The sequence below is a fragment of the Coenobita brevimanus genome, chromosome 18, assembly GCF_032717465.1.
Source record: "Coenobita brevimanus isolate Jiangsu-jjx chromosome 18, ASM3271746v2, whole genome shotgun sequence".
NCBI lineage: Eukaryota > Metazoa > Arthropoda > Malacostraca > Decapoda > Coenobitidae > Coenobita > Coenobita brevimanus.
In genome coordinates, this window is record NC_136971.1 from 36817092 (window position 1) to 36961270 (window position 144179).

At 40.4% G+C, this 144179-nt stretch overlaps 1 pseudogene; it reads left to right on the plus strand.

Moving 5' to 3' along the window:
* The first annotated feature begins 135092 nt into the window (after window positions 1-135092).
* Window positions 135093-135211, plus strand: LOC145391524 (5S ribosomal RNA; annotated as a pseudogene).
* Window positions 135212-144179: the final 8968 nt, after the last annotated feature.

Consider the following 144179-nt stretch of genomic DNA (forward strand, 5'->3'; position numbering starts at 1 on the left):
CTGACTGAAATGCTGAGAGACGAACTGGCTGAATTACTGACTGGTTGACTAACTCAAATGATGAGTGGATGGCTGAATGACTTGCTAACTGACAATAAGACTGACTGATTGACTAAGTACGTGAGTAACTGAAGAAACACTAATGAAATCTTACTTGAGCCTGGCGAACCTATCAACCGCTTTGAATCGATGATATCAATTTATCTGCGTCGCCAGTCTCGAGGTAAAGGAGAATAATGCGAGCCTATCTCCTTCTTGTTATTGTTGGAGAAAACTTTCAAATAAATCTTCTCCACCATCAAGCCATTATTCTTATAGCATTTGCGGTATTTTCACCTGGTATACTCTCTCTGCCCCTAGCTCCAAACCCATGCCACAGTCCTAGCATTCTTTGTCCCCTGTGCCCAGTTCTTTATCCCATTTCCTTACACTTTCAGTCTTACAGGATCTTATAAAATACACACTGATTCTCACCAATCCTACAGCACCCATTTCCAGAGGAAAATTTAATTTTCTGTTCCATCCCCACCACCTACCAAACTTTCATGTCATCGCGTCCATTTCTTTGCTCATCGTGCCCATTTCTTCTCCCCCCTTCCCCCAACTACCACATTTCGCACGATGCAGGTTATCCGGTTGACTAACGCACTTGATAATCTTATGCTGGCTACTTTCAAGGCGATTTTATACGGTTCTAGTGAGCCATGAAACACAAAACCGCCATTCATTAAGCCTGGGGTTGCACCGCCTCTTCATGTCTTGTACATGATCCTTGAAGGGGAGTCCGGTGTCATATGTCACTCCAAATATCTTAATGGATGGCGTATGACATTCATACACTGATAAGCGTGATGTGGAGGGAGTACATGAAAGCATATTCACTGCTGGTAATGAATGTGGTTATGAATTTCGCTGGGTAGTGGTCAACCTGTTATCTTTGACCCAAGTCGGCAGTATGTAGAGATTTTCTTGTTTGCAGTGTGCGTTGTGGTGTGTAGCTGCTATAGTGATGTCATCTGCATATGATAGAATGTTTTGGGGTGGCTGATGAGTAGGAATATCATGCTTGTATAGACTTAAGGAAGTGGATGAGTGAACGGCCCTTTGAAACTCTAAGTGTATTATGGAAATTTTGTGTTGCCAGTTACTTGCCCTGGAATGTAAGGTGCGCTTGTCTACTAGGCAAATAGTTGGCAAACCATCATTTGGTGTTGTTCTCCATGTTTGTGTCGACACTTGGTGGTTTAGTTTGCATCGGGCAATGAGACTGAAGGCATTACTAATATCTTTCGTTGGGAGAAGTGTGCATTGTTCGGGTGTCATACAGTTGATGTTGCACGATGCGTGTTGTGTGAGATTAATCAGAAAAGTGTTTGTAGAATGTATCTGAATAGATGCTGATGTTTTTGAGGACCTGAATGCCTTGTGGTCCTAAATGTTTTGGGTACAAGTTGCTGATATCATCCGGCCCTATTCATGTACAGTAGAGTGGTTAGTTTTCTTGATGATATTGCATTATTGTTCTGGAATGAAGGAGGCTGCATTGTGATAGAGTGGAAAGGACTGCTTATGTTGAGAGGGTTGTTTTTCAGTCTCAGTGTGTCTTCATGTTAAGTGACATGTTTGTGTAGAGGTTCACGCTTGTGTTTGCTTGTTCTTTGTAGGAAGGTATATGTTGGGTGTTGGAGGTGATGGCGACATGGGTCTTGGATGTGCATATTTGTGATTTCGTGATACTGTTATGAATTTTGTAGATCTGAGAGGAACTGGTGGAAATTAACTGCTGTTAAAAGCCCTTTCAGTTTTTTTTTTTTTTGTACTTATTTTGTTGCTGTTCTCACTCTTTAGTTTTTGGTGCCTTGTGATGGTGTCTTGTGTGAGGGAGAGTGGAGTTGTGCTTATGTTTGTCCCATTGTCTAATGAAGTGGGCAGTAGACAGTGTAATGTCTTCTGTTGCCTCGTGGAAAGTGATATCTGCACTGAATATTACTGTATGTTACTGAACTATGTACTGAACCTAGCAATGTTGATTATGGGTGTGTTGTTTAGTGTGCTGAAGTATTTTTGTTTCTTCATTGAATTTTGTCCAGTCTAGTTTCTTATAGTTTGTGTATGCGAGGCGTGATCACTTCATTTTGTGTGTGTTTCTGTGATGATAATGATGGGGAGATGATTTGTTGCAATTCTGAATTCTGTTCGCTAGGCAGAACTCACTGTAAATATTGGCGAACAGAATGTTGTGCCTTGGGAGGTTGGGGTGAGGTTTGTCTCCTATGGAATGATGGCGTATTGCGAGGTGTCACTGAGAATATACATTAGTTCCCGGCAATGATAATGTTAAGTGTTTGTGTTACAGGGAGTAACTGAGGGCTGTATTGCATTGGTACAACGTGGGAGGTTTTGCGGAGAGTAAATGTAAAAAACCTAAACTATTAGTTTGTGAACATATTTGACAGTGAATGACTGTATTTGTAATGTTGTGCATTTTAAAAACGAACTGTATTGTTTGTGGTGTGTTTCTGTAAAGTAATGATGAGTTAATGAATGGAATGAAGCCTCCTTCGTAGTCATCAGTTCTGTCTAAGCGGATACTTGAGTACTGTTTAACTTCGACGGTCTGTTGTGTGTGTGTGTGTGTGTGTGTGTGTGTGTGTGTGTGTGTGTGTGTGTGTGTGTGTGTGTGTGTGTGTGTGTGTGTGTGTGTGTGTTGCTGTCGATAAAGAATAGTACTATTTCTGAATTTTTTCCGTGGCCACCAACATTTAGCTGTAATATATTAATGTGTGTTCGAGGCGGTTTGCGTCTGGTGTGGACCTGTGCTTTAGGTGTGGTGATTGTGTGCCTGGGCTGAACTGTGATGTCTGCTGTTGTGTGAGTGGCGGGGTTGGAGGGGATGAGAGGAGCTCAGTTTGGTGCGATAGGAGGAGTATTTGTGGGTGTGTAGCACCTGTCACACTTCCGTGTGCTCTGGTACTGTCTGACATTTGTTAGTGTAGTGCATGTGATGTGGATCCATTTTCTCTACGAGGTGTATTGAACAGATCCGCGTGTTTGTCTTGTTCTTGTGATATGTTGGGAGCAAATACGGTATACATAACGTATTTGTGGCCAAGGATTGTTCTTAATGTCTCCAGCGAGTGTGAGAAGCATGGAAATGAACGACAGACAATCGTTTCTATCTGTTGCCAGACGCCTTAATCCCGTAAGGGGTGACCACAGACAAATCTCCTCCATATTGCCCTGTCCCCTGCCATTTCACTGCCCTCCCCCCAGCTTATACCCACCTCTCTCATATACCTTTCCTCTTCATCTCTCTATCTTATCCTCGGCCTTCCCCTCCCTCTTTCCCCATCCACCTCACTGATATACATTCTCTCCGGTAGTCTCTCTCCCTCCATCATTCAATTATTTCCCTTAGTGTAAAGCACGGCGTTGGGAGCAGTTGCCCCTATCCAGGAGACGCCGTTGCGTCAGGCTGGTCTGGGGTCCTCCTTGCAGGATGCAGGGCAGGATAAGGATGTTTTATTCCCAGACTGGAGACCCATCTGCTTCTCTCTATCCAGGGCAACAGCTGCACCATGGGAACGTTCTTCTCCACCACAGGACAGATATAAATTGCACAGATACGGACTAAGAAGGTAGATAGCCGAATAACAACGGAATAAATAGACAAATAAAATAAGCAAGTAAACAAGCACATGAGTAAAATGAATAGTCCACCAAATTATTTTAAAAACTGAGAAAAACGATAAATAACGAGTCGTGTAAGCAGATAAACTAGAGTCAAACAAGCACACAAATGGCATAGATATCTAATGACCCACCACGTCAATGATGCTGTGGAGGGCGAGGCCGAAGACGACAGAAAGCGCCTCGGAGGAGTTCCTGGCGGGGCGGACCGAGGCGTCATAGTTGGCCATGAGGTAGCGAGTGAGGCGGTACTCCTGCTCGTCGCTCACCACAACCACCACTGCAAGAAGGAGAAAAAGGGGTAATTCACTGGGCTTCAGGGATACTGGGAGAGGGGACATTTTAAGCTGAGTCAAACTTGGCCAAGAGGTTGTGGGTGAAAAGGTACTTCTGCTCATTTCTCACTACAACCACCACTGCAGGAAAAAGAAAAGTTTAGAAAACTTCTGAGAGGCCTCAGCCATCAAAGTACTTCAAGGGCCTTGACGTTAGGGGAAGTTTACGAGGTTTCAGACATTAAAGAGAGTTTAGGAGGGCTTCAGACATCTGGGGGAATTCAGTAGCGCTTCATACATTTAATAGGTTGTAGAGGACCTCGGAAATTAGGTGGAATTTAGGGATCTTTCGACATCAGAGGCAATGATCATTGCATATCGAATAGCACGGTAGTAAAGGGGACATCATGCTTAAGAGACTTTCCTACACATTGCTCTAAAGCTATCAAAGCCGGAGGATACAATGGAGACTTTAGTGAGACTTCAAACATTAGAAGGACGTGTTATGAGGTCAGATAACTGGGGCGCTTCAGAAAATCACCAGTACAGGGAGATACGAGTAATAAAAAGAGGGTGAGGGACATCTTTAGGAGAGAGAAATTAGATTTCAAGGACAATCCGAGGATATTGACATGAAACATCAGTAGACATCAGACATCAGTAAACATCAAGGGAATTTTAGATACCAGAGAACATCCAAAAATACATCTATGAAGGCGAAGATACAATAATTACCAGGAATAGTTCAGTTTCTCATGTACATTTATGGTAATTGAAAAATTTACTCTTGCCATTTCACAGAATGATAATACATCCTTTCCAATTTGCTAAAATATTACTGGTAAGGATAACAAAATCTGTTAAGGTTTTCAAACGGTTTCGATATACTGTAGGAGAACTACTGGGAGCAAGTGGAGAAAATTCTCTCATGCCCCCCCTCCACACAAATCAGTCCATTTTATGACAATGGAATATAGGCTCGGGGTGATTATGATAATGATGCTGATGATGAAAATAATAATGATGATGATGATGATGAGGAGGAGGAGGAGGAGGAAGAGGAGGTGGAGGAGAAGGAGAAGGAAGAAGAGGAAGACATCATGACTACTTTATAAACCGTCAGTTTCAGTCACCAAATTCCACTAAAGGTAGCCTACATACTAGATACGAGAAATCTTTCCCAGACAATTTACCAATCAACAAAAATGTAGATCGAGATTCAATTTCACGTATAATTTTAAGTGTCTCCCAGAACTTGTTTCTGCTCTGCCTAAATTATCCGGACTATGCGTACGTACTTTTCCAATCCATAATTCTTGAAAACAAACCAACATCTGCCCAGTTTCAAAGGAAGGAAGTTCCTCTGGATCCTCTAATTACAGACTGATACACTATCACATCTTCTCTTTGTAAAATATTTGATATTATCATTAACTGACACATGACTATCCATCGCGGATCAAACGACTTAATAGGAGCTTTCGCGCGCCTTGAGAAATGCCAGATTTCACCAATATTTTAATTTTTCAGATGGAAAAAAAAATCACATGTCGGGCAATAATTGAATGTCCTTTTTAATGCATCTTACTTGTTGTAAAAATACATAAATATTCTATTTCTTCTCTTTTAAACAGTATTGTGTCAATGCAGCATGAACAAAAGTAATTATAAAAAAAACATTCCACAGCGGTTGCGGCCTGGTTTATGCATGCCTAGATAACGGAAATTAGTTATAATTCATACTAACAAATTAAACTCCCTATAAGTAAGAATAAAACTCAAATCGCTTCAAAAAAACATGTCGATATTTAGATGCTGCCTCCGGTAGAACATGTTTTCCGAGGAAACCGAAACAGCCTTCTGTCTTCACTGGCTGATCTGCTCATCACCTGTGCCTACTTCGTACGTCAGGCAGCGCTAAGCTTCGGTACGCCTTAATATATTAGAGTCTAATAAATATTAAACTATAGGTAGACCATATGTGCCATTTTTTTTACAAGTAAGATTATATACAAGTGTCAATATTCATACGCCTTTTTTAATTCTTACAGTCCAAAAACTGTCTTCTTGGCAAATATTGTACTAATCTTCTTAGGGAAGAATATACAAATATATTATTCTATCGGCGATATTTTGGGTGAAATAGCATAAATAAGAGTGATTTACATTTTTTAAAAATCTATTTGCTAACCAATATCGTAATTATCGATCAGAAAAATAACACTGAAATTTAACTAATACCCCCTTAGCCCGCAGAGACGAAAACGAGACATAGTTTCTGGCGGTGTCTGGCAGATTCTCCTCTTTGCGCAAACACTCCTATTAATGACAGACAATGTTATTTTCGGCAAGAAAGATCGACTGTTGGTGTACTCACTCTCTTTACCCATATAATCCATCAGTTAAATGACCAGTGCAAAGAAGCCCATGCAGTGTTCCTTGATATTTCTGTGTTTTTCAAACTCCTTGCTGCCTATCATATTTTGTCACGCTGATCTTATATCTCAGCAACAGAAATATTGTAATGGTAGATGATGTATATTCCAATTTCCATTCAGTTAATGCACATGTGTCACGAAGATCAGTCCTGGCTTAAACTCTGTTCCACATGCACATTAAAAATCTTTTGTCTGCCACCCATAATCCCATTCACCTAACAGCTCCCTTTAGGCTATTTCGCTTAATTTTACCTAAAGCAGTGGTTCTTAACCTATGGGTCGCGACCCAATTTTGGGTCGCCAAGCCATTTGGAGTGGGTCGCCAAGAGACAAATATTACTGATATGATTAATGTTGTATACTATTACTTTTTAACATATTACCGTACTTGTCGATACTTCACACTTTACATTCTCTCTCTCTCTCTCTCTCTCTCTCTCTCTCTCTCTCTCTCTCTCTCCTCTACAGTAGGCGATTGCATTTGGCTTAAAAAAAGATTATTACCATGCACACAACTGGGAGTAGCGTACCGGTACTGTACATTTTATATTTTAAAACTTAACCGTTTTCATTTCGGAGTAATGATGCCCAGCTCATGGCTTACGTATGGTACCGAGGTCCAGAAGACATGGAAGAGGAATTTCTGTTCTGTCGGCCATTACACACAACCACAACCAGAGAAGATATTTTCAGTACTGTGGACTCATTCTTCAAGGAAGAAGGACTTCAGTGGAATCAGTGTTTTATGTCTGTTGTGACTGTGCACCAGCAATGCTGAGAGTACGTCATGGCTTCATTGCTAGAGTTAAAGAAAGAATCCATTCGTGCTGATTGTTCACTGTCTCCTTCACCGTGAGAATCTTGCTTCTCAGGGGTTGTCACCTGAGTTACAGAAAGTGATGCAGGAAGTCATCCAGGTAGTCAGTTTCATTAATCTAGGGCTGTGCCCTCCAGGATCATCAGTCGGATGTGTTTTGATTTTGGTTCAGAACATGTACACGTGTTGTACCACTCTGAGGTTAGGTGGCTGTCACGAGGAAGGGTGCTCCAACGGTTACCTGAAATGCGGAACGAAACTGAGATATTTCTAGCAAAATAGAATCATTCACTGGCCCCAAAGATTCTCTGATTCAAAGTAGGTGATGCAAATGGCTTATCTTGCAGATATCTTTGCTGAGATTAACGCCTTGAACATTTCAATGCAAGGTCACGATCAGACATTAGTTGGGCTGTCAGAGAAGGTAACTGCATTCAAGGGGAAACTGAAGCTGTGGAAGAGTAAAACTGAGACTGGGAAGACTGTGTCGTTCCATCTTTGAGTGAATTTCTGGAAGACGAAAAATTTTCTCTCACCCAGGTCCAAAGCATCATTGTGGAACATATCTCCAGACTAATCGAAGAGTTTTTTACTACATTCCTGAGAATGTGATGAAATACGCCTGGGTAAGAAATCCCTTCAGCATTGAAGCTGAAGACTTACCTGACGAGATTTCGAACATCAGCTACCTCCAGGAGCAGCTCATCGAGGTTCAGAATGATGAAACACTTCGTTATGATTTCAGGAAACAAAACGAATCACTGAGCTCATTCTGGATCAGAGTTTACAAATAAAAGAAAATTCTTGGAGGTGAAGCCCTGAAAGCACTCCTTCCTTTTGCTACAACTCATCTGTGTGAGACAGGATTTTCTGCACTCACACAGTACAGAAACCGACTACAACCAGAGCATGACCTAAGATGCAGTCAGTCATCTAAATCACCCGGTTTGAGAAGCTGACTGAAACTTTTCAGTGCCAGGGATCTCACTGATTATAGTACTTTATGTCTCAGACAACATCCAAAATAGTGACTCTCTCCGTAATGGTCAGAGTAAATAGGTGTATCATGAACATGAATGAATTATTTTGATTTTCTGATCTTCGATTTATTTTTTTCCTGCCAAAATGTGTTGATATTTTAGTTCTTAGAAGTACATATAATAAAAATGAAATATATTTATTATGACATCAATAAAATATTGAAATATTACTTTGGTTTTAGTCACATGATATGACACATATGTTTGTTTCAGTTCTGGTGCAGAGTAAGTTTACGAGGGTTTGGGTCGCCATATAGACCATCTTATGGATTTTGGGTCGCCAAGAAAAAAGGTTAAGAACCACTGACTTAAAGGATATTCTAAGTGTAGTAGTTCCACTGATAGCATGACTAGTTCATTTACCGTCACTTTTCCTGAAATTTATCGTAAACTTAAGCAATAAAACTTAACTTCATTCCCTATGATGACATCAATATTAAGGAAGCTCAAAGATGGTTTGTGTGCGTGTGTGTGTGTGTGTGTGTGCTTCTATGAGCTTGAAAGACACTACGGTCTAGTGGCAAGAACCCCTAGTTTTAGCCAGGGTGCACAATTTATGTACAGTGATATTCATACATAAACATCCTGTGTGCTCCTCTGTGTGACTTTTTTGTGTCTAGGGAAAGCTCAGTCAGTGTTATCAATGTCAGTCCTGCATCATTTATGCTGCTCTTGCTCCTGCCACATCCACGCTTGCCTTCCCAGCAACAAATGAATTACCATCATGTGAGTTTATGGTGGATCCCATTATACGTATTACCTTCTAAAATGTAGTGAAGGGGCTGAGAAAAATATAAACTCAGAAGTTTATCATTACCAATCTCTCTGATAAGTGACAAGATACTTCTAACTACCTGTACCTGACTGTGTAAAGGCTAACTATGTCAGTTAAATGTTTACATCAGCCAGGATCGCATAAAGCTGGCGTACGAATAGTGGTTGAGATGGGATTCCGTGAGTGTTTTTTTTTTTTTTTTTTTTAATGCAAGGAAGATGGATCCAAAGGCCTGAACCCCGTAAGATTGCTCACTCCGAGAAAAAGCAAAAACATGATAACATGGAGACAAATTTATGAACAATTCATTTCAAGATACCTTGACACACTAGGTATGAGAGACTGGAGGTCATGGTCAATAGCAAATAAAGACAGAGTGTCCAAAACTTACCAGCTGCATACGTAAAGGACTGGGAGCAAAGGTTAACTCTTGCAGTAGAGAGTTGGACAGAAAAGGGATAAAAGTTTGTTGCAAGACAGGCGCTAAGTTCCCGCCGTAGCTGCAGAGGGATGCAAACAGACATTTCAAAGGAACAGTGACCACTGAAGTAGAGACAGAAAAGAGATAAAGATGCAAGAATGTGGTGAAGAGACCGAGGTTGAAGGAGGCCAGTAAAACGTGGAGAGTTAATTAATTAAAAGCCTTTAACTCCACGTTGTTGAGAAGAGCTGTATGTGGGAAGCCTCCCAAAATATGAGAATTGTACTCCTCACAGGGGCGAATAAAACCCGAGTATAAAGTCAACAACTGTACAGGGGAAAAGAAGTCATGAAGTTGGCTTAGCACACTTATTATTTTGGAAGAAGATTTTACAAGAGATAATACGATCTTTCCAAGATAAATCCCGAGAGAATGAAACCCTAGGGGTGTTTAAATATGATGCAAAATTTAGTGGGATATTCTCACAAATTAAAGGTTACTCCTGCAAATGATTTTGACAGTGAAAGATGTAAGCATTGAGTATTTGATACAGATAAAAGTAGAAGTTTAGTTTAACCCCAGTTAGAGATATGACCAAGGTCAGACATTAGGTGTACCATAGCCTCATCCCTTGTTTGTTGAAGCAATTGCTGAGATGGACTTTGTGAAAAGGGAATGGAAAGGTGAATGGTGAAGTCATCATTGTATGAGTGGATAGGGTTAGATGTACAGCCGAGAAGGTCATTGATAAAAAAAAGAAAGAGAGCTGGTGATAGGACAGAGCCCTGAGGAACACCGCTATTGATATCTCATGGAAAGAATGGTGGCTGTCTTCAACAGAAGCTGTAGAAGGCGCTGGGTATCAACATGAAAGCATAAGTCCTGGAAGCAATTAAGGAAAAAAAGGATGAGGTCATTAGTTAATAAACTTTATAACACTGAAGTCAACAACAACAGAAATATCTGCACTGCACTTTGATATTGCTAGTACTTACAGCCGTGAAGCAAAAATAAAGTATTTCTGAAATAATGTAAATGAAGTAAATATTTTTAAAAATACGCAATAAGTAATATATGACATAAACGATGGATGAAATCAGCGATAAATAAATATATGATAAATTAGGGCAAAACGGTCTCACCGTTGATGCTGAGTGGCAACAGTAGTAAACAATGAAACCAGATAAAAAATGAGGTAAATGAAGTAATGAATTTATAAAGTTGAAAAGAAAAAGAAAACAAGCACTAAATGGTATGACGTGCGAAGTAAATGACTTACCGTTAATGAGAAAATTCAGTAATAATGTGATTAATAAATGAGGTAAATATTAAATGACGTGAGGTAAACGAAGCTACCATTGAATGAGGTAACAACGAACAGGACTTACTTTTGACAATGAACGTGATGACACACTGCAGGAAGCTGACCCACCGTAGTCTAGCCACACGGGCCATGGTCCTCCACTCACTGTCGTTCACTTTAACTCACTTTCCCACTTTTCTCTCTGGTTCGATGTGTCTCCCTTTTTTCTCCTTTTTCTCTGGCTCACCGTTATCTTATTTTCTATCATCTCTGTTTCATTTTATCTCTATTTCTCTTGTTCTTTCTCCTCTCTTGCTCACTTTAGTTTTTTCCCTTGTGCTACTTCTCTCTCTCTCTCTCTCTCTCTTTGTTTTTTTTTTTACTCACTTTGCTATTTTGTTAGCATTCTGTTTTTACGTTTATTTTTCTTTTCTTTTCTATTCTTCGATGGGTCTATTCTTACATGTCCCCTCCTTTTTTCTTGATTTTTTTCCTTTTCACAGTCTCATTTATTTCCCTGCATTGCACATAATTTTCTTTATTTTTTGTATGTCCTTTCCTTAGTCTATATATTTGTTTTTTTACTTCATTCCTTCCTTCTTTCTGTTCTGTTTTATTGTCTTCTTTCTTCACTCACTTCCCTCCTTCCATATATTCAGACTGTTCTTGTATTCGTCTTTCTTTGTTTCACGTCTGCTTTGATTCCCCCCTTCTTCATCTGCTTTTCTTGTTCCCACTTCGTGCGCAATATTTTCCTTACTCTTGTCCCAATTCGCCTGTGCATCACCTGCGTTTATTGTTTTTCTTACATCTTTTTTTTTCCTTCATCATAAGTTTTCCTTTGCTTTCTATACTTATCTTTCCCTTCCAGCTTTCTTTCTGCCAGCTACTTCTCTTGTTTTAGTTACCCCAACACTTCCCTCCGGCTATTTTTTTTTCCCCATACTAACTGTCTCTCTTTTACAATCCTGCTCTCTCGCTCTTCTCACTTTTTTCAGTATTTATTCTTTCCCTCTTTGTTTTCTTTACTCCTTTCTATCCCTTTCCAATGCCCCTAACTCACCCCCCTTAACACTCACTCCCAGAGGCTCATGTGGAGAAGGTCTTATCTGTTTATATAGAAATGGCTACATACTCGATGCATCACGTAGCACTCGCACAACAATTCACTGCACTAATATTGTTGACAGGAAACACTGTTTTTTCTTCATCAGTTCTTCCAAGACACTGTAGTTACTGGGTAAATGATATACTTGTTTATTTGTTTCAACCTGCGTTTCTGCCATCCATTTTTTCACTTATCCCACAGGCTTCCAGATCTGAAAATAAAACAAAATCTTAATGTGTATGTCAGTAATGGAAATACAACAGTACATCAAAAGGCTTGCAACAGTGTAGTTAGAATCTCTCTATCTGAAATGTTAACACTCGGGTTTTAATGAGTTATCTCAGCTGGGTAACATTGTCTAGATCTAGCTGGAATACAATACTAGATTTGTCCCAAGCGACATGGTTAATGGTAGCCATATACTAACATGACCTCCGATATTCACTTTCAGCGGCATAAAATTGTCTGACGTTAGGTGATGTGGAATACTAACGTTGTTTCAACCATGAGAATATTAATGTATAGCAACACAAACCACATCTGACCATGACAGCTGTTTTAGATACAGACTGAAAATCTGCTTGATCCTCATTGTAACATTCATTCAGCTGGCTAGGGAGAACTTCATGCGTTGAAATGAAATACCCGGGTGGCTCAACTACTAGGCTATACAAACATTCGACCATCTTCTCCGAAAGGGGGACAGTGGACTGCAGATGGACAATTAAGACCACAGCCCACGGGTTAATATTTCAGCTGAGACTGGGGTCACAGTAACATCAACAACAAGAACACGTGAAAATCAGTACTGGGATCCGTCAACACTGTCACCCCTCTGCACCACCTCCCTGTACCCTGTCAACTTCGACCTCTGACCTATGAACCAGTAACTAATACTGAAGCAAAAGTTTTTGACGTTATGTAGACTAGAACAAGATATCATGTTTATAATACTTTCACACACTCAACTAGTCATTTACTATGGCCTTACTCAGGTCTATCAGTATTATCGAGCATGTCACAATTACGGAACTTAAATTTGTAGTTATTGCCACATTTTTTTTTTTCTATCAGATCCCTCTAACCTACGATTTCTTCCGATGAATGCAGTGTATCTAGGCATCTCATCTCAATATTAATACATCTTGATTTTCACTTTGTCTATCTGCGTCCTTTGAACGAGACAGTTTATATTGGTTATATATATAGGCATGGGCACCTCTCTCACCCTTTTTATTTGCTCTTGCAAACGCATGCGCACGCTAGTCTGTGTGTGTGTGTGTGTGTGTGTGTGTGTGTGTGTGTGTGTGTGTGTGTGTGTGTGTGTGTGTGTGTAAAATACCGGCTTCCTACCAAAACTCTTACTAGAATTCCGTTGCCTCCATACACAATGGAAGGCCACCGTGTCCTGCCGTAGGATTATTCTGATATGCACTAAAGATATCCTGATGGCACTGCTGTTCATGTTGAGCAACCATGCCTGCAAGGGGTTGGGTGTACCTGTCTGTATTATATTCCAGTCACACTTGCCTTATCCAGGCTTTTGTCTCCTCCACACTCATTCTTCTCGTTGGCACTGCAGATGTTGTAATTCCTCTTCTTCAGCAATTTATTTTGTCCTTTTCACTAATAATCTCAGGTTCCTATGACTCACTCTCAGGTGAGCATAATCGTCTGGTGTTGACCAGCTTTAACGCCACGTGTACTCTTGAAAAACAAAAATGTGATTTTAACTCCCACAATGTAGAATACTAATCGCATTTTGCCAAGACTGACGATACTAGTCTAGCAAGCAAGCTGTTTGCAGAATCGTTTAACCTTACGGAACTTGTAAAACAACCAACCAGAATACCAGATAATCCTGACCGTAATGCCCATCTTTTGGACCTATTAGAGACATATAACCCAGATGAATGCAGGACAGAGGTACAAACACCACTTGGATCCTCCGACCACAATCTCATGAAACCCTCATTCGTCAGTTACCCTTAACCTTCCCGATCACAACCAGTTAGGGTGACCAGATGGCACTTTGGTAGGGCGGACTGGGATGGAAATAGAAGTTATCAAGCTGATAATCCATGGCAGTTTTCCTTCTCTGCTGATATCAGTTCCACCCAGTCCTACATTAATGGCAACACAAGTTGGTAGGGAAATATTCACAACCTGTCAACGATTAATTGGGAGATTGGACTCCTCAAAATGGTTCAACTGTAATTGTACCAGAACAATGACCCAAAAGTCTTTTAGCATGTAACGCTTACTTAAATTAAAAAACTCGATCAATTTAAATTTGCTAAAAAGCATGCAAACTCAGTACCGTAATAAATTTCACCAAATCTAACCTTCTTCGGAACCAAGAATCCAAACTGTTTAACAATCCTAAGTACAATTACAGTGAAGTAATCCTAATGACAGTTAATTATTCTTGACAATTATCAGTTGTTTCAATAATAACTTTATCAATTCATCACCCATTTCCACACTAAAATTATCAGAAGGAAACACTGTAATTGCCACTCGTTGAAAAGGTGGCATTCTTGCCAGTACGTGTACCAGAAATGCTACCTTAGAGGAAGTCTGTCAAACGTTCCTGTACTAGACCATGACGCAGCCGAAATTGCTCCACTAAAGAACAAATTTGATCAGTAAAATCTAGCTTACATAATTCATCATCCGACAAAGCTCCAAGTCCAGATGAAACTCTTCCCCATAACTTGCTATTTTTATAGTTAAATTATTCAGAATATGCATAGGCACTTTTTCATTCCCCAGTTCTTGGAAAGAAAGTAACATCCACTCAGTTCCTATGAGAGGGAATTCTTCTGATCCATCTGATTACAGCCCTATTGCTATGACGTCTTCTCTTGGTAATGTATTTGATTTTGTCATTAATAAGGACATTGTTAAACTTCTTGAACCAAACAACTTAATAAGTGACTGACAGTATGATTTCGTCACAAGAGATCCACAGTTGAAATAATCAGTCTCACATTCATACAGTCTTTCAAGGAACTGACCAAATTTGAGAAACCCATTCAGTAGCCCTTTATATTTCTAATTTTTTTGTCAGAGTGTGGCACCATTACCTGCTCCCCAAACTCCCTTGCTGCGGCCTATTATCTTTTAACCCACTCTTCTCCCTGTATCTCAGCAAAAGATAAAAGTGAAGGTAAATGATGTATATTCATACTTTCACTCATTTAATGCTGGTGTGCCACAAGGAACAGACTTGGCTTCAACCCAGTCCTTCATTCATGTTAATGATGTCTGGCATCCATAATCCCATTCATTCTTATACAGACGACTCAGTGCTCCATAGTTCGATTACACTTAACCACCCATTTAGAAACATGAACATTTCTAACTCCCAGCTCAGAACAATAATCTTCATAAATCAAGACTTATCAAAGTTTACTGAATGGGCATAGAAGCGCATTGACTTGTTCAATGTTAGGAAAACCAAATATATCCAATTTACTAATAAACAGGTATTGCTTGAATCGTATATTACCTTCAGTGAAACCAATATTCCAATCTCTATAAGTATTTAAATACTCGGTGTTTCTCATAACAATACCTTCAGTTGGGTCTCTCTCGTTAGACCACCTACTAAAACCGTCAGAAAAAATGAATAATTGTTCAGAATCAATAGCTTCATCACTGACGAGCAGTTAGCTATAATTTGTAAGAGTCATGTGCGCTCTCAGCTCTAATATTGCTCATCCTTGTGGAGTAGATGTGGAAAGGAAGTATTACAACAAGTGGTCAGTATTCAGAACAAAGCTATGACAATTAATAACCCTGCAGTCATAAATGAGCGACCTCCCTACAAGTAAGATGGAATGTTGCCTTCTATTGCATTATTATAGAGATTTTTTGATGGCGAATGTGAAGACGATTCATTATGCCACCTCCACGCCTTCCCCTTTTACACGGATATCTGATGGGGATAATGATTTGACTGTCACTCTGCCATATTGTAGAACTTCAGTTTATCAGAATTCCTTTATTCCCGGAACTACCTGTTTTTGTAATTCGCTCCCTCAAGTCAATTTCTCCCACAAACTTTAACCTACGGTACAGATTTTTTAATGAATGGAGGACACCTGTATGGAAGTTCTTTTTTTTTTTTTTTTACAATTTTTTTTTCCTCCTTCGCTTCATCTTGTTAAAAAAAAAAAAAAAAATGCGGTTGAAGCAAAACTAGGAGATCTGAGAAGACAGAAAAACAACCTAAAGTATAAGTTAAATTGTGGGATTGGTTGGTTGGAACAATGACAAATGGTATTCAATCTGGAAAAATGCAAGGTGATGCCACTGGTTATGTACATCGAAGAACCAAGTACTCTTTGTTAGAAAATGAAATCAACAATACTGACTTGGAAAAGGACTCGCTCTACTAATCAGCATTTACCTCAAATTCATCAAATACTGCATGAAGTAAGAAAGAAAACAGAGATGATTTTAAGTATGCAAAGACACAGTTCGGGTACGAAGATAAGGAAATGTTCCTCCCTCTGCACTCTTCTCTTATGCGGCCGCATCTGTACCACGCAATCCACTTTTATTTGCATGCCCTGAAGAAGAAGAATGGAAGGCTTGAGAGATTCTGGGTGCGGATTGCTAAACTGTTCCTATCCATCATTACAGATCAGGCATTTGTGTGGGCAGCTAACACCGGTTTTCACAATCCTTCGTAGATTTAAAAATAAGGACTACCAGCACATTGTTGAAATCCGACTAGGAATCAAGGATGGAAGCTTGACTTGAAGCTTTACCAACATAAATTAGGCAAGACTTGCAATACTGACTACTGGCTAACTGCACTAGTAGTTGACATTTCCTCAAGACTCCAGTTCAAAGCAACGTTAGATATCTTTAAGGCTTAACTTACTGGAAGAATTTTTCCTTTTTTTTTTTTTTTAATTTCCAAGCCCACCCTTGTTCCCCAGGGTTAGATATTCTTCCTTTTCCTTGTCCCTCTATGGATGGGAGAGGTGGGTAAGGACAACCTTCATCTTGATTAGGCCTATACTTTTCTCTCATCAGGAGAGTAGCAACGTGTACCCGTTGATTATTTTCATGGTATCTCTTCAGTATGGATCGAAAGACCTTTTGAGATACTACATGTCCTTGTAACTCTCTCTCTCTCTCTCTCTCTCTCTCTCTCTCTCTCTCTCTCTCTCTCTCTCTCTCTCTCTCTCTCTCTAATGCATCAGCCACAGACCTTGAAGTGGAAGGTAGAAGTCAGCATCTAATCCCAATATCTCTCGTTAACTTTGCACCGCTGCCTGATTGCACTAGCATGAAATTCATATCTGTCATCCCCTATTGTTTTTTCGCAGCATGAAAGGATAGATAGATGAATAAATGGATAGATATTTAGAGAGAGGGGGGGGTGAGAATCACAGGTTATTATTATCTTTGGAAATTATAGTGAAAATACGAAAGGAGGAAAAACAGTAACCCTAATATGAAAGTAAGAAAGATGATGCTCAAAGCCTGAGAAAAAAATTGACAGAAAGAAAACGAGGAGGAACATGATTACCAAAACTAACGAAGAAAACCTCTCTTTACTTAGAACATTACTACAATGAAAATTATTTACGGAATACTGTATGCGAGTCGGAAAAGTTATATCATTAATACAAGAGTTACAAAAAATACAGGATAAGATGAAAACGAGAGTGGAAGTATGAAATGAAAGACGACAAACAAAAAAGTAAGTGGAGGAAATATACGGTATTATTGAAAAAAAAAAAAAAAAAAACGAGGAAGAAAAGGATGAGTGAAATGTAAGAGATGGAAAAATGGCCATACATGAGCAGGAAAGTGATAGTCGAAGCATAAGAGCAAACTATAACAGTAAACATTAGACAGAAAATATGAAACCTAGAATACGAGAGAATATTTCTGGTGGCGAAAAATACTAGAGAGCGACAGGTGTGTGTATGTGTGTGTGTGTGTGTGATATGGTAGATATTATATACCATCTTGACAAACCAAAATTCACACACTAATTATATCGCTTCCAAAATCTTTCTAGGGTACATCCTCGGTAAAAAGTTCCTATAGCAAACACTCTCAAAGCTGTACCAGTGTTAATTAGATCATGCAAACTATAAAAAAAAAAAAAAAAGATCTTGCTTCATTAACCCCTTGAAATAGATTTTTTATTTTTCTGCTTATTGTTGCCACCAGACGATTATAAAAAGGTGACGAACGACCTTTCACTGTGAAGAGATTAGTGAGGCTGTATCTGCAGTAACTCATCTGTTTCAAAATATCTTTCCTAAACAAAATATACGCCTTTGAAAAAAAAATCAGGAATCTTATAATAAACACTAGATTAGCAAAGTAATTATTGATCAAGTATCCTTCCGCTTCCAGCTGTCGTCTCCTTCCGTTAATATGCATTTCTCTTTTTCCACAGTAAATTACTCCCAGTCCGCGAAAACCAGTTTCAGATAACTACATTTAAGGTCTCCGAGAAATATGTAGTTACCATAATTAAACTCAGCGATAACCAGTCGCCACGCTTTGTATCAAAACGTATCAACACCACATACATTCATCCACACTGGTTCTGTCGTTCCTGTGCAGTTACTTGTTTCCAAAACTGTTGCTCTCTCTCTCTCTCTCTCTCTCTCTCTCTCTCTCTCTCTCTCTCTCTCACACATACATCAGCGACAACCCATGAAGCGGAAGGAACAAGGTCAGCGAGTAATATCAATATCTCACATTAACGCTGCACCACCGCCTGAGTGCACTGCCACGAAATACACATTTTTGAAAGCCTGTTTCTTCCCAGAGTGAGATGTGTGTGTGTGTGTGTGTGTGTGTGTGTGTGTGTGTGGAGAGAGAGAGAGAGAGAGAGAGAGAGAGAGGAGGGGGTGATCCTATGCTCTTAATATCTTTGGAAATTATAACGAAGATACGAAAGGAGGAACAATTGTATCTGAAATATGAGAAGAACAAAGATTGTGCTCGAAGGCCGACAGGAAAATTTACGTAAAGAATTCGTAGTGGAAAATGATCATCAAAATTAGCAAAGGAAACTCTGCTGTAGCTATTGTACCACTGTAAGGAAAATTATGCTCAGAATACAGAACGAGAGCAGGAAAAAATTAATTCAGAAATACAAGAAGAGGAAGAGTGATCCTAGAAAAAGATTTTTAAAGTCGAGGCATAAGAAAAAAAATCACAATCGAAAACACAAGGGGAGGAAATACGCAACAGGAAAAACGAGGAGGAAAGATGATGACGGAAATGTTGTTGATCAACCCTTATGCCTGGCCGAGCAGACCCATCAACCGCAAGCAAACAACCGCCCCTGCAGGTCCCTCTAATGCCGTGACCTGATGTTCTCTAGCGGTCGACAGCTGGGGAAAAGTGTGGAGGTTTGTTTCATGGATGGACGCTGCATTTGCGTCACTCCACCCAGTTAACAGGGGTACCATAAAGGCTCTACTTCTCTCAGTTAATTGTTTATATGGTTTGCAATCACATTGTAAATGGTTTCCTGAGTTACAAGAATCCAGTAGCATTACCAATGTCACTCACTGTAGAACCATCTGAAGTGGAAAGAAGAGTAATAAAAAGTGGTAAAAAGTACAAAGAAAAGTAGGAAGAGAGGAGGGCAGACAGAAACGGAATGATGAGGGTGAAGGAAGAAGCACCACTATATCAGGTGAGTAAGAGGAGAAAAATATTTAGTGACCATGCAAATGAGGGAAAATGAAAGTCGAACTATAATATCTGAGAAAAAAAAATACAGTAAACGTAAGATATACAAGATCTCATTCCTAAACTATAATAGAATGTTTTTGTATCGAGAAGGTACATGAGAACAAAGAATGTGTGTGTGTGTGTGTGTGTGTGTGTGTGTGTGTGTGTACATTATACCTTTAGGATTACGCAGCAGTCAGAATCTATGCCCAGTGAAATGTAAGACAGGGGTACGGGAAACCGTTTTATGGAGGAGCTTGAAAACCCAAAATTCACGCTATAATTACGGAGCTTTATTTATTCACAGGATATCCCTAACGTGAAAAGTTACTCAATTAATCTCTCCCAAGGCTGTGGCAGAGTTAAAATTAGTCCATGCTAAACTTATATATAAAAGAATCTTGCTTCCTTAACTTCTTGAGTTGGATGACTTTTTTTTTTCTATTCTTTCTGTTAGACTACTTTATTCATGTTAGGAAAGACCTCTGCCTTGGAAAAGACTAATAGGGCTGTATCTAGCTTCCCTGTTTCAAAAATTGTCTCCTAAGCTGAGTATAAACCTTTAAGAATAGGAGCAATTTTATATTTAGGACCAGATTAGCAAAGTTATTCCTGACCGAGAATCCTTCAGCGCCCACCTGGCCTTCCCTCCAATAATGTGATTTATAACAAATTACATGTGGTAGGTGGTGGCGCTCACCATCCACTCACTCGATGTAGTGCTGCTCTCAGGTGTCTGCTCTTTCCTCTCCTCCATCCTTCTTTCCTTCCATCCTCTTCTGTCTTTCTTTCCTTCATTCTTTCTTTGTCCTGCCTACGGGTGACATTACACTCCCTCTCTGTCTTTCTTTCCTTCATTCTTTCCTCTTCCTTTTGTCTGTGGGTGACTCTACACTGAGTAACAAGCCAACTGGTTTCCTGTACACCAGGAAACCATTTACTACGCTGGATGGTAACCATATAACCAAATTTTGGCGCCTGGTGGTTTAATGGGTAATTACGGCGCTCCAATCGGATTGAACTGGTGAAGGTTTATATCCAAGGGATGGTTGGGGTTTATTGCTCACGCAATGCCACTCTGGGATGAGTGAGGCTGGTCATTCTCATCTTAAATGTCAAGACCAACTTGCCTAGCCCCGGGCTCCTACGCTTCTCATGGGGCAACGTAGGATTGGATGATGAATGAATGAATGAACAACAAATTACTCCCGTTCCTGCCTAATCCAGTCGTGAATGGCTGTATACAAGGTCTCCGAAAAATATGCAGTAACCACAGTTAAACTTAACGTTAACCAGTCACCACGTTTCATATCCAGACCACATGCATGTAGCTACAATGACTCTGGTGCTCCTGTGTTGTCATTCATATCTGTTTCCAAAACGACTGCTGCTGCACCTAAGCTACATCGTTTCCCCCAAGTCACTTAAGCATTCACCGCTGTTGCTGCTGACCGTTTGAAGATGCTATTAGCATTTTTTTCTTTTATTTTATGCTGATTTCTTCTGCATTAGTTATTATTAAGTCTTTCTATATCGCCATGAACACCATCATCAGAAGCCTGTGGACACCAGAGTCAAAGACTGTGTGCTTACATGGCTGGATCACGTGGAGAGAATGGGTGTGAATAAAGTGGTGAACATGGTACATCTGGGCGAGTTTGAAGGTGGGAGGAGGCAGGGCAGGCCTAAAAGAGGGTGGACAGACATGGTAAATGAATGTGTGAGAAAGAGAGATATAGGAGCTAATGAGACTAGGTCATTGATAAGAGATCAAGTTGGCTAGTTAATTTTTATCCGGAGGAGTGCATGACCAGGATCTGACCCGTTTTTAATTGACGGTTGATCGGCTATATCAGGTAGGTAAGTGTGAAGCTATATGCGTTTTTTTTTTTTTTTTTTTTAATACCCATCAAGTGGAGCCAGGATTCCCAGGGTTTGAATGATGAGTTAATGGTAGTGTAACTCATTCAGCTGGGCAAACTTGGTTTGTGTCTCATTCTGTCATGTTCTCCTTGGTTCTCTTTTTTAACACTATGAAGAATGAACCAGAGAACTGAAGTATGAAAAGCTGTTCTCTCAATTAAAAGAACAATGAAAAGAATGCCAAATTCAAGATCCGTTCTTTTCAAGATGTCTGGACACATTGCGCTTAAAAGACTGGAGGTAACATGCAGAGGGAAATACGAACTTGGGAAGATAGTTGCAAATTTGATCTGTTATAAATGACGGAGAGTATTGGCAAACTCTTGTATTAGAAAGCTGCCCAAAAGAGGGTGGCAGTGCACCGTCAGATGGGTGCTACGCGCCTGCAATTGTGATGAAAGAATGCAAACAGAGAGTTCTGAGGTGCAATGACCACTGAAGTAGCCTCGTCTCTTGGAAGCAGATTCTGCAAGAGAGGAAATGTGATCGGCAGATCCCGAAAAAATGAAACCCCAAGGATTTTAAGGGATGAGGAAGGATTGAGCTTTTTTTTTATTATTATTATTTATGGTAATATTAAAGGAAACTCCTGCAGAGGATCTTGTTGGGTCGATAGACGTAGCAGTTGAGTTTTTGGTGCACCAAAAACCACAAGGATTCTTTTACTTTAATCAGAAATATGAGCCAAGTCAGAAATTATGTGTGTTATAGCATCACCCCGCGACTGCTAAGATACCTGCTGTGATGGACGTTGTGTAAACCGAACGGGGTGGTGAAGGATAGAGACATCAGTGTATGAGTGGATAGGATTAGACGTGCAGCTTAGGTAACTGATGAAAACAAGGAATAGAGTTCGTGAGACAAGGGAATCCAGAGGAATGCCACTAATGACAACGGTGGCGATCTGCAACAAGAAGTTACCTGTGCCAGAGCTGAAGGCACAGGTACATGGATACAAACCGTACAAGAGCTGTTTGGAATTTGAATATTTCTTCCAGATTCTGTCGAAAGCATTAGAGGCGTCAAGTGCAATGAGGAAGCTTTTGTCAATAAAACTGAATCGGAGGATGGCCAGGAGTCAGAAAGAAAGGTGAGAGTGTCACAAGTGGAGCTTACGTGACATAGTCCATACTGGCAACTGGAAGCAAAGCCATGACAGGAAAGATATTCTAAAAATTTCTTTCAACAGGAGATTCAAAACTTCTGAAATTCAGGATATTAAGGCGATCTGGCTATAGATGACGGCTGGGAATAGTCACCCTTCATCCAGACAGGATGAATGAGACCATACTACTACCATGAGGGATAGTTTACGTCGACAGACGTAAACAAAACTGTTTACCTAAGCACGGTGTCGACACAGAAACAAAGTTCTTGACAATAAACGGAGTTCTTGACAATAAACGGAGGAACCCCATCAGGAACAAATGCCTCGTAAACACTGGATGCCTTGTTACTATTGGCGGGAAAAAGTACAATACTCGAAGAAATTTTAATGTCAGTCATGAAAAGGAGAGGGGAGGAGAAGGAGGAACAGTAGCCTACCAGTGTCGTCCAAGGAAGATGAAATCTGGGTGATTTCGGCCTTTTAAGTAAAAGAAACAGCTATCTACCCATCAGAGTGGAACAGGGGAGGTATGGAGGATGAAGTAACTTTATTATATGAGTTTTTGGCAAGATGCCAGAAGTCGGAAGAAAGAGTTCATAGTAATTAGTACAAATATTTATGCCTAGGAGAGTGAAGAACAGGTTTAATGAACATTCGGTAGAAATAAAAAACAAATGAGATTCAGGGGTAGATTGATGCTGCTACCTTTTGTGGGCCTAGTCTTTGTTTTAGACTGCACTAGAACAAGTGTGATAAAACCAGTGCATTTTTGCATTAATCTGAGGGTAAAAGAAAGGAATGTATAAATTTTTATGCCCGTAAAAATAACCTCCATTTTGTTTAAGATGCAACCGGATTGTTTTCGGTCATGTAAGCGGAAATCATTCCAGAGAAAGCAAAAAATACGGTACTGCTTGAATGCCAGTCAAGCAGCATCTCCAAGGTACCACAACTGCCGCTTCTTGTGAGAGTCCATAGTCCTTGCTGGAGTGATAAAACAGGTGAAGGTGATAAGGTTGTGATTGAAGGAGCCCAACGGAGAGAACAGTTTCAGAGACCATGCAGAAGGATTAGTTGTCAGGAAAAAGGTTAGGTATGATGGAACTGTTAGAGATGCTGGTAAGGTGCTATTGGTCAATAAGGAGAGAAAAGATCACAGATGAATCAGTGAATGAGGAGAGCACAGGTGGTGGTGAGCACTGTAATAACCTTGACTGGAGAATTCAGAGAAAAGAGAAATAGAAACAATGCTTTTTATCTTAGAAGTACAGTGAAATATTCAAAGAATTGTGTTGACTCGGTATTATTATGGGATTAGTATAAAGCAGGGACTTATTTAGCTGGGAAATGACAGGACAGACGAAGTCTGAGTGTAGAGAATTCAGAGGATTCAATTTCAAGAATAGAAGAACAGGGTATGTTGTTGGAATGAGTTTAGAGAAAGTAGGAGGATACAGAGGTGGGTTTGCTATCAGTCGCCTCAGACAGCTGAGTCTCAATAAAGAACCGAGGGTGAGGCTTGGAGGAAAACAGGTGGTGCTCAGAAGAAGAGGAATTAGAGGAGAGACCATGAATCTTGCAGAAATGAGTGAACAGACAATGGTTCCCTGCATCTCGCTTGGTTCCTAACTCACCCCACCTTGTGATGGGAAAGAATGATGATGCTAGTGATGATGATTCTGGCTTTCATGTGTAGTTATTTGTTTCCAAAAGTAGTTCTGATTGGTATTATAAGTTACCTAAGCTACATCATTTAAATATCCATCCCCATCACTTCTACATACACCACTGTTACCGCTAAATACTTGAAGATGCTGTTAGTTTTAGATTTTTTTCATTTATCTGATACTGATGTCGTCCGCATTAGTTATTGTTATTACTAAGCCTCCCTATTCCATCATCATCATCATCAGCAGCAGCAGTAGCAGCAGCAGCAGCAGCAGCAGCATCGTCATTTTTGTCGTCACTATCATCATAGACTCTAATTTCCTAGTATTTAATTTGGCATGACTAGACCCAGAATAATGGAAAGAGGAACAGAATGGGAGAGAAAACTATCATCGGATGATCCAATGAAATGGAAACTACATTCACTATTTCAGAACTCCCCCGTATTAAACATGCATCATATACTATAAAACATACAAGTAATAATAAATATATTTACTTCCTTCTCCATACATTTTTTTCCCACTTTTTCAGAATGAGGGTTCAGAGATTAATCTACAGTATATATATCAGCAACGTTATCTATGTCCGTCAAATAATAAATTATGCTACGCCATACAACGATGAACGACATAATACTCTATGCAATCCCTTCACCCCTTATATATATATATATATATATATATATATATATTATCCACCAAGTATACGAACTCAGTGCCACAATACAGCCAAGAAACGATTCCTTGAAGGGAAAACTAGGAAGCCAGGTCGCCAGAATATTCAAAGAACCCTTGTCCTCCCCTGCCATGAAAATTTTCTTGATGTTGTTCACATATTGAAGAAACTCAATGTACAAGTAGTATTCAAATATGAGGACATCATCAAAAAAAACAAAAAAAAACAAAAAAAAAACTCATCAAGAACAGCCTATTCAGTAATTCAGGCGTTGTTTACAAAATCCCGTATAAAACCTGTAACAAATTTTACATAGGACAATCTGGAAAAGATTTGGAAACTAGAATCTCACAACATAAATACAGTGTAAGGACAGCCCAGCAAAGTAGTGGTTTATTTCAGCACAAAGCATCCAGTGATCACCATATTGACTGGACAGGCTCCAAGATTCTAGCAAGATCAAAAAGCTTTGATGAAAGAAATGTAACTGAGTCTTCCCTAATTTCTGGCACATATGAAAAGAATGTAAACATGAGCTATGGTCATTTTAAGTGTGATAAATTGTTAGCTGAATTAATTCTAAAACAGTGTTCCCCAGACTAACAATTGATTGTTCTCTGTCATCTCCTGGTGGTGTAGTCGAACCTGTGTGGGACACACCAAGCATTAATCCTCTAGCTCTTAAGTTAAGCCGCAGTATTTATCCCCCTCCCCCCTTTTTTGTCAGGTGCATCCATAAAGAAGAAAAAAGAAAGGTACCTATTGTTATGTGCATCACCCATTTTTAGATTCATGTCATCATTCGTTGTGTGCCACTTCATGCTGCAGGTGTCCATAAGTTAAGCCACAGGTAAAAATTCAGGTCATCTTTTGTTCTGTGTGCCACTCCCTGCTGCGGGTGTGCATAAAAGACCTCTACCCTTTACGCTTGTCTCATTCTGTCTGAAGATGTAATATACGAAAGTACTCACTGTCGATCGTTTCATTTCTCCTGTAGTTATTTTGCACACACACACACACACACACACACACACACACACACACACACACACACACACACACACAAATATATATATATATATATATATATATATATATATATATATATATATACGTGAGGTATATACTCATTTCTATACATTTATTCATTTTATCTATCTGTCTCTGTCTATCTATCAATATATTTATCTAAATTTTGTTTACTGATTTTAGACTGAAATTAGTATCCCTAAGAATTCCTGCAATATTGTCACATATTATTTTCAGCATCAGTTGTTTAGTCAGCCACGATTTTTGTCATTAGATTGAATAAATTCATTGTGAAAGCTTAGCGATGCGAGTCTGTCAGGATGGAAAAATATACAGTAATTGTAATTGGCTGATCAATCAATTATATAATAAGCATTTTATATCTGAAATCTGGATTCTTCTTCGGTTGAGACCATTACAGGTATACACAACTCCCCTTTCTGGTACTGACTCGCTTCAGCCCTTCTCACCGACTGTACTGCAACACCTATATATCTATACCAGTGGTAGTTGTTCCTCTGAACTGTCTGCTTGCTTCCCTTCATTATGGCTCCCATCTGGCCTCAAGCTCACCACTTTTCTATCCACCTCTCTAAAACAAGAGTTAATTGATAATGGCAACAAGTCAGCTATTGAGCTGTCTTTCTTTGTGTATGTACCTCAGCTTATAACCTCCACTCTTTATAAACACGTGTCCAGGCATCTCTAAGTGAAAGGATCTTAAATCTCTCTCTCTCTCTCTCTGTCTCTCTCTTTCTTCTTGCAAGGAACGACTTTCTGAGGGTTATTAGCCTTTAGTTCTTTATTTTGGGGGCAAAAATGGCAGGGTGTGGATAGGTAACGTGAGATTATACAGGGTGAGTTTAGTCAGTGTGAGACTACTAGTCGTGAATTAATTAATGAAGACTGTTCCTGAACTCTCCAGTGCGAAAAGTCTCATATAAACTAAAACTTTGCGGAAGCGGAAAAAAATAGCAAAAAACGACATGTGACTGAAGAGTTTACTATCGATATACACGAAAGGTAGTTTGGGAAAATATTATTCAAAAATCTATTAAGCAGCAATATGCATATCAAAAGCAGTACGGAAGATGCACAAGGGAATCTCCTAAACTCATGAGGATACAGTCCCATGTCACTGGTGGGATGAGTTTTCTGTGGAGTAATACATGACAAGGGTTTGGCACTCCTTTTTAAACTTGACATTCGTCGGGCAGACTCTGACAGGCAATTATGAAGCTACGTGCGGAAAGGTGGACGCATGAGAGGGAGCCTGAATAGTGAATAAATGAGTGTGTGGCTCATTGGATTGGACATGCTATTGACTAGTTCTTCCATTATCATATTCTTTACTTTCCCTTCATTTCTGGGACCTTCCTCACCTCTACTGCAGGCGAGAAAAGAAGTGGAAGGATGATGAAGTGACTCGCATCGAAATTTTCCGATTATCCAAGGTTCGTCATGTAAATCGTATTCCTGAGGGAGTAGTTCATCAAAATAAACCGTATATTCTCGTTAACTTTGCAAACTTTTAGCACCTCACTCAAAGGAATATGTCTGTTTTATTACACAGGTTTTTTTCTTTATATTTTATTTAAATATGCTGCAGACCAACATAAATTGTATCTGTACCGGTATAATATAAAGGGGTAACAAATGTGCCGCAGGCAAATAAATAGGTGAAGAAGAGGTGTTTTGTAATCTCTTAAGCCATTAAGAACACGGCTCAATGTATAAACTTTACATGGTATCACAAGTATCTAGTTTCACAGTCCGTTGGTTACTCCATCACGTGAACCAGATTATATGCACAGTGTGAAAGTGAGTGTACCGCGAGGATCAAACAATTTCCTTTATACTCTTGATTTTCTTTACTGTGTTGAGATAACATTTCCACCGATATTAACCAATGCATAAACTGTTTAAACCCCCTGGCATCACTTTATCCTCTTTATTTCGAAGACTTTCTTCCTTTTCTTAGTATCTATCTGATGATTTATTCATATCACAAGAGACATCTTATGAAAAGAGGCAAGAGGGCATAATGTTCATCTTTTCAGCTACAGGCAAATAATAATACTCAGTTTTAGGGAAGTCTTGCAGTGAAGTAGTTAATTAGAGAGGCAAGGTAATAGGGAAGTCTATGTAAAGAAATTAATATGTAAATAAGTCATGGATATTGTTCCCATCTTTACATGTCTCATATCATTTTGTCTCTCCCATTCCTTTTTGTCTCCAACTTTTGCTTCCTCTCGTTTCACCCTGTCCCTTCCTTCTGTCTTTCCTAATCCCTTCATTCCGTCTCTCCCTGTCCTTTCTTCCAGTCTCTTGCTCTCACTTCTTCACTTGTCTTTTTCTCCATTCTTCCGGTCTCTTCATATTCCTTCTTGCTGTCTCTTCCTGTCCTTTCTTTCCCTCTTCCTATTACTTCTTTGTGTCTCTCCCTGTCTCTTGCTTTCAACTTCCTGTCCCTTCTTTCCATCTCTCCATGTCCTTTCTTTCCGTCCCTCCATGTCCCACATATTTCTATCTCCTGTCTCTTCTTCCCGTCCCTCTGTGTCGTCATTCCGTCTCTCCCTGTCTTTTCTCGTCCTTCTCTGTCTCTGCCTTCAGCATCTGTGGCTTCATTCTCCCTCTTCTTTTCCTGCAGCTCACCCATCCATACTTGTCTCTGTCTACAGTTTAATCTCCAATAATTCTCTCTCTCTCTCTCTCTCTCTCTCTCTCTCTCTCTCTCTCTCTCTCTCTCTCTCTCTCTCTCTCTCTCTCTCTCTCTCTCTCTCTCTCAGTGATACAGAGTGTAGGGATGATAAACTGATTCGGTCAGCAAGGCCAAAGGATCAATGGTTAAGGTAATATGGGGTCAACGTAATTTACCTTTAATCTCATTTCAGTCCACAATGAGCCTTATCATGGAGGCTGGATGGCCAGCCCGTGCAAAGCTTGGCAGAGGAATGCTGAGCCAGCGTTGACTGCAAGGGACCCGAGTTCTCGGCCTTTCATTATGTCTGGGATACGCTTAATTATATGAGCCTCATTGTATCCGTCCTGGTGGGTCGTGATAATATTTTTGAGTGTAACCGTAGATTGTACTTCAAATGTATCGAGTATCTTATATCACCGCATTTAAATTTCTTTCCTAAATTCTATATTTGCAATTTTATGGGGTGTTTCAGCAACATTAGTTGAATTTAGAAGATTTTTTTACCTAATTTTGGATGTGTTTTTACAACTGAAGAGTCAGGTATCAAGTTTACTGCCTGTGTGTCAACAATACTATTGACGACAGAAGTCATCATTTCGTCAGGCAGTTGTACTTAGCTTAGGAGCAACGCAATGTCATTTGAGACTTAATAATTATCTGAGCATTTGGTCAGGCGGATAACATAACACTGTCTCATGGTTTTACAATGTTATTAATCAAATTACAGAAAAGCATAAGACAAAGTGGATAGACAGTGAATGTGGAAGGAAGTAACAATAAATGAAGAAGATGGAAAGTTGTTTAGTACTATGAAGAGTATGTAAGAGGACGCTGGCGCTGCAGTGCCTGCAGACAACGAAGTAGGTAAGTTCTTTGATGTGATTTTTTTACTGAAGCAGATATGTGTCATGTCTCCTTGGTTGTTCAGTTAGTATACTGAGGAAGTTGTAACTGACACTAAGTAGGACATGAATGTTGGACTGTCTAATGATGGTAGGATGTGGAAGATCCCTGCACTGTTGTTTGCTAATGACAGTGTAATAAGTGAAGATAAATGTGAGCTGGAAGACTTGGTGAATGAACTTGGGAGTGTGTGTGGGAAATGGAGTCTACAAGTGAATGTAGATGAAAGTAAAGAAATTATATTTGAGATAAATCAAGTCACAACATGTGGAGTGTGGCTGGATGGTGAGGAAATGGAGTGTGTTAGTGAATTTAGGTACTAACGTAGGGTGATGAGTAGGGATGAAAGTTTAGAACAGGGATGGAGAACCTTTCTCCTATTAAAGGCCATTAGGATATTTTTTACATCATTCGCGGGCCATTCAAAATTATCAGCTTAAAATCAACCGTAGCTCAGTACACAATAAAGTATATATATATATATATATATATATATATATATATATATATATATATATATATATATATATATATTATTCCAATCAGATTTCAACATTCCAACAATAATATGCTTTCGGTACATACTAAAGTGAAAATTTACAAGTCCATGGTTAGACCCATTTTAATTTACGGGCATGAGTCATGGTACAGTACAATTGCAACAGATCAGAAAGTATTAGGATTTGAGAATAAAATACTGAGAAGGATTCTTGGGGTAAAGTGGCAAGACAGAGTTACAAATGAAAGAGTAAGGGATATTACGAGAGTGGAATCAGTTAATGAATATGTGAGACTGTCTCGCTGGAGGTGGCTGGGGCACATATACAGAAAAGAAGGTTGTTTAATACAGGATGTGCCAGAGTGGATTGCTAGAGGAAAAAGAGGTAGAGGTAGGCCGAGGGAAACCTGGTTGAGGACAATGAAAAAAGAAGCAGGAGAGGAGTGTTGGTGGGACCTGAAGGAGATGGCAAGAGACAAATACTAGTGGAGAGAGTTCATTGAGACCCTATGCATCCCGTGGGGTGCCACAGGAAATGATTGAGTGATATATATATATATATATATATATATATATATATATATATATATATATATATATATATATATATATATATACATATATATATATATATATATATATATATATATATAATTTCTCTCTCTCTCTCTCTCTCTCTCTCTCTCTCTCTCTATATATATATATATATATATATATATATATATATATTCGTTCATGACTCTTATGAAGTTGCATTTATGAATTGCCTCGCGGACCTGATCAAATGGTCTTGCGGGCCTTATACGGTCCTGAGGCCGGACGTTCCCTACCCCTGGTTTAGAAGATCAAGTGCCTGAAAGTGTAAAGCAGGGTAGAAAGGTTACTGATTCACTGATAACAGTGACAAGGAACTGGGATGCGAGTATGTAAGTTAACAAGTCACTGAGTGACAGGATCGTGATCCCCACTCTGATGTATAAAGTAAAATTTGGATCCTGTCGGAAGGGCAAGTCAAGGGAGAGAAGGAAATAAGTTATACGAAAGGAGCTTGGGGAGCTACATGGAGCCTGACATGTGGGGAAGTAAAGGATTGTTGTCGTATTGACCTGGATGTGATTGAGTGTAATAAGAGAAATATTTGCAGATGGTTTGATCATGTGGATAGGATGGCAGATGGGAGACTAACTAGAAGAGTGTACGTGCGTGAGGTGGGGATGGAGACCAAAGATGTAACGGAGGGATGGTGTGGAGAGATATATGACAGAGGGGGATGAGTCGGAGGGAGAGCAGCCAAATGATAGAGGACAGGGAGACGTGGAGGCGATTTGTTTGTGGCCAGCCCTCACGGGATAAAGGCTTATAGAAAGGGATAGACAGGTAGATAGATAGATAGGCAGATAGAAGCAAACAGCATATACTGATATAACGTTTCTTAACGTAAGAAGATATTGAGGTCGGGCCGAATCGTTCGTTCGTTGAAAGATTTCCTGCACATATAATGCAGGCCGGGCCATACATTAGCCCGGTCAGTGGGGTATGGGCTGATTAAAAACACAGTAAGTGGGGAGGACAGGACCTGGGGATTGCCCAGCACACACGTCCTGTCTCCTGACTGGCTTTGTGGTCGGGCCGAAATTGTAGTATCCTAATTATAAACAAAATTTTAGCAGGTGTTGATAATCCTTGAGTTAAAATGGTGAATAAATGAGACTGTGGCCTATTTAACTTCGCAGGCTTTGCTAGATGTTCTTTTTTTTTTCTTTTTTTTTTTAACCATACCTGATCCCACCCTTCGGTAGGAAAAGAGGTCTGGATGACGCTGGTGATGTGATGAATGACGTCGACGACGATGACGACGATGATGATTAATACAATTTTTCTGTAACATATTTCTGTTCTGAAACAAACCACTCGCAGTCATATCTTCTCTTGATGTCTTATTCCACCCAATGCCTGACGACATTACGCAGCTGAAAGCGAGTTATAAGAACGTGAGAAGGATAAGTAGTGCGATAACCCTCTCATAGGGACAACTTTAGCTTTCAGTTATAGCCAGCAGACGACTGTTATGCAGCCGAAAGTAAGCCGCCAGACCCTGAAAGTATTGTGCAACAAATTCTGCAATGATATTGCTAAAATTATAAAATCTTTCAAGAGAAAATACCTGCACGAAACTAAAGAATGAAAATATCAAAACTTTTGGAATCTATAGCCTACGCAATGGGGATGGAGCAATTCTGAAAGAAGTACCGTCAGACTCACACAAAGCACTGGCCAATAATAAGGGAAGGAAATTGAATGTCATCATTAGTGAGATGGTATTTACTTCAGTGGCGCTGTGAGAATTAAAAATCATCCTAATGCACAGGACTCACACAGCATATAATACCAGTAGACAGACATCACTCTATGATAGACTAATATGACCCTAACAGAGACTAGGATGAAGGCACAAATTCGCGCGGGTAGATCGGTGCCCCCGCCAGCGTAACTCCATTCGGTCTGCTGAGCTTATTAGAAGTATATAATATACTTTTTTTCATTTCTCCACGGGAATCTTAGAGAAGATAATTGGGTCGAGAGCGAGGGTCCCAAAAATATGAATGAAAACCAAATACTTCTAGATCTCTAATATTATCTGAGAGAGTTTGTGACCTCTGACTACAGGGGTTCTTTACAAAGTTAAATTGTATTGACGAGGGACTCCTTCATGTGGTGGCACCGACATATCCAAGATGCACCGTTGATAATGGTTTGTCTTACTTTTGTATTCTTCCGTTCCTCTTCTTGGGTCCAGCCCATTCCATTTAAAATACAGTGATAGAGGGTGAGGTTTATAATGACTGCTACTAATACTGCTGCTGATAATGATGAGGGTTGTGTTTAAGGTAGTTGTGATGATGACAGTGATATCAGTTCTATGACGATGACGATAATGATGACGGTGGTAATGTTGAATATGATTATAATAATGATAATGATAAAGTTCGTAAAACTAAGAAACACCACTTTTTTTCAGCCGGTCCTTGTTACCACATATGGTATTCATTACACTTTAATAACCACGCCTATTCTCGCCTTGCATGAAAAACATGAGAGTATTCCGTGTGATTTATTCCGTCACTCACTAAACTGTATAATATTCTTCTTAGCAAATGATATTGCAGATGTGGAGTGTTCAGGCATGTATAATTTGGGTTAATACAGTTTTTACTGTCAGTAATTCTTCTTGAGTCCCCCACTGGGACTCTGGGGTAGAGGCTCCTTATAGTCTCTTCAGTGAGACCTACGCTTAGTGTCCTAATATAACAACAACAGTGATTATTATTATTATTATTATTATTATTATTATTATTATTATTATTATTCATGTGAGATATGGACCCGTAGCTTTATCATTAGGACTTAGGCGTTCTTAAAAGATCCGTAATTCCACTGCGTGGTTTGTTGAGGAGCTTAAGGTGGTACACCTAAAGGGGTGTAGTTGATTACAGGCTGCTCATACAATCTTTCAGGGCATAGCTAGATTGTTTCCTTAGTGTGTCTTGCCCAATGTCACCCGTGGGCTATTTGCAGAAGGCTCTGTTCTCAGTCCTGACTCACAGATGGATCAACGCAAAACATCACATTGCTTACTCTAACACTCACTGTAGCACAAAACCGGAGAGAGAGGAAGAGGTGATGGAGGACGGGAGAATCGGTGGAAAGGAAATCTGCTCAGTCAACTGCATAGGAACCATCTCTCTCAATATCCCGAACAGAGAACGGTGTATCCCCTTCTGAGTTCATAACCAAGAGATATCAGGGGAACTGAATTAACTTCTCTCTCTCTCTCTCTCTCTCTCTCTCTCTCTGTATATATATATATATATATATATATATATATATATATATATATATATATATATATATATATATATATACACACACACGTAAATAGTATAAAATAATTTGGTTTTACGCCTGGTATCCCTGAAGGGCTAAGGTGTTGCCCCTGGGTAGAAGACTTTTGGACTGGAGAGTGTTGCATTTTATGACCGGATGCCCTTCCTGATGTCTACCAGTGACCCATGGGTGGATTCGATCCTCCGACCCTTCGGTCAGAGCGGAGCGCTCTAACCCACTGTCACGGTTGCTATATATATATATATATATATATATATATATATATATATATATATATATGTGTGTGTGTGTGTGTGTGTGTGTGTGTGTGTGTATAGATGTAAATATATATATATATGTGTGTGTGTGTGTGTGTGTGTATATATATAAATATATATATATATATATATATATATGTTGGAGAGACACATTACATGCTTGTGTACAAATGTTTTTACGCTCCTGACAGGGAATCGAACCCGAGATTTCTAGACAGAAGTCTGGCACCGATGCCACTACACCACGGCATGATAAAAGCTGAACCATCTGAATATTTTGACGAACCAGGTAAATCCATTTTGGGAGGATATATTTCAGTCACAACGCACTGGATTTACCTTGTTCGTCAAAAACAAATTCAGGTGGCTCAGCTTGTATCACGCCGTGGTGTAGTGGCATCAGCGCCTGACTTCTGTCTAGAAGTCTCTGGTTCGATTCCCGGTCAGGGGCGTAAGAAACAGATATATATATATATATCTTCTTGCTGACTGGTTACAAAAATATAACCAATAAGAAAATATAAAGTTCAGTCGTCGATAAAATCTGGTCATTCAGTGCTATTTTTTTGCCCTTGGAGTTTGGTACCGGAAAAATTTCACACACACACACACACACACACACACACACACACACACACACACACACACACACACAATTATTACCTGCCTCCTAGCCACCTTATTCTTTTCATCGACAATAAAATTCATGCCTTTCCCTTCTTGTTATATTCCCTTACTTTACTTCCCATTATACCTCCCTTATTTCCCTTCCCCCTCCCAACATATCACTTCCGACGCTTCCCCATCCCTTCAGACCCCACTTCCCCCTTTCTTCTCCCTCCGTTTCCTTCATCCCCTTTCCTCGCCCTTACCCCCTCCATTCATACCCCCACCTTCTGTCCCTTCTCTTCACTTCATCCATCCTCTCCTCCCTTTCTCACTCCTCTCCCTTTTCCTTCATAAGTCTCTACCCGATAAACTTCTACTTCCTTCACCCCCTATTTCGCAAACAGACCAGCACTTCCTAAACCAGGCACAAAATTTTATGTCACAAGTTACTGTGTTGCTTCCCGCGAGCTTAGGTTAGTCCCGCAGTTTTTATTGGATCTTTATGGAGACACTTTCGCCGCTCCCGTGCCATTATTCTTCATTGTCTGGCTGTACCTCAAGCCGGCATTATACACCTAGTTCAGGGCATCTTGAGTATAAGTTTCGAGGCAATTTACTGAGATGGATCTAAGACTGGTTTAAAGGATGTAAAAGTGTTGTTATTATTGGGAAGGAGTCAGACTGGGTGAATGTTACAAGTGGAGTGCCTCGAGGTTCAGTTTTGGGTCTTAACATGTTTCTAATTAATACTGATTAAATTGACAATGGTTTCTGCCTTAAAAAATTAAAAATTGTTTAAGAGAGAGAGAGAGAGAGAGAGAGAGAGAGAGAGAGAGAGAGAGAGAGAGAGAGAGAGAGAGAATTAGAATTCAGCTTCATGGTCATTGCCGCCAGTGGAATTTACTCTGGTTGGTGGTGACCCGTGGTAGCAGAAATTATAAATCCACTCCTTTTATGTCTTCAGTACGTCAACATCATTTTTGTAGTACATTTTACAACCACCCAACCATTTTTATTCTGATACGTGAAGGTTCTCTTTGTGATGTGGTCGACTCACTGTAGAGTGAGACAGTGGGGAGGCAACAGCGGGATTCTATGCTTCACTCGTGTGTGAAAGACTGTTAATATTTCCAAGACAAATAAAAATAGTCCCTTACAAATCTTTACCTCTCCTGTCATTGCATGACAAAGGGAACGAAGATTATTTACTTACAAAACTAGGCACGTATAACAACCGCTCGTCCACGAGTCTAATATATGTATAACTGATCTACAAAACACACTACAGAAGCCACGAAGTTTATACAAGATATGGTGGCAACAGAAGTACGAATCTCGTCTTCAAATCTACAGCGAATTCCTACAAAATACAAACTACAGTTACAAGCTACGAGACATCTCTACGATTAACTACAAATAACAAGTCTACGAGACATCTCTGTAATCATCGACACGCACCTACAAGTAGCGGCACTCTTCATCCCACGACGAGTAAATCACAGGAAGAACTGATAATACATCTAGAAAGAATAACAAAAGCAAACGAGGAAGCGAGAGAAGACTCGCAACTCACAACTCACAACCTCCTGACCCCACCGCTCTCTCCAACCGTCCCCCTACCTACAGCAAGCTGATGCAAGGAGTGAATAGGTCAAGACCATGGCAGCAAATACCAGAGACATTCACCACTCCACTCATCTTACTCATCGTTACTCATTGACTCACAGTTACCAGAGTGTGAGAAGTCGACGTTGCTAGCGTTTTGCTGAGAAGCTGAGAACACCACCACAACCCGTTAATCAACCCGTGAAGGACAACGCTATCACCACGTGCACCACCACTCACACCATTCCCAGCACGGAAGAGTTACATAGTTACTTCATTTATACAATACACAGTGATAGACAAAACCTTTTGCACAAACATATAAAACGTGCTGTATAGTTACAACTTATGTACACATACCTATTTCAATTATCTGCATAATTCAGTCACTAAATACTTACACCAGCAATAAATATTCTACACTATATATATTCATTCATTTACTGTAGCATTTAGTTACTACCATCGAGTGTTACCATTTATACCTACATAAAATACTTGTTTCATACATGCAGCTATACCCGGTACATTATTACATCCATAAAGTAGTAAAGAAAATATACCATCACAGTTACTCAATGAGCGAAAAAAAAGAACTGTATTAAACATTTATTAATTACAGCCAACTAATGGAAACAGACAAATTAAGTTACAAGGAAAACCAGAGAAAAAAAAATGGCCAACACAAATGACGTTAGCAATAATGAACAATATCTTCCACACACTCGTGAAGACAAAGATTTCCACACAGTGCTGACATATATTGCCCATGATACGTACAAATGAACAACAAGTGAGTGCATATAGTTAATGTTCTATATGGTGTATATATATATATATATTTTATATAAAATAAAATATGGGGCTATTTATATTATCATTTTCAATAATATATGTGCAATATAAACTAAACCTTAAAAAAGGGTCCCAAGGGAATTAACCTGCAATTATGCAACCTCGGACAACACCGAAAAAGCGTAGACGAAGAAAAACAAATTATAGAAAATCAATACATAAAAAAAAAAAAACTACAGTAAGACAGCATAACAAACAAACGGAAATAGGTGTAAGTGTTACTACAAATGCCACAATACAATATAAACTCCTCCTATAAGTGAAAGAAATAGCAAGTTATTGTTCTCCATGAGCCAGTGGCAAGGCATATCATCATTATCATCGACCGCAGCATGCCTGGATTATTGATGTCAAGACTGCAGTTACTACAATATTACTGCAGTTACTACAATTATGTAATGACAGACGATTGAATTATGTTACAGTTGTTACAATCATGTAACTACAAACGATATGTAACAATTACAAAACAGTTATGTACAATACAATTATTGTGTAACAATTCATACAATGTTAGTACAATTCTGTATTACCGCAATATTAATACAATATTACTACAATGTTAATACAATTATTTTACAGTTCCTTCAGTTATGTAACTACACACGATATGTCACAGTTACAATTATGTACAATAAAAAAATACAGTTATGTAACAATTTATCCAGTGTTACTACAATTCTGTATTACCAGAATCATCATACAAGTTAGGTGAAATATGAGACATTACTAAAGGGATAACTCCATATGTAATGTAATGACCCAGCAGTATTACCATTGCACATTTATTTGCGTATGTCTGTTATACATACACATTTTACAATATGTTGTACAATATTCTATGATCAATTTAACTATAGTGCATTTGTTCAATTATGTATACAATTTGTTTAAAATGTATTATGTTTCTAGAATATTATTAGATCAGTACAATATTATCATGAATATTAAGTCTATACAATCAATATTATGTATTAATATTTAGAGTGTGTCACTGATGAATGCTGTCGGAGGATCGCCAGCTGGCATGACCGAGTGATGTCAGGACTGTAAAATATCTTACTACATAATAACTGGCAACATACATAATATAGTCTAGAGGTTAGGTCAATATCAAACCTAGGGGCCAGAGGAAGTGACGTTAGTATCTCTCCGGAATGTCTCACACCAGCACATAAGCCCACAAACAGCGCCTCGTGACCATACACACACACATACACACATACACACAGGCTTCTAGAACATTTGGACGACAGCGTAGCCCACGTGATGGAAGTTCTTATATACAGAAATCAATATAGTCCCATACTAATCTTTACCTCTCCTGTCATTGCATGACAACGAGATTATCTACTTACAAAACTACTCATGTATAACAACCGCTCGTCCACGAGTCTAATATATGTATAACTGATCTACAAAACACACTACAAGAAGCTATGAAGTTTATACAAGAAAAGCACTCTCTCCTCTGATCCATTTTATTACAGTGATGGCTTTTTTACCATCTCCATTTACGGTACCCCTTCCCTTCCCCCATCCCTTCCACACTCTGGTCTTCCTACACCCAGACGATTTTATTCAGGGTAGGGGATTAATATGAGAATGAAGGGGATTACTCGTCCAATAAATTATGCCTTTTATTTCTTTCTCGTCGCTCTCAGACAACTTTACTAAGCTTAGGAATCTCCTCTCGGAAAGACGTTAATGTTGCCAACAAGCAGGTACAGTATTCACCTTGTTTTCCGAGAGTCTTTCCAAAGATGAATAAATATTATGAAGCTTGGAAGTGTATACTACTACTACTACTACTACTACTACTACTATTACTACTACTACTACTACTATTACTACTACTACTACTACTACTACTACTACTACTACTACTAATAATAATAATAATAATGATTCTCATCTTAAATGTCAGGACCAACTTGCTTAGCCCCGGGCTCCTACGCTCCTCATGGGGCAACGTAGGATTGGATGATGGATGGATGGATAATGATGATGATGATGATGATAATGATAACAACAACAACAACAATAATAATAATAATAATAATAATAATAATAATAATAATAATAATAATAAAAATAATAATAAAACAAAACAACAGCAATCTTAACAGCTAATTAAGAGGAAGCTAAACATGATACTTCTTCCCACTGCAAATGTACTCTCTTACTTCGCCAGCTTCCTAGTCCGAGTGAAGCTTACCGTCATATCTATCTTTTCGGCAAGCAAATTTTCCACGCAGAGTGAGAGTGGCTTGCGTATACATTAGCCCAAAATTCATATTCATGGGATAACTATTGCTTTTTACTGGTAAAGAGAGAGAAGTAGGCTGAAGACTATTCGAAAATGGTGCCTGGCTGCGTGAAATTAAACAAATTACCAGTAATTACTGTGTTAGAATTAAAAGTAATCAGTTTTACTAAAGGATGTTATTTATTGAAGCCTTTGTTGTTACTGGACGACTATATGCAGATTATAATGCCTCGCATTATAATAAAAGGAGTAATGAAGGCTACATCAATCATCTTTAATTCAATGTCTCTCTGAAGTTGGAACAAGAATGAACAAATGAACTCCTGTGATTCAGAGACAAATAACAGAGTTAGAATTAGAGCGCAAACATATCGTCATGATCGTATTCGAGTGAACAAATTATTCTTAAGCCTCCGTAAGGTGTTACTTGGATACCGCCAGGTGATGTTATTCAGCTGTTTCCGAGTTGCCTATGTGAGTGAAATGGGAGGTTGGGTAATACAGGAAAGTTCTTAAAAGTCTAATTCTTTACTTATATCGCCAACAAGATAGGCGTTCGTTTTTCGGGGGACATTAAGGGATCCCTTGTGGTTACTGGACTTTATTAGACTCCATCCCAAGTTCTGAGTCAGTAAGGGTATAGAGACATTAAACATGCTCTGTCTATACATTATGTACTTAACACACTGTGCGTGCTTTCCCCTTCACAATATAATTTTAAGCATAGGATAATACTTCGAAGACAATAATTTAGCAAAAAAAAATGTTTTCTGTTTCTCTCCCTCCGTTTTATCGTAGTCATCGCCAAGCTATTGTTACAGAGAGTTGATTTGTAGGGATTTTACGAAAGGAGAGAATGTTCGTTGTACTTTCCGCAGATGGCAGGAGAAAGATAAAGATGAGTCTGAGGTTGATTGCAGTTTATTATCTTCAAAGGGAATATCTCAAGAGTAATACTGAGTAACAGTGAGCGAGTCTTACAAGACCATATTAAGGTGAGAGCGGTTTATGCTTGCTAACCCCGTGTGCTCCTTCCTGCCTCTCCTCACCGTCTCTCTTCTCTCTTAAACCCTTTCTGTCCTGTCTCTCTCATTTCCCCTGTGTATAACTGGTTGTGTCACATGTATGGCACAGTTGTGAGGTACCTTCCCGAGGCTGGGGACTTTTCAATCAGGCGTCACACCTTGCTATGTGTGGCATTCCTGACTGAGAGAATGTGCGAACGCCACTTCCTCCAGCCCTAGGCATGACTTTCATCTAACCTCTAGGTTACATACATGTACGTTACTAGCTCTTATGTACAGTAGTGTTATGATATTTTAGAGTCCTGACAGAGTTACCCACATGTCACTATACACCGCATTATGGTCAGCTATGTCGGCTTTTTAGCTCCTCTTACTTTGTTATTTATTTTGCACAATGCGCATAATTTTTCTCAACTAAGCAATTTATATCTCAATAATATGAGTGTACATTTGCGGACATAAATATCGATCCATTTCATTACGATAAATACGAAACAGTGACCAATGGCTTTTAAAACTTAGTGAAGAGATCTTCCGGGCCCAACAAAGTTTTCATAATATCATGAAAGACTTTGATAATTATTCGACAACACAGTGTACCGATATTACTGTCCGCGATAGTACACTGCTGGATTATGGCTACAAGAGAGTAGCATTTTGGTAGAGTACTCGCTATAGCAATTTTTTTTTTCTTTCATCCATTAGATACTTTTATTCAGATAAACTCACATTTTTAGGACCGGAATAAGTAGACACAGCCTTCATTAACCCTTTCAGTGTGAGAGGTCTTTCCTTTGCTGAATACAGTCATCTGGCAGTAACAATATGAGAGGAAAAGTATCATCGTAGTGAATGACTTTACGACTAATGAAACAGTAAATGCTTTTGAGTTAAAACACAGTGCAGCATTTACAACTAGTTCGCCATTAATTTAGTTCAGAATGAAAATGAAACAAGCATTTGCGAGCCTCATGCTAATCGCCAGCCATTATATATTTTTGACAAATGTAGAAGCTACCTACAAACCAAAGGTGAAGAAAATTCGCAAAACTCTACAGAATTCAGTCATCGGGTTCACAAAAGCCACTCCATGGTAAAAAAGAAATAAATAAATTTGCAAAGCTCTATGGAATTCAGTCACTGTGTTTCATAAAAAATCATTCCCAATTAAAAATGAAACATAAGCATTATTGGACCAATGTTAATCCCGCGCCAAAATATGTTGTTGGCTATGGTAAAGGCTACCTACAAATTGGAAGAAAATTCGCAAAGCTCTGCGGAATTCAGTCACCATGTTTCACACACACACACACACACACACACACACACACACACAATCCATATTAAAAAAAATATATATGGCAGCTGGCATTCGTTCATCTTTAATTAAATCCACAAAAAAAAGTAATAGATTTCTGCACATCCATATAGTTGCTCTATCCTGAAATTTAGTGAAAATTCGTTCAAAATTATTAGAGATACTTTGACCACACACACACACACACACACACACACACACACACACACACACACACACACACACAGAGACATACACACGCATCGACGAAAACTATATCACCTCGACTTGCTAAAGGCAGGCGATAATAATGCTACAAGCAAGGATACTGTACCTGTTAATTTTACATATCGAATACTTAACTCACACCAACGCATCAAGTCATACAACAAACACAGGCCTTACTACTGTACTAGTATACATGCACTGACATAAGTCTGTGTTAAATACATTTATGCTCACACACACAAACTCATACGTTAGCTCAAAAACAAACCAGGAAGAGCACAAACACTCCTTGCACACAAATACGCAAAAAATAAATAAAAAAATAAAAAATAACTAGGAAATTACACAAAATGCACTTTGCACAAATCTCACTCACATAAAATCAGAAGCCCTCCTTTCCCAACACACTGAAAACCAACACAACGCAACATAACCCTCAACTACAACAACAAAACGGGACCAAAGCCACTAAAATACGGACAGCACCAACAATGCGATGACTCCCAGTAAAAGAGTCAATACAGTGGCCATGTTTCAGTAGCAATGCTATTAATTTGCAAAATGCCAACAGATTAGGAGATCGAACATCTGTATGTGGGAAACACTATACATACCAAATGAAAATATGTTCATTTTTTTTCCTTAATAAATACGTTTTCATCATTAGGGTGCATACATTGTTCTTCCTGGTGAAGTTTTCCCTCACACACACACACACACACACACACACACACACACACACACACACACACACACACACACACACACAAAACTTTCACTACCCTGACAAGCTAAACTCAGCCAATTTTATTCAAGTTTGGAAGGAGCTCTGACAATGAAGGGGTAATCACTGAAGGATGTAGAGTAGCTCCAGAAATCATCTTTAATGTGTTGTGCAGTCTTCCAAACGGACAATGATATTTGATACGTGCTGCGTGAGGTGGCAATAAATGGTGCGGCTACACGTACTATGAGGCTGTGCCATTCACGTAGCGAAACAAAACCATGATACCCTCTGACACATGGTATAGATAAATAATGGTGTGTGGTTAGAACAGTTCGACATGCAGACCCTATATTATTAACCTTCGCACTGTTGACCCATTTGTGGTTGTGATAACGAAACAGTTGTGATGGATATTTCTCTCACGTTGTTCCATGACCTGTGGTTTCACTTATATTCGAACATGGCAACTCAGCCCATGGTTGTTTTCCCCAGATGCATGTAGCACGGTATAATATGCCGTAATGGGGTATATTCTTTTACACAAAGGTATAAATATTATGGAACCGTTACTGTTTACATGTCGATTGTTGTTTGCAGTCATATGGTGGCATTGATTTACTTATTAGCAGTAGCGCCTACGACGCCCAACCACACTTGCCAACCTTCCCGAGACGACAAGTGGTCAGGCAGCATGTTTCATACTGTTCATTATGCCACTTTTTGCACCACACATTAAAGATGTTTTGGGAGCTACTGTACCCAACCTCCCAGTTAGAAAAGTATGTCCTAAGACAATACAACCATCAAAGCTATATTAAATTAATGTAAACGACATATTCGGGTTCAAGGAGTTAATGTGTTAACTGATAAATATTATCTCCTCGCATCCAACACACTTTCAGCATGTGAGCTTAATTTTATCTCAACAGCTTATAGTACTGTAAATCAAAACAGAAATTTGAGTATTCTCTCTCTCTGTCTCCCCCTCACCTCTCTCTCTCTCTCTCTCTCTCTCTCTCTCTCTCTCTCTCTCTCTCTCTCTCTCTATCTATCTCTCTACCGTATATATATGTGTATGTATGTATACCGGTATATAATCTCGGTGGAAATGGAAAAATTAGTACTAGCCTAAAACTGACCCTAGATGTGCTTTTACCTCACACTTATTACTCGGCATATCATTTTGAAGGATATTGAGATTCTGGTTTAGGTATGCTGGTAACTGTCATGTCTGAAGGTGACAGTGACACTAACAAGGTCAGTCACGTAAAAAAAGGAAAAACAAATTGTTGACACGTCTTTTGTGATTTCCATTTCGATTCACTGATCGAAGATTTTTTTGTTGAGGGGCCTCTGACAGCAATATTTTATTTTACTCTGCCTTGTCACTCAGTGCAGTTGTGTAATTTGGCATAAACTGACTTTCTAGCCACACGGAATAACCAGAATGAAATAATAAAACACGTACAGAAATAATAAACCTCTAGTTTGTGCGAACGTATGGGTCTAGAGGTTTCTTTTGTTAGAAACGAATGGATCTTGAGGTTTCTTGTAATTGTAGTTTTTACTGTTCCGAGTTGAAGAGTAACGATGTTAATGGGGTTGCAACTCTCCTTGATCATTCATTCCCTCTGTTTGTCGTCAGATCTCTCTCTCTCTCTCTCTCTCTCTCTCTCTCTCTCTCTCTCTCTCTCTCTCTCTCTCTATCTCTCTACTAATGATAGGCTACTTCTGCTTCAGGCGGTAACAGTATTTCATTCTTAACAAATCCCCAGTCAAATCCCCTAACCATGTTCCCTTTCCACCCTCCCTGGCCACACTTATTCCCAGCGCATGCATAGTTTACTCCTTTAATCCTTCGCCACGCCAGGGATCTCGTAATCATGGGGGGGCATTGAAAATCGATCTATATGCTCTGTACTACCACCAATACAATGTCTTTTTACAACTATATTCCTGCTTCCACTGGGCGATTTTATTAACATTTAGTCGTCATAGGAAGAGCTAGAAGTAAACCTTCATACCTCTCAACCATGCTATACATTTTCTTTTCTCCACATTAATTCTTTCTACTACCAGTTGAACTTATTCAGAGTTTGTCAAGGAAGAAACATCACGTACCTCCCGGTGCCTTGATCCCTGCAGTTCAATGTCTCTTTTGCATTTGAAGTTTCGCTAGCACCATATGATTTTATTGAGATTTCTTCGTCATGGTTAGGAACAAAACATATTTTCAGGTAGTGCATTTTCTGTACAGTCATATTCTTGCTGCCACGGATGATTTATTCAGGAACCACCAGATTCATAAGCTTGGAATGAGGATGATGAGCGTCATTAACTTCATCTGATTTAGGCTTTCTCGCAACACCTGTTCTTATTCCAGTAAATCCTACGTAGCTACTTTATCAGTACAGTACGTTCTTCGGCATCACGTACCCCCCAATAATATCCTACCTCATCTCACCCAAGATCATTTCGTCTACACTTCACTTAAATACATATTCTTGGCAACACAGACTTTTTTCTCCCTGCACGATATACGGTATCTAATAATTTTCCTACATCAGTCACTAACATATTTTCATGGAACCACAGACTTTGTGAAAACACAGACTTTTTTAATCTGACACAGTATGTCCGGTGCTTTTCAAACATCTAGCATAGATATATCTTCATCAAAACGTAGGTTTCATTCCTCTGGCACAGCATATCCAATAATTATCATGTATCGTAGCAGCCGCGGCTCATTGGGTTAGAGCGCTCTGACTGAAGGGTCGGAGATTCGAGTCCACCCAAGGGTTGTTGGTAGACATCAGGAAGGGCATCCGGTCGTAAAGTGCTACACGCTCCAAAACCAAAGTCATCTGCCAAGAGCAACGCCTTAGCCCTTATCGAAAAAAGGAACACGGCGCAAAACTAAATAAAAAAGAAAAAATCAGGCACGAATCAATCTTCATGAAAACATGGGCTTCTTGGAAGCACACACTTCTTTCCTCTAGCACTTATGTTCAATAATTTTACTGTATCTATAATTAATACCTCTTCACGAAAACACAGCTTTATTTCTTCCAGCACAGTCGATCTAAAAATTGTCCTACATTACGCTATTTCCATACGTAATATTCTTAGTTCATTTCCACCAGTCATAAGGGCACACTACCGCCCTCCATCCTCTTCTCACCCCAGTTCATCTTATAACCGGGCCTCATAAAGCCATCCCCATCCACAGAAAAACGTTTTTATTGTCTTTCTTCCATCATCACGCTAGAATTTTGACAGTGAAAGGGTTAATAAAAAGCATTGTCTAACCATTCTAATTAGAAAAATTTGCAAAATTTCAGTAAAATAATCTGGTGGTAGTAAAAACATAATGAAAAATGCACCAATATCCTCAAGGAGTTGACTTATTAGAAGTGTCTAGTTCAGTTTTCTCGTTAGCACAGCGACTTCGTGGTGCGTTTTCCTTAAAAAATTATTTTCCACCTCACATTTTCTCTTCTCTTGCTTTTTCCCTTCCATCCAGTGACGTAATTTTAGCTTATTCTTGCCTGTGCCTGTTAATTTTACTCAATTTAGGAAGATTAATGTAAGCCATATCTAACCACTTCAGTTCCTTAATTCTCTCCCAAAACAAAACCAATTGAAGGTAGGATGAATATATATATATATATATATATATATATATATATATATATATATATATATATATATATATATATATATATTTTGCCAGACGCCTCAATCCCGTTTGGGGTGGCCACAAACAAATCTCCTCCAAGTCGCCCTGTCCCCCGCCATTTCACTGCCCTGCTCCCAACTCACATCCCCCTCTCTCAAATACCTTTCCACCCCATCCCTCCATCTCATCCTCGGCCTCCCCCTCCCTCTTCCCCCCTCCACCTCACTCACATACACTCTCTTCGTCAGTTTTTCACCCTCCATCCTCTCCATATGGCCAAACCACCTTAGTGTGTTCCTCATAACGCTTCCTATCACATCCACATCAACACCACAACGCTCCTTTATATCCTCATTCGTCAGCCTGTCTCTCCCTGTGACTCCACAGGTTCCTCTTAAACAGCTCATTTCCACTGCTCTCACTCTTGACTTGTGTCCTTCCAACAACGTCCAAGCTTCACTTCCGTACGTTAGAGTTGGTATCACAATACTGTCATGTAGTAAATTTTTCAATTCCATGCTCACTTCCCTATTTCTTATCACTGCTTTCAAAGAACCAGCAACCTTTCTTCCCTGCTGTACCCTTTCAAGCACTTCACCCTCCAAACCTCCATCCTTACTCATCACACTACCCAAGTACTTAAACGTACTCACATTTTCCAATTCCTCACCATCCAACCTCGCTGTACATTCACTGACTTCACCTCTCTCAAAGACCATCACTTTACTCTTCCCTACATTCACCTTTAGATTCCGTTTCTTACACACTCTCTCAAACTCATCCACCAAGCCTTGCAGCTCCCCTTCGTCTTCAATCAACAACACAGTATCATCTGCAAACAACAGTACAGGGAGTTTCCAAACACTATCCTCTCTCACCAGGGCCACTCCAACATCCACTACCCTACCTTGTACCTCTTTTATTACCCCATCCATGTACAGATTGAACAACCATGGAGACATGACACATCCCTGTTTCAAACCAACTTTCAAAGAGATTAAAATTCACTTAGTTCACCATCCACACGCACTGCAGCCTTTGCACCATCGTACATACTCTTCACAGCATTCAACAACTTCCCATCTACTCCATATATTCTTAACACTTTCCACAATCCTTGTCTATCCACCCTGTCATATGCTTTCTCCAAATCCATGAAAGCCGCATACAACTTCTTTCCCTTCTCTAGAAACTTTTCTACTAAAGATCTAAGAATGAATATCTGATCTACACAACCTCTTCCCTTCCTAAAGCCTCCCTGTTCTTCTCCAACTAATTTCTCTGTTCTTTCTCTAACTCTGTCAATAAGTATCCTACCATACACTTTTCCTATTATACTAAGAAGACAAATGCCTCTATTATTACCACACACTTCTTTTTCCCCTTTTCCTTTGTACAAGGGAATAATTATACCTGAATTCCAATCCTCCGGGACTCTACCTTCCTCCCAGGCCAATCTGCACATCTTCCACATCCATTCTACTACTATCTCTCCCCCATGCTTCAGCATTTCACCACACACTCCATCACTTCCTCGGGCTTTCCCCGATTTAACTTTCTTCATTGCTTCCACAACTTCTATCCTACTGATTTCTTCCTGTCTTCTCACCTCCCTCCTTCTCCCAGCCATTCCCCAGCCACTTATACTCGCATTACTTCCATCCTCTACGTTCAACAATTCCTTAAAGTATTCTCTCCATCTGCCCACTTTTTCTCCATTCTCCACTAGTAATCTACCATTTTTATCTTTCACTCCCCTGCTAACTTCACTTCCACCCTGTCTTACTCTTTTCACCTCTCTCCAGAACATTTTCTTACAGTCCCTCCTCTTTACACTCAAATTCCTTCCAAATTCCTCATCCACTCTCTTCTTTCTCTTACTAATCTTTTCACCTCTCTCTTTCTTTCTACATATAACTCTCTCTTCCGCCTCTCAACTTCTTCCACGCCCCTATTTCTCATCCATTCATTGTATGCTTTCTTCTTTTGTGCCACAGCCTGTTTCACCTCTTCAGTCCACCACGCTGTTCCTTGCACCCCCCACCGTCTTCTCTTCCTTCCACACACCACATCACATGCTGCACATATTTCTTCTGAAATTTGCTACACACACCTTCCACGTCTCCCATATGCTCCAATTCATATTTGCCCAATCGTTCCTCCACTTCTCTCTTATACTCTGCCTTTTTCTCATCCTCTTGTAACTTTTCCACTCTCCTTGCAACTACTCCTTCCTCTCGTGTTTCCCTTCTTCTATTCCTCCATCTTACTTGAATTCTAATTCTGGCCACCACCAAGTAGTGGTCAGAAAGTCCACTCCCCCAACCTCTATACACTCTTGCATCCTTTACACATCTTCGCATCCTTTCATCCACATACACATAATCAATCATTGCCTTCCTTTCATTCAGTTCACCACCCACCCTTCTCATCACTCGCCATGTATACCTGTGGATCATTTTATGCCTGAAGAGGGTATTGGCTATCACCAACCCCCTCCCAGCACAAATGTCCACTAACGCACTCCCATTCTCATCTATCTCAGCAGGCACACCCCACTCACCAACTATTCCATCCACCTTCATATTCCCAACTTTACCATTCATATCATCAATCAAAAACACTCTCTCATTCCTTCCAAACTTTTCCATGCACATTTCTACATTTGTCCAGAACTCTTCTCTCACTCTTCTAGCACTATCTTGCGTTGGCGCATACACAAACACAATCCCCCACATTTGTATTCCAACTTTCAACTTTACCCACACAATCCTTGACCCAACTGATCCATACTGTCTTATGCTCCTCTTCCATCTTTTACTCACAGCTATACATACTCCTTCCTTTGCCCTCTCATTCTCACCTACTCCTGCACATATACTCCATCCATACTCCCATTCTCTCACACTTTCTCCTCTCCATTTTGTTTCAGTTATTCCACATACATCCACTGTCGCACCCTCAAGCACCTGGACAATCTCTCTCTCTTTCACCTCATCATTCGCTCCCCTTACATTCCAAGTTCCAATATTTATATATATACACTATATATATATATATATATATATATATATATATATATATATATATATATATATATATATATATATATATAAAATGCCGTCGAAATGATGTGGCCATGAATTAAAGGGAGACTGAGATCTAGACTCCGAGAGTGTAATGCAGCTCTCTTCAAAGAATTCGCTGTACAGAGTCTTTAATAACCCGATTTTCTAGGGCCCTACGTCTCACAGTCATTATCGACACAGATGGCATCGGTAAATTACAAGACGATAAAAATGATCCTATGTGGAAAATTAATCGCCGAGTAGAGGTGCAAAGAAATCGTCAAGTCCAGGTACAAATCACGGACCATAAAGTCGTACTATACTGTGTTTTTGGTGGTTTTCTAACATTTCTTCCCAACAGTCTACACATTATATTTCACTTTCGTGTTGTATGAAGCGAAAACAAACTGTCAGTATGAAAATGGCATTAATCACACACAAGTAAATGTTTTTGTGTAACATGAAAGACAATCCGTTGCAGAAGTGCTGCTACGAAATCTCCGCTTCAGGCTGGAAATACGGCCTTACGTCTGATGAAAAACGTTAAGCCGGTACATAGCAGAGCCAGCCACCCCACGCACGAGGCCACAGTAGTTTACACCACAAGCCTGGCAAATACTAGCAACTTTGGCAATTTCCAAATGTATGCATCACTCGGCGTAAAAGTTGGCACCGAATTAGGTAAACACACACACACACACACACACACACACACACACACACACACACACACACACACACACACACACACACACACACACACATATAAAACCAGGCAATATATTACCTGGGTGAGAGCTCCCATGATTTTTATTTCATTTTCATTTTTTTACTAACTGGATAGGCTTACTGGATTCGATTACCGTGAAAGAATGCATAGCTCTCGCTCTCTCTCTCTCTCTCTCTCTCTCTCTAGATAAGTAGATAGATGGGTAGGTAGATAGATACATACACTCTCGGTGGAAATGGAAAAAGTAGTCCTAAATTAGACCCTAAATGTGCTTTTGCCTCACACTTATTGCATTTCGGTATATTATTTTCAAGGCTATTAAGTTTCTGGTTTAGGTGTGCTGATATCTGTCAGGTCTGAGAGGTACAGCGACACTAACAAGGTCAGTCTCGTGAAGAAAGGAAAAAAAAGAAAAAACATTATTACACATGAGTTGTGATTTCCATTTCGGATTACTGGTCGAAGATTTTTATGATGAGGGGCCTCTTTCATCAACATTTTATTTTTCTCTGCCTTGTCACTCATCGCTGTTTAGTAATCTGGCATAAACTGACTTTCTAGCCACTAGGAATAACCTATATGTAATATTGAAACACGTCGAGAAACAATATTGACCATCAATTTATGCGACGTATGGGTCTTGATGTTTCTTTTGTCAGAAAGGTATGGATCTTGAGGATTCCTTTGTTAACTGAAGTTTTTACTGTTTCGGGCTGACTAGTAACGATGTTAATGGGGTTGCAACTCTCCTTGATCATTCATTCCCTCTGTTTACTTATCTTAAGATCTCTCTCTCTCTCTCTCTCTCTCTCTCTCTCTCTCTCTCTCTCTCTCTCTCTCTCTCTCTCTCTCTCTCTCTCAATGATAGTTCTGCTTCAGGCGGTAACAGTATTTCACTATTAACAAATCCCCAGTCAAATCCCCTAACTCTGTTCCTTCTCCACCCTCCCCAGCCACACTTATTCCCCGCGTATGTATATTTTACTCCCTTAATCCTTCACCACACCAGGGATCTCATCAAGGGAGGCCCTGAAAATCTATCTCCATCCTGTCAACTACCACAAATACATTGTCTTTTTACAACTATATTCTTGCTTCTACTTGGAGATTTTATTCATATTTTGTCGTCATGGGAGGGACTAAAAGTACACCTTGATACCTCTCAACCATGCAATACATTTTCTTTTTTCCACATTAATTTTTCTTACCAGCTGCTCATCTTATTCAGAGTTTGTCAATTGAGAGACATCATGTACCTCTTGGTGCCCTAATCCCTGCAGTTTAATGCCTCTTTTGCATTTTAGTTTTCGCTAGCACCGAATGATTTTATTGAAGTTTCTTCGCCATGTGTAGGAACAAAACATAGCTGCCTCCATGCTGTCTCTATCGTGTAGCGCATTTTCTGTACAGTCGTATTCTTGCTGCCACAGAGGATTTATTCAGCAACCACCAGATTCGTAAGATTAAGATAAGGATGATGAGTGTACTTAACTTCATTTGATTTAGACATGCTAGCAACACGTGTTCTTATTCCAGTAAATCCTATGTAGTTACTTTGTTGTATTAATACAGTACGTTCTTCATAATCATGTACCAAAAAAAAAAAAAAAAATCCTTCCACCTCTCATTCCAGATAATTTCATCTACACTTCACTTAAATACGTATTCTTGGCAACACTGCACGGTATATCTAATAATTTTCCTACGTCAATCACGAATTCATATTCACGAAAACACAGACTTCGTGAAAACACAGACTTCTTTCATCTAGCACAGTATATCCAGCGATTTTCAAACATCTAACATACACATATCTTCACGAAAACATAGGTTTAATTTTTCTGGCCCAGCATATTCAATAATTATCATGTATCATAGCAGCCGTGACTCAGTGTCTAATTAGAGCGCTCTGACCGAAGGGTCGAAGGTTCCAGTCCACCCAAAGGTCATCTTTAACAGTGAAAGGGTTACTAAAAGCATTGTCTAACCGTTCTAATTGCAAGAATCTGTCAGTTTGATTAAAATACTTTGGCGGTAGCAAGAATATCATGAAAAACTCGCCACCATCCTCAAGGCGTTGACTGAATACAAGTTTCTAGTTTAAGATTCGCATTCTCGTTAGCACAGGCGGCTTCGTAGTGCATTTTCCTTAGAGATTTATTTTCCACCTCACATTTTCTCTTCTCTTGCTTTTTCCCTTCCATCCAGTGACTAATTTTTAGCTGATGCCTGCCACTGCCTGTTAGATTTATTCAGTTTAGGAATAGTATTTGAAGCCACATCTAATAACTTCAGTTCCGTAATTCTCTTCCAATACCAAACCATCTGAAGACAGCAAGAACAAATGTATATATAATATCGTCGATATGAAGTGGTCATGAAATTGAGGGAGAAAGACATCTACTAGACTACGAGAGTGTAATGCAGCTCTCTTCCAATAAGGTATCCAGTCACTGTACAGCGTTATTAATAACTCGAATTCCTGATGGTATATCTACGGGACTACGTCTCACAGTCATTTTCGACACACCTGGCATCGGTAAATTATAAGAGGATAAAAATGATGCTACGTGGAAAAATAATCGCCGAGGAACAGGTGCCAAGAAATCGCCAAGTCCAAGGACAAATTATGGACCTTAAAGTCGTACTGTGCTATGTCTTTGATTTTGTAAAACTTCTTTAACAGGTTACTTTACACATTACATCTCACTTTCTTGCTGCATATAACGAAAGCAAACTATGTCAATATGAAAATGGCATATATCGCATGCAAGCAAATATTTTGGTGTACTGTGCAAAACAAACTGTTGCGGAAGAGGTGCTACGAGATCTTCAGTTCAAGCCAGAAATACGACATTACATGTGATAAATACTGTAACTTTGAGCTGGTGCATATCAGAGCCAGCCACCCCACGCACCAGGCCACAGTAGATTACACCACAAGCCTGGCAAATACTCGCAAACTTTGGAAATTTTCCAACCATTTGCATCACTGGGCGTAAATGTCGGCACCAAATTAGGTACACACACACACACACACACACACACACACACACACACACACACACACACACACACACACAACCAGGCAATATACTACCTGGGCGACAGCTCCCATGATTTTTTTTTTCATGTTTTTATTTTTTTGAGGTAACTGGGTAGGCTTACTGGATTCGATTACCGTGAAAGAATGCATCTCTGTCTGTCTGTCTGTCTCTCTCTCTCTCTCTCTCTCTCTCTCTCTCTCTCTCTCTCCATATGCCAGTAACCCCAGTTAGTTTACTCACAAGACTTCCGTGTCTATGCTACATGGAGTGTTTCATTGTGCTCACAGCCCCAATGAAACTGAACTCAGAGGTCAAGAGAAGGATCAAACAAGTGTCTGGCTGTCTTCACATCACATTTGAGCTTTAAGAGAGTGTTTGTATTCACAGAAACTGTAAAGTTTCAGTGGAGTGCTCCCATGTACTCAGTCCTTAGAGGGGTCAATTGTATGTACTTGCAGCATGAAAGAGATCGTACTCACATATAGCGCACAATGAGTTCAACGGGGTGTTCGGTTGTACTCACAGCATGAACAAGACTACAACTCAATGCCTGTACTCACAACAAACTGAAACGTCACTGGAGTGTTGGGCTGCAAGCATGTAGGAGTCTCGTTGGCATGGGAACTTTATGGGATTGATTGATGCGACTAACATCACGTGGGTGTCTCTACGGAGTATGGTTGTTTCCACAGCACTGAGTAACTTCAAAGGACTGCTTGGTCATGTAAATGGCACGTAGGAAGAGCGGTTGTTATACACACAGCTCGAGGACACTTTAAAAATGTAAGAGATGGTTGCTTGTGGTACTTACAAGCCTAGAAGACATCGATATTTTCCCGTGCGTAGGAGCTACAATTATTTGGTTGTACTCACTGACCATAGGAGCTTCAGTGGTTGTATTCCCAGAGTGAATACATAGCAATTTGGCTGTATAGTTGTATCTTCGTGCATACAAACTGTTTTAGTCTTTGCGTGTACTCATATGGCATGAAAGATTAAGAGTTATATTCCTGGAGCGAAGAAACTCCATCTCACTGCTTGATTGTACTCACAGGACACAGGGGTTTTGTTGGCGAGTTGTACAAGTTTACTCTTTTCCCTTCCCTGACTTGTTTCCTAATCCCATTACGGTTCTATTTACTGCCTCTTACAGTTCACCTAGCAGTCTCTATTTCCACCACTTTAATTATTTTCTTGTTGACTTCTTCATTCTCTCCCTTCAACCTTCTCTTTCTCCCTCCTGTACATCCTTCCTGTAACTTTTGCACTCACCCCCCGGGCCCCCCCTCCTCTATTTCTCTTTACTGTCACCTCTTCTCTCTCTCTCTCTCTCTCTCTCTCTCTCTCTCTCTCTCTCACACACACACACACACACACACACACACACACACACACACACACACACACACACACACACTTTTTCCCCCCTCTATCTCTCTTACTTTCCATCTCGACCTCTTCTTCCTCTCTCCGCCTCAACTTTCTCTCTTTGCCTTTTATATCTGTCTATTTATTCCACCCCAACTCTGGTAAAGATAGGCTGGGTAATCAGGCTAGGTTAGTTTAGGTTATGCTGGATTAAGCCAGGTTGAGTAATGTTTTGCAAGCTTTGAGTGTCAGGTCAGACTAATTTTAGTTAGGCTAGTTTAGGTTGGTTAGGGTTAATAGATTATATAAATGTAGGTTACGGAGTGTTCCAATAGGCTAGCGTATGTTGGGTTATGTTGGGTTAGGCCAGGTTACATAAGGGCAGGTTAGGCTAAAGTAGATTAGCATTCAGGGTTAGGAACAGCTTCTTAGGCTAAGTTAGTGCAAGTCAGACTGAGCGTCCTGTTTTTCTAGTCATTTATTGACCAGTTCCGTCCTAAAGACTCAATCTCTGGGAACCTACACCATATCTAGGCAAAAACGTCCTATTTCCGGAGGAGAGATGAAGGATTCCCTAAAGGAACAATATTAAGACAAGACGACATGTAAAATGAACTGTAGATGATAAAGATGAGTCAGGGACGTAGTATAGGCAGCATTAAGAAAGGTGCGTCAGAATATAAATCAGAGCACGGAACTTGCATCGTTATTTTTTCTACGTATTCTAATACTAATGTTTTATCACACGAAGTTCTGTAGATTTTCTTCTATTTACAATTTATAGTTAAGTCGTATAGGTACTCATCCAGTCGTGTGTGTGTGTGTGTGTGTGTGTGTGTGTGTGTGTGTGTGTGTGTGTGTGTGTGTGTGTGTGTGTGTGTGTGTGTGTGTGTAATGTCATATTACTAATACTGTACATGCAGACAATCATATGGTTCAGTGGAGAAACATTGTAGTTTATCACCAAACTTCTTTAATCCCAAGGCCGTCATTCGAATATTTCTTTAGCTAATGTCAGGCTACTTTATTCAATTTAATTTAAGTTTCTCTTAGTATCAGGGTTAATGTAAGCCCTATATCTAGATCCATCCATACGAAAAGAGTTTGGAAATGCTGAATAAGTTTAGCGAGGTATGGAGAATTCAGCAAATGACAAATATCACAGTAGTGAAGAGTTTAAATTGGTGATTTCCTCTCTTTTCAACGTTTGGTCAAAATTCCGCGTCCTTCTCTCACTGCCACTACTAAACAAGTTCTAAGTACCCCAAGCTTTGCATCTTCAGTTATGTTCATTGCGCATCGTTCTAAATTGTCTACTGTTTCAACAATGGAAAATGACCTGACTTTCGAGCAGCTTAAATGACGCACTAAACCCCTCAGTGGGATGGTGTCATTTGTGTTTTGGTGGTCTTACTCTAGACAATTCTATTCCGCTTAGGAAACATGCCTCGTATTGATAGGGTTAAATCAAACTCAATTATTCCATTCAGGTAGAGGACGTCTTCTGCATTTTGTTCTTACTCCCGCCTAACGATAACCTTCAGCTTATGAAATGATGGTCACAGCGATGAGGAACTCATCGTCATCCCCAGCACTAAACATGACCCTCATATCAGGCGTTTCAATCAAAAAGGAAATATACAAGTTACTTTAGGTGGACCGCAGCTGTGGGTTCTTTAGGATGAATGAAATAGTGTGGAGATAGATAGATAAAAGCACTACCTTAAGTTGTTATTGTTCCGGTGACGTGTTCGCAGAGACTGTTTTAACCAATTTTGCAGCGACGGGTTTCTCAGGACTAAAGTAAAATATCTGGGAAAGGAAATAGGACACTGAAGCAAAAATTAAACACCGTGTCTTTAAAGGGATGTCATAAAGATGCTGTCTTCATAAATGGTTCCTGACCTAAATTCAAAGTAGTCGAACCACAATAACTTAAAACAGGGACCCAGCCTACGGTATACTTTACGCCTTTAATCTCGTTCCGTCTCTATTGTTTTAGTCCTGAATGCTGATTTACCCTACCAATGAGCTCACACCAATAGAGTATAATATTATCTGTACTTCTGAATCGTCGTTCTACGTTTTCCGATCCATGTCTTCCCCATTCCATTAACGATCTGTGTTCCATGAGCTTAAACTAATGCCGTTTGTTCGCATCTGAAGTAACTAAGCCAACCTCGCAACTTCAAGTCATGCTCACCAACCAAATAAACCCCCAAGTCTGGCTGAACTTCTTTTTTTTTTCTTAGATAATGAATGGAGGAAGGAAAACCAAAAGAAAAAAAATAAGTCCATGTGCCTAAAGGCATCCTCCGTTCATAAAATATTTATAACAACTGGATTTGAATTGAAGTGGATTAAATGTTTGTGGGAAACAACTCCCAGGAAGTGAATTCCAGAGAGTAGTAGTTCTGGGGATAAATGAATTTTGATAAGCACAGGTTCTGCATTGCGGGGGAGAGAGTGTGAGTTCATGGGTGCTCCCAGCTGCCCAAGTATTTCGGGAGAAAATGTGAAGGGGAGGCACAATTGAAGCCAGTTCGTCAGAGCACTTACGGTAAAAATATCGATAAAATAATGCTAAAGACGTAACATCTCTACGTACTGATAATGGAGGAAGGTCCTGAGTAATGGCAGGATTATTGATTAATCTAATGATTTTATTTTGAATTTTGTCCAAGTGCCTCATTGCAACCGCTCCACATCCACTTCACAGTGGTGAACAGTATTCGATCTGAGAACGCACATGACTTTTGTATATTGTGGCCATCTGCTCGTCAGTGAAGAACTCACGAACTCTGTACAAGTCCCAATTTTTTGGAAGCATTTTTTGCATGGGATTTAAAATAAACTGTCCAGCTTGGGTGGAGGTTTAGAGTAACACCTAGGATATCAATTGTAGTGGATATGGGAGTACTGACATCATTTAAAATTATATGAGAGTCTGAGGGATTCTTTCTGTTGGAGAAATTAATGTACTTAGTTCTCTGAGCATTAAAAGAGACCTGATTTCTTTGTCCCCATTGACTAATTTTAGAAAGGTCCTGGTTCAGAGAAATTGCTGTTTATTTGGGAATTTATAATATCAAATTGTGTGAAGGAGGTACTAAATGTGAAAGAACTATGGAAAAGGTCGACTCATCAGCATTAAAGTGTATTGGGTTGTGAGTGACAGATAGGAGGTCATTGATGTGAATAAGAAAGAGGGTTGGCGCCAAAACTAATCCCTGAGGTACGCCAGCATTTATGGAATGAAACTGAGAATAAATTCCATCTACCATGACCTGTGTTTCTCATTTGTGAAGGTAAGAAGAAACTAGAGGAACCAGTGATGCAAGACTACAGTGTGACATCTTTGACAATAAGGCCCTGTGCCATACGCTGACAAATGCTTTTGAAATATCAAGTGCTACTGTGTGTGTTTCACCGTGTTGGTCTATTGTTTTGTTAATCTGATGGGTAAGAAGGCAAAGAATATCTGCAGTTGAACGTTCCTGTCTAAATCCATACTGCCAATCATTGATTAATCTGTTGATTTCTAGATGCTTGATTATGTGTTTGTTAGTTAGTGTCTCAAAAACTTTACTGAGAATGGAAGTTATTGCAATTGGTCTATGGTTTGATGGATCAGAAGTTGCCTCCTTTTAGGAACAAGATGGATATTTGTGTCTTTCCAAGAGGCTTGAAAACTTGAGGTACGGATGCTTAAGCGGAAAAATTTTGGCAATACAGAAGCCAACACTGAGAAGCAATTTTTGAGTACTACTGAAGGAATTTCATCTGGACCAGTAGCTATGTCTGCTGAGAGATTCTGTAATACAGCTTGTACGTATCTGATGTGAATCATGAAAGAGAGTATTTGAGGGGAATCAAAATTAAGTACAGGAATATTGTAATTTTCTGTATTTAGGGTCGAGTTTGTTGAAAAAATGTCAACAAGAAGTTTGGCTTTTCCACGTGGGTCACTCACTAGATTTCCATTGGGGGACAGCAAAGGTGGAATGGAAGAGGTGTTAGTGAAGTTAGTTTTGAATGAATTAAGGGTTGACCAGAATATTTTATTATCATTTGGATTGTTTAGTAGTTTTTTAGCCTGTCTATGTAGAAAGTTTGATTTAGAAAGATTGATAATAGTTTTGGCATGGTTTCTGATATTTCTATAAGAGTTAAAGGCTTCTTTGGTTTTGGTCCTTGTATAAGTGTTATAGGCTATTGTTTTATGTTTTGTTACTCTAGCACAGTTGTGGTCAAACCATTTAGGAGAATTATATCTTTTTCTGTAACTATGATAGGAAATGAATATATCCATGCCGACTTTATTGAAATCCTATATGTGGCTCAGTGTGGAATTTGCATCTTGGGAGAAAAAGGAGGTCCAAGGAACATCCATGAAAAAATTTTGGAGTCCCTCCCAGTCTGCCCTGTCGTAGTGCCATTTAGTCACCACGACAGGTTTAGAGCAGAAGGATGTGGTAGGTGTCAAACTGATGGCTTGAATCAGACAATGATCCGAGGATAAGAGGAGGGACTTCACTTTGACATTATAATTATCTGAATTGGTTGTTAGAAACAAGTCCCGTAGGTGGGGATTTTGATCGGGGTTGCCTGGTACACGGGTGGGTTGACTGACTAACTGGACGAGATTAAATGAGTCTGCAAATAGCTCACATTCAAGACCAGAGTCATCAGTTCTGGCTGAATAAGTGAGCCATTCAACATTATGGACATTAAAATCACCCAGAATAATAATTTCTGATGCAGTATTAACGTTGAGGACACTTAGTTGTGAAGACCGAGAGTCAAAAAAACTCGGCTCTGGAGGGGCATTAGGAGAACGATAAACACAACAGAAATATTTAATTTTATCAAAAGAATTTAATTTGTATATGGAACTGTCGAAATAAGGACAATTAAGTTTAGTAATTTCCTTCCGGACAATTTCTGATTTAGCAAGGCAACATACGCCTCCTTTGGGTCTGAAATTTTGAATCAAGATATAAGTAGGAAAATTAAATCTAGCTAAATCAGAAGTGGAGCTTACTTGTGTCTCCGTCAAAAACAGCAGATTAGGGGATTCAAACTGGAGGAAATTTTGAACAGAGTTGATGTTGGAATGAAGTCCCCTAATATTGCAAAAGAAAATTTTACTGCACATACGAGCAGATTTAGGGCGCCGCAGCACTGGAGGTGGCACAGTCGCTTGATGACGACGGGGAGGGTCCTGTGCAGACAACCCAGCCCTGCCGGTGGTGGTCACCCGAGAAACCAGCGCACTGATTCCCAGTATAGCAGCAGCCATGGTTCTTTATATGGGGGGGGAGAACAGGGATCTGTTGTGGAATGTGTATAATACGTAAGGTGACCAGATTTATTGGAGCTAAAAGCGGCGCGCGTGCGCGCATGTGTGTGTGTGTGTGTGTGTGTGTGTGTGTGTGTGTGTGTGTGTGTGTGTGTGTGTGTGTGTGTGTGTGTGTATTGATAGATAGATAGATAGATATAGATAAATAGATAGATAGGTAGGTAGTTAGACAGATACAGATAAATAGATATATAGATAGATAGATATTGACTAATGTGACAGCGACTGCTGCTGTGCTACACCTCAAACTGTGGCTAACTAACGTCTCCTACGAACTCCGAACATACCGTACGGTACAGTGAATGGGTCGACCAAAGTCAGCAGCTAGTGAGCATTACAGATTTTATATTAATAATTCGGTATTTCATTTGGTTAGGATTATGTATAATTTTTCTAATTCATCCTAATGTCATAATAGAAGGTCATGTTATATCTAATGCAATAGAAAGTTTCTAAAGACGGGACAATTAAGATATTTTGCTCAAAAAGTGGGACACTCTAGTCACAATTAAAAAAGCGGGACGGACGTCCAAAAAGCGGGACTGTCCCGCCTAAAAGTGGGACTCTGGTCACCTTAATGATATGTAATGACAAGACTGGTGTTTTATGGAGAGAGGATAGCTGGTTTAAGGCAATGTGATATAATGTGGATGTGTGTGTTGTGTAAAGAGGGCAGCCTGATGCCCTCTGATGTTTGAGGCAGAAAGGTGTGAAACCAGCTACCAAGGCCTAGGAGAAAAACTGGAATCCATTCCCGTTGCCTTGGCGGTAGTACTTCCTTGGGGGGGCTGCCTACCCCTACTACTCTTCTTGGGCCATCAACTGAGCTGAAAGGTTGCAGATCGTTGTCAGGTGAACACAGTGCAACTATATTCCCCATAAAAATTCAAAGGGCCAGTGTCTCCTGCAAGTCGCTACGGAGTCATCGTTTTCCTAATAACACCGTTTAACAGGATGTACTTGCTCCACTTCTCCCTCTTTCTACTTACTTCTACTAATCAATTCCAGCTCATAATGAAAGCTCCAGGTAGGTCGATTAATCTTTCACGTCATTCCTTAGTCATCTACCATGCCAAGTGTTTCTGATACTATTTGTCATTCCATAACTTTCGTTGTAAATGGTTCTAGTCATTATTTCCAAGTTCCAATTATGCATCGTACATGCCCGTTTTTTTTTCTCCCACGTGTCTCCATAATTACCATGTGTCTCCATAATTATCTGCACGTTCTCAACCAAGGCATTTTGCCAGCCCTTCATTTGTGGCCAATCAACTCTCGTCCCAATGAAAGCTCCTAGTGGGTCAGTCTACTTCTGTTCCACCTGAATCGTCGTCTTCCATGGCATGTCCAACAAGTCTTAGTTTCCTCATTTCCCTCTCATTGTATGTGGTTCCAGTCCCAAATTGCAAGTCCCCATGAAAGCTCACAGCAGTACTTTTATCCTTATTGATTCTGATGACGTCTTTAGATAATTTACCTCTAGGTGATTATAGTCTGTTTAGGAGAGAGTTATCGGACTGGAGGGGTTAGATATTGCCTTCATTAACATCTTCACAAATTGAAGTCCTACCTAAGTGGAATGAAATTATCTGGTGATAGTCTCATTTAATCGGAAAGACGTCAACGCATGCCAATTAATTCGGTTCCCTTAAAGGCTATTAGTAAGTCTTGTTCTTACGTTGATCGTGAGTCTTCTCCTCTTTAACATGTCATAGATGTCCCTTTGCCTCCTTGTTCTACACGATCAGGCCTGGACCACATGTCCCTAGAAATCGTTCAATAGGCCAGTTTGTCCGTATATATTTTTACTTCTACGTCCCCTTACCACATCATTCACTGATCCTAGTCAGCTTATTTGCATCACGTAACAAATTACTATGAAAGTGGCGGATTTCATTTCCCCAACAAAGCTACGGGTGGGTCAGATTATTTCTTAAGTCGATTCCCCTACACAGTCACGAATATCACGTCTACCAACAGCTCATTATTCAACCCATTTCGGTCTCGTTCAAAATGGTTCTCGCCTTAAATAAGAGTCTCCATAAAAGTTCCCAGTATTTACAAAGTTAACGATTCATGCCCTCCCATACTTACTCCTGGGTCTTTTTACATGTCACATCTTCCACAGCTCAGAGTCAACTCACTTCAATCTCGATCTGATTTCCTAGTTCCCATTAGTGCTCCAATTAGGTTTGATTGTCTTTCACGTCGCTCAATGGATATTTCGCATACGCCACGTCTTGTAACGCTCCTCGTTGACCTATACCAGTCCCGTTCTATGTTATTCTGATCATGAATTCTAAGTCCTCCGAGAAGATAATAGTGGCACCATATATTCCTCACTTCGTCCCTTCACTGCAGGGGTATTTCCACAGAGGATTACAGTCACCTGGTGGTAGCGAGAATAAAATGTCGAACTAAAATGGCACTCAGAAGGGCGCACACCTCCGCCAACGCCCTATCTCGCAGTGTTAAAGAAAGTGAAAAAATAAAAAAAGTCCTAGATCCGCACCTTTATCCTGATCCGCAACAGATTTTAATGGAGTGTATTCTGGGCCAAGGCCCATTCTTCTACCAAGTTTCGTGGAAATCCGTCCCGTAGTTTTTGTGTAATCTTGCTCACAGACATACCAACCAACCAACAAACAAACGGACAAGGGTGAAAACATAACCTCCCTGGTGGAAGTAACTATGGTCTCGTACTGGAGATTAAATTAATTTACAATGAAACTGATGAAAATCGAAATACACCACATACTGCTGTTCCGATATTAGCAAGAGACCCAAACTGGCAGTTTATTCTACCATATTCCACACTTCTCCTCCATCTCTGCAAAATCTGAGTGCCAAACACTGGAAGATAAAAAGAAACCATTTTGCTTTATTACCTGCAATAATATTTGGTTTCACTCTAGTGGTGAGGCTTCAATTTCACTGTTCCATTCTTCTTCATCCGGTCGTTCATTTTTGGTGATTGTCATAAGCGTATGGTCATGGTAGTTTCCTTCAAGCACCATAATTTCCGAAGTACCAGGTCAGATCCAGGTAAAAATGAAAATTAAATTATGCGCCTTATACGTTTTTCCTCCTTTTCACCTCAGATTTGGGAAAGGCACGACTTAAATGCCATCAGAAACAGTTAACAGTTAAACATCTTGTTCTATTCCAGAATTCATTGCTTAGTACAGCTTTCAGTCACTATCAAACTGGCAAAAAATGGAAATATTAAGCTACAGACACATGGGAACAGATCAATCAAGAGAGGCAGATCCACGAAAACCACTGACATCAAAATTCTTCTGATCGGAGTAGCTACCGGGAATAAAAGTGAAGGTCCGGGAGAGAGGATCCAGAGGGCACACACACACACACACTCTCCCATTCCCAGCCTAGAGCACACTGCACGGGGCTGCCTGACGAGATCCTTCCGTCTCTGGCTCTCCCGCCGTGCCGCAGCATCCACACTCATCTGCTGCCTGGCGTGCGATGTGGGTTCAGAATAATTAATAGAAGGATGACAGAACAAAAACGGAGAGGTGGAAACGAGTCAAGAGTGAGGCAGATATATACAGGAGATGACTAAACGAAGGACGACGCAGAGAAAGGAAGGATGACTGGAGAAACAGAGAATGTAAAGAGGAAAGTTATGCATTAAAAAATAAAAGATGGGGACGAGTGAGAACTGAGAATAATGTAGAGAGAGAAGAGGTGGGGAGGCAGCAAAAGGGACGAGATGTGGAAGAGTTTTCAAAATAAAGAAGAATGATGGTGAGTGGGAAGTACGAGTGAAGGAAATGGCTAAGGATTTGCAACAAAGTAGGAAGAGGGAAGGTGCAGGGTCAAAAGTAAAAAAAGACAGGTATAGAGAATACTAAAGATGAAAAATTAGTAGAGAGAAGGAAATGAAAGAAGATTGAAAATCAGGTTTAGAGAAGATGCATGAAGAGGGCAAGAAAAACAAAGATAGGTGGAAGGGAGAGCAGAATACAAAAAGAGAGCACTACAACGATAACAAGGACAGGGAGAAGAATAACTCAATAGAAAGGGTGAGGATCGGGTGCAAGACGTGGTGGATGGAGTGAGTTTTAAATATGACAAAGTAAGAACAGTTAAAGAAGAAAGCGTGAGAAGTGTGAACGATTACAGATAGATGCAGAGGAAAAAATCATTGCGTAGACGGAAGCCGGATGACGAAAGAAAGAATAGGTGAAAATGAAATGAAAATAAGGAAGAGGGAAAGGGAAACAAAATATGAGATAAAAGGACTAGAGAGGAAGGACAATGACAAAACTAGACCGAAATGGAGAAGACAAGAAGCAAGAATAATGAAAGAGAGGCTGAGAAACACAAGCTTAGCAGAACGTAGAGAGCTACCAAAATAGAAGACTGAGTTAATCTAGGTCTAGAATAACAATCCAACAGAGAGAGAGAGAGAGAGAGAGAGAGAGAGAGAGAGAGAGAGAGAGAGAGAGAGAGAGAGAATGGGGGGTTTTACGGATCTGTAACGTTGAGAAAGATTACTGCGGAAAGGGGAAGGATGGCTAGGACAGCGCAATATCAGACAGAGGGAAGAGATGAGGGAAAGAAATGTTGCATTGGAAATGCAAATGATAAGATTTTCCAAGCGGTTGAAGGAATGAAAAATGTAATGAAGGACATTTTTAAATGAAACTTAGAAGGACATGAAGAGAGAGTTCCAGGAAAATTTTCTTGTGTGTTCTTAAAAGCTTATGACTGTTTCATCTGCCCTGTATAATTTAACTCATTTTTAACTCGGTACCTACAAATTTATTCTCCAAGTTGACTAAAATCATGAGGCACTGAGGAAGACTTTAATCGGTTAAAAAGCGAGAATAAGATCTTTAGCCTTTTCCTTGAGTAGGGATTTTGTTATCTGACTAAAATCATCTGCTATTAACAAGAATACAATACGGAAGTTCATCCGTCTCAGCAAGAGGGTAACAGAAACAGCTGGTTTGGAGATGTATGGATTCTCACGGCTGAGTATAATCGCCTGTCATTAGAGAGAGTAAGACACTATGAATCGACCATCCCGCTGAGAGCTATATAGTTTTTAACATTTTAATGGCTATTTGGTATTCTCTGCTGGCTATTCTGTCCAACATAATGGAAACATAAAAAGGTCAAAGCATTGCAGAGAGAGAGGTGTTTCATTACTCTTGATTGTATATTGCCAACTTCCCTAGGGCGATGATTATAGTTCTCTTACTTTGGTGCTTCCTGCATCTTATTGCTGAAGCACTACACCATTTGTATTAATGACTGAAGGTTGATTGGGTTATAAGGACTTTGATGATGATGATGATGATTATGATGATGAGCTCATGATGATAGTTCCTGGTTTCCTGGTGCTACTTATGCAACTGCTGGTGCAATTGCAGATGCTGGTTTTAATGTTGCCGTTGTTGCTGCTGCTGGTGATAATGATGTTTGTGGTGAAGGTGATGGTGATGATGAGGTGATGAAAACAAGCACGAAAACCATATAGTCGCAAGGGGGTAGCAAAACCTATATTTGAAGGAGTTAGTATCCTCGAAAAATCTCAAATGCACCTCGAACTATATCATAAATAAGGCTCAGTGTTGCCGTCCGTATTTTCTCATCATCATCATCATCAATTTCCTAACCCTTAAAGTCAAAATGATTTCCCGACTCCCTTTTTCATTTTTCCTTTGCACATTCATCAAGGAAATCCTTTTCTGCTGCTAAGCCTCAAAATGAAAACTTTGGTAACAGCTTCGGAGAAAGACTTCCCACCTCTATTACTTTCTGTATTCCGTCCACTGAGTTTAATACATCTCATCAGAATAAAAAACACATTTTATTAGACAAATAAAACAGTAGCGCATTTATATCATACTGTTAAGAAATACTGACAAATCTCGTCAACGGCATACAGGAACATTGCCATACTTTTATAATATTTTTCAGAAACATTATCAGTGTCTCACCAGATAAATCAGATAAGACATTTTCGCAAAGTACAAAAGAAAATCTTGTCACATTTCATCAATCACATCATTAACACTGGCACTTATCATCAGCCATACGCGAAGCACAGGTACATTTTCATCATACACACACACACACACACACAGACACACAGACACACACACACACACACACACTGGGGGAGGCAGTGGCTCAGTCGGTAGAGAGGTGGCCTGCTGTCCTACGGGACCCAGGTTCAAATCCCCGCTGGGGCAGGGAACAGTTTAAGGATTGAACTTCATAAAAATCAGACTTTACTGATCTACCAGGAGACCCGCCAACCCGTAAATATAGCACCGCAAATACCAGTGCACCAGTCCTGTGTGAGACAGCCCTAGCATGTATTCAATATAGACGGTGGGTGTTAGCGCCCAAGTGGTGACATGTATAAATGTATGACATGTAGGAGGACTACTGTGCCTTGGGAGCAGGCTGTGAAGCCTATGCCCACAGTCGAACACACGAAAAAAAAAAAAAAAAAAACTATCGGCATTCTTGGACGGCAACCAAATAAAATAAAATGCACCCATATGTGAACAAGCAGGTGTCTTCACATTTTCATTTTCCATCAGACGTTTCAAGATATTTGACTGAGGTCCATGGAGAGGTGCATGGCAGATTCGAAAACAAGGAAAACAGGGGTGAAGGCCTGGGTGGGGGAACAAGACCGGATTTACAGTACTTGTATTTCACATACAGCACAGTATTCTCTCTCTCTCTCTCTCTCTCTCTCTCTCTCTCTCTCTCTCTCTCTCTCTCTCTCTCTCTCTCTCTCACGTTATTCACTAGTAAGATTATTTTATACGGTTATTTTATCTCGGTCGTGTTACTTCAGGTCTATTTAGTTCAGCTTTAGGATTACGTTTCAGGGAGAAAGGGTTATAGGCAATCTCATTTAACACTTCACATGCAGTGGCGTTTTATATTTTATTCTATTTCCGTCAGACAGTTTTATATAATATATAAAAAAATTCCAACCTCGGACTATTGACAAGACAGTTTTGCTGAGGCCTCGCAATTCACTTTTTTCCTTCTTTATATGCATGTAATATTCTCAACATTTTACTCGTGCACTTACATCATCATCATCATCATCATCATCATCATCAGGCGTTTGATTATCCACTGCAGGACCGGCCTATCCCGACCGAAGTTGGGACGGTACAGCCAATGTATCTCTACCAAGTGGCTTAGGCTGTCTGGTAGAGATTGTATGTAGGGTGAGAAGTGCTTGTAAGTGTAACTCTAGTGTTGTAGTGGCTTTGGATGTTCGTGTAGTCTGTGAACCAAGTGTAATCGGCCCGCGCAAGCCGACTGGGTGCAAGCATATTTTATTGTAAGCGACATTGGTTCAACCACAGCAGCCCTTGTGTCCGGCAATGCAATACGTGGCCGGGTGAACACTCCCAAAGTTTATTACCCTGGCGGAGCGCGAACCATGGCTCACCCGTTTACGAAACGCACTCTCAACCACTGTACCACACAGGCTCCTACACTTATATAATAATACTTAATTAGATCACGCCTACGAAAAAAAAAGAAAAAAAAAGAGCTAATTCACTCTCCAGCCAAGCAGTGCTGGACACCAGAGATGTGGTAACTGGGATTACAATTTCCCTTCGCTTCGTGACCTTTTCATTTCGACAAATCGGATTCACTTACGAACCAAAAACATCGTACACTTTTGTGTGTCAGTGCTTGGTGGGTGTACATGAATTGTTTTGCTGCAGCGCTTATTCCTAAGCTGAATAAATAGTTCAAAGTAGGATGCAGCTTCGGAAAACGAATCGTAAGTAGTAAGTTGGATAATTGTAACGGGTTCAGGCTAACGATGCAGTTAGTTGTTTAGAAGGATTTATGAAGGCTATACGAGTATATGTCCTTTCCAATTTGTAAAGTTTTTTCTGAACTTAATGGAATTGTCTGTGTGTTGAAGGAATATAATGAGTAAACATCACCAAAGTGCAGTTGTTAAACATTCTTGCGACTATGGGTTTTCTCGAGATGAATAAAATCATATGTGGTCATCTAAAATGTACGGTAGTTCAGAGTCTGAAACTAACCTGAAGATTACAAAATGTGTCTTTAATACTGTTTCCACAATGAATTATTCCAAGTCAAAATGTGTCGGGACGGTCAAAATTTAAAGCAACACTGTACGTTGCAGCGAGAGGTTGAAACGTGTTGTTGTTAAGCGGGTATTCTTAAATATTTTAGAACAGGATCATTAGTAAATAGGATTAAAAACAACCTAGGGTCCGAGTAGATCCTCTACTGTATAACTTACACCGTGTTTTTGTCGTCCAAGCTTGAGCTTGGGATTCGAAGCGCGTCTTGGGGCTCTTGGTTTCTGTCCTCAAAAACATTCCAGGATACGTAGAACCGAAAAATTACGTGATGATCGCAAAGTAAACAGAGGAGTTGGCCAAAGACGATCTTCTGACGAATATGCAACTTACACTTAGCCGTTATTTGTGCTGAACTGGCTCTGTATGTCGTTAATATTAGCCACCTGCATCCTAATTATATGTACATAATGCAAATTTCATTATATTTATCATTTACGTGTCCTTTCTGGCCAAACTCACTCTCCCCAAGCTACAGCAAGACTGCTCCCGATCATGCTTGGGTGAGATACGAAGACGGTTGCGTTGACAAATGCTTGGGCCGGCTTCGTAACGCTTTGGCCGACAAAAACGGTGCAGCTTGGTTTCACCAAAGATAACTTCGAATCCGATCCGCCAACTTGGACGACAGAAACGTGGCTGTGATTTTTTTTTTTTCCTGGTAAACAGACAATGGCCAAGTTATTTCCTCGCAATCTCTTATTCCTTTCTTCTCAGCATTACATCTCATTTAAGCATTTCATCATTTCTTAGCATATTTGCTTATCGCAGCACATCATTTTAGTATTTTGTCTTTTATCAGCATCCCTTCTCGTCTCTGCATCTCATTTCATATCCTTCGAGAATTCCATCTCATCTCAGCATCTCATCTAACCTCAGCACCTCTTATTTCAGCCTCTCATAATCATCTCAGTACATACTCTTATCTTATTTCACCATCCTATCATCTTATTTGAACATCTCATCTCATTATATTGTCTCATCTTCACCGGTTCAATCCGATTGGAGCGCCGTAATTACCCAGTAAACCACCAGGCGCCAAAAATTGGTTATTTGGTTTCAGGAAAAAAAAAAAAGTAAGGAAATTTTAACCCCTTAATTGCTAGAGCGTCTCCTCTAGTCAGGATACCATTATATGACTCTGCTCAGCTGAGAGGAGGCCTATTGTGACGAAGGCATAAATGAAGACTACTTAACACCCTTCCAGTTCTGAAAGTCTCTTCTGATCCAAGTCATAACTATGTCGTACTGTGAAATGGAGTATAAGGAAGACGTCATTGCAGCGATCAGGTCAACTGTGATTGTAGAGCAGTTCTTCTTTAACACAGTGTAAAAATATGGAACAAACTGCCATCCAATGAATAAGCTGTGATTTTGTCTCACTCCCAAGAGAAAAATGCTGGTCATATTTGTGTGCTCAGGAAGGAATTGAGGAGCAAATCTATCGGAGTTTAGGCAACTGTAACGCTACTGTATACTTGGCGTATAATCAATTTGTCTGCGGTTTTTCTCTTCGACTCTCTCTCTCTCTCTCTCTCTCTCTCTCTCTCTCTCTCTCATCAAATGGACAATAGATCACACTGGAGATTTTCCTTATTTCTTACCTATGGACCATTGGCCTGAAAGTCCGGGTCATTAAGGCATTTTTTATTATTTTTAAGCACTTTACACACACACACACACACACACACACACACACACACACACACACACACACATATATATATATATATATATATATATATATATATATATATATATAAAACATCAATTAATAATTGATACAGAAAACAACCTAATTTATGGACCTACTGCCAATAAACCTCACAAACAAATCGCTACCCGACACTTAAGCCGAAACATACAAATAACTAAACGTACCCAGCACGCTTACACTATTGGGAAAAACACCTCAACCAACTGAACAAACAGCACAGACAAATATTTTCAACATCAGCCTGTCGTAGTGTGAGGAAAATTGTATTGTGACAGCCAATTGCTACAAAGGAAGCTTTCCTCTTTCGATGAATGGATTAAAGTATATACTTCTTAACTCTTCCCTATAGACGCTTTTGCTGTGAGCTGAATTAGGTCTTCCAGTTGGAGCCAAACTGAAATAGAATTATGTCCATAGGACACGAATGCTCCGCCGTGGGTCATCAAGAAAATGAGCCAAAAGCAAAATCAAGAAATGTGAGGTCAAGATCATATGAAAGGTCAAGGTCATCAAAGTTTGGCGTGGTTGAAATGCTGCCACCAATATGTACCTGTGTATGAAGTTTAACGAAGGTATCTTGAACAGTTTCTTGGGAAATGAACCAGACCCAACACGGGACGGTGGGACGCAAGGACGCAAGGACGGACATGACCATCACTAAATACCCCGACAGTATACATGGCGGGATATAAAAACAATACGTAATTTTACAGGCAGTGTCAGAGAAAACAGATTTTTATCCCCTATCCGAAACACGTATATCATAAGCTAAATAAAATAATTCTGGTGGCAGCCTGATGAAATGGCGAGAGAGAGAGAGAGAGAATTTTGCGGATCTACAATAGTGACGAAGATTATTGAGTAAGGAAGATAGATGACTCTGACAGTGCAATATCAAACGGAAGAGATGAGGGCACTGGAAAAGCAAATAAAAGATTATTCAGACGGTTTAATTTACAAAAAACATAATGAAAAGAACTTGAGATTGGAAATGAGAAATGCCTGAAAGGAGAATCTTGTGAGAAGTTACTTGTGATTTTTAAAGGCGTATGACTGATGTCATTGCCCTGTATAATTAACCGCATATTTAACTCGGTACCTTTAAACTTACTCTTCAAGTTGACTGGAATCATGTGGTATGGGGAAGTCTATAATCTTATGCTTTTTCCTTTGGTAGGGTTATTCTTGTCTGAATTTAATCGTCTGCCGTTAACGAGAATACGGAAGCTCAAAAGTCGCAGCAAGAGGGGAACGTAAACAGCTGGTGTGGGGATGTAGGGATGTAGGGATGCTCGCAGCTGAATAAAATAACCTGACATTAAAGAGAATAAAATACTACAGTCCAACCATCACACTGAGAGTTGTATACTTTATAACCTTGTTGCGTAGTGGTATTCTCTGCTGGTTATTCTGTGCGCATAATGTGAACAAAATGTTGAAAAAGTCAAAGCGATATAGGGCGAGAGGCCTTTCATTACTTATGGAAGGGGTATACCAGTTCTGTTACGAGACCTGGTCAGTATAGGTCTCTAGTCAGCTTAGTGTTTGGGGTTTTCCTATCGATTGGTGAATGATTTTTATTTTATCTTATTATATTTTTTTTTTTGCAGTGCTTCTTGTGTGTTAACTCCTTTTTTCTTTTGTGTATTTTTTGCTCTTGTGTTTCTTTCAGTGTAAGCTAGAAGACTAATGATTAAGTAATTTTTCGTTATGATTGCGCTATTATGGTTTATCACTGTTATGTGTATTTTTTGTTTATAATGGTGATCTATATTTTTCACTTACGACTTTACACTTACTGTTGTTTGTTACAGGAAAAAAAATGTAAACTTTTTAGATCCATGACCATATATATATATACACACACACACTGACAGATAGATAGACAGACAGATAGACTTATAGATGGCTATTTCTTTTTTGCAAAAGATGGACATAGAAAAGGAAAAACAATATATATAAACCATGCCCCAGATTACAGATACCCTCCATTCGTAAAAATATGAGGAAAATATGATTGAATTTAGAATAACGAGGAAATAATAAGACGATCACTGTTAAAATGATACTGTCGGGTCGGAGGGAGAAGTGAAGGGCAGGATGACCATCGCAAAGGAAAAAGAACGCTTTAGGGAGTTAAGGGAAAGTTTACGCTATGAGGGTATATTGGAAAAGAAGTGGATTAGGTGAGATGAATAATAGAAAACAGGGAGACAGAAGTCGGTATGAGGTACAAGGAGAAGAGAGTGCTTCAGGAAAAGATATTCTCACAGTTGCAATTTGTTCGTGTTGCTTAAAGACTGTTACCTCAGTTAAGAGGAGGCGTCTCAAAGGAGAGGGGTATGTGAAGGCTATAGATAACTTTTACGATTCGAAACCGTTTCTTACAATCACATTAAAACAGTCTGGAGAGAGAGAGACAAACAGACAGACAGACAGACAGACAGACAGAGATCACAGTGGATGAGAAGGAAACAGACAGTCTGGTATAGAAGAGAATAACAGAACAAAGGATGGCTCACGAAAAGAAATCCACACATGAGCAGCACATACTTGAGAACCTCTTCGACCACCACACCCACCTGAGCCAAGCCGCTTTAAGCCCCCGTCAGGTTATGAGAGGGATGGGACTCTTTTTGACAGGTCGGTGAGAGAGAAAAAAAAAAATAAGGGAAAGTATCCATGACGCGGGGGAAGATTACTGATGCTAAATGATCGGGACTCCATGAATAGATTTGCATTTCAGACAAGCCGCTACCAATAATAACTTTGTGTTATTCGGCTTCGCTACACTAATGCTCTCGGCGTATGTATTAATATACTTTTCCTTTATATTCACCTTTGCTTGTTTAATTATGTATTAATTTAGCCAGCCGGAAAGTAGTAGCAGAAGTAATAGTTGCATGGGATTTGAACTTGGTGCGTGGGTGTGAAGTTGATGTGTATATATTATTGTTTGGTGAGTGGTGGCTCGGGCAGGAGTGTAGCTGTTGTTTTCAGTGTGGGTGTTCATGTCTGTTTTGTGATTTTCCTAGCTTTGTCGGCGTTTGAATCGCTGTATGAGTATTATTAAAATTATTATGACTACTCCATTTCACCGAGACTGGCACCATCAGTGATGACCTCAACACCTGTGGCTTTGATAAGGGTCCTCAGTACTGGATATACTTTTTTATACTGCCTTTTATATTGATTCTCAAGGTAGAGGTTCACCTTGTGCAAATGATTTACATGAACACTACAAACATCACTGATGGTGCCAAACTTGGTGAAATGCAGTACAGTAGCAGAAACTGTACCAAGAGACTGACTGAGTAGGTGTGATGTGTATATTTTGTGTTGGTGTGATGTGTCGTTTATTGTTTGCATGGTGCTTTATACATCTTCTATTGAGCTGGAGTTTATGCTTTTAGTAGATATGGCCAGGAAACAAAAACAAGTCAAATTCATTGCAAAGAAAGATTATTATTATTATTATTATTATTATTATTATTATTATTATTATTATTATTATTTGTTGATATTCATATTGGCCTCCTCTCAACTGAAATCAAAGTCTTTCAGCAGCCCGAACAAATCCAAACTATGAGAATAACTCTTCCTGAAGCACTCTCTTCTCTCCCTACCTCCTACATCTTGTCTCCCTGTTTTGTGTTATTCAGCGGAGAGGAAACGTGAAGTGGTGAAGGGGTTAATGAAGGAAATTTGCTTTTCCTCCAAGTTTGTAAGCCTCTGCTCATCAAAATAATAACTTCTGGTGATACTAAGAAGAAAACAGCTAAAGTATGCTAGCAGTGGAGGGGATATTCTTGATAGCACAGTCTCCGTCAACAATCTGTCTACTTAAATGGGGCTTAGATCTTATGCACCAGAATTCTAACCCTCTTGAATATTCCCGGCCAGTTAGGAAAGATCCACAAGATAAGAGACTGCAACAACATGCAGCGGTAACTTCTCTCAATCAAATAATTAATAATGTAGTGAGGCCATAAAATCCAGAGCATCAAGTTGTTTAACAGCAGTGTAAATTATGATTATAAGATTAATTGCAGCGGAAAAGGGTATCTTTCTTGGTGCAGGAGAATCATATATGTACATGAATGAAACGCAGTCACTTTGAACGGGGAACGAGAAATATATTAATATGAATATATCATGAAGGAAATTAGAATAACGAGGAAAAGGTACGCGAGAAGCTGCTAAAATGATAATGTAGGAAGGGTACTCAGTGAGGCAAAGTGTGAGGTGAAGAGTTGCGGGAACAGTGCAAAAGATGGAATGCAGCAGAGTTACGATAAGTTTTAGTTACCTGAATAGACAGCTTATAAGACGGGAGGACATTATCTGGCGACTGGTACAGGTAGGATAAATAATACAAAACAAGGAACCAGAAGATGGAACGAAGTAGAAAAAGGATGGAATGCTTCATCGAATTTCCGCCTCATTCACTACGATGACGCCTTAAGTTTTTGACGCCTATACACTTTTTTTTTTCGGAGGGGGGGGGGAAGGCGCATTGTACTGAAAGAATTAGTAATTGAAAAACTTGTTTTAACCCCAATAAAAGTTTCGTCAACATCGATTAAATGTATCAGACGTCCTCCGGCTGACTATGTTTACAGACGCTCGCATAGGAGTCATACAGAGTTGTACAAAAAGGGTATCGAAAAATAAACCCACACTTGAACAGCATATACTTGCAACCCTCTCCCACCACCACATTTGCCCTAACCAAGCCGTTTTAAGTCCCGTCAGGTTATGAGAGGGACGGGGCTATATTCGACAGGTCGCTGAGAGAAAAAGTTACTTGAGCAAAAAAAATCAGTGACGCGGGAGAGGATTACCGATACTTTATGATCGGGACTCCATGAATAAATTTGCATTTCAGACATGCCCCTGCCAATATTAACTTAGTGTTATTCGGCCCCACCATACTGATACTAAACGTGCCCATTAATTTACTCTTCTTTTTTATTCAGAGGCGCTCGTGGGATTACGCATTAATTTAGCCAGCTGGAAAATAGTAAAAATAGTAATACTGGCAAGAAATGGAACTGAGTATCGGCATGATGCTGGTGTGCGTGTAATATTATCGTGTTTGTTTGGTGGCGGAGTAGAACGGAGTGTTGCTATTTATTGCTTTCGGAGGTGTATTTGTGTCTGTTTTGTAGTGTTGTTATTTTTGTTAACTAGCTGTTTCCCAGGCTGTATTGACATTATCAGGATTAGTATTACTGTTTGTAATAATAACAGTAGAAAGAGATAGGTTAAGCAGGGATGATGTGTATGTTATCTGTTGGAGTGTGGTGACCTGGAACGGCGTGTCTTTTATTGTTTCCTTGATGATGTTCGCTGGATATTGTGTTGTCATTTTTCCAAGTTTTATTTTTACATTTTCTTCTGCCAGCGCTTTTTTTTTTTTTTTCTTCTTCTTCTATTTTCAGTGATTCTATTGCCTTAGACGAAGTACTGTTGTGTGCTTTTTTTTTTTCTTTTTTTTTTTTTCGCTGTAATGTCGTAGTTGCCGTTACTATACTTCTCTTGCCATTTATATTTTTCTAATCTTTGAAAATACTACAAGTCCCTTCTTGTGACACTTGGTTCTCCATCATTTACCCTCTTCCCTAGATATTCAAACCGTGTCCTCGTCAATCTTTTTCCCGATAACTTGCATTCAGACTGTAAACAGGATACATGAAATATAACTGGAAACCTTCAGATATCATTCCGTCTTGGTCTCCACCGAATTTTTACTAAGGATTTTTGTACCTATGCAGCACCAGCGTCCCTTCCTTGTCTCAGCGGTCCCAAGCATCAGTCTGGATGAACGTCATGAACTTTACACACATAAGTTCGGGTCTCCAAGAGGGCACTGAATGTTGTTAAGTTATGCAATGCTTCCACTGACAAAGGCCGATCTTTTAGTATGGTAAATTATAGCGTAGCCCCGGCCTCCTACACCTGCCAAGGGATGGCATAGGACTACCTGTTAAACCCCTCAGACCGAGAATGCAATTTTCTCTTATTTTTGCCATTTAAAGGTCTTATTCAGTTTAAGTCAGAATTTGCTGTCTAAGCGAGGTGGTCTTCATCAGCCATTCAGTAGCACACGTCCTTCCTACGATGCACCAAAGTCGTCTTTTTGGTAGCAAAAATTTAAGAGCATATGACGCCATTGTATTGAAGAGGTTACATGTTACATATATTCTCCTACCAGTGCAGTATATTAGTGAAAAAACTCGTGGCTATTATATTTCCCTCTTCTCCATAGTCTACAAGTACACTTTATTAGCTTGTGGCTGTTTCAGTCTCTTCTTCGTGATTTTCCATCTCTGGCCAGATGATGAAGTTGTAATGAATGAACTTCCTGATTACCTCCGTCAGTGAGGTTGGAGAAGGTTATGTATTCGCCATTGTTTGTCTGTACGTCTGTTATGTGTATGTTTGTCCACATGATAAAAGTTATTGGTGGATTTTAAAGAAATTTATGGATAATGATCATGGGGCAAGGAAGAGTTGAGTGAATATTGTTGTTGATCTGAGCTGCCTGGTAGAAGCATTGGTGGAGGTATGCGCTCGCTGTTTACACTTAACTTGTGATCATTTCATCCGAGCACAGTTCTCGGCACAGATATTATGTGGGCAGATACGGAGGAGATGCTGTATTTTCACCAAGTGAAAAATGAAAACCATAATTACCTTTATATATGTCTACCTATGCATCTCTCTCTCTCTCTCTCTCTCTCTCTCTCTCTCTCTCTCTCTCTCTCTCTCTCTCTCTCTCTCTCTCTCTCTCTCTGTCACCATCCACTCCTTTATTGCACCTTAAGTAACTTAGATTCCCCGTGTTGTGTTATTCAGCCCTTCATTTAAGGTGATGGTGACCAGTCGTCCTTCCTTGAGTGGCATTATGTGAGCAATAAACGCCAGCCATCCCTCAGATGTAAACCCTCATGTGCCACATCCATATTCAGCACCTTAACCCACTACACAACCAGGCGTCCATTTGGCTATAAGGTAACCATAGTATTCATTTAGCGTTACATGTAGTTCCTTACTGTGTTCATCTGCATCAGGCCTCTCAGTACGATGGCGTAATTTGTTCTTTTATTTTCTTGTTTCTTGTTCTTTGTCACGAATGCCAGACGATTTCGTTCACCTAAAAAAAAAAAACTTTTTCTAGTGAAAAAGTGAGTGGGGATTATATCTAACACCTTCAGTTACACAGATGCTTCCTGAGGTGAAAAATATCATGTGTACGTGACAAGTATTAGCAAAAAATAAATAAATAAATAAATAAAGTCATCCAGTGAAATATTGATTGCATATACCGTTCCCGTTATCTTTATTTTAGAAGTCTTTAAACCTTTTTATTGAGAATTATTTAAAAAATGTATTTGTATATTATAAATGATGAACTGAAGTTACTTTTATTAAGAACTAAATTCTTATCATACGCAGGTACATGGAAAACTTAACCTAATTATACAAGAATAGGGAGAAAGAATGGGAAGCGTTTTTCATACTTGCAGCACAGTTACAATCAGCAAATTATGTGTGTCCACACTTCTATTAGGTTATATAAATACTGCCTTTTTATTTTGTGGAAAACTGTCTGCTTTATAATGCAGGAATATGAAAACATATTCAATAAATAATGCGATGAAAAATGCAATATATTGTATTTAAATTCCAGAGGTGTGAGTAATCAGCCTCTCATGTGTTCTCATTTGGAGTTTAACGAAAGGGTAACTTGCGTCCCAGCATTCGTTTATAAAAAGTTGTTCTCCTTGTTATGCAGTTTTACGAAACAAATATAGTAATTCGTTCTGAGAAAAACGCAGAAGCAAGACCGTACAAAACAAAAGGGAAATATGATCAGACATCCTACTCAGCGGATAGTCTTTCGTGTATTTCTGTGTCTATTTTTATCTCAGGTGAATAAAACTACAGCATTTTTTAAAATCACTAAGCTGAAGCCTACATGCTCCCCAAATGATCGTATTTTCAGTCGGTTAAATTCATCATATCTGTGTGGCATATTTTTCACATTTGCATATTAGATTGTACAATCCTTTTTGACTTTCTCCGTGGCATGGTGTTTTCAGAAAGTAAATTTTCGATTTTTTTTTTTTTTTCATATTCAGAGCTTGCTTCATTCAGTATCTGTCGATATTCTTCAATCAGTCACCTTCTGCCTCATTCGAAAGTTTAATGTTGGGCATATATTACCCTCCCGTGTTTAAGAGGCAGCGAAGAAACAACTAGCTGAGCTGGGGTAACATAAAGATGCATAACACACACACACACACACACACACACACACACACACACACACACACACACACACACACTTTAGTGAAAGCCTAAAGAAAACTATTTGGAATAATTTCCACGAAAAATATATTAAAGGCAAAATAGCATCACCTGTTTCAGGAGTTCCCCATCACCTGATTATCATGATAACCTTTTTTTTTTTTTTGGGGGGGGGGCAACTGCGAGGGCATCACAAAGTATTTGCAAGTGTATGAAATAATCTTTTTTTTTTTTTTTTTCGAACGGGGATCTTAAACAACAACGGCCAAAGATATTTTACATTATTAACATTTTGATTGTACAGTATATTACATATCCCATGGAATGTAATATGTTGCATATTTCATGAAAGGTTTGACAAACGAATGAATATGACCGAAGATCCTGTATAGAATCCACTATGCCTCACATGGATATGACAGTTCTTCATATTTACTACAAACTGTGTGTCATGCAGTTTTAGATTGCACTAATCCTTCATGACCCAAGGATGTAAGTCGATATCACGCAACCTTGACTGAGCTGCAAATTTTGAATATTTTTTTTCCACTGACACCAGCTAAATAGAGTTAAATAAGGTTCCATAAAAACGTATATCTGCCGGTGCTTCGGAACACGATTTTAAGTTGGGTAAAAGAGCACTACCGGACAGTCGAAGAGCATAGTGGTTCTCACGAAGAGCATGTTGAGAATCCCAGGTTTGGTGACATCCATACCGAAATGAAACGCCGAGAACTCTGGCAGCTAGCCGTCGACGCCAACCGCAGTGTGTTATGCCTCCGCCAAGCCTTGTCGCAAGAACTCACCATACAACCTTCATCATCTTGCTGACCTAATCAGTTCATCCCACCACCACCATCTTGGCTGGGGGGAAGGACTGAATCAGATCACCGCTGATGGAGGTTTTGGGTAGGTTGGGGGGGAGGGGCATACCCACTGGAAATGGCCAGCTCCGGGAAAAGAAAGGTAAAAACCTGGGAGGAGGAGAGAGAAGGAGTGAGTTGGGGCCAAGATGAGGAAATAGACTGCTCCACCGGCAGGTCAACTCCGAAAATCAAGACAGGGGATGAATATGCTGACGCTATGTAAACCCTTACCCACCCCTCCCCTCCCATCCTCTCAGCCCTTTCCCTTCATCCACCACAATCTACACATCACTGACATATTCTCATTGGTTAAGTGTACTCCCTACCACTTCCCCCTTGCCACTTTTTTTTTTTGTACATAGTGGCATAGGCAAAATAAATACATAGGAGTAATAGGCAAAAAAATATTTAAAGAACAGGTGCTACTGAGTCCCTAAACCAATGTGAATACAAGCCACACACACACACACACACACACACACACACACACACACACACACACACACACAGGGAAGGTCGGTGATTCCTTGGTTGCCACTCCTGGCATGCTGAATAGGTCGACAGCCATAGAAAGTGGAGGGAGGGAGGGAGATGAGAAGACAGGATGGATGAAGAGATATTAAAGATAACCTAAGTCGACCCCTATGACCGTGATTTTTGATCTCTTGACTTTGCTGGCCTAATCAGTTCATTGTCCCTTCATACTTTATGACTGATAAAAGTTGGGTTGAAATATATCGAGGGCTTCAGGAAATAATGCGCTCACATCCAAATGACCTTGACCTTTGACCCCTTGACATTGCCGACCTAATCAGTTCATTGGCCCTTGATACTGTATCACTGACAGAAGTCTGGTCGAAATCCGTCGAGGGGGTCAGGAGACACTGAGACCATACCCATATGACCCTTACTTTTCATCCCTAGACCTTGCTGACCTAATCACTTCATCGTCCCCTCATGCTGTGTCACTGAAAGAGTTTTGATTAAAACCCGTCGTGTGGGTTTAGGAGATATCACTACCAATAGGCTAAACTAAGTTGTCTGCCCCTGAGCTTTGACTCCTCAACCTTGCTAACCTAGGCAGCTCATTGTCCCTTCATACTGCGTCATTGACAAAAGTTTCGTGGAAATCCGCCCATGAGTTCGGGAGACATTGAGAGCAAAAGTGTTACGGATGCAAGTACGCACCCTCTCAATGACGGACAGACAGACCAATAACTTATTGCCTCCTCCACCATAGGTGGGCAGAGGCATAATAATATATGGCATCGCTGTATTGAAAAGGATAATGGAGATTCCTTCCAATACTTTAGCTAATAAAGAAGGACCAATACCATAAGCAAAATAAAATACTTTTTTGGGAGCCATAATTAAATAATAATAATATTCTAGTGGTAGCTGCAGTGAAATAATATAATCGTCTGGTGGCAGCCATAATGAAATAATATGATCGTCTGGTGGCAGCCATAATGAAATAATATGATCTTCTGGTGGCAGCCATAATGAAATAATATGATCGTCTGGTGGCAGCCATAATGAAATAATATGATCTTCTGGTGCAAGTCAAGTGAAATAAAGTCGTCTCGTGAAAAAAAAAAAATCGGGCTGAAGGGGACAGCCAGCACAGCGATCACTTCAAACACGTTTCTATTTTTAATCCTCGATAGGGGGAACAGCATATCTCTTTTTCCCATGTTCTTTTTTTTCCTTTTTTTTTGAGGAACCTATATGAGTGTATGACCAACTTTCTTAATGTTGTGCATCCTTTTCCTGTATCTTCATCCTGTTTTTATTCTTTTATCTCTAATACTACCCCCTGAGGGGGGGAAGTATACGAGGCGACGAAAAGGGCTGGTGGTGGGTTAGTGCCCCACCCCGTAAAAAGTGAATAAAGCTCCTCGGACCAGGACGGACCATGCGTTGATGACTAAGGAATGGACAAAGGACATTCTGAGGGTGGGGACATGGAATGTGAGAGGAGTGAATGATGAAGTGAAAGAGAGAGAGATTGTTCAGGTGCTTGAGGATGCAAGAGTGGATATATGTGGATTGACTGAAACTAAATGGGAAGGTGAAAGGGTGAGAGAATGGAAATATGGTTTAGGTATATGTGCGGGAGTTAATGAGAATGAGAGGGCATGAGAGGGAGGATGTCTGATGATAAGCAAGAAGTGGAAGGAGAATAGAAGAGAGTATGGAAGAGTGGGTGTAAGGATTGTATGGGTGAGGATGAAAGTAGGTATACAAGCATGGACGATTGTATGTGTGTATGCTCCGACAGAAGACTGAGTGGCAAGAGTGAAAGATGAGTTTTGGGCGAGAGTAGTAGCATGTATGGACAAGTTTGAGAGGAGCAAGAGAGTGCTTTTGATTAGAGAAATGAATGGCAAAGTTGGGAATGTACGAGTGGATGGAGTTGTTGGTCAGTGGGGTGTGCCAGCTGAAGTAGATGGGAATGGTAGTGCTTTGGTGGACATCTGTGCTGGTAAGGGGTTGGCAATAGCCAACACCTACTTTCGGCATAAGATGATCCACCGGTATACATGGAGAGTAATGAGGAGGATGGATGGTGAACTTGTTGAACGAAAGGCAATGATGGACTACGTGTGTGTGGATGAGCGAATGAGAAGACAAATGTTGGATGCAAGAGGTATGGAGAGGGTGGGGGAATGGAGTCTTGGACCATCCCCTAGTGATGGCCAAGGTAAAGGTGCAAAGAAAATGGTTGAGGAGACAAAGGGGAAGACAGGAGGAAACAGCTCCTGTGAGAAGAGTGGAGATTTTGCAAGATAGTGAGAAAGTCGCAGAGTGTAAGAGCATAGTGGAAGAAAGATTGGGAAGGTATGAGTAGAGCAGATGGAAGGGGTGGAAGACGTATGTAAGATATTTACGGAAGAGATAGGCACAGCGTCTGAGGTGGTTTGTGGAGTGAGGAGGAGATGCAAGGGTGTGCAAGGGACAGCATGGTGGAATGATGGGGTGAAACGAGCTGTGGAACAAAGGAAGAAGGCATATAGTGAATGGTTAGCGAGTAGAGGTAGGGGAGAAGATGAGAGAGAGAAGAGAGAGGTATATGTGAGCAGGAGAAGGGAGGTGAAGAGACTGGTGAAGGAGAGTAAGAAGAGAGTGAATGAAGAGTTTGGGAGGAATCTGAGTGTGAAATGGAGGGAGAGTAAGAAATTGTTTTGGAAGGAGGTAAAGAAAGTAAGGCAGTGTGAAAGAGGAAATAGTTGGGGAGTGAAAGATAGGAATAATACTGTAGATTGTTGGTGGAGAAGAGAGAGAAATTGAGGAGATGGAAGAAGCACTTTGAGGATTTGTTGAATGTAGAGAGTGGCAGCAGTGCGAGTATAAGCGGTTGGGGGATGGCTAAGAGAAGAAGAGATGAGAGGAGGGAAGAAGAGATCAGTAGGGCGGCAGTAGTGGAAGCAATAAAGAAGATTAAGTTGGGAAAGGCCCCAGGAATTGATGGAGTGTGTGGTGAAATGCTGAGGTATGGGGGGGTGAGATTGTTGTGGAGTGGATATAGAAGTTGTGTAGATTGGCATGGGAAGAGGGAAGGGTTCCAGAGGACTGGAAATCAGGTATAATTGTTCCTTTATACAAAGGAAAAGGGGATAGAGAGGTATGTGGTAACCATAGGAGTATTTGCCTTCTTAGTGTGACTGGTATAATATATGGTAGAATACTCATTGATAGGGTTAGGCATATGACACAGGAGCTAGTTGGAGAAGAATGGGGATTTAGGAAGAGAAAAGGGTGTGTAGATCAGATATTTGTTCTAAGATGTTTAGTGGAGAAATATCTAGAGAATGGAAAGAAAGTGTATGCTGCCTTCATGGACTTGGAGAAATCTTATGACAGAATAGATAGGCAAGGTATGCGGAAGGTATTAAGGATATATGAAGTGGAGGGGAAATTGTTGAGTGCTGTGAAGAGTATGTACGAAGGAGCTAGGGCTACGGTGCGACTGGATGGTGAGCTGAGTGAGTTCTTTGATCTCAATGTGGGACTGAAACAGGGGTGTGTAATGTCTCCATGGCTGTTTAATATATATATGGATGGGGTTGTAAACGAGGCGTAAGGTAGGGCAGTGGATGTGGGGGTGGCTCTAATGAATGAGGGTGAGATTTGGAAGATTCAGGTGTTGCTGTTTGCTGATGATACAATACTGTTGAGTGAAGATGAATGGGAGTTGCAAGGTTTGGTGAATGAATTTGGGACAGTGTATAGGAGGAGGAAGCTGAAAGTTAATGTAAACAAGAGTAAAGTTATGGTGTTTGAGAGGAATGAAGTCACAGAATGCACAGTGAGTTTAGATGGTGAGGATATGGAGAATGTGAGTGCATTCAAGTACTTGGATAGAGTGATGAGTAAGGATAGAAGTTTTGGGGATGAAGTGCTTGAAAGGGTACAGCAGGGAAGGAAGATTGTTGGTTCACTGAAAGCAGTGATGAGAAATAGGGAGGTGAGTGTGGAAGTTAAGAAGTCACTGCATGACATTATTGTGATCCCTACCCTTACGTATGGAAGTGAGGCATGGACCTTGTTACAGGGGAACAAGTCAAGAGTGATAGTAGTGGAAATGAATTATTTGAGAGGAGCATATGGAGTTACATGGAGGGACAGCTTGACGAATGAAGAAGTGAAGGAATGATGTGGGGTGGATATGGATGTGGTTGAGAAAATTTGGAGAAATACACTAAGGTGGTTTGAACATGTGGAGAGAATGGAGAATGAAAGACTGACTAAGAGGATGTATGTAGGTGAAGTGGAGGGAGGGAGAGGGAGGGGAAGACCGAGGATGAGGTTGAGAGATGGAGTTGAGAGGTATATGAGGGAGGGAGTAGTGAGCTGGGGGAAGGGCAGTGAAATGGTGGGTGACAGAACGACTTGGAGGCGTTTTGTCTGCGGCCACCCTTTGTGGGATTAGGGCGTCTGGCTATAGATAGAAAGATAGAAAATAATAAGAGTACTATTATTACTACTACTACTACTACTTATCTATCTACGTATCTATTGCCAGACGCCTTAATCCCGTATAGGGTGGCCACAAAAAAACGGCCTCCATGTCGCCCAGTTCCCCGCCATTTCACTGCCCTGGTCCCAGCTCACACCCCGTCTCTCATTTGCTTTTCCACTCCATCCCTCCATCTCACCCTTGGCCTCCCTCTCCCTCTCCCCCCCTCCATCTCAGTCACATACACTCTCCTCGTTAGTCTCTCACTCTCCATCCTCTCCACATGGCCAAACCACCTCATTGTGATTCTCCTAACGCTTCCTATCACAACCACATCCACACCACAACGCTCCTTTTTATCCTCATTTGTCAGTTTGTCTCTCCATGTGATTCCACAGGCTCCTCTCAAATAACACATTTCCACTGCTCTCACTCTTAACTTGTGTTCCTCCAACAACGTCCAAGCTTCACTTCCGTACGTTAGAATTGATATCACAATACTGTCATATAATAACTTTTTCAATTTCATGCTCACTTCCCTGTTTCTTATCACTGCTTTCAAGGAAACAGCAACATTTTCTTCCTTGTTGTACCCTCTCAAGCACTTCAGCCTCTAAACTTCCATCCTTACTCATCACACTCCCCAAGTACTTAAACGTAGTTACATTTTCCATCTCCTCACTACCCAACCTCACTGTTCATTCACTGACTTCACTTCTTTCGAAGACCATAACTGTACTCTTCCCTACATTCACCTTTAGATTCCGTTTGTTACATACTCTCCCAAACTTGTCCACCAAGCCTTGCAGCTCCCCTTCGTCTTCACTTAACAACACAGGATCATCTACAAACAACAGTACAGGGAGTTTCCAAGCACTGCCCTCTCTCATTAGGGCCGCTCCAACATCCACTGCCCTACCTCGTATCTCTTTTATAACCCCATTCATATACAGATTGAACAACCATGGAGACATGACACATCCCTGTTTCAATCCAAACTTCAAATAGAAAATTATCACTCAGTTCACTATTCACACACACTGCAGCCTTAGCACCAGCATACATACTCTTCACGGCATTCAGTAACTTCCCATCTACTTCATATATTCTTAATACTTTCCACAGTCCTTGTCTATCCACCCTGTCATATGCTTTCTCCAAATCCATGAAAGCCGCATACAACTTCTTTCCCTTCTCTAGAAGCTTTTCCACTAAAGATCTAAGAATGAATTTCTGATCTACACAACCTCTTCCCTTCCTAAAACCTCCTTGTTCTTCTCCAACTAATTCCTCTGTTATTTTCCTAACTCTGTCAATAAGTATCCTATCATATACTTTTCCTGTTACTCTAAGAAGACAAATGCCCCTTACCACATACTTCTTTTTCCCCTTTCCCTTTGTACAGGGGAATAATTACACCTGACTTACAATCCTCCGAGACTCTACCTTCCTCCCAGGACAATCCGCACATCTTCAACATCCATTCTACTACTATCTCTCCCCCATGCTTCAGGATTTCACCACACACTGCATCAATTCTTGGGGCTTTCCCCATTTTAACTTTCTTCATTGCTTCCACAACTTCCATCCTATTGATTTCTTCCTCTCTTCTCACATCCCTCAGTCTCCTAGCCATTCCCCAGCCACTTACACTCGCATTTGTTTCATTTTCTGTGTTCAACAATTCTTTAAAGTGTTCTCTCCATCTGCTCAATTTTTCTCCCTTCTCCACTAGTAATCAACCATTTTTGTCTTTCACTCCCAACTAACCTCTTTGGCACCCTGTCTAACTGTCATAATAATAAAAATAATAATAATAATAATAATAATAACAATACTAATAATAATCCGACCACCCATCCATCATCCAATCCTACGTTGCCCCGTGAGGAGCGGAGGAGCCCTGGGCTAGGGAGTTGGTCCTGACATTTAAGATGAGAGTGACCAACCTCACTCATCCCTGAGTGGCATTACGTGAGCAATAACCCCAGCCATCCCTTGGATATAAACCTGCACAGGCTCAATCTGGCTGGAGCGCCATAATTACCCACTAAACCACCAGACGCCGAAATTTGGTTATATGGTTACGACCCAGCAAAATAAATGGTTTCCTGGTGTACAGGAAACCATTCGGCTTGTCATTCAGTGTTGAGTCATCCATAGGCAGAAGGAAGAGGAAAGAATGAGGGACAAAAAGACAAAAGGGGAAGTGTAAAGTCACCTGTAGGCAAAAGGACGTGGAAAGAATTAAGTAAAGAATGACAGAAGAGGAAGGAAATAATGATAATAATAATAATAATAATAATAATAATAATAATGATGATGGTAATAATGATATCAACAACAACAACAACAACGCAGGTGTACACTGACTTTTTTTTATTATTTCGTATGAGATTTACATTCTTTTGGGAGCTGATTTTAAAAAATGAACACCATCTTACGTCCAGCTCGTAAAAAAAAAAAAATAGTTTTCAATTATTTTTTTTTTCTTTTAAATTTCACACTCTATAATTGTTAACATATGGATATTTTACTACAATGGAAAAAATGTTTGATTAGTATTTTCTAATGTTGAAATATATGTTTAAAACAACACAGATATTTTATTTGATATTAAGCCAGAATATAGCTGGAACACAACATAGTGATGAGTCATGCCAGTATTGGAGTGCAACAAACATATCTCAGGGTGACTCAGTTAGTTGACTAGTGTGCTTGTAAATTAAGTGCAGTGTTTCTTTTTCTAATCACAATGATGTTATTTGAAAATGATGGCTTATTGCACTGGTCTTTGATTTATTGCTCTGACGTAGGGGGCCTAGTGCAGAAACTTGACAGAGATTATAATGCAGAAGAATGAAGACTATTTATAGATTCATCTAAAAGAAGCCTGAAAGGGGGTACTTCTTCATAATGGTTATATGCATCAGTAACTGTTGCTCATTCTGTGCATTTATAAGAAACATATCGTAATTTGGCAAATTATCTTAAGAAAATCAGCTACAGTGAACACCGTTGGTGGGGACCTGAAAGTTCTTTGTATCTTACCGGGTCAGCAGTCAGGGTATACAAAATTCCCATGTTTTCTTTGTGAGTGGGAAAATGGAGCCAAGGATATAGAATGGGTTCAGAAGGAATGGTCAATAAAAGAAATCAACAGCTTGGTGCCATAACATCAGGCCTAGCTTGGTGAATCCAGATAAAGTGCTGCTACACCGCTTCATACGAAGCATGGATTAATGAAGCAATTTGTCAAAGCCCTATCAAAAGATGAAGCCTGTTTTATGCAGTTGTACCAAAAGTTTCCTGGTTTGTCTGAAGCTAAATTGAAAGAAGGCATGTTTACTGGACCAGACATTAGAAAACTGATGTGGAAAGAAAATGGAAAATGAAATTTCATAGAGATAAATGCAAGGTGCACTTTGGCGACAAAAACAATAATTCCTGCCGCCATGCAGACCCCATAATTATAAGGCACAGTGAAGGTCTGCATGGGACACGCTGCAAGCCTTATATGAGGTACAATGTACATGGGTTAGAAATCAATGACTCAGGGGAGGTAAACTGCAAAGAATCAGCGTGGCAGGGGTATATGAATGTTTCATGTTCAGTAAGGTGACCAGAGTCCCGCTTTTAGGCGGGACAGTCCCGCTTTTTGGACGTCCGTCCCGCTTTTTTGTGACTAGAATGTCCCGTTTTTTGAGCAAATTATCTTAATTGTCCCGCTTTTAGACACTTACTATTGCATTAGATATAACATGCTCTTCTATTATGATATTAGGATGAATTAGAAAAATTATGCATAATCCTTACCAAATGAAATACCGAATTTTTAATATAAACTCTGTAATGCTCACTAGCTGGTAACTTTGGTAGATCCATTCACTGTACCGTACGGTATGTTCGGAATTCGTAGGAGACGTTAGTGTTTGATTAGCAGCCTCAGTTTGAGGTGTAGCGCAGCAGCGGTCGCTGTCACATTAGTCAATATCTATCTGTCTATATATCTGTTTATCTATATATCTATCTATATCTATCTATCCATCTATATCTATCTGTCTATCTATCTATATGTCTATAGACACACACACACACACACACACACACACACACACACACACACACACACACACACACACACACACACACACACACACACACACACACACACACACACACACACACGTGCGCGCGCGCGCGCGCGCTTTTAGTTCCAATAAATCTGGTCACCTTAATGTTCAGCACCCCACTGACGGAAGCAAAAAAACTAGTAAGTTTTAGTTTTTATCAGTAACGATCTCAAAAACTGAAAACAGTTTCTAGCAGCTAGGAAAAAGTATATAAACAAAATTCTCAGTTTCATCGCAATAACTTGAATAATAAAGCATCCATAAATCAGTGCAGTGGTTTCTCGGGTGACCACCACCGGCAGGGCTGGGTCGTCTGCACAGGGCCCTCCCGGTCGTCATCAAGCGACTGTGCCACCTCCAGTGTTGCGACGCCCTAAATCTGCTCGTATGTGCGGTAAAATTTTCTTTTGCAGTATTAGGGGACTTCACTCCATCATCAACTCTCTTCAAAATTTCCTCCAGTTTGAATCCCCTGATCTGCTGTTTTTGACAGAGACACAAGTAAGCTCCACCTCTGATTTAGCTAGATTTAATTTTCCTGGTTATATCTTGATTCAAAATTTCAGACCCAAAGGAGGCGTATGTTGCCTTGCAAAATCAGGAATTGCCCTGGAGGAGATTACTAAACTTAATTGTCCTTATTTCGACTATTCCATATGCAAATTAAATTTTTTTGATAAAATTAAATATTTCTGTTGTGTTTATCATTCCCCTAATGACCCTCCAGAGCCGAGTTTTTTTGACTGTCTTCACAACTAAGTGTCCTCAACATTAATACTTCATCAGAAATTACTATTCTGGGTGATTTTAATGTCCATAATGTTGAATGGCTCACATATTCAGCCAGAACTGATGACTCTGGTCTTGAATGTGAGCTTTTAGCAGACTCATTTAATCTCGCCCAGTTAGTCAGTCAACCCACCCGTGTACCAGGCAACCCCGATCAAAATCCCAACCTATTGGACTTGTTTCTAACAACCAATTCAGATAATTATAATGTCGAAGTGAAGTCCCTCCTCGGATCCTCGGATCATTGTCTGATTCAAGCCACCAGTTTGACACCTACCACATCTTCCTGCTCTAAACCTGTCGTGGTGACTACTGTAAATGGCACTACGACAGGGCAGACTGGGAGGGACTCCAAAATTTTTTCATGGATGTTCCTTGGACCTCCTTTTTCTCCCAAGATGCAAATTCCACACTGAGCCACATACAGGATTTCATTAAAGTCGGCATGGAAACATTCATTTCCTATCTTAGTTACAGAAAAAGATGTAATTCTCCTAAATGGTTTGACCACAATTGTGCTAGAGTAACAGAACATAAAACAATAGCCTATAACACTTATACAAGGACCAAAACCACAGAAGCCTTTTAAATATTATAGAAATATCAGAAACCATGCCAAAACTATTATCAATCTTTCTAAATCAAACTTTCTACATAGACAGACTAACAAACTACTAAACAACCCAAATGATAACAAAATATTCTGGTCAACCCTTAATTCATTAAAAACTAGCTTCACTAACACCTCTTACATTCCACCTTTGCAGTCCCCCAATGGAAATCTAGGGAGTGACCCACGTGGAAAAGCCAAACTTTCTGTTGACATTTTTTCAACAAACTCAACCCTAAATACAGAAAATCACAATATTCCTGTACTTGATTTTGATTCCCCTCAAATACCTCATTTCGTGATTCACACCAGATACGTACAAGCTGTATTACAGAATCTGTCAGCAGACAAAGCTACTGGTCCAGATGAAATTCCTTCAATAGTACTTTAAAATTTCTCCTCAGTGTTGGCTCCTGTATTGGCAAAATTTTTCCGCCTATGCATCCGTACCTTAAGTTTTCCAGTCTCTTGGAAAGAAGCAAATATCCTTCCTGTTCCAAAATAGGGGGAAACTTCTGATCCATCAAACTATAGACCAATTGCAATTACTTCCACTCTCAGTAAAGTTTTTGAGACACTAATTAACAAACACATAATCATGCATCTAGAAATCAATATATTAGTCAATGATTGGCATTATGGATTTAGACAAGAACGTTCAACTGTAGACATTCTTTGCCTTCTTACCCATCAGATTAACAAAACAATAGACCAACACGGTGAAACACACACAATCGCACTTGATATATCAAAAACATTTGACAGAGTATGGCACCGGGCCTCATTGTCTAAGATGTTACACTATGGCCTTGCATCACTGGTTCCTCTAATTTCTTCTTACCTTCATAATAGAAAAATACGGGTCATGGAAGATGTCATTTCTTCTCAGTTTCATTCCATAAATGCTGGCATACCTCAGGGATCAGTTTTGGCGCCAACCCTCTTTCTCATTCATATAAATGACCTCCTATCTGTCACTCACAACCCAATACATTCTCATGCTGATGACTCGACCCTTCATAGTTCTTTCACATTTAGTACCTCCTTTGATATTATAAATTCTCAAATAAACACAGCAATTTCTGTGAACCAGGACCTTTCTAAGATTATTCAATGGAAACAAAGAAATCTGGTCTCATTTAATGCTCAGAAAACTAAATACATTAATTTCTCCAACGGAAAGAATCCTTCAGACTCTCACATAATTTTAAATAATGTCAGTATTCCCATATCCACTACAATTGATATCCTAGGTGTTACTTGTACTCTAAACCCCAACCTAAGCTGGACAGCTTATGTTAAATCCCTTGCTAAAAACGCTTCCAAAAAATTGGGACTTATGTACAGAGTTCGTGAGTTCTTCACTGACGAGCAGATATCCACAATATATAAAAGTCTTGTGCGTTCTCAGATCGAATACTGTTCACCACTGTGGAGTGGATGTGGAGCGGTTGCATTGAGGCAGTTGGACAAAATTCTAAATAAAGCCATCAGATTAATTAATAATTCTGCCATTACTCAGGACCTTCCTCCATTATCAATACTCAGAGATGTTGCTTCTTTAACATTATTTTATTGACATTTTTACCGTAAGTGCTCTGACGAACTGGCTTCAATTGTGCCTCCCCGTCACATTCTCTCCCGAAATACTCGGACAGCTGGGAGAGCCCATGAACTCACACTCTCTCCCACACAGTGCAGAACCTCTACTTATGAAAATTCATTTATCTCCAGAACTACTACTCCCTGGAATCCAATTCCGGGGAATTATTTCCCACAATCATTTTATCCACTGCAATTTAAATCCAGTTGTTATAAATATTTTATGAATGAAGGATGCCTTTAGGCACATGGACTTATTTTTTTCTCTTTGTTTTTCCTTCCTCCATTCATTATCTATCTATCTACCTATACAGTATATATATATATATATATATATATATATATATATATATATATATATATATATATATATATATATAAAGCCCAGCTGCATATAAGGTTGCAGACATTAATATCTATCCACTTCCTCACCATAAACGCTCAATGTACAGTCATTTTCAAAACTTAGTGGTGCGATATTTGAAGCCAATAGTCTTGTTTTGAATATTACTCAGATTTCATAATTATTCGAACAGAAAACGGATGGTTAATACTGTTCGTAAATATACCTGTATCGTATATAGTGTATTAAAAAAAATGTTTTAAATTCAGTCTTGTTTTCTTATACATGGGAAAACGGATACTATTCTTTTGTTTCTGGGTTTGTTTTTTCCTCCTGCCGAGTTGACACGGCCTTGGACAAGCGTGGGCCCAAACCAGTCAGGCTGCATGTATCACATCCTGTTTCGATACAAAATTGCAGAAAGCTTGAGTTCTGTAATCACCCGTTCTATCATAGCCCTTCCCTATGATAAAAATTACTGTTTGCAGATAAGACTATATTCCAAAAAGAAGTTATCGTACTAGAGAGGTTAATAACAGTATACACGATAACTCTTACTATGTAAAGATGGGTCAGGTTTATATGACGTCACGTACATAAGGTAGGGAAAATGGTTTGCAAAGCCCATTTTCAACGCTTATACTTCGGGTTGCGATATGTGACATGATGACTGAGGGGCTCTAGCTCCTGCAGATCACGAGTTTTTATACACAGTCACTGCTACACCGTAGTTTGAAGAATGCGGCCATAAAATGATGTCTTGGGGCCTCTGGCATCTCAGTTACAGTCAACTGGGAGCGTATCGGCAGCATTAGTCAAGCACTTAGTTTGTACCGAGAAAATACAATGTCCCATAGTTCATTTCTTTGCCTGCCCACCAGAGGCGCACCACCTCCACCTTCGCCAAGGCCCCCTCCAACATCAAAACTCCCAAGAAAGGAGATGAGTGACATCGTCATAGAGTCGTGAATATATACTAGTCTCTCCTCTGTCGAGCCATATTTAATCATCAGAGGAGACTTGGAGATGTAACAGCATGACATAAGCCAGACTCCTCTCCTCTCCCAGGATGCCTTTCCTGAACAAAAGTGATGTGTGTGTGTGTGTGTGTGTGTGTGTGTGTGTGTGTGTGTGTGTGTGTGTGTGTGTTTCCACTGCCACAGTGTAAGTATTGTACGACAGTGTCAGATAATACTGTGCACAAGTGACGTGCAAGTAGCAGGTGAAAAGCACAGAAAGTGACCGACAATGACGTGTAATTGACGAAAGTGATGTGGTAAAAAAAATGTGTTCGGCAGTATATATTCAAGAGTGAGGTGTACATATTTGATGACAGTGATGTGTGTATACAGTACTTGTAAATATTGGTTTCTTGAAAAGTAAGGCTCATGTATAAGTGGATAAGTAATTACTTCATTGATTAGCATGGGTAGAAAATAAGTTCCAATTCATATGTTATCTTCATAGAGTAGGAAATAAGAAAAAAATATATAACATAAGCATTTCCCACAACAAGCAATAAGCACATCAAGTTATAAATATGAAATAAGGCGATTAATCTAACTTTAGAAAAAAAATTGTATTTTTCATTCAGGAATTATTTATCCGGAAGATTATTAACTCCTGCATAGCATCGGGAAGTGTCACTCTGGAATGACTGGAAAAAGGGCGAAATGTTGAGTGAAACATGCATCACGGCTGGGGAAATATGTTGGAAAACAGCTTGGAAGTGCAAGCGAGTGGCTCGTGGCAGCGAGCTACCTCGCCCACATCAATACTGCCTCTCCGCAAGAGTAAACGTCTATCTACCTATTGCCAGACGTCTCAGTCCCATAAGAGATGGCCGGGAACAAATCGCTTCCATGTCGCCCTGTCCCCTGCCATTTAACTACCCTTCCCCCAGCTCACACCCTTCTCTCTCACATACATGTCCATTCCATCCCCCCATCTCATCCACGGCCTCCCCCTCCCTCCCCCCACCCCTGCATCTCACAAACACTCTCCTCGTTAGTCTCTCACTCTTCATCCTCTCAATATGGCCAAACCACCTCAATGTATTTCGCCTAACGCTTTCTATCACATCCACATCCACACTATACGCTCCTTGCTTTTCTCATTTGTCTCCATGCAACTCAAAATGCTCCTCTCAAAATTTTACATAAAAACAATTTCAGTTTACAACAATTTTACCTAACTAATTTTACCTAACAATAATTTCGTTTCTCCACCCCCCCCAAAAAAAAGAAGTAATCAAACAATCTCGCCTAATAACATTATCACCTGTCAACGCATTCCCGCTACATTAATTACACAGGCAACAACTTCATCTAACTTTCGCCAGACGGCAATTCAGTCTAACAACATATCCTCAGTGCTCACATCAGAACACAATTTTAGTTTTGGGAAGAAGGTAACTCGGGTCCTAAGACAAACAACGATTTCTCTTGCATTAGATGTACACCTCTCTTGGCATTTAACCTTTTAAGCGTGTTGACGTGTCTTTTATCGATTTATCCCTTTTACATATTCTTAAAATCTATTTTGCCTTGCTACCGCCGATTGATTTCAGCACAAAGACTTATCCAACACTAGTTCTATCTCCTTGCATTTTTATACCTTCAGTTTTTCAATTTTCTTTTCTATATTCTTGATGAGGACAGACGATTTTACTCATCCTGGAGAGATGCCCCGTGGCTGTGTGATTAACCCCTTCAGTACGGCGACGTCTTATATTCTCTCTCTCTCTCTCTCTAGATATATCTATATTTATCTATCTATCTATATATCTATACCTATACCTATATCTATCTATCTATCTATCTACCTATATATATATATATATATATATATATACTTTTTTTTTTTTACATCCGGACGATTTTTTAAATGTTAGGACTGCACTCTGCTTTTAAAGGGGATGAAAAAGATAAAGTGGAAAACATCACGGCTACTAAACCCCTTCGCCACCAGGTGAATAAACTAATTTGCTGATAGCAAGATAAAATATTCGGATTAAAGGGGTTATATTTGGATCTTTGAATGCACAGTCACGGTAAACAGTTCCTTCTAAATGTCTGGGGTTCCTCTCTCTCTCTCTCTCTCTCTCTCTCTCCAGTATTCATGACCATTACTTGAGAGCTAAGATTTTTTTATCATTTTCGTATCTCGCCAGTGAAATGAGTGTCACCCATTCATGACTCCTTATTAATTTACTGATTTTTATCTCGCGATCAAACTTACCATTCATGATTGTCACTGGTTAGGTGCTGTACGCTTGGTCAATATGCTCATTAACCTCAGCAATGAAACGCTTCCATTTATTACCAAGAAGTGTAGTAGGAAATTATCTCACTCCTACATCTCACTAATTTCTTTCTTTTATTTTATTTTCTAGTGAGGAAAAAATGACTGATCCCGGCCTTACGTCCCAAGCAGCCTGGGAAAAAAAAAAAAAAACGATATCCGCATTTTACTCCATCCGTCTTCTGTGAACAAGTTTCCAGTTCCTAGTTTTAAGTAATGAATCAACACCCCCCAGATTACAGACAGCTGGATATTTTATTATTCTTAGTCTATTTCCAAAGAATTTTTAGCGAGAACTAAATCCGGTGACATTATTTCCTATTATATTCTTGCTATCAACAAATTATATCATTAACATTAACATTAGAATAGCTCTACCGTGGCTATGGAAAGTCGCAACTAACTCTCCAATAGACAGTCTCCACATAGCTGAATAAAATAATCTGTTGGCTGCAATAATAAATTTCGAAATACGTCATGGAAATGAAGTAATAACTAGATTTAAAGCACACACGAAATTTCTACAGGAGAAGGATTTTTCTCCTTTCGGTTCCATTTTCAGAGATATTTCAGTTAGAATATTTTGCTTCCTAACACAAAGATCAGCGTGTCTCTCCAGTGGTCTACCATATTAAGGGGCTGCGATAACTCCACCTGATTTGTTACAGGCACTAATCAAGTTGGAAATCAATGACCATGTGCCAACCGCAACCATGTGCACCATCTTGGCGCCTGGCTCCAAACAACAGTGGCGTAATATAGTCTTTCTCCCGACGATGAAAGGGTCTGCTTCAAGCGACGCCAGGCAAGGCAAAACAGGATTCTCGACAACTATTTTCCCGTACCGACACACTCTCTTGACCTTTCTCACTCACTTCCTTCTCTTCTCTCTCTCATATCCCTGACATCTTTTATTCCCTCTAACCCCTCTCCTTCACTCTCTTGACTTGTAGTACTCATTCTCTCTGACCCATCTCACTCACACACCTTGACCCGTTTCTCTCGCTTAGAATTAGACAAGAAAAGAAAATGATAATTTCTTCATGGAACATCAGCTACTTTCTTTCGTACCTACTTACTTTTCTCTGATACCGAGTTTGCTATCTACCTACCTTCCAATCAGCCTTCCTCTCTCTCTCTCTCTCTCTCTCTCTCTCTCTCTCTCTCTTTCTCACTAACTAAATATAATCGCACAATAATTAACAGATCCCTGACAAACGTTCCTCACACACTCACTCACTCCCCACCTCCTTCACTGGGTAGGAACAGGCAGGATATAGTTCTCCCGGTCTGACTCACTCAACCTGATACATCTTCCTGGCAAGAACCATCAGAGAGGAGGAGATATTTCTCTGACAACCAATTGACAGTCCTCCCGTTCCGACTCACTCACCTCGACCTCTACCAGTCATCCGCGGACCTAGGTTGTTAGCCTTTAACTGCAGGCCATGAAATCATCAAAGACAGAGTGATGGTCCTCTCCTCTCCTCTAATTACTCTTCCAGCCACAAAGGACACACACACACACACACACACACACACACACACACACACACACACCATAACTACCATCCCTACCACCACAACTATGACAGTGACGTGGGACCTGGGGGAATGTCGTTGCTGGCACATATTAGATGCTGCGTTGGTGGAGGATGTTGTGTTCGTTCCCTGATGTAATGTTATGTTCGCAGCAGCGCTTCGGACTATTTCGAGCTGTTACTTACCTTTGCAAGTTTCTCATTAGTTGTTTTTATATATATTCGTACGTCTTATACTGATTATTTTTTAATGTCGTCTGTATGCTTTCAGTGTCCAACTGTCTATTAGGGCGATCCGGAAATCTTATTTTCATCCCTTGACCAGCTTCTTTAATCATTTGTCATTACTGTGACCTTTCACAACTCCCCCCCCCCTCCCCGTTCTCTCTCTCTCTCTCAATATATCTATATATATATATATATATATATATATATATATATATATATATATATATATATATATATATATATATATATATATATATATATATATATATATATATATATATATATATATATATATATATATATATATATATATATATATATATATATATATATATATATATATATATATATATATATATATTTATATCTTCTGGCTCACATGCAGTCCAAGTAAATCCGATTTAGCTACCGTCATTTTTTAGCAATTGTCTGTAGCTATTTCCATCTCTTTACCGCTCCACCTCTTCTCTCTCTCCCTTTCCCCTATTCACTGTGCCACACAAAATAAATCTTCGCATTCTCCGTTCGTCCCTCGCAGGAAGAGTCTAGTCTGTAAAAGAAACATGGTTTGACGATCTGAGGTGTGACTGTGAGGTTTGTGTGAGACGTGGCTGGTGAGTGGTGTTGTAGCAGAAGGTGTACAGTATGTCTGTGTATATGCAAGATTTGAAGCCAGCCAGTGTGTTGTGTGGGCTTGTGTGGCGTGGCGACGCGATTGATTAATTGATTGATAAAAAAGATGGTATCGCAGCTGCTAGGGTCATATGGCGCCGGACTTCAAGGCAAAGGCGACGCCAATGAATAATAGCAGACAAGAATCTAAAACACTCTCCACAAAGTTGAGGGTTTACGCTCTTATACAGCAGTGTGGCGACGCTGGATGAGGCACTGTGTGTGGTGTAGCAGTGTATTATGACTGTAAAACTCGTAGCGTAGCAGTGTGTGGTGCGGCTGTGTAAAGAACTAGCAGTGAAAAGATGTAGCATTGTAAGGTTTCGCTGTTTGTTGTGTAATATTGTCATGTATGGCAGTGTGAGACGTTAGTGCTATACGGTGATGTCTTCTACTGTTCCATGACTTTGATTACACTCCACAGGTCTTACAACAACCACCAACACCACACGCTGCCGACAAAATAATTCACATGCCCAGGTGTACATTTTTGTTTTTCCTCTGCCACCATCTTACTCGATTTATGTCTCCATCACCGTCCATGTTATCTTCAATGACACAAGAAAACGTACGTCATGTTTTCACCCTTGTCTGTTTGTTTGTCTGTCCCGTCCGATTACAAGAAAAACAAATAGAAAGCTTAGACAAAAAGTGTCTGTGAATATTCTTACTGACCCAGGGAAGAAGGGAATTAGAGTCTATAATAGTAAGTCGTACGTAAATTGCACAAGTTTAGTTGATTAAATAGTTACTCAGCAGGATTGGGAAGAGGTAAGTCCTGCACAGGCTATCTCTATTTCATGTCATTCTATAACAGAACACTATCAAGCTACTGCCTTCCCTCCACACCCGCCTTTCACAACCAATCATCGTCTTTAGCGCCCTCCACCCTGCTGCTCTGTCTCACGTCACGTCCTGCCGAAGAACTAAGAAGAAATTACATGCTCCGTCTCCAAATTATCGAAACTTGCAGGTAAGGTCTACCTGTTCTCTTCTCATAGTTTATCATTTAACTGTTTCCAGTACTGCTTGTAGACTGCCTAAGTTACACCTGCAGCTTCTTCTATCCAAACTTACTCATTAGTCTCTGGACGGTTCTATCTTCTGTTAAAAAGTGTTAAATATTTTTCAAGCAAAGCTTATTTAATGTATGCCATTCCCACAGTCCTTCGCTGTACTCATTCCTATACTGCATCCAGATGGCTCAAATCACATATTCTTCCCTTTATACTCACAGGTCTTGACAACATTCTTCTATTATATTTAATCAAAACTGCATCATCATTAAATAATTAATAACAAAGATGAGAATTTCAATATCCTACCCCTTCATATCACAGTACCCCTTTACCAATAGCTCTCACATTCATGCCCCTTCAAAAGAAAAAAATTCTCTGCACGAAACCAATGTACAGGACATTGCAGTACCCCTCCGGCTAATAATGTTGTAATCGGTTAGAAAGAGGACGCATTTATATTTAGTGAATTTGGTACCTTTATTCAGATCTGATCTGGACCTTCGCTGAATAGTGTAAGTTGTTGGAGAAATTATCAGACATTTTCCCCAATAATGGTTTTATTATTTCAAGTTAATCCTCTATAGCCCAGTGTCAACCAAGGTTGGCGGTTTGTGTCATTTTCTGATCTAAATAAGAAGCTAACCCTCGGGTAGGAACCTACCCACCCTTGTGGGATGGTTGTGGAGAGGTTGTATTAAGACAACTAGACAAAATTCAGAATAAAGCTGTTAGAATCATTAACAGCCCTGCCATTACATATAAACTACCTCCCTTGCAAGTAAGAAGGAATGTTGCCTCCCTTGCATTATTTTACAGATATTATTTTGGCAAATGCTCAGACGAAGTTGCGTCCATGGTGCCACCTCTCCATGCCTTCCCTCGTGCTACACGGGCATCTGGTAGCGCTCATGACTGGAATGTCACTCAACCATATTGCAGAACTTCTGCCTATCAGAATTCTTTCATTTCCTTAACTGCATCTCTCTGGAACTCGCTTCCCCAGAGTTGTTTTCCTCCAAATTTCAACCCACAACTGTTCAAGTCTAACTGTTACAGATATTTTATGAACAGAGGACACCAGTAATCTGGTGTATGGATTATTTTTTTTTACCCATTTGTTTTTCGTTCCTCCGTTCTGTTATTTATATATAAAAAAAAAAAAAAGGTAAACTATTTCAGCCTTAGGACGTACTTTAATCTCTGTGCTTTGGAGAACACCCTAGTATTAAAGAGGTTAATGAAATCGGTATGTCACCCCTCGTTTACGGAAACTCAGTCTTGAGCTGCATAACATCGTGTAGCAACAGTGAAAAAAAAAAAAAGTGATGAAAGGTGACACTCTAAAAATATCCCCTATGTTTAAGAATAAGGGCAGTGTAAAATGCGGACCTAGTCAAAAAAAGAAAAACGAAGAATGCCATAACCTTAACGCTGAGGAGGGGGGTGGGGGAGAGGAAAGGGGAGGAGAAGGAGGAGGAGGAGGAGGAGGAGGAGGGAGAGTCGAAGGGAGAAGGGAGATGGGGAAGAGGGAGGCGGGGGAGGAGTGTGGGGTTGGGGCGATACGGGTGATTACGGGGGTGGTGGAATGAGGTCAGAAAAAACAGCCAATGGGGAATATCGTTCTGGCCTAGACCTCTGCAGAATTATTGTTAAAATACGGATGCTTTTAGTATTTTTGCGTTACTAGCCCCTTTAAAAGCAGAGATCTTTTAATGTTTATTCATGTTATCATCATATAATTTCCTTCAACTTTGATATCTGTCAGTGTAAAAAGAATCACCTTTCAGTTGCTCAGCTCTTCTGCACCAGAGTGTATTCAGCTTACGTGAGACCTGTGGCGGTGAAGACGTTAAAATCTAATCACTAAGGAAGGTTCATCTCAAGTGTTATTCATAAAACCGTACGAGTAAAGCAAAACACATGGAGGATTTTTATTAGAAGAGAGTTCACACACACACACACACACACACACATACACACACACACACACACACACACATACACACACACACACACACACACACACACACACACACACACACACACACGAATCAATGTTCTTGCCCGTTTACTTGCCGAAATACAGTGCGAGGAAGCTGAATTACTGTACTGTAGTAAACCCATGTTGTTAATTAAATTCCCATTCGCTAGAGCAAAGTAGCATTGTATTAACGTTAATTTTTAGATATCTAGAATTACCAGGGACAAACCGCAGCATATAATAAATATCACTATACTCAAGTTTCAAGCAAGAGTCCTTTTGGGGTGAATAAATGTAGTATCCCTAAAAGACTGAAAATATGAGTATGTGCTTGACCTGGTTATCACAAGCAACATAAATTTTTAAAGTACATTGCCAAACACAGACACAGAAACACTAGTATCATGAGAGGGAATTTCCGTCCCTATTTCTTTTTTTCGTGTCTTATTGTGATTCGTGCAATTGTTATCCGAATATGACAGCTCTTAATCATCCAGGACTTACCAACAAACTCCAGTCATAGTCCCTTCACCTCAATGATTTCTTTCCTTTTGTATTCCGACTAACCATTTTTGACACAGACTGATCATGTCATACTGTTAATGTCATTGTTTATTGATGCCTATGTCTTGAAAAAAAATAAATAACTTACCACTCTAAATTCTAACCCAAAGAGCGGAACGCAACAAGGCTGAAAAAATCCTGGCATGGCTCCGTTCACGAGAACAAAGTCTCTTCCAGTACACAAGCCATCCATATCCAATGTGGGGGTGTGTATGCAGGTAGGCAGGATCGAAGGTGAGGCGCAGAACTCTCATCAGGAACTGAAATATATATACAATCGATTCCCTGTTATAATTTAGACGAATGATCTGAACAAAGAGATATGTTGTGCCCTCTTTGTTAACCTGCAGAAACCAGATTATAATCTATGATATCATTATTTTAGCAACAAAGCCTTTTTTTTTTTTTTGGGGGGGGGGGTAGAAGGAACAAGAGACATGGGAAAAAGCTGCACTCCTATATCCTTGTCCGCAGTGCAAAGACAAACTGTAATTACGACAAGGAATCGACCATAATTCTGTCAGGGAATATCACCCCAGGTTAGTACTGGAGTGTGCTTTGTTCTGGTAAAGTGGCGGGACTGTCGGGATTGTGGACAAATATTTCTCTCTCTCTCTCTCTCTCATATATATATATATATATATATATATATATATATATATATATATATATATATATATATATATATATATATATATCAGCAGCAGCAACAGCCGTTGAGGTTCATTATCAGCGAAGCATCTTGGATATATCGGTGCCACCACATGAAGGAGTTCCTCGTCAGCATCATTTAACTATGTAAAGAACCCCAGTAGTCAGAGAGGTCACACACTCTCTCAAATAATATTCTCATCACATCTTATCAGCCGTTGAGGTCCACTGCAGGACCAGCCTATCCCAACCGAAGCGGGGACGATACAGTCAGTGCATCTCTACCCAGTGGCTTAGGCTGTCTGGTAGAGGCTGTATGTAGGTTCAGATGTGCTTGTGAGTGTGACTGTAGTGTCGTAGTGGCTTTGGATGTGTGTAGTCTGTGAACCAAGTGTAATTGACCCGCCTTAAGACGATTTTTTTTTTTTTTTTTTTACGTGTCCGACTCTGGGCAAAGGCTTCAGGGCCCATTTCTTGGGGGCAGTGACCTATCCCAAGGCCCGGTAGTCCTCCTACACCTCCACATGTCACCACTTCGGCGCTAACACCAACCGTCCATACTGAATACATGCTAGGGCTGTCTCATACAAGACTGGTGTATTTGTATTAGCGGGGGTATTTTTACGACATGTCGGCGGGTCATCTGGCAGATCAGGAAAGTCTATTTTTACGAAATTCAAATCCTTAAACTGTTCCCTGCCCCAGCCGGGATTCGATCATGGGTCCATTAGGACTGCAGGCCGCCTCTCTACCGATTCAGCCAACGCCTCCCCCAAATTGATTGGGTGCAAGCATACCAGTATGCGACACTGGTTCAACCACAGCACCCCTTGTGTCCGCCAAAGTAGCAAGTGGCATGGTGAACGCTTCCCAAAATTTTTACAACTCTGGCGGGAGGCGAACCCGCGCTCATCAGCGTGCGAAACGCACACTCTACCACTGTACCACAGAGGATCATCTGGACCTTCTTTCCCACCCTAGAGCAGGGTGAGGAGTAACAAAGTCATGACACATGAGAGAGAGAGAGAGAGAGAGAGAGATTAATACCGCTCTACCTCTCCTCTTTCAACTTTTCTCCTCTTCACAGTTATATATTCCATTAATCCTTTCATTATCTTTTCGTCGCTTGTAGGAAACTATAATGGATAGTCAGCTGAAGAGTCTGTACGGTAGAAGAAAGGTTTGACACAGGGATGCGTGACTGTGTGGTTAGTAAGATGTGGGACATGTGTGATATGGTGTGATTCTATGTGATGTTGCAGAGTAAGGTGTATGTATGTAAGGTGTTAAGTGTGTCTATAGCGGTGTGTGTGTGTGTGTGTGTGTGTGTGTGTGTGTGTGTGATTTGGCAGAATTAGTTATGCCTGAAATGTGTTGCATAGCGGTACACAGAACGGCAATGTATGGTATACGTGAGATGTTGCAGTGAACATTGTGGTGTTTTTTGTGTAGTTCTGTGAGCTGTGGAGGTGTGAGGTAATCAGTGTCCTGATGCCTCTAGTGCACCATGACATTTCTAACGCCACACGGCTCTCATGAGAAGCACCAGCAACCCACACTACCTAAAATCACGGCCAAATTTCCAGTCATGCATCCAAGTTTCATCATAACTGCACCTCTGTTTTACTTATAGCGTCCTCTTTGGCGATTGACGTCCCCCCAGCACCGTTCATATTGACCCCCCATCACCAAAAAAACATAGTTCTTTCATGCTTTCACCTTTGTCCGTCTGACTGTCCATCTGAGCTCCCCCCTCCCAAGAAAAAATGGATAGCTCAGGGAAGAATTGTCTGTGGATTTTCTTATCTACCCAGAGAAGCAGTGAATTCGTATCTTTTAACAAATGCTGCAAGTCGTTCACAAATGCTTAGGTTAATTAAATTCACAATTACCAAGATCTGGAAGAGGTAAGCCCCTTACAGAATATCTCTGCTTCATGTCACTGCATTACGAAACAATTCTGGTAATAGCTTCCCCTACACACAGTAGACTTCACAACCATATGTCTCCTTTAGCGTCCCAAATAAATTTTCTCCGCGCTGCTCTATGTCACCTCTCCCCTCCTGCTAAAGCACTAAGAAGAAATTGCAAGCTCCATTTCCAAATGACAGAATCTTTCAAGTAAGGTCTGCCTACTTCTCTCTCACAGCCTGTCACTTCACTCTTTCCTCTGCTGCCTGGAATCTGGCTGAATTATATATTCCTCTTTACAAACCTACCGACCAGTCTTTGCACAAGTCTGTTTTTTTTTTTTTTTTTTTCCAGAATGATGATATCTTCCATGAAAAGTTTGTCTACTGTATATCTTTCCCAAGGCTCATTTTACTCTTTTCTATATTGCATTTACATTCCTAAGATCACATCTTCTTCCTTCAACACTTACTCGCAGGTACCGGCAATATATTTCTCTAACATTTCAGCAAAACTGAATTATCATGAAATGACGAATGAGAATTCTGAAATTTCCCATGTTCTTAATCCCCTCCACATCAACGTGTTCCTTTACTGATAACTCTCATGTTCATATAAAAAAAAAAATTAAGCAAATAATTGGTATATAAATATATGAAACTAATCTGTGCACGAAATAAAACGACAGATAACAGTAGTACTCTCCCATGAAACTGTACATTTTTAAAGGCCCACTTCGTTTGAACATGAAAACATTTTTTCTGGTGAAATTTGCTTCTTATTCAGGGGTTGCACATGTATGGCTGCCATGGAGCTTGGGGGGTACTACCGTGACAACGAAATGCGGCTACAAGTTTGGTAACTAGCACCACAGTCATATAGCTTGAACATGAAACATGCAGCCACAAGTGATCCTTCCTCTGAATGACTGTACAAAGTTCAACTTGCGACTCTCGCATTTTTAATAGTCGTATTATACATTTGAAATATCTTTTTCTTCTCCGGCAACTTCCAGCAGCTACTGTAAAGTGATTAGCTGTTCTGGCATTTTATTCAGCTTCCAGTCCTTAGAAAATATCAACTGTATCATGGCCAACACCAACACAGTGATACCTTGTGAGGACACATGACACCATTCTTATGTATATTCAGATCTAACCTAGATTTTGCAGGGGTAGTATTTGTTTTAAAAGAAATTACACAAGTTTTCCACTCAAAATAGTAACTTTTAGCCAAAAGATGAAGAACACGAGTGAAGGAAGCCATGTTTTCTAAGTTAACCTTTTCATCCAGAGGATGTACTTTCTTCTCTATACTGGCTCCTACTAGACGACTTTATTGGGCTCAGATCATTCAGGTACTAAACAGATTAGTGAAATCTAAATCTACTTATTACTGTTCGGAAGCTCTCTTTTGAGCTGAAAAACATCGTTTAGAAACAACAAGAAATTTCATGATAAAAGACATCATGGAAAAAAAGGTTTCTTAAATTTAAGAAAAAGGACAGGATAAAATTCGGAGATATTTATAAATATATCTCAAAACGTGTGAATTATTCATGCAGTTTACCTTAAACGTGGAAGAAATATGCCGCCTTGACACTGAGACGGAAGAGCGGGAGGGAAAGTACTCTATAATGGGGGGTATGGTGTGGGATGACCGTGCGGAGGTGAGGTCAGAACAAACAGCCTGTGAGGAGCTTCATTCTGACGCAGACATCAACAGTAGCTATCATCATTAACCCCTGTAGTTTGGATGACGGCCATGACCGTCAGAAAACTGGTGTAAGGGTCAACTCGGATGACAACCATAGCCTAGATACTGTGCATTTCCTGCCAGGTTTGGAATTCCTATCCATTATCTATGGTGCCCCTTGTGTTACATAGCATACTGAAAGTGGGTGAGGAATTATGAGGGGTAGGAGAGATATTTTTTGAATCCACATAGCCCATTTTCCTTGCTGCGATAGGCAGAAGTTGGACCCTGTCACCTCCCTTCCTGCCTTGCCTCCTTCTCGTGAAGGGAAGGGGTTGAATGATATTCAACTGGCAGAGTTACAGATGACAGTATCGTCATTATCGAGGAGAAAGACGACGTCTGTGAGTGTGAATTATTAAACAGAGTGTAAAATAATATTTGTTGGCAACTCTTTACAGCCCATAGCTTCCTTCCCATCACCTTCACGGTGCCTACATGTCACCAACCTCTCACCACCATCCACATCACCCCAGCCTGACACTTTGTTGGTGTGTGGGAAGATGCAACATATACAGTAGAGTGTAAATTTGTAAATAAAAATAAAAAAGTGACATACAGAAATAAGTAAACTTTCAGTGATGAGAATGTGACTATGAAAATACTGATATTCATTTTGTGATGTAAAATTATATTTAAAAAATATAAGCTATAGAAAATAAGGAAAACTACAAATAAATGTTACAAAATCAACATTTTATATGCCTGTGATTAGCCTGATGTGAAGCAGGAAATTAGCTAATTAACTGCTTTAGAAAATAAAGAAAACTATGGGTGTAAGTAATGAAAGTGATCCTTCACTGAAAGAGTTGTGTAATAAAACTTAAAATTTCTTTTCTCTCTTTACCACATGTAGAAAAGGTGATCATTCATTCATTCAGGAATAGCAGGGGTCAGTGAAGAGGAGAGAGTCAAGGTCAAATGCAACAAGGGGGAGCGAGACCTAGCGCTAGAGAGGAACCCCCAGCTGGCGAGGCAGACTCGAGGCCTACGAACCGTAGGCACCAACTCACTAACTTGTACGGAAACAGCCTCGTGTGACCCACCAAACTGCCTCCAGTCATCGCCTCCAGCCTCCGCAACATTTCCACCTAGAGTCTTGGCAATACCTGCAGTGGAGAGATGAAAGATTAGTGAATATTCTGATCCTTGATTGAAAGTTTTAGTTGTCGTAGTTCTATAGCTCTGGCTGGTGTAAATCAGACTTCTTTTGAAATAAACAAACATATGTTAGGGGCTCGGCTTGTTACACCTCTGAGCTTTCGGGGTTAAAATACGGATCTGAGTATTATACAGGCACTCCCATCAGTTCAGTAGTATCACAACGACTTTCGAAGCTCATTTGTGTTACCACCGAATGATTTCATTGAACTTGGAAGAGGCCTCTGACGGTGTAAAGGAAACAACGATTGAGCTCTTCTGCGCCAGGATGTCTCAGTTTATGTAAGACTTCTGACAGTGATGAGGTTTAAATCATTTACTCTGTGAGAGGTTCAGCTCAGGTATAAAGTTACGTATGAAGCTTTACAAGAAACTTTATGGGCAGTTTTCGTGAGAAAAATCAAGAAGCACACACAAAAATTTCGCTCTACCTTGACATTCCGAAATGCAAAGTGAGGAATCTGAAGTACTGCGCTGTACATCAAATTAAAGGAAATATATGTCATTAACTATAACATCCTTCATTAGAATAAATTAACAGAGCATGATCTGGTTAGTTATCAAAAAATACTTGAGACGAACCGAAACACAGGGAAAAACATCGCTGGAGTGCTATATCCGGTAACAGTGCAGGTGACTGATGGTATGCATGTACTGTACTCTTTTCATTTAAACTGGACGTAAAATTGTCACCTTTTCGTTTTGAATGCCTAGTTATAAAAGGCGATTGAATTAGTTATGGAGCTAGTTATGAAGAAGGGCCGTGGAAAAGATGAAGAGCCATAGTATTGCCTTATTCTCACACTGAGGCACGGGATCAGCTCCAGAAGGCTGAAAATCTCTGTGAAGTAAAAGTGATTGAACTAAAGTATCCTTGAGAGAGAGAGAGAGAGAGAGAGAGAGAGAGAAAGAGAGAGGAATGTTAATGCTTTATACCTGATTACCGCATCCAGCACAGAATTTATAATGACAAACCAAAGTTCATACACAGAATTTTGATACCATTACCTGGGAATTTTCGTCTTTTTTCTCATGCCTCTAATTTCAGCAAAGAACAAAGAAATCTTTATTTTTTCTGGATTTAGCAAAAAACGTTTATTATAATTACTTCCACTGGTTTACTACTTTTAATATGGCAAACAATATCTTACTTTGACTAAGTATATTTTCCTCTGATTTTTTTTCCTTCCCATATTTCATTTTGGTCAATTGTATTTTATTTTCGCTCATTACATTTCTGTCACGGACTGATTATTACTGAAGGTCAGTGTATTAGTCTTTACTCTGTGTGTGTGTGTGTGTGTGTGTGTGTGTGTGTGTGTGTGTGTGTGTGTGTGTGTGTTGGATCTAAGTGTGGAACAGGTTGTTTCAGCGAAACAGGTGGGTAAGTGGAGGGGGATGGGGGGGACAGCATCCCAGAGTTTCCCCATCCCTAAACAAAACCGTTCTCAGCCGACGACACGTAGCGCCCCTTTACTCTTGAAATCTTGCCAAACATGAAACTCCACTCGAACTCTTCCCCTCTCTTTTGCCGGATCTTTCAGGCTTTCCTCCTCCATTTCTCCGCCTCCTGCACTTCTTTCATGCTTGTTTCATCGAGGCTATCAAAGTCTTTGTTTCGTTATCTTCTTGTCGTCTTCGTCTTTTTCGTCTTCCTCTTTTTGTCTTTGTCTTTTCGCTTCTGATTCTTCTGCTTCCTCCTCCTCCTCCTCCTCCTCCTCCTCCTCCTCCTCCTTCTTCTTCTTCTTCTTCTTTTTCTTCTTCTTCTTCTTCTTCTTCTTCTTTCCTTTTTCTTCTCTTCTTCTTCTTCCTCTTCTCCTGTACATATTTTATCGGATCCATCACGGTTTTTTCCTTCTTTCCTCCCCCTCCTCCTCCTCCTCCTCCTCCTTCTTCTTCTTCTTCTTCTTTTTCTTCTTCTTCTTCTTCTTTTTCTTCTTCTTCTTCTTCTTTCCTTTCCTTTTTCTTCTCTTCTTCTTCTTCCTCTTCTCCTGTACATATTTTATCGGATCCATCACGGTTTTTTCCTTCTTTCCTCCTCCTCCTCCTCCTCCTCCTCTCTTATACATGTTTTCTTGTTTTACTCAAAGTCTTTCTCAAAAGTAAGAAAAAACCAAAATCCTAGTCTAAAATACATAACGATTTACAAAGTACTTTTAGTGACTGTACGGAATGAAGAGGGCTAGTGTAGACATTCTGACTTCTTCACTACCATGGATCTCTCCAAAAGCTTTATAAAAGTTATAGTTTTCAAAAAAAAAAAAAAAAAAAAAAAAAAAATCCTCATTTTTTGGTCCACTATTAAATAATTTACTTCTCGCCTTTTCAGCTTGCTTAATCTAGTTCATTTGTATTCAATTTGCTCAACAGCTGACCTCATTTCTCACTTCTTTTACCTTTCATCTTGTTTCAGTCTCTCTTATGCTCACTCCCATGATTTCAGATTCTTTTACCTCTCTCACTTCTCATCACCTTTCATTTCTTAAAATATTTTATGAACCTAGTTTCTTCTTTATTACTTCAGTATTTTTCCAGGTGTCTTCTCTCTTCATCTTCTTTACTGTTTTCATATTCTCACAAACCTCGGTTTTCTTCTCTCCTCTCTCTACATCTCTTCTCAGTCCTTCATTAGCAGTTTATCTATCTATCTATTGCCAGACACCATAATCCCGTAAAGGGTAGCCATTTGACACTGAGTTAGTTGTTTTACAGGGAGGGGCACCAACCCTCCACCAACCCACTTGTTGACACGTAGGGAGCACATATGGTTTGGTTATATGGTTACCACTCAGCGTTGTAAATGGTTTCTTGGCTTACAGGAAACCATTTGGCTTGTCACTCAATGTAAAGCCACCTGTAAAGGAAAGAAAAGGAATAGGAAGTGACAGGAAAGATAGGAGAAATAGGAAGAGAGGAGGGCAGGCACAGAAAAAGAATGATAAAAGCTAAGGAAGTAGGCAGCACTACATCAAGTGAGTGCTGCCTACTTCCTTAGCTTTTATCATTCTTTTTCTGTCCCTGCCCTCCTCTCTTCCTATTGCTTATCCTAATTTGTTGCACAACTTTTTTCTTCTCGGCCGCACTTAACGTCTCATTTTCTTACCACTCTGTTTTCTTTCTACCTGCCTCTCTTTTCCTTACCTTTCCGCCCGTCTACGTTCGTTTTCCTCACTTGTCTCTTTTCATATGATCATTTTTTTCATGCATACTTTCCCTTGACCTTTTGTAACTCACAGCACCGCACACAACTGCCTTACCATCCTCACCTAACAACGCTTCACGTAACAACCTAACCCGTCTTTTGTAGTCAACCTCACCTACCCATCTATATATTTCACAGTTTCTCACAGTTGGCTACTTCTCTATATCTTATCTACCCATCTCACACTAAACCATCCTTTACCTAACTACATAAGACTGCACACCAAACCATCCACTCACCAACTACACAACAACCCACATCTAACCATATCTTTTTTAAGCTTTCCCGCCTCCTTAGTCATTACCTAACCTCACGTAACCCCTTCGCCAGCCTTCACAAACAACCCCTTCAGCCTTCCCTCCTCACAAACCCTCACACATGAATTTTAACATTATCCCGTCTAACTCATTCATCAGCTGCACATACTACCCGTACCAGCCCTTACACTCCATCAACCAACACCAGTCCTTGCCTTTCACTATCCCACACCAGTGCACGCACTTCACCAACCCGTTCCAGTCCTTGCCTTTCACCAAAACACACCAGTCCTTGCACTTCTGCAGCCCACCCCAGTCCTTGAATTTCACCAGCCTATCCTGCCTTGCAAACCCTCACAGACCACCCCACAAGTGTCGATCGACGTAGCCGAGGTGTTGATTAAACAGACAGAGAGATTGTAATGTGTATCGTAGATGTATCGTAGATCGCAGCAGCCACCAGTATTGACAGCGCTGCCCTTGTAGATAATCGTAACTCATGAAGTGCGGATTAACGTGGGCAGCTATTGGTAACATAGGGCTTGGATGGCTCTTTGTGGGTCGTGCTTTGTCTCACTTTCCCCTCTAGCTTTCCCTCTTGTCTCGTAAGTGGAGTTGATGTAGAGGCAGATTGGGGTTGATTGGGTTTATTGTGAAACAGTTACCTGAGTGAAAAAGTTGGACAGCGTGACGTGACCCGTGTATTATCAGTGGCAGTTTGTGCTTGCTACCGTCCTCCTACTTCAGTCTCTCTTAGCTTCCAACCTCATTCTTTGCTCTGCCTCCTTCTCTTTCCTTCTGACTCCTATCTCTGATTTCCTGACTATAAACTGCTACTGAAACTTCCGGCGAACAAACATTTAGGAGTATGTGTGCGTGTGTGTGTGTGTGTGTGTGTGTGTGTGTGTGTGTGTGTGTGTGTGTGTGTGTGTGTGTGTGTGTGTGTGTGTGTGTGTGTGTGTGTGTGTGTGTGTGTGTCAGCCACGTTTCTGGCACTGATCAGAGGTGTTTGGCATATATGAGATTCTTGGTTGTCTGGGCTAGGGGAGGTGTCCTTTATCTCTTCATGACGAACTTAGAGATAACTACCTGCCCATTACATACTGTACTAGTGTTTCGTATTAACAACTGTTACATTTAAATGTCTGTAACTTTTTTAATGCCTCCGTACTGCTCGGTCACACCAATCTGTCGTACCTGTGACATATCTGTTGTTACGATTTATACAATATATAGAAATATGCTCTTTATCTACTTGTCAAACAAATCATGTTAAAGTAAGTATATGGTATTTGTTATAATATTGTAAAACTGAAGAACGTAACTGTAGAAACATAATAACACTGTAGTTACATTGTAGTTATATAATTGTTACATAATTGTGGTAATATTGTAGGTACATAATTGTAGTAACATTGTAATAATTGTAACAATTGTATTTTAATTGTATTTCAATGCCTCTACACCAGCCCTCACACTTCACCAACATCGGTCAGCGCCTCATCTGTGCCCCTCACCTGCAGCCGGCTTGGGATGACAGTAATTGGTTCGTTACCTGAGAATCACTGTTGATGTATTTAATGGGAGGGAGACAGCATGTCAGTGTGGGGGACATCGCCAACCCACACTCTGTTGACAACACACCACAAACACGCACCTCACCTCACTTCATTTTATCCTCCCTCTCTCATTTCTCCTCGGCTCACGTTTTCTTACCTCATCTTTCTCATTTTCATCAGGATCACTACCTCACCTAGCAGCGGACTGATGCACCCCATGGATCCATTCCGTAATGTAAGTATTTTGCTCTATCCGCCCACACACAAACTCACAAATCAACCCACCCACCCAGTACAAGGTGTACATTTCCTGCCACAAATCCACCCACCACTGACCCATAAAGCCAGCCCACCCACCTACCCCATCCTGCCCTCCCATTCACCACGCTCACCCTAATATGCCCACCCATTACCTCACGCTACCCACTTCGCCACCAACCTATCCCACCCACCCACTTCCTAACTTATTCTATCCACTCGCCCACCCACTTGCTTACCTGTCCTATCCACTCGCCTACCCATCTCACCCACACACCCACTCTGGCCATTCACCCTACCCACGAACTCTGCTCACGACGTCTGCCGACTCCATACACCCACTCTGCACACCATGCCTGTCCACTCACTCACCCACTTGGCTGCCTAATTCCACCTCCAATATTATATGCAGGTTTACACACACACACACACACACACACACACACACACACACACACACACACACACACACACACACACACACACACACACACAGAGACGGACAGACAGACAGACAGACAGACAGACAGAGACAGAGACAGAGACAGACAGACAGACAGACAGAGGGGGGGAGGTCTGCTTTTCTAGGGTATATATACCCACTTACTACAAATGCTTCATGTAGTATTTTTCATGACTTTTTTTGACTTCATCTTTCCTGATATGCAAAGAAAAGAAATGTTATGTATAAGTGAAATATTTATTATGACAGTACCGAGTCTTGCTGAATAAGATGTTTTATTGTTTCCCTGTATTAATTTCCCAAACAAATGGAGACAGTTTACATATGTGCGTGTAAAACTATGCCGACAGACAGTATACAGTATTTGGTGTTTATTAATGGCCTCGTTTTATTTCACTGCACCTAACGTAATGTTATTTAGTGTCTAGGAATATATGTCGCTAACAAAAAACTGTAATTGCTGGACCCACCCAGGGCCCTGTCTATGAATGTCTTTGTCTCTGAATCACTTAAATTAACCAGGAGAATATCACTCGTTTTAACAGTACCTCAACCAGTCCCTTGACATATCACCAATGCGTCTACATTGCCGTACTGTAATAGTATATAGTATATATAGTATATAGTATATAGAATAGATATATATAAATTACAATATCTACAGCATACATGCCACGAAAAAAAAATTAAATAAAAAGCAAGTGAATGAAAAATGTAAGCAATTTTTCAGCTAGTAGACCTCTGGCATCCCACAACAAGCTACACATCTCTCTCTCTCTCTCTCTCCATTTGCACATCAATAACCAAATCACAAACAGAAACCAGTGATGGATGACTGTAACTAATCACATCTTACACTGGCTTCTTGAAGGCATCCACCAACTCATACGACCTCGCGATGTGCTTCTCAGTACTGTTTATCCATTTATCACTCCCTGCCTTGAGTTTTTTTGCCAGATGGGTGCTGTGGTTACCATCTGTGTATGGGTGATTTTGGATGCAATTTACTGAAAGAAGAAGTGACTCCCTAATTAAGCAAAGGAACGAGGTTGGGCTGGTGTAAAAATCAATAAATGCTACCTATGTGAGCTATTTACTTTAACCCCCTTCTGCCAGGTAACATCTATTCACATCGCAGTCTGGCTTCCACAGGGTCGCCGGGTAGCGGCTATACTCGCAAGTGTCTTCCCGCCACTTTTTGAACCCACGACCATTTTCTCTCACCACCATAGGGTAGAGAGGTACCCAAGGTACCCCACAGGTGTGCGGTTAATTTTGTAAATGACATTGTCACGGTGCGGAGTGATGTCTTCCTCAGCGTCTGTGTCCAATTCCGTCATCCATCGGGCCAATTGCATCATCGACCCTGCCATAGTGCAGCCCTTACTGCCGGGAAAAGGGCTTAATGACAGTGCCATAGGTCGTGCCCTGGAGGAAACTGCATCTTTCCTTAGTATGAGTGGTGATACTTCCCTGGAAGCACGGGGAAGCTACCATGTGGAGAGTGAAGTGTTGCGTCCTCCATCCCTGACCCACCCCGAGATGCCTGAAAAGCCTCCCAAATTGCTACAGGAGGAGGGTAGGCCCTATGACAGTGAAAACTTCACTTCTGAGGAAGAGGTGGACGAACCTGGTCACCGATAAAACGAGGGAGGTGGTGACAATCATCTTCATAAACACAGCCGCCGCTTCCCACCACCACTCTCGAGGCCTGGTCACTTCAGTCTCTCCCTCCAACGTCCCTTGTCACCACAACCCAGCACCTTGAGGGCATTTTCTCTAAAACCTGGCTCTTCACATGAAGAAAGTTCCACTCTGCCCCTATGTGGTCTGACTGGTCCACCAGCATCTCCCAAGGGAAGCCCCGCATCAGGTGAGTCAACTCCCCCATGCTCCCCCACCTCTGTCTCTCCTTCCCCTCCTTCCCTTGCCCGTGGCTGTCCCTGTGGGCGTGCACGTAGTGTGAAAAGATGTGCTGACCAAAAATCATAGCCAAGGCTCCCAGGTGTTGGTAAAGTGGATCCTTTTGTGTGGGAGGAGGGGGCAGCATTGGAGCCCTCTGTGCCTGCGTTTGATGCAGAAGGGGCAGGTGTTCAGTTTGAAAAGCTGTTGCCCAGACCCTGGACTATGATAGCAATTTTTAAGTCCATCTTTATCATTGCGATTATCCAGTACCTGATGGAAGAAATAAACTACCACCAGGCAGTGTGCACAGGTTGGAGGTTTTGGCCAGTGAGAGTACAAAAATGAAGGACTGGGTACCACTGGAGGTGGGGGAGTTGTCTCTATGGTTTGCTTTGACCATGATGATGGCCCATGTGAGAAAAAATGTACTCCATTATTATTGGTCAGTAGACGAAATGGTGGGCGCACCTGTCTTTCGGAAATATATGGCCCATGATACTGTAGGTACCTGGCCATATTACTGTTTCTGTACTTTAACAGGAATTTAGCCAGCACCCAATGACAGGTTATGAAAAATAAGGCCCATCCTGGCCATGCCCAAGGAGTCTTTTGCCAGGCTTTTCTGGCAGTCTCAGAAAGTGGTTACCAATGAGTCATTTGTGTTATTCCGGGAACGTGTAGCATTTATTCAGTACATGCCTTCAAAGCATCACTGTTTTTGACTGAAGTTCTTTGTCCTATGTGAATGCAAAACTGGATATGTGCTTGAGGTAATAGTTTATTCAGCTACAAATGTTGATATACCTAGTGATGATCCCCATGGTTTCTCTGCATCGGTTGTAAAAATGCTCATGGACAGGTATTTCAACAGGCACCACATTTTGTACACTGATAACTATTGCACATCCCGGCACTGACCAAGTATTTACTTGAACATGGTACTGGGTCCTGTGGAACTGACTGTGCCAGTAGAAAGCATTTTCCATCTTTCCCAGAAAAAACAAAACAAAAAAAAAACAGAAAGCTGCCCTCCTAACTTGGAAATGTGGTAACATGTTAGCCCTTATGTGGCATGAGAAGCATAAGGTTAACATGTTCACCACAGTTCATAAGTGGGTAATGGAGGACACAGGCATGACAGACTTTAGGACCAGGGAACCCTTGCTCAAGCCCAATGCTGTCAACGATTACATCAACATGCGACTCGTTGAAATGTCGGACATGCAGACTGGGGAAGTTGATTGCCTCCATAAATCCTGTCAGTGGTATAAGAAGGCTTTCTTACACCTACTTGATATCGCCATCTGAACAGTTACATACTTCCCAAGCAGGTTTGGCAAAGGTATCTTTCTCTCTGAGAGTTCGAGAAAGAGCTAGCACGTGGGTTTCTTGCAGAGTATGCAACTGCACAGTTGACTGTTGGCAGGCGGGGGATGCACCAGGCGGCAACAGCAGACAGGCTGAGCTGTGCTCAGTATTTTCAGCGTCATCATCTTGTCAATATAGCCCGTATACCTGCAGGTCGTCCGGCTTACAGGTGTTGCCACGTGTGCAGCACGACAAAATGCCTCCCCCCCCCCACACGGAAGGAAACCCCCTGCCAATATGGGGAATGCAAGGTCCCGCTATGCCCTAAATGCGTCTGCGAGTGTCACTCTGAACGTGATTATTGAGGTGTGTGGGAAACTGTACAAAGTGAACAGGTGTGCACCAGTGTTTTTTTGTTGTTGTTGTTTATGAGATGAGTGATAACGAATATTTTATGGTAATATGTGACGCAATGCTTGAGCATACCTTGAGTAACCCTACCTGATATATGAAAGCAAAGCATGAGTGCATGTAAGGAAATAACTTTACAGGGTAGAACTACTTTTTTTTTTACTTACTCTTGAAAGATTTGCGAAGATGTGATATGTAGCGTATTTGTGAACTGAAGTACAAATATTATACGTTGTGCAGAACATAAGTAATATTTTCACGATGCCTGAGAAGAGTACAAGAAAGCCAAAATTTACATACAAATGTATACCTAATACTCAACCATACTGCAGGCAATATGTTGAACAATGATTTCTTCAAGTGCAATAAACAGTAACTGTGATATGAAGTTCAATGTGAGTACTGTAGAACATAAGTCGTTGAGTAAGTATTATAACTGATGCCTGAAAGCAGTAAAGAAAAGCATACAGCGTAAGTTTTCCCTCACACCTACGGGGCATGGTGGCACTCTGTTATGGTTGGAAAATCAATGGCGAGCCACAGGGACAGGGCGATGGCTGATTCTTATGACGGTGAGAAAGGAAAAGTGGAATGAAGAGTGGAAAAGTTTAGGGGTTTGCAAAGGAATGCCAGGCAGTGTTACAATCACCACTCCAGTCAGTGCTGCCAATGCTAGCAAGGCTCACCAAGGCTGGTGCCAGTAGCGCGTGCTCGGAGACTGTCAAAACACCAAAAACCACTCATCTTCTACTCGTCCTTACTCATCGACGAGACAACCTGGAGACCTGGAGATGGCTTCATTTGCAAGAAGAAGAATTGTTGAGTAATATGTTTTTTTTAAAGATTTCGCAATTATACTTTTCCAGATATTAAGGTTTGATAAAGCGCTATTTTGCCAAAAATGCCAGTAATGAGAGAGTGCCAGGCTCAATATTAGCCTGGCGTCTAGGTTTTAATGGAGAGAGAGAGAGAGAGAGAGAGAGAGAGAGAGACTGTACACCATGTTTAAGATAATTTCCTTTAGGGATACCTTACCATATTGCACTCAGAAAGACTGGAGATCAAAGGCAATGGAGAAAAGGCGGACAGAATAAGACAGTTTCATATTAATTAATTGCATTCATGAAGGGCTTAAGAGAAAAGGGGTGAAACTAGGCAATTAAATGAGTGTTGCATGGCCCATGTAATTAGGAGGAATACAGACTGAGTGTTCAGAAAAAGTGACCAAAATTGTTTGTGTGTGCGTGTGTGTGTGTGTGTGTGTGTGTATGTGTGTGTGTGTATCCCCCCACAGGAACCACCTAATTGTGGTGGGGGATTTACGTACCTCGTAAATCTGGTGGGCTGTACTAGTGGGGGGATATCCCTTTGGTCTCAGCAGAGGACAGGGTTACCCATGCTGTAGTGGCCATCAGTGAGGGGTCAGACTAAGTGTTTCCAGGCCCACTGCCTTGTGGGTTAAGGCTACGGGAATAAACCCAGAATGAAAAATCCATGAGAGGAGACCCATGGAAGGCAGGGCTTAACAGACTTCTGCAGCTCTGATCAGTAGATGGTCATTGTGTATCTTCATGCCACCATCACAGGCTGAGAAGTGCCAAGTCATGTGGTGATAAGGACTGCATACGGTCACCATCACACCAAATTCAGTCAGTGCTGAAGCCGACTCCTATATTTATTTCACATTTCATTATGTCACCAAAATCAAAAAGTGTAGCAAATGGTAGAGTGACGGCGACAGGTTATGGATGTGGCTGGAAGTTGGTAGCTTGAGTTCTACACATTGACACACTTAGCCAGTGATCGCTGGCATGATGGCATAAGAGCAGATCATGTTTTCGGCAGCATCCATTGCAACTATGCAGATGGGAACAGAACTGCAGAATGCAATTGTTGCAACAGGGAATGTTTCCCATGCTCCCCATGCTGCTTTCTTTCCTCTTCCAGAAAAACCAGAAACTGTGTCACAAGCTGGGAAACCGTGGAAGAATACCTAAGCCATGGATTTATCCCTGCCAAATGTATTAGGCGTTGATTAATTTTCCTTAATTGGGTGACAGCGGCTGGACTGATTGCTGCTCTTAACTGGCCGACTGAGAGTGGACTTGCTGACCCTAGCTGGTGCCCTTAATTCGGTGACAGAGAGTGGGACTAACTGCTATCCTTAACTAGGTGATAGTGGGTGGAATTAATTGCTGCTATTTACTGGGTGCCAGTGAGTGAACTTGCTGACCCAAACTGTTTCCCTCAACTGGGTGACAGAGGGTGGGACTAACTGCCGCCCTTAAATCGGTAACAGTATGTAGTACTAACTGCTGCCCTTAATTCCGATTTGTACCATTACAGACGACTGTTCAAGTATACGAGTAGCCTACCTGTATGTAGTGACAGTCCAGTGGCTCTCCTAAGAAGATATTATCCGCTAAGATTAAGCTCTTGCAAAATACTCTTTAATGGTGAAGTTGTTATTGATTTTTAAAGTAACATCTCTTTTCCTAAACTTTTCTCCTAAGCTGAGTAAAATCGTGATGAAATACAAAAAGATTTGTATTGTATTGAAGGGGTTAATCAATGTGACTGTATCATTACTGGATGCAGTGGTGAACAGGCAGGGGCAATAGCTTTTTTTCTACCAGACCTGATAGAAGGATTGCTGATCAGGCAAAGCTAATAGTTCATTTTGTGAGCAGTCGGGCGAACGTCAATGTCAGAGGGTAAAGTCAAATGTCTGGCTTGTCGATTTTGTAAAGGAAAGGTACTGCGCTCCCTGTGATTACCTCTTCATGTTTAGTAGCTCACTGGTATTTCTTGCCTCTGCCTAACGATTTTATTCAACGTAGGTGAGTCATTCTGTAGTAAAAGCGTTGATGAGAGCTCTGTTTAACCTCCCAGTTGTAAAAGTCACCCACGCTGAAATAGCAGAATGGTACGTCTATGAAGAGAACCCAGTGAACTTCACGAGCGTCATTATGGCAGGCAGACATTGGTCGTTGAATCTTAATCTTCCCCTAGAACAAAACAAGAGAGAGAGAGAGAGAGAGAGAGAGAGAGAGAGAGAGAGAGCGAGAGTGGGAGGGTGGCATGTCTGCTTAGGTCATTGCAGTCTATATGTCCAGCAAGTTTGGTGGCTCGGGCTTTGATCCTTCATGAGGAAATAGGAGACATCCTGAATATTCAGGAAATTCCCAATTACTGACCCCAGGCGGTCTCACGGAATAATCAACCAAGTGCAACCATATTTCTTTCCTCACTAAGTCTGCCTTACGGCTATAATGTTAAATTTCAGCTTCCAAGCTTAAGAGGTTCTTGGAACAGCATGGCTGACTAACATTTCTGTGTTATAATATTGAGATCCGGTTGACAAGTTGCCACCAAATTTGGCCAAAAGAAGTGAACATCTGTCCAACTAAACTGGCCCATTTTCAAGGCTCTAGGCCAAACAGCCTTTGAAATATCGTAATTTTAAAATAATAATAATAATAATAATAATAATAATAATCTATCTATCTATCTATCTATAGCCCGACGCCCTAATCCCGCAAAGGGTGGCCGCAGACAAAACGCCTCCAAGTCACTCTGTCACCCACCATTTGACTCCCCTCCCCCCAACTCACCCCCCCCTCCCTCATATACCTCTCAACTCCATCCCTCCACCTCATCCTCGGTCTACCTCTCCCTCTCCCTTCCTCCACCTCACCTACATACACCCTCTTAGTCAGTCTTTCATTCTCCATTCTCTCCACATGTCCAAACCACCTCAGTGTATTTCTCCTAATCTTCTCAACCACATCCACATCCACCCCACAGCGTTCCTTCACTTCTTCATTCGTCAACCTGTCCCTCCACGTCACTCCACATAATCATAATAATAAAATTAAGAAGAAGAAGAATATAATAATACTAGTAATAATAATAATAATGATAATAATAATAATAATAACAACTGTAACTTTGTCAAAAACAATAAACCATCCCGAAAGGATGGAAGTTTTAATAATAATGAAAAGAATTAAAAAAAAAAAAAAAACTTCCCTCAGGGCTGTGGAAAATTTTAACTAGAACACCAAAGAACAGTCCAAGGAGAATTTTGATAATGACTAATTTCAAACAACCATTGCCTAGCACTGTAGCCCCACTAGAAGCCGAGCTATCAAAGGCCTTGAAGTCATGGTCACTGTTCTTAAGCATGGCACCTTAGATCACCACCGTCTATAAGTCTACAAACTTTAGTAACTCTAGCTTTAATCCTTCGTGGAAAATTAGGTGACAGCCGGAATATTCAAAAGAATACCATTTTTTCCCCCATGAGAGGTCAAGGTCACTGATCTTGTGCATGTCACCTCAAGTTATCAAAGTATATAAGTTCACCAAGTTTAGTGGCTTCATCATTAATCCTTTATGGAAAATTAGGTGACATCCGGATTATGTTAAGCACACACACACACACACACACACACACACACACACACACACACACACACACACACACACACACACACACACACACACAAAGTCTCAATGAATTGAAGTTTCCTTTATATTCCATTTATTTAATATTTGAGGTTTGTATTGTAGGTTCAGTAGAATTACAGTACCTCTAAGTGGCATAATAATTACTCCTTGACTATGATTTACAAATAGTACATTTGTGTAGGTTAATGTCAGGTGATTTTACTTTTTTCATGACAAACACAGGGCACAAAGAATTTATTAAACTATCATGACTAACGTTTGGACCTTTTTTGAGGTAAACAGTATTTTATGCAGTTTATGATGAAAGACTTTTTCAGATCAAAGAAACTTACCGAAACCAATTATTTTACACTTGCGGTACGATGGAGCTTGCTTTTCTACTTCCAGATGTTTTTATTTATTTATTTATTTATTTTTTTTTGGGGGGTTAGGCTGTGGTCTTCCCTAACTCCTTTACTTTTAAGGCGTTCTCTAAGCCTGAGTGATATCGTCTGACAACTTGAACAATAACACAGATATACTTCACTGGATGAAAGCGCTAAGTATGCTGCCGTCTCTCACGTCTAATTGTACCAGTGATTGGGTCCCATTAACCCCTTCAATTCGGTGACATCGTTTGTACAAACTTTTTACTTTAGCTTTACCTAAGCTTCCCATCTTTCCACCCAGAATAATGCATAACAGTAGGTCAACAATAGGACTGAGATCTAGCCTCAAGCGTTATGGGAGTGTTGTTGAGCTGTTTTTGTCTTTTTCTGCCATTAGCCTACGTAAAACAAGCTGCAAAAGAACGAAGGATTAAGAGGAAAAGAACATTGTTTAACTAGAACTCTGAAACTGTCCTGCAGACAGTCACTAGTCTCCATCTACTGTTCCGGATGGAGGCCCTTGATTAACGGTCACGAAGACGTAAACAGGACACCTCAGTAGTGTTCGTAGGTCATGGTAGGGTACATTCTGTTGTCATTAGTGGAAACTGGTCAAGTTCACCTTTCAGATTCCTTGTGCAGGTGGCATTGAAATCCCCTGTAGACACGACCAACTTATCTAGCATAGTCATAATACTGATTTGACTGACATGCCTTTCCACTGCGTGTCAAGGATATGGATTTTTTTTTTTTTCCTGTCATCAAAGGCCTATACCAGGACACAAAGTCATAACCTGGCCCTTCAGATTCCTTCCGCAGTCTCTCGTTCTCCTGGAATCGTCACGAGCTTCTGAGGCCGGATTATAATAATACCAGCAAAAACAATTCTCTCCACCTATGTAGTAGGTGGAGACTAATAACAGTAGCTTAACACTAGATTTTAGTGCTAGCCACAAACAAGTTTTATGGGAGTGTTGTTGAGCTGTTTTTGCCTCTTTCTGCTACTAGACTACATAAAACAAGCTGCAAAAGAACGAAAATTTCGGTCGGGTTAAGATAAAAAGAACATTGTTATTCTTGCTACATTCCACACGATTTATCTATCCACTCAGTACTATCCATTAGGTAACGTCATTGCTTCACTCGTAGTATAAGGCAGGATTAACACTATCAAGGTCCTAGAATTTACTCTCAGCCGAGTAAAATCGCCTGGAATAACACCGGAGAGCCGTCCAGATCACGGATATGTTAACATTGACTATATATATATATAAGCCAAAGCATTCGCTTATGAATGCGTATCACTCACCATCAAATACCAGATCAGTAATCCTCTGGCAATCAGAGGCATATTATATCGCAGGTTCGCCAAAATCGGAAAAAAAAAAGGGGGGGGGGATATCGCCTCCATTTCAGTATCTCTTTCTGTTCCTGTCTAAAAGGAAAAACAAAAAACAAAAAAACAAAAGAGTGGTAATCCTCTGCTAATCGGAGGCACATCATGGCAGCTTCGCCAAAAGTATTAACCAACAAACCAGATATTACACGATACTTCCCACAAAGTTTGGATACAACTTGTCCACTTGATTTTGAGATATTTTGGCAACAGACAGACACACATGCAGAAACACACACAGACACACTCCAGCGCAGGCAATTATATTATCGCTTCGCTAGCCAGGTGATAATAATCAAGCTCCTATATCTCTCAGAAAAAAAAAAAAAAAGTTTCAGCAAAATTATAAATCTGAGTTATTTTGACAAATATAGTGCTAACTAGGAAGCAGCTTTGCACAAGTGAGAATAATACCCTGATATAATGGATATGAAATAAACTAAAAATACCAGCTAATAACCCATTATAGTTACAGTGACAATACTGTACACATTCACTGTCAATCCCTCCAGTTAGAAGGCCTCATTCTGAAATTACTCGTGGTGTTTCCCTTATAGAGATAAATATAATGATGGCTGCATAGAAAGTATCTGACACATCCAGCTCTGACAGTCTATAGAAAAGTGAATCAAGACGTCTGGAGAAAGCAAGAAAAAACAAAAAAAGTCATGGGACCGAAACACTACAGTTCCCCATCTTACTCCCTTCAAAAATTTCCTTCGGAGTTTCATAAGGTACAGAGGTATGTTATACCTTCGAGGTAATCCTCCTGTTTGTTCTGACCTTAATCCTATCTCATCCCTTGTTATCTGTTAAAGCTTTTCAAAGTCATGCATAGGCTTTCTTTTCCACTGACAGTCATTAATGCTCTGCAAACATTCACATATCCAGTACCTGTTATCACTGGTCAGGCCAAACTTCCTCATATGTATGTCCAATGTTGACTTTCGACTTCACTCTCTATTAATTGTAACTAATAATTCAAACTGGTTATCTACAGGGTCTAATAAAAATGGGTCTGGCTGTCATCAATCACTGTCAGTGACAGCTGAACTGGATTAAAAGATTATCCTGTTTGTTCCCTAGTATTCGAGAGGAAATAATCTTGGAACTTTGGCTTGCACATTGTACAGTATTTCGTCAAACGTAGGACGATTTGACTCACCTCATTAGTAATGCCTCGTAGCAAAGAATCATAGTTTATGTCTGTTAACCCTGGAACACATACCCTAAAAAAAATTACATTAACACATACGGGGGTCCGTACGGACCCCAACTTTTGGAAGATAAAAAAAAAATACTTCTAATTGCATTTTATTCAATCTGAAGGCACCATGGGCAAAAACAAACTTAATCCTGTTTCTTGAATATCAAATATATGTAAAAATAGGAAATGAAATACTGGACTGGTAACTCTAAAAAAAAACTCAAAAATCATGAAAATAAAGAGACCTGTATACATTATATTTGGTATCACGTTTTCCTATGCAGATATTCCCATGTCCTGTGCTCCAAGTACAGCCTGTGAGTGTGGGATGCAGCTCCTGTACCCCCATCATTCTGGCTCCACTGCTAGACGTCAGGCATGCTGTCAAATAAAGTGGATAATACACATTCGTGGGGTCAAAACGGGCACCAATCCCTTCTACACTGGACACGGAGGGAGCTAGAACGACACCCACCCTACCTCACTGAGCATGCACCAAACGCAGAAACTAGCAGGCAACACAGCCTACTGGCACCACTGAGGCGCTAGTGTTACCAATGAGAAGTTTTAGTGGGGTCTGCACCAACCCCCGCTTGTGTTCTAGGGTAGGACTGTTTGTATTTCAATTAAAATTATTTTTCAGCTTAAAAACAAACTATACTTTTAAATGCAGTAAGCAAGATAAAAATTGGTATTCTCGTGACATTACAGTATCTCAAAAGAAGGGGACTGGATTGTTATCATACTCTAATCCAATCACCAGAGATCACTTGAAATCAATTGGTGAAATCACCTGGAGAAAATCATCTACTTCACGGTCAAACTCCCTGAAACTCTTTCAAACGGTATTCAGTGAGGATTCAAAGGGTTTTCTCAAAGTCTCATGGATAGAATTAGGTCCCTGGGTTATTCTACTATAGTAATAATAGGGTGCGTTAATGGTAAGAACTTCTCACGTCGGAAACGGTACATTGAAAATGGTTTTTAATATTAAAAGAATTTATGTCACACCTAACGTGAATTAAATCGTCTGGCATTGCCCTGAACGAAAGGACCAAGATTTATCATGTTCTGTAACGATTAATTTTAAGTTCAAGACGCCTACAAAGGCTGTTGTAATATTATATAACCTTCCAGATCTTAACATGTAATCCCTTTGTCCAAAAACCTCTGAGTAACCTAAAAGAGAAAGAAAACTCGCAGTCCTTCCCCATACTAAATGTCGCAGCCCTAACCAATTTTAATTAAGAAAAGCTCCGTCTTTTGTCTGCCCCATACACATCACTCTTACGTCAGCAGGGAGGCTTTGAAGGCTTTTGTTTATATACTTTTTTTTTTTTTATACTTCTGTGGTGGCCCGTCAACATCTCCACATAACTGTCTCGGGATCGATAAAGAGGCTGTGAAGGTGGAGTGAGGGAATGTGGAGGCGAGGTGGTGAAAATGACGCGGTGATGGAAGTGACAGGGTGATGGAAATGAAATGGTGGTGAAACTGACCCGGTGGTGGAACTCACTGGTGGTGGATGTGACGAGATGGTGGAAACGTCTGGGTGATGGAAGTGGCGTAGTGGTGGAATTGACGTGGTGGTGGAAGTGACATGGTGGTGGAAATAGCTTGGTGGTGGAAGTGACTTTGTGGTGGAAGTGACGTGGTGGTGGAAGCGACTTAGTGGTGGAAATGGCCTGGTGGTGGAAGTGACGTGGTGGTGAAAACAGGCATTTAAAATTGCCCTTAATGTAAACTCGGTTATGCACCTTGTTCATAATGAGATGCATGGTGGTACCATTGTGCATCGCACCTACCCATTCGTATCTCACGTAGGTGAATGCATTTCCTATCAATAAATGCTGCCAGGGGTGTAAGTCAGTAGAAAGTCTCGGTCCCTCCACCCCGAAAGGAGTAATATGGGATTGATGGTTACCATTAGTTATCATACTCTTACTGATGTGATATGAAAATCCAAAGTAATAAAAACGTACAATGATTTAGTAACACTTTTATCTGATGTTTATCAATACGAGATTCAAGACGTGATATGTCCCTGTGTGGCACACCAGCCATTTACAATTTCTTTTGAAAATTATTGATAATTTCAAGTGTACTCTAGCCTCAGTTAATTTTACTTATGGTTTTACTAAGGATTATGCACGTGAGAAGTCTAGACGTGATATGTCTTCCGCAGTTGCTAGCTCCTTAGTCATAGTTCCTCTTCACAACACCCACAACTTCAATATTCGGAATATCTCGTTGACATTATTTCACTGATCATTGTTGGTGCGAAAAGACAGAATGCGAAAATTTTTCTGACAATAATGGGGAAGGAATGCCAAGACACGATATCTCTCACTCAGGTGCCCTCCCGCTGTTCACAGTTCCTCTGGGCTCGCTGACACGTTCGCGTCAGTGGAAAGAGGCGGACGCAACAACTTTCCTTGCAAACCTTATAACACTGCAGCAGCTTAGCAAAACATCCCCGCCTCCAGGTAGCCTCACCAGTCCAGAAACTTTCCCCATTAAACCTTGAGCGAAGCCATTCATCATGTACCGAGGTGAAATAAATAAAGATTATGAAGACCGACGTAAAAATGAAGTTGGGAATGCTGGTCACAAAATGCGTCGAGGAGGGCTGACTTACTGTTTAGCAGAACGCCGCGTTGACACAGAATGGTTAGGACGGGAATATTTAGAGACTCAAATTATTTATTTTGAAATAAATAGAAGGTCTTAGAAAGGGTCTCTAGAGAATCGAACAGCATATATATTAACGTAAGTGGACGGTATTTGGGATAATATCAAAGTCAGTTAATACACTTGTTATGAATAATTTAGGCAGGAATTATCACATAAAACAATTTTGTTTTTGACGTAAAGATTATGAAAAGAACATTGTAAAAACCGAATCATATACAGTATACTTACTTAAATTTTAGGTGTGGGTATGATTGTTGGCAGAACATGTACAGTATACTGACCACACCCCATTAACTCACCATTTAGGTCTTATAGGTCAGGAAAAGAAAAAAAAGATGATCGGCGAGTCAGAGTCAACAAAGCCTCCTGAGGCTTCACGTGAGCTAACTGTGTGGCAGCCAGAAGTCCAAGATGGCCAGAACTCCGTATAGGGCGTACATACATTTATCAATAAGAATTCTACATGGGCATATAATACCTCTTCCACAATGGCGTCTAATACCTCTTTTTATAGTTTTTTGGGATAGATATGTCCATATCTAGCATTATTATTATTATTATTATTATTATTATTATTATTATTATTTTGGATTCTGGGTCCCTGATTCATGATATTGTAAAATCATTTACATCTCCCTTGGTTAGGAGACCAAAGTATGGCATCTTCTAATTCCGCCTGTTCGGCAGTAGGTCATATGTACCATCCTGTGACCTCACCATACTCAGTGTAAGATTAGGTGGATTTCACTTGGACATGTCCTACATAGAGGCACTTAGTAACATCATGAGCGGCAGTGGTCTGAAAGGGCAATGGGAACTGTTTGTGCACCAAGCTTTATCAGACATATGGCAAGCCATGCAAATGCTTGTGCCCTCTGATCACACATGTTCTCTGTTGGCTATGATGTTTCAGAAATTCATGATACACCAAACTGTTTGAGTGATGTAAACCTAAAGAAACTCAGAGTCAGCCTACTAATATCTTGGATGAGAACAGGATCTACGTCTGAAGAGAAAAGCTGGTAAGCTGTGGACTGAGTACCGGAAAATGGTGCGTGTTCTGCTGCTCTTCATCCGCACTTAGTGCACTGGTGATTGGGAACTACACCTCTCTCGCATCTCAGATATGATTCCTGTCCTCCATTCTAGGAACCATACTGCATAATTGTGCTGAGTCCACTCAACTTTGAAGATGATAAAACAGCTACATAGCCTCGTGGATAAGGATCAGTATGTGAATTATAAAGCACGTCGTTACTGGACCATTCAGTGGAGCCACAAGTTCTGGTCAAAGGCTTCACTGATCAGACATGTGAGCAGGTGCTAATGGGCATGTCAAAGACTGGTGAGTCGATTTACGGGTGGCCACAAATGCACGTGATGCAAAAGTCGCCTTCAGGAATTACATCTTCCACCACTTTCCACTTGCCTTCACAGGTTTTACCATGAACATTTGGTTCGCATTACCAATGGAGTGGCGGCATCTAATTGAACCAATGCAGATCTTGCTTTGAAAGTTGGTGGGTTGTGGCAGCACGTCTCACAGGTCTCAGTTTTGTTCATCGCAAGCTCAAAATGAACGACAGTCACATCTACAGCTGCGGCAACAAACAGTACCATTATCCGTAACCACGCTGTTGAGGGTGATCCAACACTATTCTTCATGCGAGTCACCTGAACTATAACATAGCTCTGAAATGGAACTACGTCTGAGGCATGAGTTTAGCAAGCAGCAGCCAGCACTATTTGAGAGAGGAACCGCTAAGAGAACTGCAAAAGTGTTCTAGCTCAGAATCTGAAAGCTCCAGTAGTCCCAAATCTCAGTTGAAGTACTGGAATAACCATACAATAACTGAAGATGGACATTGCTGCACAGTGTGACATGGCCGGTAGATTGTATATATGGTGATGTGTATGTGAACTGTTTGAACTATGTGATCAGTGGCTGTGGCAAAATGTGCACTGTCTGTTTTGATGGCTACACCAATCTTGCCTTGTCTCTAAATGTAGCGTAACAGAGCCGTCGCACTTGTTAAAATGTCTCTGCAAATGTTGTCTTTGACAATACCACATTTGTTACAAACCCTCGACGATCGATTTTGGCAAACTGTACCAAGTCACGGCTAATTTGTAGGATGGTGGATGGATTGACATCTGAGGGTGTTACCTGTTGTCAAAGCCAAGCTGATGCTGACTGCTGATGTTTTATGTTATCACTCAGGCATGTACAACACTAGATAAGCTATGTGCTTTATATGCAAAGAGTGAGCAAAACATCTAGCAGTTTCCAGCTCCCAAAATCTCATTCTGATCTCCACAGCAACGAAGTATCACTCATACCGAGTATGCGTCGCAGTTCAGAAGTGGTTGGTCACTTCTGAGATGTACAGTAGAACCCACTGACTGGGTTTGGGAAATGCAGAGTGGAGTGCTCACCCCTATTCTGACTGATAGACCAATTGCACCAAAAGACAATGCTGCTGATAGTGTCCTGTGAGTGTAAAACCATATGTGAAAGAAGATGCAAATGTTTGAAGGCTGGACTCAGATGCACAGCTGTATGCTCCATTTGTATTGATCAAACATGCACAAATGTACTTCAGCCTGATGGAGATGTTGACTAGGCTCATATGATGTAAGATTACTTTGAAAATCATAACTGAACTTATCTGATACCGCTCTTTCAATTGTGTCAAATTGTCATTGATATAAATCAGCACCAGTGAACGTTAGAGGTGAGTTTTTTACTTTCACGATTTTGCTTTATGTTTTGTATTTATCTTGACCAAATCATGTATACCCTGCATTAAATTAAAAAAAACAAAATTGTTAATGGATTTGTTGTCCCTAAACCTATAAACTGAGGTATTGTAGTATATTTTATTAATACATGTATGTATGCACTATATGCAATGCCGGCTATCTTGGATTTCTGGCCGCCACACAGCCCATGTCGAGCCTTAGAAGACTTTCTTGATTTTGACTCAGGAGGCATCCAATTATTTCCCCTTAAAAAATCAGCTTTGTCTATTCTTTTTCTTGGTTCCGCTTAAATATAACCTAATACTTATGGGCTACTAGACCTGTCAATAAAAAAATCAAAGTCTTAGAACCGAAACGACTAAAGGAATATATCAAAGTGAGTAAAAAATATATAATATACTTACAGCAATGATATTGTCGCTCAAGACATTGAGTAAACTCTGCGATATACGACACGCGTTTTGTTCTCAAGTGGCGCTTGGAGATGAGACAGGTCAGAGTTCAACGGCCTGGGTCTCTGCAGCTCAGACCAAGAGTTAGGTCTTATTCAAATCTTCTCCTTCAAATCGAGCCAGATATCAGATATCTCAATTAAAAGGAAAATATGATGCGAGTAAGAGCCTTAATTGTCACAGGCTGAGAGCTATGAAAAGAGAGTTAGAGTCCTATAATCACACACACACACACACACACACACACACACACACACACACACACACACACACACATCAATATTCACTGACACTTCATGCACTAAACAACCTTATCTTTTAAATCTGCTTATTTTTTCATGACACAGCCCTTCACATTAATGGGTTAGTTTTTAACTTATTACTTTCAGAGACAGTTAATTGAATTTAGTAAACGCTTTTCCACCCTGAATGGTCAAATTTAGCCTTCATGAACACCTGTAGCCTATTATAAGATCCTTCATAAGTTAACTAATATCTGATGGTAGCAACAAAAACAGTACTACAAATGATTTCCCTCGGTTGACGCAGCTAAATATAAAAGTCAGCTCTTCATCCTCCCAAGAAGTGAGTGTGAATATGATAATGGTAACTGTGATAATGACGACTCTAATGATGAAATTACTGCTCATATAGTCCTGAATATACATGTCTGATTATCCCGGCAAGTGGATGTGTCTTAGTTGTCATTCCAGTCCCAGGCGCCACTTACTCTTAATGGATTTCTCGCAAAAGGAAAACAAAACAGAACCTGGCAGAAATGTTATGAGATTTTTTTTTTTTCCATGATTAACACATGTGGCCCTTGACAACACTTCTCTCTCTCTCTCTCTCTCTCTCTCTCTCTCTCTCTAAAACACACAGACACGCGCCTACACATCAACACACATTCCCTTTCACACACACACACACACACACACACACACACACACACACACACACACACACACACAAAATCCTAATCATGTACACATTCTCTCTCTCTCTCTCTCTCTCTCTCTCTCTCTCTCTCTCTCTCTCCCTGACGCTGCGTGCTCATGGGTGAATACCATTGATACAAACTGTCAATATTAAACAAAAACAATTATTAACCAAGGAAATATCAAGGAGTAAAATGGTACATGGATCACTAAGGTAGACGTGTTTCGAAGCTTCATTTGCTACTTAGAAGACAGTACTAACTTTTCAAGAATAACCACACAATTCCTCTTTCTTTAGGGAATAGCTCTCATTAGTCTGTCTGTCTGTCTATTGACAGACGCTTTGATCCCGTAAGGGGTGGCCACAAACAAATCGCCTCCATGTCGACCTGTCCCCTGCCATTTCACTGCCCTCCACCTAGCTCACACACCCCTCTCTCTTATATCTCTCCACTCCATCCCTCATCTCATCCTCAGCCTCCCTCCCCCTCTCCTCCCCTCCACCTCACTCACATACTCTCCTTGTTAGTCTCTCGCTCTCCATCCTCTCCTTATGGCCAAACCACCTCAGTGTCTTTCTCTTAACACTTTCTACCACATCGGCATCCACACCACAACACACCTTCACTTCCTCATTAGCAGTCTGTCTCTCCATGTAACTCCACATGCTCCTCTCAGATAACGCATTTCCACTACTCACTCTTGACTTGTGTCCTTCTCATAAGGTCCAAGTTTCGCTTCCATAAGTTAGAGCTGATATCACAGTACAATCATACGACTTTCTTTACTTGGCATTAGTGATGGAGTTAAAAACAGTGTCCAGTAAGCCTTTAATCGAAGAACGCACTGTGTTATATCTTATTCGTGGTAACAACAAACGATGTCTTCAGTCTCAAGGAGTATCTATTGTAGTGGAAGGTTTAACCACATCACTTCCATGACATCTCTATAGTGGTATATTTTTGTTTCTATTAGACTTTTCAATCCGTGTAAGGAGAGCTGGCTAGTAGTGAAGGATTTAATGAAAGCTATATCTTATCTGAATTGCCTAAAATATCTCCCTTATGCCGAATAAAGTGACCTGCAGGTACCAAGAAGTGAAAAAAAATAAATAAATAAATAAATGTACTGTGATGCAGGATTTAATTCGTTAAAAGTTCATTAGGGCTGCATAGGGTAGGTATGTACTGCACGGTGATGAATTAACACCTATCATTATTTTGCACATATGCAAATATAATCTAATATTCCATTAATGGTATTCCCATGAATTGTAGGTCAATTACAAAACAAAAATATAGTTATGGACTGTGCAGAAAGCTATGTGAATAGTAAATAAATTTCATCTTTTAGTTTATAGCGTGATAATGCTGTTTGTAGGGGTGGGCTGGCAACAGCAGAAAACACATGTAAAAATCGCAGTTAAGAAAAAAGGTGAGCGAATTCTGAGTTAGTATATATATATATATATATATATATATATATATATATATATATATATATATATATATATTGGTTATGTGATTTTGTGTTTCTTTGCAAAAATGAAGTCATTTGAATCATGCACTAGCTAGTTTTGCAGCTTAAAAATTTGAAAAAGTGCAGTTTTATCAATCTTCTCCTTTTTCTTCTTCTTCTTTTTCATTTTGTTCTCCTTTTTACTTCTTTTTCATTTTCTTCTTTTTTTCTTCTTTTTCTTATCAGATTCATAGCTCAGTTTCAGAAATTACGCACGCATATCCTAAAAGAAACCCACCATAAGATACTTTATCACCTGTGGTAGTGCAGTGACTAAGCACTTTGTAATGAAAGCTAACTTAACATCAAGCACTCAGCTGGCTCTCTTAAGTACAAAGGTCAAGCGCACCATCTGAGGCGAGGAAAGAGAGAAAGAGGGGGGCTGAGGCATAGAACTACGAGCAGCAGCCATGGACGATATCTCCTGCTATTGTCTGCGACCCGTTGAGGGGAGGTAGCCAGCAGACCACAGTCTCTGGCGGCCCAGAAAAAGATCGGAGGGACTGTCGTTTGGTTTAATGTCAGGGGTGGGTACAGCTTCATCAAGCACCAGGATACTGGCTTTGATGTTTTTGTGCACCACCAGACCGTCATCAAACCAAACCCATGGCACCTCCAACTCTCCTTCAGCGATGGCAAGACGGGAGAGCTAAGTCTCTATGGGAATCCTAAGGGCCCTGAGGCTCGAGATGTTACTGGACCAGGGGGCGTGGCCGTGTAGGATTCTGGCCATGCACAGCAACGTCTCGCGGTCCGGGGATGCCAGGCCAAGGATCCTAAGAGTCCTGGGGAGATACTCTGTAAGCACCATCATCGAAATGTGCATCGTGACGGCAAAGGCTTTTTGCGGGGATGATAAGGAGGCTTTGCGTGTTCTCCTCCCCAAGATCTTTAAGGAGAAAGAGCTGCCTTGGCTTGTCATCCCCGAGTGCTTTGCCCACTATGTACAGTCTGCCCCTCGCCGAGGGGGACATCGGGTCCGGCTGCCGCAGGCTTTCATCCCCCACACAACACCATGGAAGAGGCTGTGCTTGGAGTCTCCTCTCAACAGAAAGACTGAAGCCCCAATCACTGACCCGGTTCCAGAACTGGACACAGCAAAGACAAAGGCTGTAGTTCACCACCCACCATCAGAGACCGAGAGGGGTGGAACTCCTCTGACTCCATCTCAATGGCCGAGGATGAATCAACTGGCTCCTCAGCTGAAGAAGACATCAATTAGTCCTCCCCTCCTCCGGCAGTGAAGGGCAACCCATTTCGCCCTCCTATCAAGGACCACAAGGATCAGTTAGACGTATCCTCCTATTGTCACCTCCTGACACTCGATGCGCTCACCCGGTAGTACCAGCTTGGAGTATCGACCTATTCCATCCTGTATGATTTTCTCCTAGCGGCTAACGCAGGTGAGGAGATTCCACAGCTTCTGGGTGTCAGGGGGGAGGAGGCGCATCTGGCCACTGGTCAACAAGAATAATATTACTTCATGGTTCTGAATTGAAATGGTCTGATTCTAGGGTAATCAAAGGTGCTGAACTCGAATATGGCATCAGTAAGGACCTATCATGTCCTGTTCTTGAAAACCAGTATATCGGTGTATCTTGCTCACAGGATGTGACTCATACATTTGTTTGTTTAATTCAATCGATTAAATATGTATTTTTATTGCAGGATACATATATTGTTTCCACTTCTCTTCTTGCAGAAACTCTCAATCACTTTGACAGTGGTGAAAGATGGAACGCCGCAAATGTGTAAATGATTCTGACCGTTTTTGTTACCTTTGTGGAGCGTTCACCCCGGAAAGCTTCAAGAAATCCATCACAAAGGCTGTTTGAGTAAACTACAAAAGCTAGTTCAAATGTCTGTTGGGTGACCAAGACAGGAAATGGGTGCCTCACATAGCGTGTAGGTCCTGTGTCAATCACCTGAGTGAATGGATGCATAGAAAACGAAGTTCAGGTTTGCCATTCACTGTACCAATGGTGTGACGAAAGCCCAAAGACCACAGCAACAACTGCTACATCTGTCTCTCGAACATCAAAGGAATAACTGTCAAGACACGAGCCACAGTACAGTACCCTAATATCGCTTCTGCAATCCGACCAGTGCCACACAGTGTAGAACTACCGGTTCCAAACCCACCTGCTGAACACGAGCTATGCAGCAAATCTGATTCCGCTCATAGCCCCATAGATGATAACTACCAGGACGACTCGGGAAAAAATGAGCCTGAACCATTCAACCAGGGAGCCCTTCATGATCTCATAAGGGACCTTGATTTGCCTAAAGAAATGGTAGAGCCCCTGGGATCATGACTGAAATAGTGTAACCTGCTGGAAGATGGAGTGAGCATCACTATGGCGCATCATCGGCATAGACAACCGTCTGCATTTTTCAAAATGGCAAACAACCTTTGCTGTTGCAATGATGCAGTGTCCGTCATGCAACAACTCTTTAAGTCTGATTCATACAAACCGGATGATTGGAGGCTGCATATAGATTCAGGAAAAGACACTCTGAAAGCAGTCCTCCTACACAACGGGAATCGGCTTCCATCCGTGCCAATAAGACATAAGGAAAAGATGACCAAGAGCTATGTAACTATGAAGATTGTGCTTTCCGCTGTCGAGTATGAGAAACATCAGTGGAAAATATGCGGGGACCTCAAAGTGATCAGTCTACTTCTGGGCTTCAGAGTGGTTACACAAAGCACATGTGCTTTCACTGCTTGTGGAACGGTAGAGCTAATGCCGAGCACTATGTACGAAAATAATGGCCAGCAAGACCAAAAGATGCACCCAGAAGGTTCATCTGTCTTCATAAACCCCTTGTGGATCCAGAGAACAATTCTTGCCTCCACTGCATCTCAAGCTGAGCTTAGCGAAAAATTTCGTAAAAGCCATGGATCAAACGGGTACTGGGTTGCAATACTTGTCTATGATGCTCAGTGGCGTGGTATCCGAAGCCAAGTTGGAAGCAGGGGTCTTGAATGGTCCTTAGATCCGCATGCAAGTTAATGATGGTGACTTCATAAGGCATTAAACCTGCTGGAAAGGGACGCATGGGAATCATTTGTGAATGTCTGACAGAACCAGCTTGGAAACCATCGTGCAGACAATTACGAAGAAACTGTCATAGGCATGTTACAGAGTTATCGAGCTCTGGGTTCACGGATGTCCTTGGAGATTAATTTTTGTCACTCCCACCCCGATTTCTTCCCAGATAACCCTGGAGACATCAGTGACGAGCATGGTGAAAGGTTTCACCAAGACATTGCTGTAATGGAGAGCAAGTATCAAGGCCGATTCAGTCCCAACATGATGGGCGACTACTGCTGGATGCTACAACTTGAAGTGAGTCAGCTGAACAAGCGGAAAAGCAACGTGCAGAAGTATTTTTAGAACTTCATCGCTTGCTAATAAAATGTGCATTGGATTTTCGTATTTTTGTACCATAAATCATCACAGTATTATCTGTGTGTGCTTCAATATATGTTACAAACTTGAGACGATTTATGCCACATTGAATATGCCACGTTGAGTACACCGCTTCCCGTCCGATAAGCGAAGTTAAGCAACGTTGGGTCTGGTTAGTATTTGGATGGATGACCGCCTGGGAACACCAGATGCTGTTGGCATCCCTACGTGTCAAGTGGGGTTGGTGGAGGATTAGTGCCCCTCCCTGTAAAAACAATTAACTCTAAGCCCTTGACCACCCCGTTTGGGATACATGGCGTCTGGCAATGGATGGATGGATGGAATATGTTTTCAGTCTGATATTCAAGAAACCTGGTCCGATAGCGCAAAATGAATGTCAGATTTGAAATCAGTGCTGCCAAATTAATCAGGGACACATACTCACGTATGAGAACCGTTTTGGCTGTTGACCAGTAAATGATGCCTCCTCAGTCGGCCCCGGAGACTGGCCACTTTCCCACTTGGATCCGTTGATCGTAAGCATTTTGGACTTTTCAGTGTTTTTTGTCTATTGTTCTTTTCTGTTTATTTGCCCTAATGCTCTTCCTGGTAGACGATGGCCATTAACCATGCATGAGTATCACAGGGCTACTCATGCATGGTTCTGTTCCAGAGCAACACACAGGTGCAAATGATGAGTGTGGAGAGTTACATTTTTCAGCGCAGAAGAAGAAGTTGAAAAGGGATGACCCCTTGCCCCCTCCTTCATAGGGTTGTGCCAGGGGTGGGCCCACGTATATAATAAGTAGCCGTAACTATTTACCATCATAGAACAGGACAGCTTAACATCAGTGATGCTTTTTATTCCTACAGATGTATATCAAGATATATATATATATATATATATATATATATATATATATATATATATATATATATATATATATATATATATATATATATATATATATATGTGTGTGTGTGTGTGTGTGTGTGTGTGTGTGTGTGTGTGTGTGTGTGTGTGTGTATGTATATGTGTGTGTGTATGTATGTGTGTGTATGTATGTGTGTGTATGTATATGTGTGTGTATGTTTGTGTGTGTGTATATATGTGTGTATATGTATGTATGTGTGTATGTATGTGTTTGTGTATGCATGTGTGTGTGTGTGTGTGTGTGTGTGTGTGTGTGTGTGTGTGTGTGTGTGTGTGTGTGTGTGTGTGTGTGTGTGTATGATTTTAACTTAAATATTATCCAAAAATTTTAAATTATTTGCCACGTAATAAAAACATATGTGTGAAAAGGGCTACAAACCAGTGTAAACAAGACTGAAAAAATGTGGCATTGTTACCACTGCACACATGTCCTGTGACAGAACCTGCCCTGAGGGCCAGCACTTCTCCCCATTTTTATAGGGTAATGGCCCGGGTAAAGGGTATGTTTAGAAAGAAAAGAGTAGTAAAATCCTGCTATGCATCTCTTAAGAAAACGTTTCCCACGCAAAATCATTACAGCACAAGCTTCCCTCATTCTTAAGTCTGTTGACACAAGGGTTAAGATATGTATAGTATTTTTAAAAATGTGGCAAGGTAAAGACTTCTTAATGTTACCGCATATTGGAGGAGACTTGGACTGTTCAAGTTCCTCTTGATAAGGAACTATTCCGAGGAAATTTTAACTAACAACAGAAAATTAAAGGGGGGTAATGCTCCTCCACAGGACTTGTTATATCACATGACGTATGCAATGGTATGAAAGCCCATCTCCTCTTGTTTCCTTGATTTTTAATCCTCCCCTCTCTGTTCCCGCTGCATTTTTTCAAAATATTTTTACACCTGCTGCTATCATAATGGTGCTGTTAGTATCAAAGGACTTCCACAACAAATTTTGCTGAGGGAGAACTGAGATAAACAAGGTAGCAATATTGGTAATTTACGACAGCGTGGTGGGTGATGGTGGCGCTGGAACCCAAACTTTTCTACTCAGTGCTTGCTGAAGGCCATTCTTTGTCATGGCATTGCCTTCATTCCAAATTAACAAAATGATTTACGATATGAGGACTACGCAGTAGTCCTAACTTCACTAAAACTTTGAGGTCATTTAATCATGCCACAATTTCCGCAAGCAAAAAGTGCCTGACGTCCAGTAAATTTCCGTGTAATTAATGAAATATTTTTATTACCATGATAACATAATGGTCCTATTTACATTAAAACTCAGTGACGACATGATCCAAAAACGTAAAACACATCGTTTTTTGCTGTTACTGAAATTTAAAATAATCATGTTTCTAGAATTATGACAACATTTCTTGGCAGACACATTTTGAAGATGAAAATGCTTAAGCTTCCCTGAAATGGAATGAAATAAGTCACGTTTTGAAGCGAAAGGTAATACTCGGAATATCACTAAAACTAAAGAATACACATACATGCTAAAAGAATGTGCCAGACTTCCACGAAATAAGATCAGCTGGAGTTCACCAAAGAGCACATGAAAATTTAAAAAGTGCTGGATATCAGAAATTATAAATCAGTCATATTCACAGAGTGAGCAAACAGCTCGGCAAGTAACCAATGTCTAGCCACAGGACCTCTTCATGAAACTAAGAAAGCACATTAGTCTGTAATGAATGCTATAATTGTAAAGAAGAGCTTGTATCATGATTAACCTTCCCTCGTTATAGCAATATCAGCATATAAACCTATCACTGGCTGCTCTATCTCTGAGCTAACCCCCATCCAACTATTCCCACACAGGAGTCTGATCCCACATTTAAACATTTTCCTCCATGGACATATTTTTTCCCCATGATTCTATTTTCCCTTCTGGACCTATTTCTCCAATGGACATATTTTCCGCATTAATCCGACTTTACTCCAAGGCCTTTTTATCACGTGGACCTCTTATTCCCATTAGAACAATTTTCCACCAGGAACATACTTTCTTCGTGGACTTATTTTTAACCACTGACGTATTTTCGTGTGCCTGTCTTCCCTCCACACACCTATTTTCCCCTTTAGACTTATTTTCCTGTGGCTCTCTTTTTCCTGTGAACTTATTATCCCTCGTGGATGTATTTTCTCCGCCACGTGGAGCCACCAATTCTCCACATCATAGTCCCATGGAATTATTTTGCCTATAGACCCATTTGTAAACACTGGACGTATGCTGCTACCTATGGCTTTATTTCCCCATTCGCACTCACCATGAATCCATTGTTCCACATTGACTTCCTACCCACCATTGACCAATTCCCTATAAGCTTATTTCCCACATAGACCTCTTCCCACCATGGACTTGTTTCCTAAGTACCTATTTGCCCACCCACACACCCACTGTTTCACCAAGTGTAGTTTGTAAGAAGGAGGACGATGAGTCAGCAACATACCTCCCCCTCCCCCCACAAACACAGACACACACAGATCGGAACAGTAGATTTTATAATATAGGTTTTTGTCTGTGGTAGTTGTCAACAGTTTCACATTTCGGGGGAGCTGACTGAATTAGTAGGTAAAAGTTGTAGCCGATAACACGTGGTCGCCCATTTTGATTGCGTGTGTGAATGTATTTGCACACACACACACACACACACACACACACACACACACACACACACACACACACACACACACACACACACACACACACACACACACACCATAACATCCAGTCAATAATTCTATGAACTCCAGTTCTTTACTCCCTGGCAAAATAAGAAAAAAAAAAAAAGTCACCATTCTAAGCATTAATGAAGCGTGTTGTCTCTTATTAGTTCCCTCATGGCTGAGTCACCTCTAGTATTGAAATTTGGGCAAAACAGGATGATTGTGAAGCATTCGGATGTGAGGAATTGAACCTCGATGGTGCTTAGAGTCTCCATTAATCCTTTCATGGTCGCCTCAGCTAAAGGCTTTGTATCTGGCCTAATACCATATGGTTTCTTTTAGCTGGTGGCGAGTAATACAAACCTAAAAAAGTTCATTATCTTTTTCCTTGTCTACACTCAGTATTTGGTTATGTCAATGAGGGCTTAAATGCCTATCAATTGCACGAGAATCACGATGGCAGACATATGCTATTTGCTTTGTCCTAATGCTATTTGCTTTGTCCTAATGCTATTTGCTTTGTCCTAACCCTCCCCAGCAATATGACTCACAACCGTCAATGCTCTGTTCATGTCCCAAATGATATTGCTGAACTAACCATGGGGGAAACAGAGAGAGAGCGAGCGAGCGAGCGAGCGAGAGAGAGAGAGAGAGAGAGAGAGAGAGAGAGAGAGAATCCAAGAGTCTGACAGGCTCTAGAGTTGATTCCGGGTTCTTCCCGCTGCTAGCTTACCTTATTATCCATGCACCACCACCTCACCGTACCAGTCTGTTATCATGACATTTTTACTTATCCCCTGTTGCTTACCCTCTCAGTGTGCGTTATCACCATTTGTTCACCTTTGAAGAAGGCCTCCACGAATTCCTTAACTGAACCAATCTCTGCCACGTTTTGCCTGCAAACTTCTCTATCTCATCTCTCCAAGTGGTGTCTGGCCTTTTTGTGCTATGCTTACAGTATCTTGGAGACCATTCAGTGAGCCTGTTGCTCCATCGGTTATCCCTTATTCATGCAACATGACCTGCGCACCTCCATTTGTGCTCGTTTATAGCATTTATAATGTCTGACTTTAGTCTGCTTTCTCACCCAAGTTGATCTTTTCCTGTGTCTTAAAGATAATCCCAACAATGACTTCTGCATTGCTCTTTGTGAAAGGATTAGTTGATTTTCCAACGATATTGTCAGGTTCCAGGTCTCACAACTGTACGTTAAAGCTATGATTATACATTTGTTATATAATTTTCGTTTCATACACACAAGCAAGCAACTTTTCATGATGTGTCTATGTTTACCGAAAGTTTTCCATCCAATAGTAATGCGTCTTTTTATTGCGCTGTCATGCTTTTTCGTTAGTTTAAGTATTTGCCCTAAGTAGTTGTACCTCGACTAATGAAAGATTTTAGTCCCTTTTTCTGATGATACTCTTTTGTGTATTTATATTAAACATTACTTTAGTTTTATTCTGATTCATCTTTAGCCCTACTTTGAGACTTTCCAAAATTAGGTCATTTAACCTTGCCTGCAATATCTCTGCTATTTCTGAGATTAGGATAATGTCATCTGCAAATCTTAAATCGTTTAGCGTTTCTTCATCTATGTTTACTCCTTTGTGTTCCCAGTCTAGCTTTCTGAAAATGCTTTTTAGGCATGCTGTAAATAATTTTCGTGAAACTGTATCTCCCTGACGAACTCCCTTCTCAATCCTATTTTTTTTCTGTGTCTTTATGTAACTTAACTGGAGCAGTTCCCTCTTTATATGTGTTTTCGAGCAGTTTTACAATGTTTTCATTTAGTCCTTGCTTTCACAATGAATTTATAATTGCTATGTGCTCCACTGAGTCGAAAGCCTTTTCGTAATCAACAAAAGCTAAGCACGGTGGTTTACTGTATTCTGTAGTTTTCTCACTTAGCTGATTCTTTGTATGTAGATTCTCAGTAGTCGAATTCCCGCTTCGGAATCCTGCTTGATCACGCGGTTGGTTGTCTTTGAAATTAGTCGTTCGTAAGGGCTTAGTGAAGTGTTTGTAAATAACTGGTAATAAGCCATTGGATCGTGGGTTATAATGATCTTTTGAGTCACTTTTTTGGTAAAGGAAAATAATTATTGCATTACATCATGTTTTGGGAATGTTCTTTTTTATACACAGTAAATAAGTGGGCGAGCCTGTTCTGTACTTGTACTCCTGCATCCAGCAGTAAGTCTGCTACTATACCATCTTCTCCTTAGGCCTTCTCTCTTTTCATACTTTTAAGACAAATATTTACTTGTTCTGGTGTTACCCCAGTATTTAACTTGTGTCAACTGAAAAGTTAGCTACTGGTACTACATACAATTCTTTGTAAAATTCTTCATCTCTCTTCACCATCTTATCTCTGCATTTAATGACGTCACCGTTTTTGTTTTTCAGTGATATAATTTGTTGCTTTCTTAGTGGCATGTTACTTCGGACCTGTTTCAGACTTTTTTCCATTTTTGATGCTTTGTTTGACATGATCCATGTTTCTCTTTCTTTTTGTTTTCTTCCCTATGTCTCTTCTTAATAAGCTTATTTAATTCCTCTCGTTCTATTCCCTCTTTGTTTTGTGTCCCATTTCATTCTTCTTTTCATGAGCTAGAATGTCATTTTCAAATACTTGGTGCTTTTGGTTGTGTTAACTTTCTCTACTACCTACGCTGGTTCTCTTACACTTTTGTTAGTCTATCAATCAACTCAGCAATGCCAAACTCGGCATTACTTAGAGCCTGAAATCTATTCCTTATTTCTAACGAAAGGCTGCTTTGTTTTCAGTTACTTTTACTGGGCATATCTTTTTATTTTTAATCACCCTTTTCTTTCGCTTCTTAAACTGAGTCTGGCTGTGCAACCCACCGTTCTGTGATCACTTCCTATATTTGCTTTGTTGATAACTATGACGTTTATGATCGTGCTGCTCTGAGCTGTCAAAAGTAAGTAGGTTTCATTCTTTGTTTCTCCATTTGGACTTTTCCGAGTCCATTTTCTTCCTGTTCTTTTGTGAGAGAATGTGTTCATTATTCTCATGCTATACATCTCAGAAAAAATTAACCACCATTTCTCCCCTGTCATTCCTTTCTCCCACTCCATTTTTTCCCATGCATGCTTCTCAATTTTCTGATTTCCGAACCTTTGTATTGAAGTCTCCCATGAGTATAGTATATGTGGTCTTTTCTTCTCCCATAGTCTAGGAGATGCCCTCATAGAATGTTTGAATTTCTTCATCCCAGCTTTGAGAAATCGGTGCATATACTTCTGTTACTTACATTTTGCATTTTTGCATAGTCTAATTACATTCCTTGCTGCTCTGTCAGATACACTGCTGAATTTTTTTTTTTTTTTTTTTTTTTTTTTTGTGTCCGACTCTGGGCATAGGCTTCACAGCCTGCTATCAAGGCCCAGCAGTCCTCCTACATGCCATACACCTCTACATGTCACCACTTCGGCGCTAACACCCACCGTCCATATTGAATACATGCTAGGGCTGTCTCATACAGGACTGGTGTATTGGTACTAGCGGGGGTATTTTTACGACATGTCGGCGGGTCTTCTGGTAGATCAGTAAAGCCTGATTTAATGAAATTCAAATCCTTTGAACAATGTTGTCTGCACGATTTCTGTTAATTAGAAATCCTGCACCACAAACTCTTTCATCTTGTCTTCCTTTGAAGTAAAATAGGTGGTTGCTGTCTTGGAGATGAATTACATTACCCTATTTGCTGCAGATCTCACTCAGGCCTACAATATCCCAACTAATGTTGTCCAATTCAGTCATTAAGATACCAAGTTTGTAATTTTCTGCAAGGCTTCTTACATTGCTTGCATTGATCTTCATGGAATTCAGTTTGTTTAATAGTCCGGTCTTTAATTTGCCGACACAGTGCCTACTCACTTTTGATGGCACACTGCCCATAAGCGCAAGAGGCAGTGCGGTTGGACCTTTAATAGACGATGATCAAACAGGAAGGCCAGTCAAATCCTTTGCCATAGAATTCATATTTGGTTGGGAGGATTGTGTCAAATAATGTCACCTCTCTGCCACATAGTTTTGGTAAGATGTAATTTTTGTGTCGCCTTATTCAGTATATTCGGTGGAGCCCTATATATCTATAGGGGGTCCCATGGTCCGTGCCTTCCAAGACGGTACCTCTTATATTTACGAGGCCTTCCCCTATCTGCCACCCGGAGACGCGCCAGGTAGCAGTGGGATCCTGCCCCTGGATATATGTATATGTATGTATGTATGTATGGAGAGAGAGAGAGAGAGAGAGAGAGAGAGAGAGAGAGAGAGAGATCATGCAAGGTAGAAGGAACCACAGGCAAGCAGGCCGCATGATTGTTCCCTCCAAGAAACAACAAAAACGTGGAATAGAAGGGTATATTAAGTGAATGATGTCTCAGTAAGACTGCATGGATGAATAACAACATAGGATGTAAAGAGATGCATGCTATCTCACTATATCTTTTGCAGTGATAATAAGGATTGCAAGATAACGAAGACGGCGACGACGACGGCGGTAGTTATGATCAGTATGATCATCATCATGATCGTGAGGAGGAAATTAAATCAGAAGATAATCTGGTACCACTTCAGTCACCGTAAATCAATACTCTCTCATCCCCACCACAATTTTTTATGCACTGTGAAAAGTAATGAACTCGTCACTGAGCAGGGTACATTCTCATTCAGCTCGCACACATGAATGCGCGTTTTAATGGAAATATAAATGAGTCGTATCACTCAGGATTAGGGTACGGAAAACGACCCTCGTTATTCACTAACTAACCGTGGAGTCTGCTTGATACTGGCTCGGATTTTCGACCTAATAAATCAGATGGGCATCGAATAATGGTGACACCTAAGACTGAACAATTAGGTCATCCAAACCAAGGACTTTTTGCACTCATGCTCACGAAGCAAGAGGGGGTTATTCATTTGGTGTGTGTGTGTGTGTGTGTGTGTGTGTGTGTGTGTGTGTGTGTGTGTGTGTGTGTGTGTGTGTGTGTGTGTGTGTGTGTGTGTGTTTTCTAACGGCAAGATACTCAAGGAAGAATTTCTCTTATGCTGAATTATATAATCAGGTGGTATGAGGAACATAATACGAAGGCTGTGAAAATTTTGATCAGCAGCAAAGGTGGTCTGCTTGAAACTAACAAAGCAAACTGTCCTCATCAACCAAACTCTCATGGAAATGAGACTAACACAATAGTCAGAGAAGCTTTAGCAAAATTTCATGTAAATAGTAAGGGATGGAACAAGCCAAATGCAGTTACTAAAACCTTCACTACAGCTCTCCAGTCAGAATGCTCGTACAACACTTGTTCACATTGCAAAGAAGGACGAACCGGCATCCTCAGTCAAAGCGGCAGGATCAGTATCGTTATCTGCATAACTCTGCTCAGTATAGGTAAACTGGAGCAAAGGGTACCACAGTTATCATTACAATCCCTCGCGAAAATAACCATCATTTCCATCCATGCAACCCATAAATTTCTGAAAAGTCTTTCCCCAAATAACGATATAAAATGTAGCAAAAAGGTACGTGAGACTGAATCATAGCCGGCTT